Source organism: Achroia grisella, unplaced genomic scaffold, assembly GCF_030625045.1.
Source record: "Achroia grisella isolate CSIRO2021 unplaced genomic scaffold, CSIRO_AGI_Agris_v1 utg567, whole genome shotgun sequence".
Taxonomy (NCBI): domain Eukaryota; kingdom Metazoa; phylum Arthropoda; class Insecta; order Lepidoptera; family Pyralidae; genus Achroia; species Achroia grisella.
In genome coordinates this window covers 2,104,177-2,248,355 of record NW_026712947.1, presented here as the reverse complement: position 1 = coordinate 2,248,355, position 144,179 = coordinate 2,104,177, and the positions used below count along the sequence as shown (strand labels likewise).

Sequence of the window (144,179 nt, the reverse complement as noted above, 5' to 3'; positions counted from 1 at the left end):
GATTCGACTTATCTGTAATTTTTTTTTATAATGTTATTATTATATCAGGACAATTCACACAGCGCCGTGTCCTAAGGTAACGTTTAAATAGGATTTTGATAAATTCAACCCCCATGGGGATAAAATAAGGTTCAGGATATACATGTATTAGTTTGAACCTATCAGTGCCTAATGGAACGTATAAATTAAGACGAACAAAATAATTTTTAGTTCTTTAGGCTACTTTTATTTTAGAAAAATAAAGTAAAATTCCACGCGAACGAAGTCGCGGGAACAGCTAGTAATATATATTTTTTCATAGACCTAATAAAAATCTCTTTGTACAATCCAACACTAAGTTCTAGACTAGTACCGCGTCCTCTAAAGATTTAAATGTCAAATAAAACAGTTCCTTTGCAAAAAAGCTTACTATAAAATTGAAGAATTCGTTAACGATAATAATGTTTTTATAGAAAAACTTTAAATCCATAGCACTGACAATATTATCTGATTACACTAATAATGAGTGCGTAGCGATTTCTATGTTGATTATCGCATGCCTCTTACTCGTTATACTGTAATTATTTATATAAAAAAACATTTAACGCAACACACAAGTTTCTTGCTCATTCTTCTTGTGATGAATCTGTATTCCGAGTGAGTGGTAGAATCAAAATATGACTATTCAAAACTGCTTGTAATGAGTTTATTTGATTAAAGATTATTTCTATTTCTATTTCTGGTGATAATAAATAAATAAAACAACCAGCGATCTTGGATTGTTGAACTAAAAAAGGGTTTATTTTTCAAAATGGCGTACATATAAACACATATACATAATTAAAATAATAAACATAGTAATACAATGACCCATACCGCCGCCGTTTCTAAACAGTGTCAAATTTTTCCAATTTTCCGGTCAAATAATAATAATAATAATATTTATTTCAAGAAAGACACTTATATCTTAACTTAACTTAACCTATGACAGTTAAACAAAGTGGTCAGTTATGTATATTTACAACGGTCTCTGCACTAAGCATAGCTTGCATAGCTCGCAGGGGCCAGACTATGTTTTACCTATTTAGTTGATTTTAGGACAGTCAGTTCTAATACAGTATCTATATAAAATTTAATATTATAAGGTAGTTTATTAATTAAAATAAAGATTAAGTGTGTGTGTGCGTGTATGTGTGTTTGTGTGTGTTTGTTTATGTCTTTGGAGTTATTTATTTTGTGGGAATGGGGATGCTTTGTTTTGTGACTCAATAATGTTCTCCGTTTGCGAGTGGTTAAGTTTTACAAGCCAGGTCTCTGCAGTTTCCTTAGCCTATCTTAAAGTTAGTTCATATGACTCCAGATTACACTCTTATCTATAAATATCTTTCAAGTTTCTCTGCCTACTCGGCAAAGGAACTGTCTTGAACATAAATAAACATATACTTACAAACTGAGCTATAACTAATACAGGATCTATGGTCACCAGCAAAGTAGCTATGACCAGACTGCTGATACCAATGAAGAAGCATATCAGTAGTTTTTCTGAAACAAAAAAACATCACTCAATACCGCGAGTAAAAAAATGGACTTCAACCATAAACAAACGTGTCTACATGACATATTTTTATTGCTATAGATACTGTAGAATCAGATAAAAAAAGCAATGAAAGATATAGTGTTAATTGGGAATATTGAAGTAATTGCAAAAACTTTTAAACGTTATATCTTTCTCTAATTATTATGTTATGAAAAAAGACGATCGCTTAAAAAAAAAGGTAATATTTTTTTCTTAATAATTGATACGTCATAGAATTTGATGACCCACTTGATTACGAGTGGTAATGGGTACTTATACATTTTTTTTATGAAGAGGTTTGGGCCATTACTGAGTGCTTTAGACTAGAGTTGCCTCGAATACTCACTATTATTCGGCTGGTATTCGGCATCATCATCACTCGACATTTTTTTTATTATTCGTCGAATATCGAATAATAGCCAGTATTACATACTTTGAATGAACAAAAAGGACATAACGAGGTATCCCCTTAAAATAGGTATAATAAGGGTTGCCAGCATTTAATGAAAAATTAATAATAATAATAATATCTTAGGACAATTCACACAGCGCCATCTAGTCCTAAGCTAAGCAGAGCGTGTGGTATGGGTACTAGACAACTGATATAAATACATGGATACAAAAAAAAAAATTATACATAGAAAACACCCAGACCGATACAAACAATCATACTCATAAATACAAATGTTTGTACCGTGCGAGGAATCGAACCCACGACCATCGGATAGTAAAGCGGTGTGCTAAACCACTAGACCACCGAGGCTGTCGAATTACAACCAATATTATGATATGAAACTGATTTCTTTAACTTTATTGTTTTCTTTTCTGATAACCTAAGAAAAAACATGGTTATAGTAACAAATAAATGTGCGGTAAGTTCAAGAGTACTATGCCTAAGCGTGATATTATTTAATAATAATAAAAATTTCGCCAAAGTGAATGGCGATTAGTCGGTATGCGACTACTCGCGGCATGTCTACTTTAGACTTGTAGCACTGCGACCTGTCCCCTCCGATCGATCCCCCGTCCAATTCAAATGGGGATCGATATTGAGCCGATTTTCGGACCCCTAATGGTGTCCTCAGATTAAAGTCGTATCCGTCAAGCAGGAGTTGGCCTTCAGCCGCTCCATAAGTCCTTCCTTGGTTTGGAGTGCCATCTGCACTCGCCTGCTATCGTCCGGTGTAGCTGTAAAGGCCAGCTGCGGCCAACAGCATTAGAGTAGTCCGAAAAAAAAACTGCAACCTGCTGCTGCAGATATATATTACTCGGTCTTTTTCAGAGTTCGCAACACAGTCAAGCTAGTGATAATAAAAATTGAAATATATGAAAACATTATTTCATTGTATTCATTTATCTATACATATAAAAATTAATAGCTTTTCGTTAGTCTCGCTGAAACTCGAGAACGGCTGAACCGATTTGACTAATTTTAGTCTTGAAATATTCGTGGAAGTCCAGGGAAGGTTTAAATGATGATAAAATATGAAGAAATTGCATGTAAAATAGTAAAAACAACAATTATATTTATAGAAGTCCAGGGAAGGATAAAACGGTGATAAAATATAAAGAAATTGCATGTAAAATAGTAAAAACAACAATTATATTTATAGAAGTCCAGGGAAGGATAAAACGGTGATAAAATATGAAGAAATCGCATGTAAAATAGTAAAAACAACAATTATATTTATAGAAGTCCAGGGAAGGATAAAACGGTGATAAAATATGAAGAAATCGCATGTAAAATAGTAAAAACAACAATTATATTTATAGAAGTCCAGGGAAGGATAAAACGGTGATAAAATATGAAGAAATCGCATGTAAAATAGTAAAAACAACAATTATATTTATAGAAGTCCAGGGAAGGATAAAACGGTGATAAAATATGAAGAAATCGCATGTAAAATAGTAAAAACAACAATTATATTTATAGAAGTCCAGGGAAGGATAAAACGGTGATAAAATATGAAGAAATCGCATGTAAAATAGTAAAAACAACAATTATATTTATAGAAGTCCAGGGAAGGATAAAACGGTGATAAAATATGAAGAAATCGCATGTAAAATAGTAAAAACAACAATTATATTTATAGAAGTCCAGGGAAGGATAAAACGGTGATAAAATATGAAGAAATCGCATGTAAAATAGTAAAAACAACAATTATATTTATAGAAGTCCAGGGAAGGATAAAACGGTGATAAAATATGAAGAAATTGCATGTAAAATAGTAAAAACAACAATTATATTTATAGAAGTCCAGGGAAGGATAAAACGGTGATAAAATATAAAGAAATTGCATGTAAAATAGTAAAAACAACAATTATATTTATAGAAGTCCAGGGAAGGTTTAACCGGTGATAAAATATGAAGAAATTACATGGAGAATGGAGAATTGCAAAATTTAATTTAATTTTCCAATACAAACCTGTCAAACAGGGTGCGTTCCAGAACTTTATTGCGTAACTAAACTTCAAAAAACCGTGATATATTTAATTTTGAGGCGAAAAGCAGTTCGCGGGGTCAGCTGGATGAAAATAAAGTTTATTAAAAAGAGAAACACTCAAGTTTCTTATGACGAGGCCGCGCTCCTGATGAGTGGTAGAATAAAAAAACTGTGACTATAAAAAGTGCTTATATTAAGTTATTTAGTAGTCAAGTTTATTTGAATAGAGATTATTTTGATTTCTATTGTATGTTTACTTACTTCTACTTGAATTAGGTGGATTGAGTCGCCTATTTCTGGTAATATGCGCCATTTGTATGTCTTTCCTTATCAACGATCAGTTTTAAAGAAATCTGAAACATAAATACGAAAGTCATCATTACATAGTATAAAACAAAGTCGCTGTCGCAGTCTTTCCGTCCCTATGTATGCTTAAATCTTTAAAACTACGCAACGGATTTTGAAGCGATTCTTTAATAGATAGAGTGATTCTAGAGGAAGGTTTATATAATACATGTACACCCGGGCGAAGCCGAGTGAGTTGCCAGTAACTTATATTTATTTTTTTATTTATTTTAGGAGATTAACAGTGTAATTTTACATGTTACTTGACATATATAGTAGATAATGTTATCATAGAGTATCTCTATGGTATTCCATATGGCATTAAGCTCGCCTTTTATAATAATAATAATAATAATAATAATAGTTTATTTATTTGCCTGCTACATGGTAATTTTGATCTTACAATATAATAGGTATAAGTACACGACATGCAGCACCCCGTAGAGGTATGCAAATATTGAAAATGATATCATAATTACAATATGTCATTAAATTTAATTAAAACATTATAATAGGTACCACAATAAAATAATAAATGTCACAGTATTCCACTAATGTCAATCAATATTATTAAAACTATAATTACATGAGGTCAGAGTTCGTATGTCAAATAATCCCTTATACTGTAGAAGTTTTTTACAATTAGCCACTCCTGTAACGTTGCCCTAAAAAGTCTTATATTACATTGTTTGATAGTATCAGGAACTTTATTATAAATTTTAATAAACATAGCAGTGCTATTATTTTGGTACAGTGATGTTCTTGGGATAATGTCTAAAACTAACCTCTCTGCATTACGAGTGTTACGTGGATATATGTCCTTGGCTTTCGTAAAAAGTTCTTGATGCCGTTTAACATGATTACAGACTTCCAATATATACATTGAAGGTACCGTTAATACACTAAGTTTGATAAATAATGGCCTACAAGACGTACGCGGGGTGGTGCCGCATATTGCCCTCAGACATTTTTTTTGTGCAATGAAAGCTCTGTTTAAATGCCCACTGTTACCCCAGACAATGATGCTGTACCTTAAAACGGATGCTACATAAGCGTGGTAAACTGTTAGAGCGGTATTTTGATTTGTTATATTCTTTAATTTTTTCAAAACATAAACGAATTTGTTAACTTTGTTACATACTTTATCAATATGAAGTTTCCAATTAAGGTTTTTGTCTATAATAACTCCAAGAAAGTATATATATATATATATTTATATGTAATAAAGAATAAATAATATACTAAGTATTATTATACCTGCAATTTCGTCTGTACGTGTGTGTCTGTCGTACCGTTCAGTTTAACTTTTTTTTTATTAATCTTAAAAAGTCATAAACAAAAGTAGCTTTAATTACTCCTTATAACACTATCTGCGAGTGAAAGTCCCGTCATAATTGATCCAGTGTTTTAGACACTAACATGAACAAAGAGACAGACAAAAATTGTAAAAATTGTTATTTTGGTGTATGTATCGTATTTATATTCATTCAGTAAAAAACGGTTATTTCAATATTACAAACAGACACTCTATTTTATATGTATAGACCAGCTTTTGCCCTCGGCTTCGCTCGCGTTAATTTATCCCCTTAGGGGTGGAATTTATCAAAATCGTTTCTTAGGGGATGCCTACGTCATAGTAGATTTATGCATGCAAAGTCTCAGCCCGATCGGTTTAAAATTGACAAAGTTTCATATAAACTTTCATCCCCTATTTTATCCCTTTGAGGGTAGAATTAATCAAAATCCTTTCTTAGCGGATGCTACGTCATAACATCTACCTGCATGCCAAATTTCAGCCCGATCCGTCCAGTGGTTTGGGCTGTGCGTTGATAGATCATTACGTCAGTCACCTTTGAGTTATATATATATTTAGATTATGTTATGGTAGAGAATACCATATGGCATTAAGCTTGTCTTTTGTATATTTATTACGCAATAAAAAATAAATAATATACTAGGTTTAACTCGCGAATTTGTCTGCATTGAATTTAGATTTTTTTTATTAATCTAACAAAAATCAAAAACAAAGTTAGCTTTAATTACTTCTTATAACACTATCTGCGAGTGAAAGTCCCGTCATAATTGAACTAGTGTTCTAGACACTAACATGAACAAACAGACAGACAAGACAGAAATTGTTAAAATTAATTATTTGATGTAAGTACTGTATATACTAGATATTACTCGCGAATTTGTCTGCATTGTATTGAGCTCTTTTTTATTAAACTAAATAAGATTTCAAATATATAGGTAGCTTAAGTTACTCCTTATAACATTACCTATCTGCGAGTGAAGTACCGTCAAAGCTGATTCAGAGATTATCAAGAACTATTAGGCACATTGATTTTAGAAGAAAAAGTCTAATCTATCACATTTAAAATAAGTAATGTTGATAAGTAACAGATGATATGTAACGTGCCACTGATCGGAACGAGAGTAAATTATATTTAATTAGAAAAAGCAATCAGAATCAAATTCGGAATGCGACTTGCCATATCAAAATTTAATAGGATATCTTAATTATTTAGCTGTAAATACTAGACCAGACATAGCACATATTGTTACTTTATATGTATGTAACGTGCAACTGATCGGAACGAGAATAAATTATATTTACTGCTGTATATCTGTAATCCACTGAATATCTCCATCAGGTTATGGGCCCAGTATAGGTCCAACTATAATTATAATAATAATAATAATAATAATAAAGACATTTATTCAGCATTACAGTATTCTTAGATGCTATCTATCTTATATACTATACAACTTAAAAGCTAAAAGCTAAAACATACTAGTAACGCTGAATGTGACTTAGTGATTAGTATTTTAACAGATTTAATTTTGGATATGTTTTTGCTATTGTTCTATTGTTTACTCTTCTGTATATTGTTTTATATTATGTATGTTATTTAAATGTAGAGATGTAGTGTCTTAAATGTAATGGATTCAGGGACCGTATTAGCTACATTGATTTTAGAAGATAAAATGTAATCTATCACATTTAAAATAAGTAATGTTGCTAAGTAACAGTTGATATGTAACGTGCAACTGATCGGAACGAGAATAAATTATATTTACTGCTGTATATCTGTAATCCACTGAATATCTCCATCACAAACAGACAGACAAAAATTTTTAATATGATTTTTTTTAAATAATTACTGTATATACTCAAATTGCATAATGCATTTAATTAAAAACTGTTAATTTGAAATACTAATATGTTACTTCAATTTGATTTATTTGTATAAATTAAAAAAATCGCTGCCCTCATTTCAATTGGACCACACAACGGACTTCCGATTACATACATATTTTTATAGAATGTACATCAATATATTTATTTATTTATACATTTTCAAACTTACTAATATTATAAAGTTGATTATACATAGGACCCAGCACTAGACTAAATAAATAAAATAAATATATATAATTTTCGTGTCACAATATTAGTTACCATACTCCTCCCAAACTTGATAGGCTTGATCGATTTTTATGAAATTTTATACGCATATTCAGTAGGTCTGAGAATCGGCTACTATTTATTTTTCATACTCCTAAGGGATAAGGGTTGTCCACCCCTAACATTATTATTTTATTTTATGGGCAAAATTTTTATGTTATTAAAATATACATAGAACCCTAAATTTTCACCCTTCTATCACCAACTCATATTTTTTTATAACGTTATTAATTTATATGGCAAAACAACGTTTGCCGAGACAGCTAGTATATATATATCTTGACTTACATATTTTTATACAATGTACATCACTATATTTTTACATAAATATCATATTATTGTGTCCGGAATAATATAAAATAGCCAAAATAAGTCAGATTAGTTAGTATAATCATTACAAATGCAAACGTTTGCATTTCCGTCTGAATGTAATTGATTCTGATTTGAGATTGAATTCATAGCGGTTTCTATATCAATTTTCGCATGCCTCCTCCTTATTAATGTGTATTTACTCAAAACAAGATTAATTTAAAAGAGTAACAAGCAAGATTCTTGCACATATCTCTTGTCTGCGTTGTTGAAATAATATCTAGTCAAATAAACTTACATTAAAGCACTTTTGAATAGTCACATTTTTTTATTCTACCGCTCATTCGGAAAGCTGTCTCATCACAAGAAGAACGAGCTAGAAACTTGCGTGTTGCTCTTTCAAATAATTTTATTGTTACTTTACATTTTAACTTGAAGTTTGTGAATACAAACTACAAATAATATATATTGAAAACACCCAGACCAATACAAACAATCATACACATCAATACAAAAGAAGAATCGAGAATTGAATCCGCTATTATCGTAAGCAAAGCGCTTAAAACCAAGAGCCGTCAAAATTAAATATCTTTTTTTTATTGTAATTAAAATACACATACCACTTTTAACTATAAAATACAAGTAAAAATAACACTTATTAAATCACATTAGAGAGTTGAATTTCACTTAAATTTCATCGCAACTAATTTTTTTAAACAACTATAGAATTATTTCACAAAATTTCAATGTAACTTTACAGTCATCTACACCTGAAGGCTCGGTAACTACAACTACTATGTACAGTAACAATATTTTAAACAAGTTAAAATATTAATTCACTTAAACACGAGTTGACACGAGTTTAAGGCGAAGGTTATATACTCAGAACATTAGAAGGTTCTTTTGCAAAACATAGTTGTTTATTTCACAATCTCACTAATATATGTATGGATATTTGATACTCTTGTGAGCTCAAATGACTCATAATAATAAAAATAAAATTCGTCGCATGCCTAATCCTTGTTAATGTAGATATAATTAAAACAATATTTATTTAAAAGAGCAACACACAAGTTTCTTTCTCATTCTTCTCGTGATGAATCTGCATTCCGAATGATAGAATAGTATAGTATAGTGATAGGTAGAATAAAAAAATGTGACTATTCTAAAGTGCTTATATTAAGTTTATTTGAATAAATATTATTTCTATTTCTATTTCACGACAAATCTTATTAATATAAACGTGAAAGTTTGTGTGTATGGACGCATGGGTGGATTATATTATTATAATATGAGAACTAGCCAAGTTAGACCTTAGGCTACAGTATATTATCCTAAGTTATAAGAAATAATATTTTATATTGTTATAAATACATTTCAGGACAGATCAATGATTGGCACCCATTTAGATCTCATCTCTTTTGTCGTAGAAGTCAACAATCAAGGCATATATCATAATATTAAACTCGGCTATCATTTCACATTTATGTTTTTAATGGGATTATTATAACAAGATTACTTATTTTCTTCTAAAATCAATGTGTCTAATACGGTCCCTGAATCCATTACATTTAAGACACTACTACTCTACATTTAAATAACATACATAATATAAAACAATATACAGAAGAGTAAACAATAGAACAATAGCAAAAAACAAATCCAAAATTAAATCTATTAAAATACTAAACACTAATTATAGTTGGATCTATACGTGCCTAATAATATCTTCCGGGGGGAATATACCCTTCTTAAAATCTAAGTGTACGCGAGTTAATTCCACAATCTAGGGATGGTGTATCTATGGGACACCGTTACCTAGATACATCAAAATAATAATTGCATTTAATAATGTCTAGTAAGACAAATCCAATATTGTCTACTAGGCACTGCTGTGTCTAAACTGTGTCACCCCACCTAACATTTTCCTTTTTTTATTTAGTATATAAGATCATTATTTCTATGTACATATTGTCAGTTTATCATCATCTGTAATATACATCGTCTCGACCAACAACATCTTATCATTCACCCGCAACATCTCAACATGCGCTGTCCGAACAATTATTGCGGACACTTGACTACAGATACCGGAAATGTTACGACCTTCTCCACTAGTGATCGAACTTCGATCGTTAGGGGGAAGGGGATTGTTAGCAATGTACCATGTCAGGTTGACCTCCACGCGGTTCCCCCTGGAAACCATCGTGATAAATTCATGGTGAATTTGTCACGATGGGCTAACTGACCTGACCTCATGTTTATCTTATCATCCTCCACTGGTGCCCCGCCAGCGTAAACCGTTAGCGCAGGCGGGTGCACCATTCCATTATCATCCATAAGGTTTACCGTTGGTCGTGTGATCCTCTGTGAGATTCCGGTTCGCCGTCGAGTCTCCAGAGTGAGCCCCGCAACTGGTGCCCACTTGCGCAAATTGTTGAGAGCGATACAGTGCGTAATCCAGCTACACAAAGTGTACTTTGTCTAGCGAGAGAACGCGCTAGGATTGTAGACCGAATTTGTTGGTGCAAATTCGTCGCTGCAATCCAACTGCGATTGTCACCAAAGTGACTGCTGCCTTCAGGGCCACAACCCACCTTCTTAGAAGGTTCGCAGTGGGGTTCCAACCCCCACACTACCCTCTCCAATCCCGCAGGTGCCGCCTCACGGGGAGGACAAGTGCACCTGCGTTAGATTGGTTAGGGCGCGGCCTGGATTTTTCAGGTCGTGTCGTGTCCCAAACGCAGGAGTAGACCTAAGAGCATGTCCCAACGGGGAAAGGCCCCTAGGAAACCCCCCGATAGGGGTAACCCACGCACAGTAGTGCGTCGGGACCTCACGGACCCGACCAAGCTCGTCCCCACCACCGAGTTGGGGACATTCCACGCTCGCCCGGGAACCAAGGGTACCCCCCCTGCCCTCGCGGGAAGCGGCAATGATGCCGCCGACCGGGAACAAGGCGGGGGGGTAACGGGAGCACAACCTGGCCCCTCGAAAAGGCGCACGCCGCCGTCGCCGTCGTCGCCGGTTCGAGGTGACAAGAGGAGGGACATGGAGGAGTCCCCCCCGTCCGACATCGACCTAGAGAGGTCGCCTCCGAGGCCCCAGTTCCGTCTGGTGGACAGGAGCAACCCGCCCCTCCCCCAGACAGGTGCAATGCGGCGATCGCCGCTGCTGCCCCCGCGCTCATCTTCTCCCTCATCTGGAAGCGGGGAAGAAGAGACTGACGGGTGCTACTACGGCGACGCCTACTCGTCACCGCAGTCCCCTGTCCCCACACCCCGCGTCTCGCCCCGCGCCTCACCCCGCTCGTTCACCTTGAACCGGGGTGACTTTGACGTAACGTCATACGCGGGCATTGCTAGTGACCCGACAATGGAGTCAGTCCCGCCGCCCGTCCCCTCACCAAGGACGAGGACTCCTCCGTCGTTTGCGGCGATAGCAGCAGGACCGTCGTCCTCAACCGCCACTCCGGCGGCAGCACCGGTCGTGCCAGCCCCCCCCCCCAACCCACGGGAAGCGAAGGGCCAGCCACTGCGGCGGCTAAATATCCGCCTATAGTGGCTGAGAGGTTGCCGAATTGGACCCGCCACTTTGCGAATCTGGCGAGAGTCCTGGGCGAGGCACCCAACGCCCGCCCCTTCAGCACGGGATTCCGATTTCTCCCTAAGTCGGATGCGGAATTCCGTGCTATACAAAAGTACCTGGTGGAGGCTAGCGAGAGGGACCCCACCATAAGCTGGTACTACTACAGCCTGGCCTCGGAGCTACCGACCAAGGTAGCCATAAGGGGCCTCCCAGCGGACACCCCAATTGATAGTATAGTGGAGGCCCTGGAGCACAGGGGGTTCGGCGTGCGTTTGGTGCGCGGCATTCCGGCGCGCCGCGGCCGCCCCGGATGCATATTCCACGCACAGCTGGACCCCATGGCGAAAGAGGAGCTCGCTCGGCTATATGCCGTCACAGAGCTCCTCTGCATGCGAGGTGTGGTCATCGAGGCGTGGAAGCCGGCATCGGTGCTCGCGCAATGCCACCGATGCCAGGCGTTCGGGCACGCCTCGACAAATTGCCACCGTCCACTTAAATGCGTCCGCTGCGCGGGTGACCACCTGGCAGCGGACTGCGACCGCCCGCGGGACCACAAACCGACCTGCGCCAACTGTGCCAAGCCGCACACTGCCAATGACCGCAAGTGTGCGGTCTACAAAAGAAAGGCCAGGCAGAGGGGTATCAAACCCCGCCCCCCTCACCCCCACACGAACACAATAGTGCCTACGGCGCAATAGCCGCGCGGCAAGCCCTCCGCGAAACCGCGCACATTTGTCGCCCAGGCCCCCCTCCCGTTATTACGGTCGAGGAAGCCACAGACGCCAACCTAATGGCGCCGGCAAATGAACCGACACAACGCGGCGTCGGAGCCGGCACCAAGAAGCGTCGCCGCCGTAGGCGTGGTAAGAAGAGGACCGGGGATGCGCCAGTATTGGCATCGACGCCGGTCCCTTCCCACCGCATCCCGGAGGCGGACAAAGCGCCTTCCGCCCCACCCGCATCCACGGTACAAACAAGGGGCCCGCGAGCTGCGCCGCGCCGCCGCCTGGCGGCGCTACCGGCACAAACAGTGCCGACAGCAGCCGCCGTTTCGCAAGCGGTGGACGCGCGAAATGCGCCCCCCGCACCCTCCGTGACGCGACCGGCACGTAGAGTGCCTGCACCCGCGCCCAACACACAAGCGCCCGTCAACAGTGCATTAGATATGCTTATTAGCCTGTTGACGGAGCTGCTGCTCGCGCTCGCAGCCGGCGTGGACATAAAGTCGGCGGCGACAAAAGGATTGGCCAAAATAAACCAATACACGAATGGCCAGTAGCGAGCTACGCATCGTGTATTGGAACCCCGGGGGAGTGAGAGACAAGATCCAGGACCTCCGTCTCCTAGCTCACACCCAGGACGTACACATTATACTCCTGGGTGAAACGAAGCTGACAGAAAAGGAGACGTTGAGGGTGCCTAATTATCACGTGTACAGACGCGACGAAAGGTCACCGGCGGGCAAAGGGTACCGCGGCACAGCGGTACTAGTCCGCCGCGACGTAGTACACGTGGAATTAGAGCGCCCCGAGTTCCGCGTCATGCGCACCATAGGCGTGCGCATCAATGTCGACGGCGCGGAACTGAAGGTCCTGGCAGCGTATCGCCCCCGGTGCCTGAATTTTGCCCCTCCGATATCCGGAACGTACTGGATGGGAGGAGCCCTACCCTGCTAATGGGCGACCTCAACGCGAAACACACGGCTTGGGGTTCCCGTCTTGTTTCGCGGGTAGGTCGAAGGCTCCTCCAGGATTCCCAAATCCACGGGTACGAGGTGTTGGGCCCTGCACACCCCACCCACGTACCCACGAACCCGAGACACAACCCAGACGTTCTGGATATAGCCCTGGTACAGGCTGTGCCCTGCCCGGTGACATTGGAGGTGCTGTACGACCTCGATACGCAGCACCTCCCTGTCCTAGCCACGCTTGACCTCTCCACCACCACCACATCGACGAGACCGTCGAGGCGGCGGATGGATTGGCGCGTTTTTCGCGCAGAACTGGAGCACTTGCACCTCGACGGCGACCTATCAACGCCCGAGGACATAGAGGCCGCCTCCGTCTTCATGACGGAGCGAATTCGCTCCGCCACTGAGGCGGCCACTACCACCGTAAACGTGGCTTCTCGCCGTCGAGAGGAGCTGCCATACCATCTGCGCGAAAAACTGGCGCGAAAGAGAGATCTCCGCCGCCTATGGGCTCGCACCCGCTGCCCGCGGGTCAAGCGTGAGCTCAACTGCCTGGCTGCGGAGCTGTCGGAAGGGATGCGGGACTGGCGTGGCTCCTCCTGGGAGGCCGTCATCTCCCGGGCGGACGAACACGCCACCACCCTGCACGCACTCAACCGACAGCTCACCAACGCACTACCCCCGTCTGCCCGTTGCTAGACGAGACGGGCAGACGTTGTTACGCAGCTCAGGACCGGGCAGAAATCCTGGCACAGCACCTGGAGGGGCAATTTACGGCCAATCCCGTCGCCGCCGACGCACCACGCACTGTCGTCGAGCACCACGAGCGAGTCGTACGTCGCGTATGCGAGTTCCGTACCGCTCCGTCGCCGGACGTAAACGAGGTGAGCTTCGTTTCGCCCGGCGAGGTAAGGCGGCTCGTCAGCCGCCTGCCGAAGCGCAAAGCGCCCGGAGCGGACGGGATCAGCACCGCAGCGCTCGCACAGCTGCCCCGTAGAGCCCTAGTATGTCTAGTGAGGCTCTACAACGGCATACTCCGGACCGGCCACTTCCCCAACAGCTGGAAGTTGGGTAGAGTCATAGTCCTCCCGAAAGCCGGCAAGGACAAACGTCTGCCGGCAAGCTACCGGCCCATCACTCTGCTCTCGCACGTAGCAAAGTCGTTCGAGCGCCTTCTGCTCCGCCGCTTGAAACCGACCCTGTCGCCTCGCGACGAACAGTTCGGTTTCAGAGGCGGACACTCGACGACTTTGCAGCTGACGCGCGTGCTCCACCACATGGCTGTCGAGCACAACCGCGGCCACTACACGGTCGGCGTATTTCTCGATATAGAGAAGGCGTTCGACCGTGTGTGGCACGACGGTTTGGTGTCGAAATTGCTCGACACCAACACGCCGTCAGCATACGTGCGAGTAGTGGACGCTTTCCTCTCGGGCCGGAGCTTTTACGTTTCGGTCGAGAACTGTGACTCTACCACACGCCCAATCGCCGCCGGAGTCCCGCAGGGCAGCTGCATCTCGCCAGCGCTCTACGCGACGTACACAGACGACATCCCCACCTTGAGGGATGAGCTCCGAGAGGGAGAGAGGGATGTCGTCCTCGCTCTATTTGCCGACGACAGTGCCTTCCTCACGTCGTCTCGCCGAGCCTACGCAGCCGCTCGCAAAATGCAGCGGCTGTTGGACCTGCTCCCCGAGTGGCTGGATAAGTGGCGTACCACCGTTAACGTGGGTAAAACGGTGGCGCTGCTTACCCGTCCCGGGGGCAAATATCCGCCGCCCCTCGTATTGAGAGGCCAGCCCATCCAGTGGGAACGCACAGTGCGTTACCTAGGGGTGGAAATCGACCGGTCGCTGCGTATGACGCCGCAGGTGGACCGGGCCGTTACCCAAGCCAAGGCCGCGCGCGCTATGCTGCGACCGGTCTTGCAATCCAGGCTGCAGCTGCGGACGAAGGTAGGCATTTATAAGACCTACATTCGTTCGCGGCTCACATATGCCGCCCCCGCATGGTACGCACTGTGCTCGGCCTCACAGCGGCGGAGACTGCAGGTCCAACAGAACGCCGCCCTCCGTCTGTGCACAAATGCCGGACGGTACGTCCGTAATGACGTGATCGCCCGCGACCTCAAGGTCCCATCGGTGGAGCAGTTCGTCGTCCGGTTGACGCGCGCGATGTTCTCGCGCGCGGACAGCGGGCGCGAAGCGCACCTGCGCGACCTCGCCCCTCTCCACGCGCGCCCACCGGACGCCACTCGCGCGCTCCCGCGCGACCTACTCTCCACCGAGTGATCACGTCATTTACGTGACGTGGCGGCGTTAAGCCGGCTCGGCGAGCGACTTAAACAGTCCTCCCACACGACTCCCTCAGCCGGCTGCTGGGAAGCAGCCGGCTTCCGGGCGGCCGGCAGGCCGGCCGGTAAACGAACGACGCTGGGGTGGCACACCCCAGCAGTACGCCCGGGCAAAGAGCTTATGCTCGAGGCCCGCACCCGGCGGTCCGTAAGGACCAGCGGACGACCTCGACTGACTGATCATCCATAAAAAAATCTCCGACCGTTAGGGGGGAAGGCAATTGTTAGTAATGTGGACTAAAGATCCTATTGCTACCAATGTACCATGTCAGATCGAACTCCACGTGTGTGGAATACAATCCACTTATTTGGTTTATAACCTATTTTAAATGCTTTATATTCTGAATACCAAAATTCTATTCTAAATTGTCACTTTTTTTTTATATCACTTAGGTGGCAAACAAGCATACGGCCCATCTGATGGTAAATGGTTACCGTAACCTATAGATGTCTGCTATCTATTGTTCCTTTCGGTTTCCCTTCCTGGCTCTAGTTAGTAGTGTTTCTTTATAATATATATATATATATATATATATATATATATATATATATATATATATATATATATATATATATATATATATATATATATATACATATATATATATATCCTACAATTCCCTGGTTTCCTTTATCGTTCACAACGTGGTTCCCCCTGGAAACCATCGTGGTAAATTTCCGGTGAATTTGTCACGTTGGGCTAACTGATCTGTGTTCATGTTCACCTTATCATCGTCCACTGATGCCCCGCCAGCGTAAACCGTTAGCGCAGCGGGTGCACCATTCCATTATCATGATCTAAAAAAAAATCTCTTCCAGACTACCGTTGGGTAGAGAAAGTAACATTAAAGTAAGAAAAGGTAGGTGGTGAACGTAATGAACATAAACATATCTTATATATAAAATTCTCGTGTCACAGTTTTCGTTCCCATACTCCTCCGAAACGGCATGACCGATTCTCATGAAATTTTGTATATTGAGTAGGTCTGAGAAGCGGTCAACATCTATTTTTTATCCCCCTAAATGTTAGGGGTAGTCCACCCCTAATTTTTTTTTTATTTTAAGGCACAACAACGTTTGCCGGGTCAGCTAGTATATATATACATTTATACATAAATATAATTTATGTATATATTTAAATTGTCTTTTCGACTAACAACTGAATATGTGTTAACTAAACTGACATTGCTGTATACCTGTTGTATTCTTAATGAACAACCGGACAAATGCACGAAGGAAGATTGTCATCATCTCTATTAACGCCTACACAGTCAATTGAATTACATCGTCTTGGGACGAATAAAGTATTCAAAGATTGATGGAAAAATACGCGTTTTGAAATAAAATGCGTGAGCTGAGCTGTGTTTGCTTCTTTGTTATGTTTTCACATGCAGTGCAGTATGAGAGTGATTTAGAAGGAGTAAAAGGAGGATAACACGACAGATGGACAAAATACGCTCATTTAAGTAAAATGGGATGGGACTAGCATTATCATATTATTAAAGAATTAAAGAATTTATTTAAACTAAAAAAAAATTATGATAAAAGTCCCCAAATAAAACCATTAACAAATTTAAGATAAAAAGATGCGTTAATCAGTGTGTTTGTATCTTTGTGACATTGTCACTTGCACTACAATATGTGAATTTGTTTATGGATGATCATGGAATGGTGCACCCGCCTGCGCTAACGGTTTACGCTGGCGGGGCACCAGTGGAGGATGATAAGGTGAGCGTGAGGAGGGACCGATACAATGTACATTAGAATACATTAAATAAATAAAAAAAAAACATTACACATATTACTATATATATGCCAAAATGTATTGGTTACTTGTTCTGTGAATATTAGTAGAATATCTACCGCCAATCAGCAATATTACGCCGACCCCAAATAAATGGGATAAGGAAGAAGCAGATGATGATCTACCGCCAATCAGCTTCCTTTACAATTTATATTCCGGGTGAGATTTGGTAGTATATATAGGTTTGAAGTATTATGAATAGCAGTGCATAATTATTACTACTGACTTCTAGAATCTAGAATATAAATCAGTTGTTCATTGCTAAAGACTGTGATCAAATTGAGAATAGATTTTTGATGTTTATCTTTAATATATATACATTAACCTCGGTGGTCTAGCGGTCTAGTACACCGCTTTACGATCAATGGTCGTAGGTTCGATTCGCACGGCACAAACATGAGTATGATTGTTTGTATCGATCTGGGTGTTTTCTATGTATAATATGTATGTATTTACAAAAAAATATCTATGTATACATATCAGTTATCTAGTATCCATAACACTAGCTTTAGCTAACTCAACTTGGGTCTAGATGGCGCTGTGTGAATTGTCCTGAGATTATTATTATTATTTGACGACCTCGGTGGTCTAGCGGTCCAGCACACCGCTTTACGACCGATGGTCGCGGGTTCGATTCCTCGCACGGCGCAAACATTTGTATTCATGAGTATGATTGTTTGTATCGGTCTGGGTGTTTTCTATGTATAATATGTATTTACAAAAAAAATATCTATGTATATATATCAGTTATCTAGTATCTATAACACAAGCTTTAGCTAACTTAACTTGGGTCTAGATAGCGCTGTGAAAATTGTCCTAAGATTATTATTATTATTATAACATGATTACTTATTTTAAATGTGATAGATTACACTTTTTCTTCTAAAATCAATGTGCCTAATACGGTCCCTTAATCCATTACATTTAAGACACTACATCTCTACATTTATATAACATATATAATATAAAACAATATACAGAATATCTATGTATATATATCAGTTATCTAGTACCCATAACACAAGCTATAACTAGCTTAACTTGGGTCTAGATGGCGCTGTGTGAATTGTCCTGAGATTATTATTATTAAATCAATAAAAAAAAACATCACACACATTACTATGTACTTGACACACAGACGCAAATATACTCTATTGATCATTGGTTAAGTCAATGGTTAAATTGAGAATAGATTATTGTTATTTATTTTTAATATTATTTGTCTATATTTGTACTGAATGTTAAATTAATTATAGTCGAATTACGATCACTGAGTAACCACTAGTTTTGTGACTGGAGTGGGAACTCAACTACTATTTTAATTAAAAATTAAATAATAGTAAAAAATGTGTATTTTTCCCAAAAGGGCTCACAGTGAACAAGAAGTAACAATAAGAGGTCAAAAGTGACATATAAAAAATAGATATCAAAAATAAATGGTAAGTAAGTAATGGTAAAAAGAATGGTAGATGGATGTATGCTATAGCATGGATGGATAGCATTCTCATCATGGATGTTATAGCATTCTCTCCCTTCGGGAAGTGTACAGATATTCGATTTTTACTCAATATATATTATACGCAATTAAAATTTTTTTAACCAGTGTTTACACAAGTTTCTAAATGTTAAATCACACACTAGTTTTGTTATTAACTCGATTATATTTAGAGTTAGGCATTAATGTAAATGCAAGAATTTATGTAAATCTATAAAAAAAAGAACTCCACTCGTCAATGCAATGAAGTATAAGATATTATAATTGTATGAAATGTTATAATCTAACTTATTAATTGATGCATTATAGTAAATATCTTACATTGCACTGCACAATTACATTACACACCAAACACTCGCCCGGGCCTACTACGTGCGGCGTTATATAGAAATATTTGACTTACACGTGCGCGGGCGCAGACTTACACTGTCCACGATTGCCACAAACAATTTGGCTGACTAGATGCGCGGGAATCGCTCTCCGTACATCGCATGGAGCGGCGCGCGTTAGGGCCCCAGATCGCACGGGCCCCAGGCGCCGTACGGGGCCCCAGGCGTTTTATGGGATCCAGGTGGTGTAAGGAACCCCAGGTGTTGTGCGGGCCCCAGATAGTGTGCGGGGACCCAGGTGATGTGCGGGGCCCCAGGTGTTGTACAGAGTCCCTGCCGAAGTACAGGACACTAAGCATCTCAAGGACGGCCTAGGTTAACATCACTGACAGCAAACACTAAATAGCACCGACCTCATTTCAATTCTTGCTCGCGATCTCGAACAGCCACTACGTTCTTTTTTGTTCTTTTAATTTTACATTACGTCTCTTTGAGGACGTCTTGAGGCTAACCAACATGGTTTCTAGTAATGTACCATGGTCAGGTCGCAATCCACGCGGTTCCACCTGGAAACCAAGTTATTTCATCATGATGGACTAAATTACCTGACTGATGGTGATAAGATACGAGTCTCATCTTATCACCCTTCATTTGTACCCGACAGCGCATACCATTATACAGAAAGGTAAGAAAGAAAGAAAGAAAAATATTTTATTCAGTGCAATGTAAAAAATACAATATAAACAGCAAACGAAAAAAAAGAGCAAATAAAATGTACATATAATTAAACTTAATTTACCATAATTAAAAATAAACATAAAATAATCATTTTTTACATCCAATAATGCACTGAAATGGCTCCACTCAGCTTTAATGTATGTCCTAGGTGAACATACAGCTGGTTTTCAGTGGCACCAAAAATATGTATATAAAAGGGGGGGAGAGAGAGGGCACTATTTAAAATATTAATGATAATAATTAAAACAAAATTACAACTAATAAATACAAAATAATTACATATACTAGAAATAACAAAATAGAATAAAATAACTATAATAAATGTAAACATTAAACATATATATATACAACTACTTTGCCGTAAGATTTATAGGTTAAATAGTACATAGATAATTCTTGTATAGTTTTTTAAAAGTGAATGATGATTAAGTAAGATACGAATATGCTAGCCAACTTACAGTGTTTTTTAGGAATTTGGGCTATTACTCGGTGCTAACGAGATCTTGTAGTATTATGACCTGCATAGCGATCTCGATAAAAATTCGCTCGACCTTTTTTTAGACGAATTGGCTCGTCAGGGACAAGAATTGAAGGATATTCTTAGGAACGATAGAATTTATCTCCTCAGGATAGAATGTACTTTCCAAAGGATATATTTTGTTTATACATGAGTGGGCTATAACCACATAGGATTCCTGAAATTATAGAGTTACCATTCTAAAAGCCTCAAACGGAGGCATGATATCTTAGTTTTTCGACATAGTAAATGATGAATTTCCACAGGGACTATATCATCACGTGATATCCTCAATGTTGTTCATGCACATACATAGATTACAACTACTACTTACCAACAGGTGGCTCATGTGATTGTAAAAAGAATAGAATAGAATAGAAAATCATTTATTCAAATAAACTTAATTTAAGCACTTTTGAATAAACAATTTTTTTTTAAATCTACCGCTTATTCGGAAAGCTGTCTCATCACAAGAAGAATAAGCAAGAATCTTGTGTGTTGCTCTTTTAAACAATCCTTGTAAGTTCACATTTTACAAGTCGAAACGTGTGAATACAAACTACCAACCAGCACTAATTTATTTAGGCTCAAATATAAAAACACAATAAGATTAAATCAGTCGTAGTGATAAGAGCAGACCAGTCCCTACAAGCAGTACTCGTTCACGAGTATGACGGATGGGCCAGCCATCACTGCGCTCGACCATATTTTAGGGAGCATGACTACTCATTCCACTCGACCACTTCACAGCTACAAAAATTACTATATGATAGTTACGTATTGGCACTTTACATGAGGATGCATGCAGCAATCAATACAAAAGCCGCTACGCTATCATATATCAAGAAAGCAGTATGAAAAATAAATTATAACGTTGTCCGCAAATAAACTTATACTTGCTATATATTGCTATCATCTATAAAAACATCTATCTTATAATAGGCTCTTTTACATAACATTTGTTTAATATAAAGTTTTGAATTGCATCTCTGTCAGATTTAGCGTAGATTCTGGCAGGTTATTATAGAATCTTACGCAATTACCATAAAATGAATTACTTTGTGTAGACGGCATTTAGGTAAAATTAGCTTATATTTATTGCGTAAGTTTCTACTTGTACAGTCTTTAAGTTTCTTGAAACTATCTAAGTTTTTCCTTGTATACATAATATTTTCATAAATGTACTGTGAGGCAACGGTGAGGATATTTGATTGTTTAAAGCATTGACGTAATGACTCTCTAGAACCCATACCATAAATAGAACGTATGGCTCTCTTTTGTAAAATAAATATAGTATTTACATCGGCAGCTTTACCCCACAGCAGTATGCCATATGACATAATGCTATGGAAATAACTAAAATATACAAGTTTTGCCGTCGCCACGTCTGTTAATTGCCTTGTAAAACCTCATTTCCCATACGAATTACATAAAAAATTAACGAAGTCCAAGTACGCCACTGTGTTTCAGAGATGTATATGATTACTACCTGAACTTTGATAACGGTGTCAAAGATAAATGTATATTTAAGAGATAGTTAAACGGATATCTAAACGGTTGTGATAACAACTGCGGGATTAACCTTCAAAATTTCATGAATAATTACAACGAATTTAAATTAGACCCAAAACATAAAAGAACTACAGATAATAAAATAATTAGATAGGAATTTGAAATCACAGTTGATAGGTCTTGATCCATTTGTGGTGTTTGATATATCTATTATTAACCATACTGTAGAGTGTAGAGGGATATGCTAGATAAAAACAACTAAAAATGTAAAACATGTCTTAAGGAAAATACCAATATATGAAATTCATTTACAACACAAAAAGATGGCAGTCCAGATTTGTTATGACAGATTTTGTTTTATTTATTTCAGGCTACTAATGGCCTATATTATAAGTACTGTACAGACTAACATACAAATTAAATAATATTACAATATTAATATAAATTGTCTGTGTGGTCACGACACTGATGACGGCAATCTGCCATGGTAGCGCTGATACATCACCCCTTTCAGCCAGTAGTCCTCCTTCATGTTGGTGGGGACCTGGACCATGAATTCCTTCTCGATTTTCTTCTCATGGTTGGAATAAACTAATCGTCTTAGTTTTTTTTTAATAAATAAAGATATTCAGAATAAATACAAAATTATTTTTTTGTATTGATTTTCTTAGTGTACAATAGTTTAATAAATTGTTAAAAAGTATCGTAATAAAACAGAGCCCATATGGTGGCCACAATAGCGACCTCAAATCTGATCTGAAATCTGTAGGAATATCACTGCCTTATTATGGAGGTTGCCTTTTTTTTTAAATGACAAAACGGCGGCGGTTTTGACATAACGTATCGAATTTGGACTTTATTATTCAACAGATTTTTCGTAAAAATAGGAAGTTTTCATAAAAAAAACTTCCATAGGTCGAATGACGTGAAAAATGTTCTCCCAAAATTATAAATGAAAAGCTTGATAATTCAGCCTTTGAGAATGGCCACCGTTTTGAAAAACACCGTTCCGAGAAAAACGCGTTCAAAGTTTGGCGTTTGAAAATTTTAGATAATTCGTTTACTTACGATCAATCGGCTATGATATGTCCATACAATATCCCTTCGGCTTCCTCGAAATTTTCGGCTGAAATTTCGTGCCGTAATTTTTTTTATAATTTCACACTGAGATGCCTTAAAGTTCAAGGCTCAGATTAAGCCTATTAAAACAATTCTTCAACATTGTAGATTAAATAAGTACAAACAATACCTATGGGTGACTTAAACGGATAAGCTTGACCCCACTTATGAATATAAAAATAAGATAAAATTGTACCATATGCAGACATTGTATTTTATGAGTTACATTCGTTGTTGTTCAAAAATAATTATTGAATTTCTTCAACAACAATATGGCGACATCACGCTCTTTGACATTTAGATTTGATTCATGTAAACGTTAAGATAACGAAGCCATCCGGTTCGATAAGATTTACTATTATGGTAGACATTGTTGGATGTTTATGGATTGGTGCATCCGTCTGCGGTATTGTTGTAGCCACCGGGGCACCTGTATTGTCACCGGGGCCCCTGTATCGTCACCGGGGCACCTGTATCATCACCGGGGCACCTGTATCGTCACCGGGGCACCTGTATCATCACCGGGGCACCTGTATCGTTTCTTTTTTAGAGGATGATAATGGAATGATGCATTGCACTAACGGTTTACGCTGGCGAGGCACTAGTGGAGGATGATAGGATGAACATGAAGTCAGATCAGTTAGCCCATCGTGACATATTCACCGGATCACCAGGATGGTTTCCAGGGGGTAACGCGTGGTGGTCAACCTGATATTACTAGCAATGGGATCATTAGTCCATATTACTAACAATCCTCTTCCTCCTACCAGTATCGTTTGCACTGGTGCCCCGGTGATAGGTCTAGTGTAGACAACACCGGGATGGGATGGGATGGTCATAGGATGAAGATGAAGTGAGGTCAGTCAGCTCATTGCACATCGTAGCACCAGAAAATGACCACGGTTATTCAAGAAGAGTTAAGGTATCTTAAGGGTCATCAATGCGCACGAAACGATGTTGTTTAAGACTACGGTAACCGTTTCCCATAAGATGGGCCGTATGCTTAATTGCCACCATCGCAGTTTAAAAAAAATAACAAATAGGTTCATAATTTACCAATTATGTTAATCTACCGAGTTGATAAACCTTTATTAAACAACTTTGAATGGGATTCAAAGTTGGTTAATAATGGTTTACAGCGGGAATCGTGTTGAGGTCGATCTGTCTTCTCTGAGCAGTAATTCTTATCAAACGATAATGTACACTTTGTTAACTCTTGAATTTACCATCATCTCAGCCCGGAAGACGTCCACTGCTGGACATAGACCTCCCCCCCAGATCTCCACGACGATCAGTCCTCATCCAGCATCCTTCGCCTTCCAGCGATCTTGATCAGATCGTCGATCCACCTTGCTGGAGGCCTTCCCACTTGCTGGAGGACTTTATTGCCCCAACGGCCATCTGTCCTACGAGGTACCCTGCTCATTGCCACTTCAGTGTCGCAATTCTTCGGGCTATGTTAATAGGTAGGTATAGTATTTGCTATTCAAACATATTGGTATTCAAATATTATATACTGTGAAACGTGGGCAAGTCGATTGTTGAAATCACGCAAAAACGAAGTTTTAAAACTTCTATTATTTTATTTCTATTTATAGTTTAGTTTAGTTTAGTTTCATTTATTGACCAATGTAAAAAACATCTTTACATATATGGCAAGTCATAATATACAATAATGATATTTATAAAATTTAAATTCGATTACAATTATATTATTAAATAAAATAAAATAAATTAATTACGTACACAATACACTGTATAAACAAATATAATACGTCATAATAATGTTTAGAAATCATAATTACGGTATAATTACATTTTGATTCATACATTCTGTTATATAAAAAGGATGTTTTTCAAAATAATATTTTATTTTCAATTTAAATTCTTTTGAAGGTAATTGTCTGATAGTAATTGGTAGCTTATTATACATTTTTATTTTTAAAGTAATGCCATGTTTAAAAGTTTTATCGAGTCTTGTTTTTGGCAATTGTACATTATCTTTATTTCGCGTGTGGTAATTATGATATAGCTTGTTATTCTGATGTGTAAACTATATTACTGTGTAAGTTTCATTAAAATCCATTCAGCAGTTTTTGCGTGAATTAGTAACATCCATTCATCCATCCACTATTGATCTATAATAATAATAATAATATCTCAGAACAATTCACATAGCGCTATCTAGTCCCAAGCTAAGCAGAGCTTGTGTTATGGGTACTCGACAACTGATATAAATACAAGGAAACATTTTTTTGTAAATAAATACATATTATACAAAGAAAACACCCAGACCGATACAAACGATCATACTCAAAACTCCAAATTGTTCGTACCGTGCGAGGAATCGAACCCACGACCATCGGATAGTACAGGTGCTAAACCACTAGACCACCGAGGCTGTGATCTATACTCATAAACATTACAGATAAATATTACATTATATTAAGTTATACATATATTTGCAGCAGACCACGACTAATTATTGCAATGTTTATTTACACTTTAACATATTAATGTTTCTATCACCGTTAATTAGAGTCATTAGTGTTACACTAGTTCACATCACGTTTCTTGTAATCTCTGAGGTCTGTAATCTTTGATATCGCTGTCATCATTTGGAGAATGTTATAACAACTAGCTGACCCCGCAAATGTTGTTTTGCTATGTAAAATGGTTATTAAAAATAGGGGTTGATAGAGGGATAGAATAAATAGATTTTAAAATAATAAAATAGAGTGGAAGACCGCCATTCTTCCAGATGATCAGGATGGTGTTAGTAGTGAAACTGTGGTATTAATCAATGAAAGTGATTAAAAATAGGGGTTGATAGAGGGATATTAGCTAAAATAATAAAATAGTTGTTACCATGTCACTGATGATCTTATTGCTAATAATGTACCATGTCAGGTTGACCTCCACGCGGTTCCCCCTGGAAACCATCGTGATAAATTCTTGATGAATTTGTCACGATGGGCTAACTGACCTGATGTTCATCTTATCATCCTCCACTGGTGCCCCGCCAGCGTAAACCGTTAGCGCAGGCGGGTGCATCATTCCATTATCATCCATAAAAAAAAAAAAAATAGATGTTTTATTTTGGAATGTATGTATTTAAAAAAATAAATAGAAATTTGTCCAAAAAATGAAACATACATGTTAGGGGTAGACTACACTTATCACTTAGAGGTATGAAAAATCGATAGTTGCCGATTCACAGACCTACTGAATATGCGTATATAATTTCGTAAAAATCGGTCAAGCCGTTTTCGAGGAGTATGGTAACTAACATTGTGACACGAGAATGTTATTATGTAATTCTTTATTGCTCGCTTATATTTAAGTACAGCCAAAAAAAAAATGTGGAAATGTTGCTTATATTATTTATTTCATTTTTGTATTTATATTGCTTTATTGCACCAACATTAAAAGCAAATACATTGAAAAATATAACAATACATTAAAGAAAGAAATAGATACATATATATATATATATATATATATATACTAGCTGTCCCGTCAAACGTTGTTTTGCCTTAAAATAAAAAAAAATTAGGGGTGGACCACCCCTAACATTTAGGGGAATGAAAAATAGGATGAAAAAATCACAAAATTTCATGAGAATCGGTCAAGCCGTTTCGGAGGAGTATGGGAACGAAAACTGTGACACGAGAATTTTATATATAAGATATAACTGAAAGGTGACTGAAGTAGTGATCTATCAACGCACAGCCCAAACCACTGGACGGATCAGGATGAAATTTGGCATGCAGGTAGATGTTATGACGTAGGCATCCGCTAAGAAAGGATTTTGATTAATTCTACCCCCAAAGGGATAAAATAGGGGATGAAAGTTTCTATGAAACTTTGTCAATTTTAAACCGATCGGGCTGAGACTTTGCATGCATAAATCTACTATGACGTAGGCATCCCCTAAGAAACGATTTTGATAAATTCCACCCCTAAGGGGATATATTAACGCGAGCGAAGCCGCGGGCAAAAGCTATACATATATAATTTTGTGGAGTCACAGTGTTAGTGTATTATTCAAATCTAGATTAATATTATTATTATTGCAATTTGTATAGTTGTTATTTTCTATTATTGTTATTATAATTATATTAATGTATGTATTGCGTAAGTTTATTACTGAGTGAGTGCTATTATACTGTAATACTCACCGAGAGCTTGTAATTTTATAAAATATGGTCGAGCGCAGTGATGGCTGGCTCATCCGTCATACTCGTGAACCAGTGCTGCTTGTAGGGACTGGTCTGCTCTTATCACTACGACTGATTTAATCTTATTGTAGATAAAAAATTGTTATGACTATTCAAAAGTGCTTAAATTAAGTTTATTTGAATAAATGATTTTCTGTTCTATTCTATTCTATAAATAAACAAATAAATATACACTTTACTTTTAAGCAATAATTAAAAGATTGTTGTTGCAGTTATTACCATCATTATTATAATCGTTTAAATATTTATTGGATTTTTTTATATATTGTTATTTTGCGATTAGTAGTTTTGGTTACTTGATAATGGTAACACTCAACACTCCACTATGCAATAAGTTTATTTTATTTTATCTTCCTATTCAAACGGGGATCGAAATTACGACGGCCTGAGCCGAGGTTCGAACTTACAGTACCCTCAGAATAAAGGCATATCAGTCAGGCGGGTTGGCCTTCAGCCTCTCCATAAGTCCTTCCTTGGTTAGGAGTGCCATCTGCACTCGCCCTCTATCGTTCGGTGTAAAGGCCAGCTGCGACCAACAGCATTAGAGAAGTCCCAAAAAAAATAATTTGTTAATAATTTTCTATATATTTTATGTTATATCTATATTATTTCTGTTATCACTAGTTTTTATTATTGTTACTATTAATTTTTTTTTTGAGCAACACACCAGTTCAAATTCAAATTCAAATTCAAAATATCTTTATTCATGTAGGTCTATTACAGACTCTTATGATATGTCAAATCTACCGTCAGTTCGGAATGATTTCGAGATGAGAAGAACTGACAAGAAACTCAGCTCGTATTTTTTTTTAATGTTGTACATATTTACAATAATACTATTTCATTTAAATTCAAATTTGGGAGAATAGAGTGACCACCAGCATATGCTATATAAAAAAAAATCAAAAAAATCAAAAAATCTAGTCAGTGTTCGCAACCTGTACAGACCAGTCCCCACAAGCAGCACCCGTACACGAGTATGACGGATGAGCCAGCCATCATTGCACTCAACCATATTAGAGGGAGCACATCGACCCGGCCCACCACGCCGCCACAAGTTTGAACTTTATAGCGAGCACGACTGTTTCAAGTTACTCCACTACGTCATTTATATTATTTACAGCATAAACTGTACCAATCACAGTTTTCACCCATTACAATATTTAATTTACATTATTTAAATTACAATATGTAATTACTAAATTTAGGATAAGTTTCTTTAGTGTTTATTACATTATCTATGTCAATGAGAAAGTTTCTTGCTCATTCTTCTTGTGATGAGTCTGCATTCCGAATGAGCGGTAGAATAAAAAAACTTGACTATTCAAAAGTGGTTATATTAAGTTTATTTGAATAAAGATTATTTCTATTTCTACTATAAAATCAGTGGATAATAATATTGAGATTTCTATATTTATGCTGTATTTTTTTAGAAACGTAATTAAGACTAAATGAAGTGAATCGTTAAATGATGTTGATTTTCCATCTGTTGATTGAGATTGTGTTAATTTGTATGTTGCTCTGTTTAAATGATTAAACAATCATTGTGATGATAAACTCGAACTCATATATTCAAGTAGGACCTTTCACCCTCTTATGCAAGTAATTTTTTTTATCACTATCTCTACCGTACAGTTCTACTAGATATTTAAGTTTATGTAATTTTTTTAATTAATTCAAATTGTGCTAATCTATATATATAAATAAAATTGGAGTGTCATGAATATAAATACGGTGCATACACCAAAATAACATTTTTTACAATTTTTATCTGTCTGTCTGTTTGTTCCGGCTAATCTTTGAAATGGCTGGACCGATTTTGGCGGGACTTTTTTTGGCAGGTAGCTGATAATTAAGAAGTAACTTAGGCTACTTTTATTTTAGAAAATTTAAAAACAAAATAAAGTTATATTCCACGCGGACGAAGTCGCGGTTACAGCTAGTTGAGCATAAATAATAATAAGAATATTACATTCAGCATTATTTTGTTTGAGTTAATATATTTTTTTTTACTGAAGATCTATTGTACTCTGGTGCTTACTTCTCCATGAGGAACATATGCTTTCTCTTCTTCTTCTATATCTTCATCTCTTTTTATTCTCTACATACCTACTCTTCATAATTACGTAGTATAAAATATAGTCGCTGTCGCTGTCTGTCCCTATGTATGCTTAAATCTTTAAAACGACGCAACGGATTTTGAAGCGGTTTTTTTAAATAGATGAAGTGATTTAAGAAGAAGGTTTATATATATAATACATGTACACCCGTGCGACGCCGGGGTGAGTAGCTAGTCTTACAATAAATCAGAATATTTTTATTCATGTATGTCTAATACATCTTATGATATGTCAAATCTACTGTCAGTTCTGAGTGCTTTAGTAAGTAGCATTTCTTTTTACCTCGTTTTTTTTCGGACTACTCTAATGCTGTTGGCCGCAGCTGGCCTTTACAGCTTCACCGGACGTTAGGGGCGAGTGCAGATGGCACTCCAAACCAAGGAAGGACTTATGGAGCGGCTGAAGGCCAACTCCTGCCTGACGGCTACGGCTTAAGTCTGAGGGCACCACTAGGGGTTCGAACCTCGGCTCAGGCCGTCGTAATATCGATCCCCGTTTGAATTGGACGGGGGATCGATCGCAGGGGGCTTTTTACCTCGTGTTGCATTAAAATTTCATTAGATTTCATCCAAATTTTGCGTGACAAACATACATACATCCATAATTCATCATCATCGCAGCCCGGGAGACGTCCACTGCTGGACATAGGCCTCCCCCAAAGATCTCCACGACGATCGGTCCTGCGCTGCTCGCATCCAATGCCTCCATAATTATTTATACAAAATACTACATGAATTTATTGCCCATGTGTTGTACAATGTTTGTGAGGAGATATAAATAAAATTATTATTGAATGTTAAAAATTAACACAAACTTTTATATTAATAATATCAATAGGATATAGAAGTACTTACCTATATCTCGTATCATTGTATTTATTTCGGTAATTAGATACGATAACAATGTTTTGCTTTATTCTTGTTTGTTTACTTATAAAATATAAGTATATCTGTACATATAAATAAAATAATTAAAGATTAATTTCCTGAGCACATAATATAGAAAACTATAAAAATATAATGATTTACGTAAACGTTTCAAATGATACGTTGAAAGAAATCATTATTAGTGAGTAGCAAATCCATTTTGAGCGATCATATATACTTCTATACGTATAAATAAAATTGGAGTGTCTGTTTGTAATATTGAAATAACCGTTTTTACTACATGCATATAAATATAAATACGGTACATACACCAAAATAACATTTTTTTACAATTTTTGTCTGTCTGTCTGTCGGTCTGTTTGTTCCGGCTAATGTCTGAAATGGCTGGACCGATTTTGACGGGACTTTTTTTTGGCAGGTTGTTGATGTAATAAGCAGTAACTTAGGCAACTTTTATTTTAGAAAAATTAAGTTAAATTCCACGCGGACGAAGTCGCGAGTACAGCTAATTATTAAATATATAAATATAAATTATATAACATTTTTTACAATTTTTGTCTGTCTGTCTGTCGGTCTGTTTGTTCCGGCTAATGTCTGAAATGGCTGGACCGATTTTGACGTGTTTTTTTGGCAGGTTGTTGATGTAATAAGCAGTAACTTAGGCAACTTTTATTTTAGAAAAATTAAGTTAAATTCCACGCGGACGAAGTCGCGAGTACAGCTAATTATTAAATATAATTTTATATAAATTACACCACGTGTACATCTAATTTATTATAATATGTATGTTTTTATAGAAAAACTTTAAATCTATAGCACTGACAATATTATCTGATTACATTAATAATGAGTGCGTAGCGACTTCTATGTTGATTATCGCATGCCTCTTACTTGTTATACTGTAATTATTTATATAAAAAAAACATCTATTAAAAAGAGCAACACACAAGTTTCTTGCTCATTCTTCTTGTGATGAATCTGCATTCCGAATGAGTGGTAGAATCAAAATATGACTATTCAAAAGTGCTTGTAATGAGTTTATTTGAATAAAGATTATTTCTATTCTATAAACCTTCCTCTTGAATCACTCTATCTATTAAAAAACAACCAAAATGCTTCTAAATCCGTTGCGTAGTTTTAAAGATTTAAGCATACATAGGAACGGACAGACAGCGACAGCGACTTTGTTTTATACTATGTAATGATTATATACCTAGTATAAATAGAACTTGTAGGGTATTTTTAAAAATTGAAGACACTGATTAAAACACATAGATGCGTTTAATGCTAGATTTTGGAAGATCTTTTAGCCTAGAGATGCAAGTAACTAGCCCAACTGGACAGTACAGTTAGGTATAAAATATATGTCTTACGTACGTACTTTTATTTAATGTTAAACATAGACACCTATATAAATATACACTGTAAATGAACTGGTTTTTAAAAAAGAAATATTCAATTGAGTTCTTCTCAATTAGATCTATATACTGAACTGGACGGTAGGGAAAAAATTAAAACAATAATGTAAAAATTTGACGTCCATAAGCGGCTTATATGTCCTACATGAATAAATGATTTTTGAATTTGAATTTGAATTCAAAATTACACAACGGATTGTGAACCGGAAATCATATCACGTGTATTTATTTTATGCCAATCAAAAACAATCTGCAACCTTTCTGTCTAGATATTTTTATCTTGGTCCTTAATTTCAGAATAAAATATGATTATACTTTATACCTTTAATTACATATAATATTCTAAAAATTTTAAGATTCTTTGTAGGTGCTAAAAGTACACGTGATGTTGAGTGGGGGAGGGGGTAGTTTTAAACCTCACTACATATCACCAAGTCGCAGAGGGGGTTAAAAAATGCTTAAAAAAGATCACGTATTAACGGCCCCTTGTATGTAATAAGCGTTACCTACCTACGAGATGTGTTTTGTTCATCAAAAATTACAATATTGTTAACACATTGACGTCAAATGATCACGCCACCTATGAAAAATATAAATTTTACGTGTTTTTTAAGTATTTTTAACACTAATAATATGTATATTACCATACAATCAATAATATACTCATACAATTCTGTTGCGCAGTATTTCAGTCAAATCTGTTGAACTGATTTTAATAAATTCTTTTAACGAATCCACTATTCGATCCGCTTTTAGCGGATATTATAGGGCCGCTATTATTTATCCGGTGTTTGTCTGGTATAGGCAAGGGCGGATCCAGCTTTGGCGCCAGGAGGGGGTCACATAGTCGTGGTCAAGTCTAGAACTTATGATTTAATTTTGATAACAATGGATACAAGTATAAAGTAGGTATTTTAATAATGTACAAATTTATTATCTTATATATAAAATTCTCGTGTCACAGTTTTCGTTCCCATACTCCCTCCGGCCAACATCTATTTTTCTTCCCCTAAATGTTAAGTCCACGGCTTGACCGATTCTCATGAAATTTTGAAAACCCGGCTTGGCTGAGCGTATAGATTTGTAAAGCTTCGTTCATTGTGTTTAATAAATGTAGTAAATAAAAAGTGCAAAAGTTTTTATACAAATAATTTTTATTATCTTGTAAAACTTTAAGTTGGCTAAAAAGGGCTTGTATCCAGAGCCGTAAACTAATTAATAAAAAGATTTTTTCGCGAAACGTCAACGACCGAAGAAATTGCTAGTGAAATGAAAAGATGGCGACTGCGGTTTGTTTGTCAGTGTCATTATTTAACATCCCCCTAAATGTTAGGGGTAGTCCACCCCTAAAAATTTTATTTTTTATTTTAAGGCAAAACAACGTTTGCCGGGACAGCTAGTATTATATTATATATTGATGGTATGTAATTACAGAAAATCTGTATGGTGTCAAAATATATAAATAAAATCATTATGTTCAAATAGTGGTCCACCTAAGTCCTGGAACCAGTTCAGGGGGGCAGGCCACCAACTACCTGGTTGACAAATGTCCATAGGGACATGAAGGAGTTGGGCCTGTCAAATGACGATGCTTACCAGCGAAATGTATGGCGCCCCAGGATTAGAATAGCCGACCCCGAGTAACGGGAAGAGGCGAGGATCAAGAAGAAGATTTATTTGCTTGTATGTATATTTGACGGATGTATTTATCCACGTGGACGGTAGAAGGGGCAGAGGCAGGGCACCTGCACGTTGGACTGATCCTGGACGAGAAGCAGTCAAACAAAAGATACAGTCAAACAAAAGATACAATCCATTTAGCACAAGATAGAAATGCCTGGAGAGTATTGGTTGGAAGGAGCATTCCTGGTGGTCACGACCCTCAGTCTTGAGGAACCGACAATGAAGAAGAAGATGTGTATTTAGTCGTTTTATAATTATAGTGTCTTGTAGATAGTCAGGTGTGTGCTTGTTTCAGGTAGATGGCACACCCATCTACCTCTTCTATGTAGGTTAGACCTATTGTTTGTTAGCAGGTTGATTGTGAGAAATTACTTATAGCGATGAGACCGCCTTTTGTTATAAAATTTTTAGTTACTGTTTTTTCTTATTGCTTTTCTTCTGTGTGCACAATGAAGAGTTTATTATTATTATTATTATTATTTACTATCAGTTTGGTCTTAATTATTTTACTACCAAAATATTGTATTGTACTGAAAACATTAGAACATTAATATAATAATCATAAGCCTTGACAATTCAAACAGCGCCATTTAGTTTTCATTTCATCTAATTCCAAATTAAGATTGTACTATGTGTACTATACATTTGATAGAAATATTTAAATAATGGTTTTTTACTAAAAACATAATAAAAAATAGCGCGAGGAATCGAACCCGCTACTATTGGAGGTAAAACGAGGTGCTAAATCGTTAGATCACTGACCCCGTCAATTATTATTATTATTTCAGTAAATTTATTATGGATATGAACATGTTATGCGGAGGAACGAGGACCACATCTTATGGAAAATGTATAATATGAATGTGAATGGATGTAAAGGGAGGGGACGCCCTAAGAAAAGATGGATGGATTGTGTGAAAGATGATATGAATAAAAGAAGAGTATGCTCAGATATGACGACCGATAGAGAGCAGTGGAAGAGAATGACATACTGCGCCGACCACAAATAGTGGGATAAAGGCAATACAATGATGAATTCATTTATTGAGTACTAATATAATAATTGTTTAGTTATAAATTAATAAAAGAAGATCAATCCGTATAATGAAATAAAACTGTGTTTTATAATTTAAATAAATCTAATTACTATTTACAATTAATATAAACTTACATTTTAGAGCAACTTAATTTTATTGATTCATTTAAAACATACATGTAACATACTCCTTAAGATTTTAACACAGTATATAACATCATTATCGTACCTGCTCCCGTAAAAATCGGAGATTCTACACTCGAAATTGTCGATCACTACGTATACTTAGGGCAAACTATCCAGCTAGGTAGATCCATTTTCGAGAAAGAGGTCAATCGTCGAATCCAACTCGGATGGGCAGCGTTCGGGAAGCTCCGATATATCTTTTCGTCCAAATTTCCGCAGTGTCTCAAGACGAAGGTTTACGACCAATGTGTGTTGCCAGTGATGACTTACGGAACAGAGACGTGGCCGCTAACTATGGGCCCCATCAACAAGCTCAGAGTCACTCAGAGGGCAATGGAGAGGGCTATGCTCGGAGTTTCTCTGCGTGATCGAATCAGAAATGAGGAGATCCGCAGAAGAACCAGAGTGACTAGTTTTTTTTTGTAAATACATACATATTATACATTTGAGAGCCTCGGTGGTCAAGTGGTTTAGCACACCGCTTTACTATCCGATGGTCGTGGGTTCGATTCCTCGCACGGTACAAACATTTGTATTCATGAGTATGATTGTTTGTATCGGTCTGGGTGTTTTCTATGTATAATATGTATTTCTTTACAAAAAAAAATGTATCTATGTATTTATATCTGTTGTCTAGTACTTATAACACAAGCTTTAGCTAGTTTAACTTGGGTCTAGATGGCGCTGTGTGAATTGTCCTGAGATTATTATTATTATTATAGAAAACACCCAGACCGATACAATCATACTCATGAATACAAATGTTTGTACCGTGCGAGGAATCGAACCTTATAAATAAAACAAGTAACTCTGTTTATTAAATTTTAGTTCTAAACAAAATAACAAAGTGAATTACGTAAGAATTATATACAATTTTGTTATTTTTGAGCAAGATTTAATATGTAAAAGTTGGTCCGTCCGTCTATAAATCTTGATGGCAAGTTCCTATTGGAGTCGGAGAGGACTGTGTAACTATATATCATTTAATTTTTAATTTGAAATAAATAAATATTTATCTTAATTTAATTTGAGAGTAACTCTGTATCGGCTGGTAATAAAGAGGCTGCGATCGCGCCACCTGCAAATGAAATTGATAAAATAGAATAGAATACAAAATCCATTATTAAAAAAATACTTCATTGAGGCACTTTTGAATAATCATATATTTTAATCTATCTCATTACAATGAAAGAAAGAAAAACATTTATTGTCAACCATTATTGATATAAAAATGCAAATAAAATTGATAAAATAGACTAGAATACAAAATCCATTATTAAAAAAATACTTAATTGAGGCACTTTTGAATAATCATATATTTTAATCTATCTCATTACAATGAAAGAAAGAAAGAAAAACATTTATTGTCAACCATTATTGATATAAAAATGCAAATAAAATTGATAAAATAGACTAGAATACAAAATCCATTATTAAAAAAATACTTAATTGAGGCACTTTTGAATAATCATATATTTTAATCTATCTCATTACAAAGAAAGAAAGAAAGAAAAACATTTATTGTCAACCATTATTGATATAAAAATACATTTGACAAAGGTACATTTTACATATTTATTTTATTTATTTTTTATTTATTTAATTAACACAATATAAACTTACAGTTAATTGCCAACACGTTTATATTTTAAAACTATTTATACTACTTAAAATTATATGATGATAAATATATTCTTATTTTAGTAATTATGGAAGGCAACGCTCTCATATATATATACATATGCACACACACACACACATATGCATATATACACATACACATACATACACACTTACTTACAAACAACTACAACAAAAATAATCTTGTATTATTTATATATATGGCTGACACTCAGCATATGCCGTGTCACGGCTAACTGTCACGGCGCTGACAAAGAAGAAGCTTTACAAGAAGAACGAGCAAGAAACTGAAGGTGTTGCTCTTTTAAAAATCGTTGTATATATTCGGAAGTCGTAATTTTTAAGTCGAAATACTTTATCTAAATAAACTAAATTTAAGCACTTTTGAATAGTCATCGTTTTTTTTAATCTACCGCTCATTCGGTAAACAGTTTCATCAAAAGAAGAATAAGCAAGAAACTTGCTTTGAAAAAGATAAACTCCATTAAATAATCGTTGTAACTTTACATTTTTAAGTTGTTATGTGTGAATACAAACTATGAACTAGCACTAATTTATTAAGGTCAAAATATTAGATACACAAAAATATTAAATCACTCGTAGTGATTAGAGCAGACCAGTCCCTATAAGCAGCACTCATTCACGAGTATAGTTAATAGATAATATACCTTCACAGCAGTATTGCTAGACTCATAAGTATTGCCAACTGTTAACCTCGTGGTGAAAGCAACACTTGACATGTTCACCAACTTGGCAGTTGCGAGGGCAAGATAGACTCTAAGATTAACTTGGTTTGACTTACCCCACGAAAGGGGATTGTTAGTAATATGGAGTTATTGTTAGGAATTGCTAGCAATGTACCATGTCAGGTTGACCTCCACGCGGTTCCCCCTTGAAACCATCATGATAAATTCTTGGTGAATTTGTCACGATGGGCTAACTGACCTGACCTCATGCTCATCTTATCATCCTTCACTGGTGCCCCGCCAGCGTAAACCGTTAGCGCAGGCGGGTGCACCATTCCATTAAACTTAAAAAAAACTTACCGGCGTTGTTTCCATCACCGGAAAGATAGAAAACAAATGTTTATGTTATTGGATATCCACTAAATTGTAATTGACAATATATGAGGTCAAGATCAGAAAAAAATATTGTATGTATATTAGAATAACAATTAAAACGAACTAAGGTACTTAGTAATGTTTTGCTGTGGCTCCGCAATTCCAGAACACGTCCATTACCATCTCTAAGAGTATTGGGATTCTCGGTATCGACATCTCTAGGACAGTTGAGTTCCGTAGTCACCTCGAAGAAAAGGTCAAGCTGGCGTCCAAAAAACTTGATGTGCTTAATAGAGCGAACCTCTTATATAAGTCTCAAGTTCGGCCGCACATGGAGTACTGCTCTCATCTTTGGGCAGGAGCACCTGGATACCAGCTCGGTCCTTTTGACTCAGTTCAGAGACGTGCTATGAGAATTGTCGATGATCCCAATCTCTCTGGCGGTATCGAACCACTTAGCTTGAGGCGAGACTTCGCTTCGATTTGTGCGTTCTACCGATTATACAACGGACTGTGTTCTGAGGAATTGTTCGACATGATGCCTACGGCCACCTTTTACCGCACCGCTCGCCATCGACAGGGAATTCATTCCCACACGCTGGAACCTAAGTGGTCTCGAACAGTGCGGTTTCAGAGGAGCTTGTGGAATGTACTTCCTGCCGAGGTTTTCTCACGAGACTACAGCATGGGGTTTTTCAAGAAGGGTATATTAAGGTTTCTTAAGGGTCAGCAACGCGCACGTGACACCCTTGGTGCTTCAGGCGTCCATAGCTACGGTAACCATTTACCATCAGATGGACCGAATGCCTGTTTGCCACCATAGTAGTATAAAAAATTTAAAAAAAAAAGTGCCTCACAATTTAATAGTCGCAGGTTCAACTGATTTCCTCTTATTAATTGTTTAACCAGTTGGTTATATATTCAATATTATTTCTATTTGAGTATTTAATAGAATTAGTGCTAATTGGTGGTTTGCATTCACACACTTAAACTTAAAAATGTAAAGTAATAATAAATTATTTAAAAGAGCAACACGCAAGTTTCTTGCTCGTTCTTCTTGTGATGAGACAGCTTTCCGAACGAGCGGTAGATTAAAAAATGTAATGACTATTCAAAAGTGCTTCAATGTAAGTTTATTTGAATAAATGATTTTCTATTCTATTCTATTCTATTCTATTCAATACCAATATGCATATTGTTTTTTTTATACCATAATGTTAGTAATCAAGCATATCAGTTGATAAATGGTAAATGGTATTTTGAGTATGTTTCTCTGTATTTGTATGGCAGTTATACTATAAATATTTTGCATGAAAATTATTTAGTCATCATCATTTTAGCCCGGAAGACTTCCACTGCTGAACAAAGGCCTGCCTCCCCAAATTTAAGTATATGTATGAATTTGATAGAAATATATTAATTAAAGAGTTCTGCTTTACATACAAGACGTTCAACAAATTATTATATACTTTACGTAAAACAAACCAAAAATATAATAATTCCTACTTTTCGATCGCTTAAAAAAATATAATAACATTATGTGAACAGAAAAAAAAGGTACAGTTGCAAAAAATATCAATTGCGTATATCGTCAGTTGAACGCTCTGTAGGTAGATAAGTGTCATATTGGTATGTATACTAGTATATATGTAATAACATTACTAATTTATTCACATAATGACTAGAGAAACTAAAAAAACAATACAAAAAACTTGACGTTCATGAGCTGCTAAAATGTCCTATATGAATAAATTATTTCTGATTTGATGAGTGCATCTCAGTGGTAGAATAGAATAGAAAATCATTTATTCAAATAAACTTAATTTAAGCACTTTTGAATAGTCATAACAATTTGTTTTTTATCTACCACTCGTTCGGAAAGCTGTCTCATCACAAGAAGAACGAGCAAGAAACTTGTGTGTCTTTGGCCTCAAGTATAATTGTCATGAACAGTTATTCATGATTAATATATTTGTTATATTTTAATTCCCTGAGGGTAGTAACTAGTACGCTTCTTAACCATATTTAATAACTATTTTATCTAATTGCATTGTCAAGGTCGGACGACCTCGGTGGTCTAGCGGTCAAGCACACCGCTTTACGACCGATGGTCGCGGGTTCGATTCCTCGCACGGCACAAACATTTGTATTTGTAAAATATGTACTGATATCAGTTATTTGAGGAGCACAATAAAATACGTCCGTTCACTATATAACATTTAATTCGAGAGAGCGCAACCTACCCTACAACAATTGTATTTGTGATTAGCTTAACTACCTACATATATTACAGTATTCATGAGTATGATTGTTTGTATCGGTCTGGGTGTTTTCTATGTATAATGTGTATGTATTTAAAAAAAAAAAATATCTATGTATATGTTTCAGTTATCTAGTACCCATAACACAAGCTCTAGCTAGCTTAACTTGGGTCTAGATGGCTCTGTGTGAATTGCCCTGAGATTATTATTATTATTATTATTATATATTAAAGTAAAAGTAAGTGTATTGACTATTTAAAAACTGGGAGCTACCTCCCAGTTTTCTATTCTACAATGGCGATGAGATCATTAAGATTACAGCAAGCGTTACGAACGGACGTGTGAAAAAGATTTTGTAAAATACTGTTGAAAATATAAAAAAAGTGATTATCAACTGTAAGTATTGTTTTATTTATAAAGTTATCTTGATAATATCATGTAAATACAATAGAATACCATCATCCATGATCATTGTTAAAATTATAATATGTCTCAAGCATAATAATAAATTGTACAATAATGGAAATAATAGAATAGAAAAGACAACCTTCCGAATAAGTGGAATAAAAAATATTAAAAAGTGCCTATATTAAGTTAAGATTATTTGTATTTCTAATCAAAGAAATTTCGGAAATAATATCTTGGTACTAGTATCAACAAATCGTGTCCGACGGACAATATCTCCAAATATTGATACGTCACTAATACTTGCACAATTGGTCTATCTAATCTAAATAATAGAACAATGTTTTGTTTTGTCAGTATAATGTAAATAATCTAGTGTTAATTCCTCTGAATCTCTTTATACATCTTTCCCAGCATTTATAATAATGTTGTAGTGAGAAATTTTAATATGCTCATAAGGTCCATATTTCTAAAATCGTATTATTTAATAGAATATGTATTAAATATTTAACATTAAAAAAAAAATCTTTGATACCTAATAAAATAAGGCACGACTAAATGTCTAAGTCTATTGATTGCTGAACATTACTATTGTAGCGAGTCACCCTTTTTTGTATCAGTGACAGTTGCACTTGTCATTTTACTGACTGGAATTAATAATCGTAGGTTAATTTGATTAAATATATACAAAAAAAAAACTAGGTTTACCTAAGTGCCGTTTGAGGAAAGTTAGTAATTCGTTTTATGGAAATTGCGTAAGGTTTTACAACAAACTCCCAGAGTCTGTAGTCAATTTGCCAGAAAAAAATTCAAATGTGTCATAAAATATTTTCTTTGTAAATAAAATTGAAGAATTTATAAATGATAATAATGTTTTTGTAGAAAATATCTAACTTAAAATTCATAGCGCTGACAATGTTATCTGATTGAACAGAGATTAAGTGCGTAGCGGTTTCTATGTTGATTGTCGCATGCCTAATCCTTGTTATAAAGTAAATCTAGTACCTAGTAAATCAATATTTATTTAAAAGAGTAACACATGGCAATTGTAGGGTAGCTTTGACGTGGTCTGGTGTTTTGAGTAGTCATGCTCACTAAAATGTCCAGACTTGTGGCGGCGTGGTGGGCCGGGTCATTGGGCTCCCTAAAATATGGTCGAGCGCAGTGATGGTTGGCTCATCCGTCATACTCGTGAACGAGTGCTGCTTGTAGGGACTGGTCTGCCCTTATCACTACGACTGACTTAATCATATTGTGTTTTTATATTTGAGCCTAAATAAATTAGTGCTGGTTGGTAGTTTGTATTCACACGTTTCGACTTGTAAAATGTGAAGTTAAGGATTGTTTAAAAGAGCAACACACAAGTTTCTTGCTTATTCTTCTTGTGATGAGACAGCTTTCCGAATAAGCGGTAGATTAAAAAAATGTAATGACTATTCAAAAGTGCTTCAATGTAAGTTTATTTGAATAAATGATTTTCTATTCTATTCTATTCTTGTGATGAATCTGCATTCCGAATAAGCGGTAGAATAAAAAAACTTGACTATTCAAAAGTGCTTATATTAAGTTTATTTGAATAAAGATTATTTCTATTTCTATCCCTATCCCTATCCCTATCCCTATCCCTATCCCTATCCCCATCCCCATCCCCATCCCCATCCCCATCCCCATCCCCATCCCCATCCCCATCCCCATCCCTATTCCTATTCCTATTCCTATTCCTATTCCTATTCCTATTCCTATTCCTATTCCTATTCCTATTCCTATTTCTATTCCTATTTCTATTTCTATTTCTATTTGTACTTACTAATAACAAGTCCGGCCGCGCCGTACATCGTCATGTCGCAGTGGTTGGTCATGGCTCGGCTCACGATGTTGGTGCCGAAGAACGCACTCAGCCTCGCCACCATCATGCCAACACATGCTACCATCCCTCTGTGGAAATAGTAATATAATTGCTGTTACCGTTTGCAACATAATTAAGTACTAGCTGTACCCGCGACTTCGTCCGCGTGGAATTTAAATTCATTTTTCTAAAAAAAATAACCGTTTTTAAATTCAAATTCAAATTTTAAATTCAAATTCAAATTCAAAAATCATTTATTCATGTAGGATATTTTAGCCGCTTATGAACGTCAAGTTTTACATTATATATTTTTTTCCCTACCGTCCAGTTCTCTATATAGATCCAATTGAGAAGAACTGGCAAGAAACTCAATTGAATTACTTTTTTTTAAAAGTTTGTTACAATGCATAGGTATTTATATAGGTGTCTATGTCTAACATTAAATGAAAATCCCGTGCATGAACAACTATTGCCATGCACGCTCGTCATTCAAGTAATCGTTTAGTGAGTAATAGGCCTTGCTCAGTAAATATGATTTAACAGATGTTTTGAATTTATTTAAGGGTAATTCCAATATATCCTTTGGTATCTTATTGTAAATTTTTATGCCTATTCCCATAAAAGACCTATTGACGTTTTCTAAACGATACTTGGGGACAGCAAGTTTGTCTTTAAATCTAGTATTAGTAGTATAATAAGCTAAATATGACAGTTAGAGATGAACACTGATTTTTGTAAATTTGGTTAATGCATACAGTACATATATCTATTATTCTTAAAATAATAAAAGTACACCGTAAATACAGTAAAGACAAAGTTTAGTAACTCCTTGTATGTATATCACGCCTATTTATTTTATTTATTGTTATTTTTAAAATTGACCTTTTATAAGTTGCAAGTGAGACAGTAAAAGTGGCCAGAGAATTCGGTATTGTATTGTTTTAAGCAACGATGAAAAAAGCAGTTTGCAGTAAAATTCTATTTAAACAAGGGTGGGGGCAAATAATGGTGTACTAGGACGTGATAAGCGAGATGATCTACGATTGGGTACATTAAAGTTATGGATGCCAGTAACAGTGGTGAGTTTATTTTATTATTCACAAGTTTGTGCAGAAATACCATATCAAATAACTTGCGTCGGTCTTTCAAACTTACAATTTTGAAGTATTACTTCAAAATCGGTACGGCAATTAATACGGTATTTTAAGATTTTTATGAATTGCTTTTGTACTTATTATATATATAATTTTATTATACGTTCTTACGACATAACGGATATGTCATGTTAGGAAATATTAAAGGCAATACCTGTATGATGTAGGGAACAAGTCCACAAAATACGAGGAGACGACCCCAAATACCATGGCAGTGGTGAGGTACACGTAGAACAGGACCAGCCCAGCGATCGGCTGGTTCCAGTTGTTCAGGCCCACTGCTGCAGCCGCCGCTATCACCATGATCACTATCGTCATCACCTGGTGATCAATACCAAAGTACAAATATATTTTATAATAGAATAGAATAGAAATAGAAAATCATTCATTTTATAAAAATTACATTGAAGCATTTTTGAATAGTCATCAAATATTTTTAAATTCAAAATATCTTTATTCATGTAGGTCTATTACTGACTCTTATGATATGTCAAATCTACCGTCAGTTCGGAATGATTTCGAGAACTGACAAGTAGTAAAAACGGTTATTTTAATATTACAAACAGACACTCCAATTTTATTTACATGTATAGAAGTATAGATTACTCAGGACAATTCACACAGAGCCATCTAGTTCCTAGCTAAGCAGAGCTTGCGTAATGTGTACTAGACAACTGACAGAAATACTTAGGTACACACATACTTTAATACATATTTTTTTGTAAATACATACATATTGTACATAGAAAACACCCAGAGCGATACAAACAATCATACTCATGAATACAAATATTTGTACCGTGCGAGGAATCGAACCCGCGACCATCATAAGACGGTGTTCTAACCTCCTAGACCACCAAGGCCATCAAAAACAAACATTACCTACATAATGTTTGTACCGTGCGAGGAATCGAACCCGCGACCATCATAAGACGGTGTTCTAACCTCCTAGACCACCAAGGCCATCAAAAACAAACATTACCTACATAATGTTTGTACCGTGCGAGGAATCGAACCCGCGACCACCATAAGACGGTGTTCTAACCTCCTAGACCACCAAGGCCATCAAAAACAAACATTACCTACCTAATGTTTGTACCATGCGAGGAATCGAACCTGCAAAAATCGTAAAGGGGTGTGCTGCTAGACCACCGAGGCTATAAAAACAAATATATATATATACCTTCCGTTTGTTTGCACATTGCGATAGAAGTGCATTTAATACGAAGAAAGAGAGGCCGTGCACGCAGCCCGCCAGTATGGTAAAATTGTTGATTGTGTCTGTACACACTTTTGCTTCTACCTTTAACAACAAACAACATTTATTTATTTATTTATTTATTTATTTATTTATTTATTAGCATACAAAACAGATTACAGTCAATATAATAATATAACTAGGAGCGTGTAGTTCAGTACAAAACTGGATTGTAATCCAACACTATGTATGCCTAAGAGCTAAATTATATAGACGCATTCAATATACACTAGATAAGGTTATATAATGAAAAGGAAACTAAATAGAAAATGATATATAACTACGTAATGCAATGAATTATCATGTTAACAGAATTTTATTTACATTAAAGAAAAGAAAATTATATACAATGTTAAATATAATTTGTCTCTATATACGGTGGAAATTTAATTGTCTCCGGAACTGGACCAGCGTTGAATGAGAAATATCTATATTTGTATTGGAGACAAGAATTTCATTGTATTGGCGACACATTCGAACTATTGGATTATAATAAGAAGTATTATTTGAGTAAACCTGAAGATAGAAGGTGTTATAATTACGGTTGCGTGATCTGAATACGGTAATTTCTTTAATACTATTGCTTCTACTGTATATACTTTCTTCCTAGCTAACGTTTATATATTTACATACAATTATTCATTATTATCTACTAATATTTATATAAATTTTGTATCATTGTTGAATGTCTGTCTAATGATATCCTCTGAACCACACGATAGACTTGCATGTGTAGAGTATGATTCGCCGTAATGTGTATTAAATGTAAAGTGTTTTATTGGCCAATAAAGTTTATTATTATTTTTTAAACTTAAGAACAATTCTCATCTCCCCTCTTAAGGAGAGGAGATGGCAACTTACCCCCGGCAAAGCACAGTCGGCCGGGGTTCAGGGCCCCATGGAGAGAAATTATTATTATGATTATTTTATTCAGGAACTTTAGCCACAGCAACGCGTGGCCGAGTCTGCTAGTATATATAGAAAATACACAGACCGACACAAACCCCCTATCGATCCCCCGTCCAATTCAACGAGGATCGATGTTACGACGGCCTGAGCCGAGGTTTGAACCCCTAGTGGTGCCCTCAAACTAAAGTCGTATCCGTCAGGCGGGAGTTGGCCTTCAGCAGCTCCTTAAGTCCTTCCTTTGCTTTGGAGTGTCATCTGTACTCGCCCCGTAACGTCCGGTGAAGCTGTAAAGTCCAGCTGCGGCCAACAGCATTAGAGTATTCCAAACACAAACAATCATACTCATAAATACAAATGTTAGTGCCGTGCGAGGAATCGAACCCGCATTCGAAATTGAGAGTGAGAACACTGGAAAAGCTATCTATATGTACCTGACTGTCGCCGTCGCCGTCGATGTTGTCCACAATATTGACAGTGGTGGTGGTGTTGGAGAGAGCAAACAGATCACAGAAGCTGGCGTCGGCCGCGCTTGTCGCGTACGACGTGAAGAACACGTTGAATATCGTCGGCAGGATTATTGCGAAGCTGTTATTTCTATGTAACAATACAATACAGTACAGTACAGTACAATACAGTACAATACAGTACAATACAGTACAATACAGTACAATACAGTACAATACAGTACAATAAATAACAGCAATATTCATAATATTAATACAAGATTTAAAGACAAACATGCTGTCCCCAAGTATCGTTTAGAAAAAGTTAATAGGTCTTTTATGGGAATAGGTATAAAAATTTACAATAAGATACCAAAGGATATGTTGGAATTACCCTTAAATGAATTCAAAACATCTGTTAAATCATATTTACTGAGCAAAGCCTATTACTCACTAAACGATTACTTGAATGACGAGTGTGCATGGCAATAGTTGTTCATGCACTGAATTTTCATTTAATGTTAGACATAGACACCTATATAAATATACATTGTAAATAAACAGGCTTTAAAAAAAAGTAATTCAATTGAGTTTCTTGCGAGTTCTTCTCATTTGGATCTATATACCGAACTGGACGGTAGGGAAAAAAATAAAATTATAATGTAGAAATTTGACGTTCATAAGCGGCTAAAATGTCCTACATGAATAAATGATTTTTGAATTTCAATTTGAATTTGAATACAGTACAATACAGTACAATACAGTACAATACAGTACAGTACAGTACAATACAGTACAGTACAATACAATACAATACAATACAATACAATAATAATCTATTGAACACAGTCAAGAAATTTTATCGTTATAAATTTTTCTTCCATTTATTACACATACTTCTAATTCAAAAATTAACTTACTCTTTTAGTACATTTTATATATTTAAAGTAAAAAATCCACTGAAAATCAGCGATGCAGTGATACCAGCTTTTAAGTTCTTTTATATTTTTCACTCTGCATTATATGAAATGAAATGAGGTAACAATGGGCGGCCTTATCGCTAAATAGCGATTTTTTCCAGGCAACCTTAGGATGGAGAGGAGTGATTAGACTGTGTCTGGTCGAGGTATAACAATTAGTTGTTGGATGTAGAATTTACATATCATATACACATACATATAACTACATAATAATCATTATATATAAAATATACATACACACACATATATATACATACATATATACATATAAATAAATTAAATAATATCTATACAATAGCGACGTTACTATGCAGATAAGTTTCGTGAATAATATTTTTTAACACTCGATTTAAAAGTAGGCAGTGATGTCAATTTACGTATGGGAAGTGGCAGATCGTTCCATAGTCGGACTGCAAGTACCGTGAAGGACATGTCGTAAAAAGCAGTATGATGTACTGGTGTCTTTAACTGGAGATTCTCCGATGACCTAAGATTGCTATGCTGAATAAATGATTAGTATTATAATATCGATCACTCCAGCTATTGCTAGATTCTGCATTAAAATCCGTTGCGTAGGTTAAAAGATCTAAGCAAACAGACAGCGGAAATGAAGAACTTCATTTTATACTACACTCGAGAGCAACGAATCCATACATAGGTTTTTCTAAGTGACCCTTAGAAAAACCTATGTATCTCGGAAACTAAGAATGAAATAAAATGTAGTAAATTCATAGATCCATCTTCGAAAGTCTCTCTTTTTCAAATTTGTTTTTTTATAACATAACCCTTATGTATGAAATATTTAATTAATATCTCAATTTAAGAAGTATTTAATTGTCTATCAAACACAATTAATTTCATTAAGCTAGCATTCTTAGTTTCCGAGATATATAGGTTTTTTTAATTGACCCGAATTGAAAAAGTATGTAAAGATTAAAAATATCACAAATCCATTAAGAAGTAGTATGTACTTTTGCAAAATAACACCAAACAAACATATTCATATAATAAAATTATTTCAGAACAAACAGAGTTTGTGTTATTGTACTAGACAACTGATATAAATACTTCCAATACATTTTTTAATGTATTGGAATAAATTTAATAAAAGAAATACAATATTTTTTTTATAATGCCTGATGGTGTTAAGTCCGCTAAATGTACTGTACTATATTATATATTGTGTGCATTAAATTTAAATAAATAAAAAAATAAAAATCTAAAAACATTCATAATATACATAGATAAACCCGCGAAATCTAGAACTAAGGTGGTACTGTAGGACATACATGACATACAGTGTGAAATGTCATAGGATATGGCTAGTAAGACATAAAAACAAAGATATAAACAACTACGTACTTACGCGATATATATGACGAATGTCAGGTAATAAAGTAGTAGAGTTTTGCTGAGCAGAGGTGGCTTGAACAGCGGCGCGATTTGAATCCACAGCGAACGTAACGAGAACTCGCCCACCTCCTCCGTACTACCGTCCTCCAAGTATATCTCTTTAACCTAGATAGATAGATAACGAAAATAGTCATTATTTTGCTATAAAAATTACAGGCTCAATGAAAAAAATGAAACTTATTACCTGATTTGTATCATTTTGTTTAATTCCGTTATCATTTTGTATTATTTTGTTTAATTCCGTTATCATTTTGTATTATTTTGTTTAATTCCGTTATCATTTTGTATCATTTTGTTTAATTCCGTTATCATTTTGTATTATTTTGTTTAATTCCGTTATCATTTTGCATTATTTTGTTTAATTCCGTTATCATTTTGTTTAATTCCGCTATCATTAGCATGTGTGAGATGACAAATATTCAGTGCGGAAACCTAATCACCGCTACTGGAAGCCATATATATGACTTTCATTATCAGGGTTTAAATTCAGACCGTTATTGGATCTACACCCATATTGCGACACATGTTTCGCCTCTGACCGAAGTGTCATCAAGCAATGAGTAGAGCTTGGATATAGTTTGGAACTCTAGTGTTACCTGTTTGGCGATGAGACTACCACTATCGTAATCTGATCGCAGTCTAATCGAAGTTTCCGCACTTAATATATCTTTATTTCCGCTACCATTAGCATGTGTGAGACCTCACACTAATGGTAGTGGAATTAAACAAAATAATTTAAATCCAATAAGTAATTAAATGTACTTCCAAAAATGACACATTACTATCTTCAAATCAAACTTCATTAAGATTCGAGCAAACAGATAAAGGTAATATTATTATACAGACAAACTTTCGCATAAATAATATTAAATATGTAAATTAGTCATCATCATCAGCCCACTTCAGTCCACTGCTGGACATAGGCCTCTCCCAAGGTACCCCACTGGGCACGATCTTCGGCCCTTCTCTTCCAATTACTACCCCCAACCCTATGTCGTCGCTCCACCTAGCTGCGGGGCATCCTACACTACATTTGCCAATTCGCGGTCTCCACTCTAGAACACGTCTACTCCAGCGAGCATCGGTTCTGCGACTGATATGACCAGCCCGCTGCCACTTCAATTTGCTAATACGAAGAGCTATGTTGGTGACCTTAGTTCTCTGTCGAATTACTTCGTTTCGGATTTGATCCCTTAGAGAAACTCCAAGCATAGCTGTTTCCATAGCTCGTTGAGCGACTTTGAGTTGGTGGACCAGTCGTATCGTCAGGGTCCATGTTCCGGTAAATTAGTACCTAAACATAAATAAATATACTTACAGGGAAATCATTTCCAGCACCACCATTCTTCACATATATTCTCTTTAGCACATCTACACACTCGTCGCTGCGGCCAACGTTGGCGAGGAACTTGGGGCTTTCGCTGAAGAAGTGCAGCATCAGCGCGCCCAACCCCAACGGCAGTGCCATGATCTGGGTGAGGAGACGCCACGGCCGGTACACGATCGACAGGAAGGTTATTGAGAAGTCCAACTTCATTATCATGTAGCCCCACACTGATAAATTTTAAATATACTTGATTCAGTGAGGAAATAGCTGTACTCTATCTGAGCAACACACAAGTTTCTTGCTCATTCTTCTTGTAATGAGTCTGTGTTCCGAATGAGTGGTAGAATCACACACAGTTACACACAAGTTTCTTGCTCATTCTTTTTGTGATGAATCTGCATTCCGAATGAGTGTTAGAATCAAAATATGACTATTCAAAAGTGCTTGTAATGACTTTATTTGAATAAAGATTATTTCTATTTCTATTTCTATTTCTAATCAAAAATATGTGAAATAGATATAGAAATAATTCTTATTCATGTAAACTTAATGTAGGCACTTTTGAATAGTCACATTTTTTTATAGTATATGTCTCATTACAACTAGATTTTCAAGAAGATCGAAGCGAAAATCTTAACATATTTCCAAAAAATAGCCATATTTTTAACAATAATACTAGACTTAAAGATAAATTTACTGTTATTGAGTATCGATTAGAAAAAGTCAAAGGATAGGGTATAGGAATGGGAATAAAACTTTTCAATGAGATACCAAAGGATATAACTACATTTAACATAAATAAATTAAAACATCTGTTAAATAATATTTACTGAGCAAGGCCTATTACTCACTAAACGATTACTTGAATGACGAGCGTGCATGGCAATAGTTGTTCATGCTCGGGATTTTCATTTAATGTTAGACATAGACACCTATATAAGTGTACAATGTAAATAAACTGGCTTTAAAAATAAGAAGTTCTGTTGTAGTTCTTGCCAGTTCTTCTCAATTGAATCTGTATACTGAACTGAACGATAGGAGAAAATATTAAAACAAATAACTTGACGTTCATAAGTGGCTAAAATGACCTACATGAATATTGATTATGAATGACCACGACCATTCTGTCAAGAACTTATCGAATGAGAAGATGAAGAATAAGAAGAAGAAGGAGAAGAAGAAGGAAAAGAAGAAGTACTCACCGTAGTAAATGGTAGGCGTGAGCATAAGGGCGCTGGTCATGAGAAGCATGTACCGAGCGCGCACTCTCGTCGTACAGCATTCACCCAACAACGCGTACGTGGCTGACTCCGCCGCGCTTGAACTGTACATGAGTGGTTGTATTAAAAAAAATAATCAGCATAATCGGTTTCACAGAAAATGTAGTGAAATGGTGACCACTTAAATTGTCCAATAATGTGATGTTTATAACAGTTTTTGTTCAGACACTTTTATATTAGCAGCATTTTTCAGACACCTAGTATTATTATATTTTTATTATTTTTACATAATCATATCATAATAATAACAATATGTATATCAGAACCAATTCACACAACGCCATCTAATTTGACTAGTCTAGTCCCATCATAAGTAAAGCTTGAGTTATGAGAACTATACAACTGTTATAAATAACTAACTGTCCCGGCAAACGTTGTTTTACCTTAAAATAAAAAATAAAATTTTTAGGGGTGGACTACCCCTAAAATTTAGGGGTAGAAAAATAGATGTTGGCCTATTCTCAGACCTGATACGCTCACAAAATTTCATGAGAATCGGTCAAACCGTTTCGGAGGAGTATGGGAACGAAAACTGTGACACGAGAATTTTATATATAAGATAGTAATAATCTCGAGACAATTCACACAGCGCCATCTAGACCCAAGTTAAGCTAGCTAAAGCTTCTGTTATGGGTACTAGATAACTGATACAAATACATAATTTTTTTTTCGTAAATACATACATATTATATATAGAAAACACCCAGACCGATACAAACAATCATACTCATGAATACAAATGTTTGTACCGTGTGAGGAATCGAACCCGCGACCGTCGGCGTAAAGCGGTGTGCTAGACCGCTAGACCACCGAGGTCGTCGAAACTAACTATAAATACATAGATATTTAGTCTAAACCGTTATAAATACTTAGATATTTTTTATACACACATTGAGACCAATACAAATAATCAAAAATGTATGAAAGTACATATTTATATCAGTTGACTAATATCCATTACACAAGCACTTCTTAGCTTGGAGCTAGAGGGCGCTGTGTTAATTATCCAGGGTTGTAATGTAGAGCCGAGACTACTAACGTAGCCAGCCAAGCTCCTCCCAGAAGCGCAGAAGACTTCTGGTGTCTTCACAGGCTTCGCGGAGCGACCTCACCGTTCCGAGGATTTGTTTTCGTTGTGTGGCCACTGCTGTCCATCCAGGATTACGTGAGCCAGGAGACGCAGCCAGCCAGAAGCAGCCCCGACAAAGGGGACTTTTTTTTTTAGTGGATGACAATGGTATGTTGCACCCGCCTGCGCTAACGGTATACGCTGGCAGGGAGTTGGCAGCACTAGTGGAGGATGATAAGATGAACATGAAGTCAGGTCAGTTAGCCCATCGTGATAAGTTCACCAGTAATTTATCACGATGGTTTCCAGGGGGAACCGCATGGAGGTCAACCTGGTACATTGTTAGCAATGGGATCATCAGTCCACATTACAAAGGGTACTGTCTGTAGCACCGATTGTGTACAGATGTTTGTGTGTGATGGGACAGTGGCCCGTTATTGTCCCTATCTTTATTGAATTGTCCAGGGTTATTTAATTATAGTACTAGTATAAACGTAACAAAACTACTATGAAATATTTTAACTGTATACTAACTACAATACTGTTCGTTTATGTTAAAAGATTAACTGATTATATCACGAAACAATGCTCGGAGATTCCCTTGAAATCGAACCTTGACAATATTTACAAGTGATCATTGTTTTCTGCCACTACGCTAAGTGAATGAAATCTACAAACGTATACAATAGTAATATTAAGTCAACACGACTATATAGATGGGGTTCAATTTACACAGCGCCATCTAGTCCCAAGTTAAGTTAGCAGCTTGTGTTATGGGTACTAGATAACTGATACAAATACATAGATATACGTAAAAAAATACATTATACATAGGAAACACCCAGACCGATACAAATAATCATACACAAGAATACAAATGTTTGAGCCGTGGGAGGAATCGAAATTGCGACTTTTTTTTTCGGACTACTCTAAAGCTGTTTGCCGCAGCTGGCCTTTACAGCTTCACCGGACGATAGGAGGCGAGTGCAGATGGCACTCCAAACCAAGGAAGGACTTATGGAGCGGCTGAAGGCCAACTCCTGCCTGACGGATACGACTATAGTCTGAGGGCACCGCTAGGGGTTCAAACCTCGGCTCAGGCCGTCGTAATATCGATCCCCGTTTGAATTGGACGGGGGATCGATCGGAGGGGCGTCCGGGGGCGCCGGTGTGGACGTGGGAAATTGCGACCATCGGAAGTAAAGCGATGTGCAAAACCGCTAGACCATCGAGGCATCGAGGATTGATTTCGTTGATTTGTTTTGTATTATAAGTCTTTTTTAGTTCATACGCATAAGTTTTTTATTTATAACTAACTACCCACGGGCTTCGCACGGGTGTACATGTATTATACATATAAACCTTCCTCTTGAACCACACTATCTGTTAAAAAAATCGCTTCAAAATCCGTTGCGTAGTTTTAAAGATTTAAGTATACATAGGGACGGACAGACAGCGACAGCGACTTTGTTTTATACTATATAAGGATGTTCATAGTTTTAATTCAATAGTTCTTAATACAGTTTATTCTTAATATTAGATTTCAACTCCCTTTAGTCGAAAAAATTGAACATCAATAATTTATACGTAATGCGTTATACGGATATCCTCCTTGCTGCGGGTAAATGATACTATGTTGTAGGTTGAGACGATGTATATTATATATAATAATACATACTAAACTAGCTGTTCACGCGACTTCGTCCGCGTGGAATTTAACTTTATTTTTCTAAAATAAAAGTAGCCTAAAGAACTAAAAATATTTTTTTTCTTCTTAATTTATTCATTCCATTAGGTACTGATAGATTCAAACTAATACATTTACATCCTGCATCATCCCTTATTTTATCCCCATGGGGGTTGAATTTATCAAAATCCTATTTAATCGAACGTCTTCATCATAGTAGCTCCAATTTTTAATTTCAGTTCAATGAGTCGAAAATCTAAGTAGATTTATACAGACTTTTATCCCCTATTGTATATCCTTAGGGGTGGAATTTATCGAAATCCTTTCTTAGGGGATGCCTACGTCATAGTAGCTTTATGCATGTAAAGTCTCAGCCCGATCGGTTTAAAATTGACAAAGTTTCATACAAACTTTCATCCCCTATCTTGATTGATTAATTCTACCCCCAAGGGGTAGAGTTATTCAAAATACTTTCTTAGCGGATGCCTACGTCATAACATGCCAAATTTCAGCCCGATCCGTCCAGTGATTTGGGCTGTGCGTTGATAGATCACTATGTCAGTCAGTCACCTATGAGTTATATATATTTAGAAGGTGACAATAGGAAAATGTAAGGTGGGGTGACACAGTTTAGACACAGCAGTGCTTAGTACACAATATTGGATTTGTCTTACTAGACATTATTAAATGCAATTATTATTTTGATGTATCCAGGTAACTGTGTCCCATACTCTACAACGCATTTTCCTGTAACGCGGAACCAATCTACCAGGTCTTAGAGGATTACTGTAAATCAGATCAGAGTGCTAGTCGAGGTTTACTCACAACGCTGAACTGATGAATCTGAACGCAGCCAGCATCTGCCAGTTGGGTGCGAAGCTGCTGAACAAGGAGCTGAAGAAGGCACCGCACATAGCCCACATCAGCACCAGCTTCCTGCCCTTGGTGTCAGACAGGTAGCCCCACGGGTATGACATCACTATTATACCTGGAAATTAGAAAACAGAACCATACAATCCTTACTAATATTATAAATGCAAGAGTAACTCTGCCTGTCTGTCTGTCTGTCTGTCTGCCTCGATTTCACGCCAAAACTACTGAACCGATTTAAATGCAATTTGATACACAGAACTAATATTAGAAATACGAAAGTAACTATGTTTGTCTTTCTGTCTTTCTCGATATCACGCCAAAACTACTGAAGCGATTTAAATGAAATTTGGAACACAGGTAGTCTAGATCCAAAGAAAGGACATTGGCTACTTTTTAATACGAAAAAAGGTTTGTAAAAGGTTGAAAGGGGCGATGGAAAGTTGAATGGAAGTATCGTCATTTTTAAAACTAGAAATAACTTAAAACTTATTTTTTTAGCTTTTGATTAAATATAAATAAATATAACATTCAAATTTTGTAAAAAAAAGTTACCCTTAATGGAGTAAAATAAAATAAGGGATGAATCTTTGCATGGAAATTCGTTATTTTTGAATCTAGAATGGGGACACTTTTCTTGGCCTTTTTGGGGTTGATTATTAAATTTTCCATTCTATTCTATTCTATACGATACAGAAGTGTCGTGTTGACTTACCTGCAAAGGGCATAGACGAGAGCACCCCTATCTCATGTAGTCCTATACCCAGGTCGCAAGTGGCTGCTGTGACGATGATGCCCAGCCCGAAGATGTCAATCCCCATCGCTGTGATCACCACAAAACACGCCACCAGTAGACCCAAATTGTACTTGCCGTGACCTTTGGAAATATAGAATATTATAGCAATCTGAATAATCTTTATTCAAATAAATTTAATTAAACAAGACCTCATCTTCTTCGTGATAACCGTGGTGATCGCCGTGCTGGCGTCCAGGAAGAAGATCTTGATGCAGATCTTACTTTTGGTGTCGGTGGTCTCCGGTGTAGGAGTTGTTCTCTCCACCAATCACATAGTCAGCTTCATGCTGTTCATGGGACTGCTGGTGTGTGTACTCTGTATGGGGATTGTGTTCTCATATTTCGTGGATCTGTACCCTACATCCCACAGGTATTATTAGAAATAGAAATAGAAATAATCTTTATTCAAATAAATTTAATTGGACAAGACCTCATGTTCTCATATTCTTCGTGATAACTGTAGTGATCGCCGTGCTGGCGTCCAGGAAGAAGATGCAGATCTTACTTTCGGGATGGGACTGCTGGTGTGTGTGCTGTGTACGGGGATTGTGTTCTCATATTTCGTGGATCTGTACCCTACATCTCACAGGTAGGAGCTTCCTCCCGCGTACACTTAGGTTGTGGAATAAACTTCCTGCCGAGGTTTTCTTACGAGACTACAGCATGGGGTTTTTCAAGAAGGGTATATTAAGGTTGCTTAAGGGTCGGCAACGCGCACGTAACACCCCTGGTGTTTCAGGCATCCATCGGCTACGGTAACCATTTACCATCATGATAGGCCGTATGCTTATTTGCCACCACAATAGTATAAAAAAAAGGTATTAATAGAAATAGAAATAATCTTTATTCAAATAAACTTAATATAAGCATTTTTGAATAAGTTTTTGCTTCTACTACTCATTTAGAACGCAGACTCATCTCAAAAAAATTGAGTAAGAGACTTGCGTGTTGTTCTTTTAAATAAATGTTTATAGATACCTCTTGAATTTATCAAAATGTGTGATCTCAACTCAGCAAATAAATATAAAACGTGGTGAGATCCCGTGATTTTTACTAATTATATGTAATTAACTATTATGTACTACTCCTTATAATCTTGCGGTTGTAGAAATAAAGCATTATTTTCACTATTGTCGCATTTTCTCAACTTTTGCTGTTGTTTTTATTATTATTATTATTCTAAAACGTGAAGAATGCGTGGAAACTACGTGGTTTAAAAAGTGCTCAACCAAACTCGACCAGAGGTAGGAGCAGGCCGAGGGCCACTTGGTGGAAATTGTTCCACCAAATGGCGCTAGGCCTGCCTGCGGCCTTAATATTGATTAAGAAGCAGATGGACCAGGACGAGCTTGCTATCTAGACAACACAGAACAGAGTTCTCTATCGCAGATGTACAGGGAGACCTCAGATAAAATATTTGGTACATTGATTTTAGAAGAAAAAGTATAATCACATTTAAAATTATTATTCATGAATTTTAAAATAATTATTCATTTTAAAATTAATATTAATATTCATGTTGCTAAGTAACAGTTATATGTACCATGCAACTGTGATGAAAAATATTAAATTATATTTGCTACTAGCTGTACTAGCGACTTCGTCCGCGTGGAATTTAACTTTATTTTTCTAAAATAAAAGTAGCCTAAGTTACAAAATAAAAGTAGCCTAAGTTACTCCTTATTACATTAGCTACCTGCCAAAAAAAGTCCCGTCAAAATCGGTCCAGCCATTTCAGAGATTAGCCGGAACAAACAGATAGATAGACAAAAATTGTAAAAAATGTTATTTTGGTGTATGTACCGTATTTATATACATATGCATGTAGTAAAAAACGTTTATTTCAATATTACAAACAGACACTCGAATTTTATTTATATGTATAGATATAGATCCTCTGAATATCTCCATCATAAACTGGCGACATGGGTACAAGAAAATCAATAAGGCTATATCTATAAGTTCTCACAGTTAATAAATATTTATTAATCTGTGGATACAGAGCAAGTAATCGCTGTGTTTGGTTCGGTAATTGATGAAAACAGGTTTACGGCAATCGACCGCGATTTTGACTTTTCAACATTTAAGGTCAAATACAAGTAGGCCCATTATATCTTTGAGTCGAGGTCAAATTGGAGAAGTAATTAACTAATCATTGTTTATGATATTCTAATAACTTGTAACAGCTAAGTTAAGCAATCAGAAGGTTTATATGTTAGAGTTGCCAGATTTTTTTTCGGCCTATAAACGGCAAACGGTAAAATAGTAAAAAAAATAAGGGAATTTAGTTTTTTACCCGGGACAAATTATCTAAAGAAGCGTAGGTCGATCGATTTAATAATAAAAAGCGGAGCACGATTCGAATACGGGACATAGTGAGTCCCGCCGGGACATTTTAAACTAAGCTTAAAATACGGGACTTCTGGCAACACTAGTCTATACTAAAATTATAAAGAGAGCGGATTCTGTTAATAGGAAAGTAAACTATGGAACTAGAGTTCGAATGTAGCGTAGAAAGTAATTAATATCCGATAAACTAATATACATACATACATATTTATTTTTATTTATATAACTTTAATGTATTTCATCATCATCATCATCGCAGCCCGGAAGACGTCCACTGCTGGACATAGGCCTCCCCCTAAGATCTCCACGACGATCGGTCCTGCGCTGCTCGCATCCAATGCCTTCCCGCGATCTTGACCAGATCGTCGGTCCACCTTGCTGGAGGCCTTCCCACGCTGCGTCTTCCGGTCCGTGGTCGCCACTCGAGGACTTTACTGCCCCAACGGCCATCTGTCCTACGAGCTATGTGCCCTGTACTTAACTTGAAGTAAATATGAAATGGCGGGCTTAACGCCATACGGTATAGATCATGAGTGATGCAGAGAGTAATTGATGGCGGTGTAAGTACATATAAATAAATTACAAAATACACGACCAATTAACCGGCCTCGGTGTTCTAGCGGATTAGCACACCGTCTGACTTGCTATGGCCGCGGGTTCAATTCCTCGCACGGCACAAACATTTGAATTCGATCTGGGTCTTTTATAATATGTATAACATGTATGTGTTTTCGGAAAGATATATATATATCTATGTACTTGTATCAGTTGTCTAGTACCCATAACACAAGTTTTAGCTAGCTTAACTTGGGTCTAGATGACGTTGTGTGAATTGTCCTGAGATTATTATTATTATTACCTGTTTTGTTTACGATGTTTTCGCATCGGAGAATTAGTCTGAAATTAAATTTCATATAGAGTCTTTTTGTGGTCCGGATTTGATCTCACGAACTTCGAAGTGTAAAGTTATGATAGTAAGCAACTAAGTCACGATGCTCTGGTCTATGACGACAAACATTATTCAAATTAACATAGCTATTTATGCATGATTGTGTAACAAATATCCAAAAACCGTAACATTATTTTATATAACAGTATGACTGTTTGTATCGGTCTGGATGTTTTCTATGTACATTATATACTAGCTTTTGCCCGCGGCTTCGCTCGCGTTTATTTATCCCCTTAGGGGTGGAATTTATCAAAATCCTTTCTTAGGGAATGCCTACGTTATAGTAGCTTTATGCATGCAAAATCTCAGCCCGATCTGTTTAAAATTGACAAAGTTTCATACAAACTTTCATCCCCTATTTTATCCCCTTGGGGGCAGAATTAATCAGAACCCTTTCTTAGCGGATGCCTACGTCATAACATCTACATGCAAGCCAAATTTCAGCCCGATCCATCCAGTGGTTTGGGCTGTGCGTTGATAGATCACTATGTCAGTCACCTTTGAGTTATATATATTTAGATTTTATTTACATTTACATTAATGTATTTATTTATTTATTGCACAATACAGTGTTACATTTATCCTTATGATATAAGGTGAAACCCTGCTCCCAAAATAGGAAATATCCTATACTTTAACATAAGCAGTGAAATATAGATATATTTTTTTAACAACAATCCCTGTACTAAACTCAAAGTTTGTGTTGTAACAATCAGTAATCTTCAAGTACATAAATTTTAACTGTATAGAGATTATTTCTACTTCTTGTATCTCAACTTAGTGCTAGTATCCACGAGTGGAGATGTGAACCACTTAAGATATTTTTGTTGATAAGACACCATAAGTACGCTTGTTTCTCAATCATGGATAAATAACGCATTTTTTTATAATACTATGGTGGCAAACAAGCATACGGCCGATCTGATGGTAAATGGTTACCGTAGTCTATGGTTTGAAACACCAGGGGTGTTATGTGCGCGTTACTGAAACCTTAATATACCCTTCTTGAAAAACCCCATGCTGTAGTCTCGTGAGAGAACCTCGGCAGGTAGTCCATTGTAACCCATATTTACAAATGTGTTAAATTATTAGTAAAATTGTATACCCATTATGGTATTTTTGATTGATGACAATGTTAGTGTGCATCCGCCTGTGATAGCAATCGAATCCGAGACTAAAATAAAGCTTATGCTAAACCACTAAACCACCGAGGTCAGATAGAAAAATATCGTAACCTTTTAAATTCAATATATCATAATAGTAATAATTTTACTTGTAGGTTGGTTTGTTGTTTGTTGGCCTCGTTGGTCTAGAGGTTTAATTCGCTTCATTTCCGATGGACGCGGGTTCGATTCCTCGCACGGTACAAATATTTGTATTCATGCGTATGATTGTTTGTATTTGTTTGGGTGTTTTTTATGTATATTATATATATTTAATAAAATTTAAGTATTTATATTGGTTCTTTAGTACCCATAACACAAGCTTTGCTTACCTTAGGCTTTGCGTTGTGTGAATTGTCATGTCATGTACTGGTTGTTTCAAATGGTTTATGGTACATTATAAGATGTTATGAAATTGTCCTAAGATATATTCACTACTAGCTATACCCGCGACTTCGTCCGCGTGGAATTTAACTTAATTTACTAAAATAAAAGTAGCCTAAGTTACTCCTTATTACATCAGCTACCTGCCAATAAAAGCCCCGTAAAATCGTTCCAGCCATTTCAGAGATTAGCCGGAACAAACAGACAGACAGACAAAAATTGTAAAAAATGTTATTTTGGTGTATGTACCGTATTTATTCATATGCATGTAGTAAAAAACGGTTATTTCAATATTACAAACAGACACTCCAATTCTATTTATGTGTTGTAACTGTCTAATCAGATATGTATTTTATATTCTAAATTTGTATTTGAATTTATAGTTCTTTTATATTACATTCTTGTTTTTGATACTTCAATTCCTTTTTTTCTATTCTGTTATGTCAGTAGTCTATATTAATATATATTTTTCTCCGTTTACCTTTTTTCTTATTACTACGTGAATAAACTACAACAATATGTATAGATGGAATCTTGTCAAAAATATGAACAAACCTGTCATGTCTAAAGCTTCCTCGTAACTGTATCTTGTGACGCTCTCCTGCCTCCGACCTGCGTCCATAGTGCTCAGCTCTATATCATCCACATCTCCTGTCTTATCATAACTCTCGTTTACAGCTGCCATCTTTTTAAGTTGTCTTAAAATCTCATTAATATTATAAGTTTGTCAGTACGGATGGATTTTTGTTATTCTTTCACGCAAAAAGTACTAAATTAAATTTGATGAAACATTACAATAATATAGTATATACATCAGAATAACACATAGGCTATAATTTGAAAAGATATTATGTAAATTGGGCGATATATAATTATAAATGTCAAGTAAGTGTGATGCAGATATTGCGCGGATCAGCTAAGATATAAAAATTCCTGCTCAATTGACTGAAGATAAGAATCTAAAAATTAGATTACAACTTTCCTTCACAACGTAAGATATCTTTAAAAATCCCATGGGATTTACAAATAACGGATTCTGTTTTAAACAATCACTAGCACTGACTATAAATACACTGTCTCTAACGCATCCTGCTGCACGGGAAATACCATAATTTTTTATTAAATTTACGCAAACTATAATTATATTTTGACTTCGTATTAATAAAGAACCGGTCTGGACAGCAGTCCGAGGTGTACTGACCGGCCGCTGTACCTATACTTTTTAATCTGTTGAGAAGGTCATGTGTTATCTGTGGAGTTATACCCTATTTCAGAGTTAGACTGATCTGGCCTCTTTTTGTTAAGATAGTATCTTAGAGTTGGTGGGAAAGCGGATTGTTAGTAATGTGGACTGGTGATCTTATTGCTAGCAATGTACCATGTCAGGTTGACCTCCACGCGGTTCCCCCTGGAAACCGTCGTGATAATTCTTGGTGAATATGTCACGATGTGCTAATTGACCTGACCTCATGCTCATCTTATCATCCTCCACTGGTGCCCCGCCAGCGTAAACCGTTAGCACAGGAGGGTGTACCATTCCATTATCATTACATAGTATAAAACAAAGTCGTTGTCGCTGTCTGTCCCTATGTATGCTTAAATCTTTAAAACTACGCAACGGATTTTGAAGCGGTTTTTTTAAATAGATAGAGTGATACAAGAGGAAGGTTTATATATATAATACATGTACACCCGTGCGAAGCCGGGGCGAATAGCTAGTTATCCATAAAAAAATATATATCTTAAAGTATTCACAGAGTGCCATGTACTCTTAATCTAAGCTTGTGTTATGGGTACTAGGTAACAGATAGTCTAGTCTTTTTAGATATATTTTTATATAAATATACAAAGAGTGGGAATGACTCCATTGCTACAATGTACCATGTCAGGTTGATCTCCAAGCTATTATAGTTATGGTGATAGATTTCTGGTCAATTTGCCACAAATGGCTAATTGAAAATTATTTATTCATATTTATCACCTTCAATAGTATATACAAATGTACCAGCGAGAAAAGTAGTGGGCGTCACTAGTTTAAAAATATTACAAGAATGTTAAAAGTTACACCCACTTCTTTAAAATCAATAAACCAATTAAAATATTGTTAAGTTATAGCACTGAGTAAGTAATGTACATGAAACATCTCGAAATAACATTGAAACTAGTTTCCCGATAAAATTCTAAAAAAGAATATATTTTGAAAAATACTTATTCCATTTTCAAATAAACAACTTTCCCGCCAATATTCTGCAAATAGTTATTTTAAAAAATCCTATTCCATTTTCAAAATAATCAATTTTCCTACCAATTTTCTGGAAATAAAGTTCTTTTAAATATTTACCATTCTATTCTATTTTCAAATAAACCACTTTCCCGCCAATATTCTATTCCTTTTGGCATGAGGCTTGCAAATAAAGTTAATTTAATCAAATCCTATTCCATTTTCAAAATAATCAATATTCCTACCAATTTTTTGGAAATAAAGTTCTTTTAAATATTTACTATTCTATTTTCAAATAAACAACTTTCCCGCCAATATTCTGCAAATACTTCTGTTTACTTGTTGCTGTTTTGGCATGAGGCTTGCAAATGAAGTTATTTAAAAAAAATCCTATTCCATTTTCAAATAAACAAGTTTCCCACCAATTTTCTGAAAATGAAGTTATTTTAAATATTCCATTTTCAAATTCCTATTTTATTTTCAAACAATCAACTTTCCCGCCAATATTCTGGAAATAAAGTTACTTTAAAAATCACTTAATCTCCATTTTCAAATAAATTATTTTATTAATTGCCAGTATTTGTGGAGTATGCAGAATAAACACTTTTCTATTACTTTATATTGATCTTGAACCGACTGGAAGAAGGTAAATTTTTCCCAATATTCTTAATTTATTTTAAACCAACTAAATCGAGTTTTTTTATGACTGTATTGGGTACTGTAATTATTTGGATTCTTAATTAAGAATACAAAAAAAATGTAAAAAAAGCATTATTGTCGGAAGAGTCTTGACTTTATATTTTTTTGTTTAAAATATATCAAGTTTAAATTGACTTTGTATTTTTTGTTTACCTCTAACATGTTTTTTTTATGCTATGACGGTACCAAACAAGATAAGGCCCATCTGATGATAAATGTTATGCGATATGTTCTGTAATTCTAAATAAAACTCGGTAATGGACTCTAATGGAATTATAATAAATTCCTGATAGATTTCCCACGATAGGCTAACTGATCTAACCTTATGTTCATCTTATCATCGTCCACTGATGCCCCGCCAGCGAAAACCGTTAGCGCAAGCAGGTGAAACGTTCCAATATCATCACTAAAAAACTCTCTGATTGCTTCTCTTGAGAAGAACTGATAAGAAATATAAATAGTATACTTACATATTATTTGACGACGTTAGTGGTCTAGCGGTTTAACACACTGCCTTACTTCTGATGCTCACGGGTTCGATTCCTCGCACGGCACAAACATTTGTTTAAATTATTAACCGGGTCTTAACACGAATAATTTTATGGCAAATAAAGTATATTAAACACGAAAGTTTAAAATTAACTATTACAAACATTTGTATTCATGAGTATAATTATTAATGCTCTGGGTGTTTTCTATGTATAATATTTATGTATTTACATATACGTATTTGTATAAGTTATCTAGTACCCATAACACAAGCTTTAGCTAGCTTAACTTGGGTCTAGATGGCGCTGTGTGAATTGTTCTAAGATCTTTTTTTATTTAAGTCTGTTGCAAATTTAATCTGTTTCTTGTAGAAGGAAACGATTGCAACAGAATTACATAATAAAGCCCCAGATATAGATTAAACTATTTTGCAATAATTTTCATAACACATATCTGTATCAAAATTAGATAAGATTACAAACTAATATAGGAATTGAAGGTGAAGATTCGAAACTAAGAAAAAATATACCGTAACTAAATAAATATATATTTAAAATCATCATATACTACAAGTATGGTAACATTTATCTGTTGGTAATAACTTTTACCAAAGTCTTCGGTCGATCTGGTGGCAGGAAGTATGTGACTATGAACCCACCTGAAAGAAATACATTCCTTAATTATTTTATCCGTACATATGACTATGTAAATAAGAAATGCACAATTACAAATTATCTTAATTATCCATGCATCAAGTCAAAAATGTATAAAATGCAATTTCACCAGCCAGAAACTAAATTATGACGAAACAGAACAAATTCTTCCAGTAGATATATTATTTTATTTCAACTAACATTAGCATGTATGAAACCACAAATATTCGGTGCAGAATTGGTGATCAAATTCCGATATCGAATTTACACCTATTAGACGAGGCATCTTGAATGGAGCTCTGATATATGTATCTTGGAAGCCCAGTGTTATGTATTCGGTGACTAAATGTGACTAGTCAACATGTATTTAAAGAAAATATTATAAATCCAGTAATGTTTTGTCTTCACCAAAGTAACGCCTATTTCGAATAAGAATAAATATGTAAACATGCGTTATTGCTCTTACTAAATACGTAGGCGCTGCACGCATATATGGTGATACTGCAGTGTGACATCATATATAGACCGATGACGTTGACTCCAACCAATCCACTGGCGCGTGCGATGATGGTGCCCAAACACGCCACCATGCTTCTATATAATTAATTTAGAAATTTAATATACACATACAAAACATTCCAAACTAGGCCTTATAGTTTACTGCCTCAAAATAATAGGTCGATTTACAAAATCTCTGGTGATGGGAACACCCGTAATAAAACACCATATATGTATCCCGGGGACTGTTCTGAGGAATTGTTCGGATTAATACCAGCTGCTGAGTTTCACCACCGTACCACCCGCCAGAAACTGAAATACCATCCTGATCATCTGGATGAATGGCGGTCTTCCACAGTGCGGTTTTCTAGAAACTTTTTGCCTCGCACAACCACATTGTGGAATCACCTTCCAGCAATGGTATTTCCGAACCGATACGATATTGAAACCTTCAAGAAAAGAGCTTATTCCTTTTTAAAAGGCCGACAACGTACGCATTCCCCTGGTGTTGCGGGTGCTCATGGGCGGCGGTAATCACTTACCATCAGGTGAGCCGCATGCTCGTTTGTCCCCTGTGTTATAAAAAAAAAACACCAAATTAATATGAAGGATAACGGTAGTTGGTGGCAGGAGGCGATACCACCAAGTATAATACGAAATGTGGACAATGTGCATTTTGATTATTGTGTTCACCGTCAGTATTCCACAGTAGCTTCGACTACTCTATTTATGAGGGGAGAAAGGGGATTGTTAGTAATGTGGATTGATTATCTCATTGCTAGCAATGTACCATGTCAGGTTGACCTCCACGCGGTTCCCCCTGGAAACTATCGTGATAAATTCTTGGTGAATTTGTCACGATGGGCTAACTGACCTGACCTCATGTTCATCTTATCATCCTCCACTGGTGCCCCGCCAGCGTAAACCGTTAGCGCAGGCGTGAGCACCATTCCATTATCATCGTAAAAAAAAACTCTATTTATGAAGATTATTATAGATATATATAGAAGTATTATATGAAAAAGGACTACTGGTTAGCCGAAAGGATTATTATAGATATATATAGGTATATCAGCGCTGCCGTGGCAGATTACCGTCTCCAGTGCCGTGATCACACAGACAATATCTTTGTATTAGTTTTTAAATCTTATATTATATGTATGTTACTCTAGAAGGTATTTATAATATGGGCCTAGTTGCCTGAAATAAATAAATAAATAAAATATTTTTTTTGCATATATGTGTCGGTATCCGCATTCGCTTCACCTTTAGACAGCTACTGAAAATCAGTGTTTTGCTCGTTGAGCAATTTAATCACTGAAGCAACCGTTTCATATCCTTATGGCACCTATATTTTATGTTTATTGTTTGCATTCCTGTTTTTTTTTTTTATATATAGGTAAGCACAAACAAAGACGTGTAAGAATTTTATATTATAAAAAAAAAACAGGTAAATTATACATGTGGATAATTTACCTGTTTTTTTTTATAATATAAAATTCTTACACGCCTTTGTAGCTTACCTAAACGTTTACGCCAAGTGGATATTAATAAAAATTTTATCTATCTATCAAAGATTCTAAAATCTTAATATTGCTATTTAACAGTTTGTATTTATACAAACTTCTTAAAAATGTAATTGTGAACAAACATTTATTTAAAAGAGCAACACGTACGTTTCTTACTCATTCTTCTCAAGAATCTGCGTTCCGAATGAGTGGTAGAATAAAAAAATATGACTATTCAAAAGTGCTTATATTAAGTTTATATGATTAAAGAATATTTCTATTTCTAATAATACCTGTGGGATGTAGGGTACAGATCCACGAAATATGAGAACACGATCCCCATACAGAGTACACACACCAGCAGTCCCATGAACAGCATGAAGCTGACTATGTGATTGGTGGAGAGAACAACTCCTACGCCGGAGACCACCGACACCAAAAGTAAGATCTGCATCAAGATCTTCTTCCTGGACGCCAGCACGGCGATCACCACGGTTATCACGAAGAAGATGAGGCTTTGTCCTACTCCGAAGTATACAGTTTCGAGGTCTAAAGTTGCTGTACATGTGGTCTGAAAAGATAATAATCTCGGGACGATTCACACAGCGCCATCTAGACCCAAGTTAAGCTAGCTAAAGCTTGTGTTATGGGTACTAGACAACTGATGCAAATACGTAGATATTTTTTGATTTTTTTTCGTAAATACATACATAATATACATAGAAAACACCCAGACCGACACAAATAATCATACCCATGAATACAAATGTTTGTGCCGTGCGAGGAATCGAACCCGCGACCATCGGACGTAAAGCAGTGTGCTAGACCGCTAGACCACCGCGGTCTGAAAAGATGTTAATGGATTTATATTATTATTTTGTTTTCCGCTACCATTAGCGTGTGTGAGACCACAGTTCAGTGCTGAAACCTGACCACCGCTGGAAGCGTTACGACCTTCTCTATTGGTGATCAAATTCCGACCGTTATTGAATCTACACTCATCATCAGGTCATCCTATCGCGAACAGCGGACAGCTAAAAATAAGTCTTTTGCTCCTTGAGCGATTCTCAACACTGAGCAATGAGCCATTTTGGATTGCTGTGATACACACATTTAAATATTGTATATTGTATATAATTTGTAATCAAATGATATCAAAATATCTTTATATGTCTATTACATATGCCTATATGTGTACTAAGATACAAAAAAATCTTATCTATCTATCTCTACCTTTGCCAAAATTGCTATACCGTATGCAGTGGTTCCACATGAAGGTCACTCTATTCTCCTAAATTTGAATTTAAAAATATATCTGTATTATTGTAAACATGTACAATATTTGAAAAGAATACGAGCTGAGTTTCTTGTCAGTTCTCATCTCGAGATCATTCCGAACTGGCGGTAGATTTGACATATCATAAGTGTCTGTAATAGTAGGTCTATTACATGAATTATATTATAGAATATTTTGATTTTGAATTTGAATTTGACTATGTGATTTGATTTGATATATTTTTTCGTAGACCAAGACATACACTTACACTGTTATAACTGATATTATTATTCTGCGCCTGACCAATCATCTCGCATAGACCCCCGTTCTGTTCTCCATGAGTACTTCTAGAACGAGCAGAGAAGAATGCTTCAGCTATGGACGGCAACCACATAATTACGCTGTTCGTTCTGCAACATAATATTATTAGTATAGTATCAAAAATATACTTCTTTTTTTGGACTACTCTAATGCTGTTGACCGCAGCTGGCCTTTACAGCTTCACCGGACGATAGGGGGCGAGTGCAGATGGCACTCCAAACCAAAGGAAGGACTTATGGAGCGGCTGAAGGACAACTCCCGCCTGACGGATACGACTTTAGTTGAAGGCACCGCTATGGGTTTGAATTTCGGGTCCTGCCGTTGTAATTTCGATCCCCCTTTGAATTGAATTGGGGATCTATCGGCTAGTGCATGCGATTTATTTAATTATCTTTGAATTTCTTTAAACGGCGAGTGAAATTGTGATAAACAATGAAATTATATGCAGACTAACCATATATATATATATACATATATACATATTACATATAAATCATAATACCATAGCTCCTTTTATTCTTTTGTCACTCTATTCTCCCAAATATGAATTTAAATTAATCTGTATTATTACTAACAGGTACAACATTTATTTCAAAAGACTAGAAGCTGAGTTTCTTGTCAGTTCTATTCATCTCGAAATAATTCCGAAATGACGGTAGATTTGACATATCATAATAGTTTGTAAAAGACCTACATGAATAAAGATATTTTGAATTTGAATTGCGTTCCCTAAAATACCCTGGATTAAGGGAATTCAATAAAAATAAAACGTGGTAAGATCCTGTTATATTTACCAATCAATACATATAAATAAAATTGGAGTGTCTGTTTGTAATATTGAAATAACCGTTTTTTACTATATGCATATGAATATAAATGCGGTACATACACCAAAATAACATTTTTTACAACTTTTGTCTGTCTGTTTGTTCCGGCTAATCTCTGAAATGGCCGGACCGATTTTGACCTTTTTTGGCAGGCAGTAGTATCGTTTTTTAGTACATGCATATGAATATAAATACATACGGTACAAAAAAATAACATTTTTTGTCTGTCTGTCTGTTTGTTCCGGTTAATCTCTGAAATGGCTGGACCGATTTTGACGGGATTTTTTTTGGCAAGTAGCTGTTGTGATAAGGGGTAACTTAGGCTACTTTTATTTTAGAAAAATAAAGTTAAACTCCACGCGGATGAAGTCGCGAATACAGCTAGTTATACATATAAATGGCCGCGTCAAATTCAAAACATATGAGTATTATATGACATACATACATACTGTACAGTATGGTGATCAGGTAATACAATTTGAGGGTTTGGAGTAGCAGTGGTTTTTCGAAGAGTGGTGCCGTCTGTTGCCACATTGATTTCAGAAGTGATTGTTTTTCGTTCGTGTTGCCCTCTTCAAATATTAATTTTTTGACCTGTCAACAAAAAAAAACATCTGTCAACAAAAAAAACGTTTGTTTATGAAACTAGAAAGCAAATATCATAGACGTCCTCGGTGGTCTAGCGGTTACACACTGCTTTACTTTCGATGGTCGCGGGTTCGATTCCTCGCACAGTACAAATTTTTGTATTCCTGAGTATGATTGTTTGTATCGGTCTGGGTATTTTCTATATATACATTATACATATTTACGAAAAAAAATTATGTATCTGTTATCTAGTAACTATAGAACAAGCTTTAGCTAGCTTAACTTGGGTCTAGATGGCGCTGTGTGAATTGTACTGAGATTATTATTATTATTTACAAAAGAAAATTATTTATATATTCATGTCCGTTGTATATCTGCTTAGCTTGGTACTAGATGGCGCTGTGTGAATTGTACTGAGATTATTATTATTATTTACAAAAAAAAAAATTATATATTCATATCCGTTGTCTAATACCCGAAACGCAAACTCTGCTTAGCTTGGGACTAGATGGCGCTGTGTGAATTGTACTGAGATGTTATTTTTGAACCCGCGCCCATTGGCAATAAAGCGGTATGTTTTTATTATTTTTATTATACTAGCTGTATCCGCGACTTAGTCTGCGTGAAATTTAACATTATTTTTCTAAAATAAAAGTAGCCTAAGTTACTCCTTATTACATTAGCTACCTGTCAAAAAAAGTCCCGTCAAAATCGATCCAGACATTTCAGAGATTTCATTTAGCCGGAACAAACAGACAGACAGACAGAAAAAAATGTAAAAAATGTACCGTATTTATATTCATATGTATGTAGTAAAAAACGGTTATTTCAATATTACAAACAGACACTCCAATTTAATTTATATCTATAGATGTAAGATTAATTACAAAGCCAGCTGAGGCTAACATACTAAAAGACTTTTATACTTCAGAGAGTGCAAAAATAAAAGATACTCTTTTGTAGAACCATCAGACCGGCCGTATGCTTAAATACTAACTTAAAAAATAATAAACTTACCGGAAACGGACCTTTATTTCCGTTGCGGCACCACATTTTCCTCAACACCTCCAAAGCTTCATCGCTGCGGCCGACGCTGGCGAGGAACTTGGGACTCTCATAGATGTAGTGTAGGCATAACGCACTAAGTCCCAGTGGTATAGCCAGAACTAAGACGAGGATCCTCCAGGGTAAGATGGCGACGGTTCCCAGGTGGATTAAAACATCATTATTGAGGATGTAATAGGCTAGAACTAAAAAGTGTATACATTACATATCAGGTAATCTAGTTCTATACCTATTTTTTTATTTATTTGAGCGACCAACAAGATATAAGCTGTTAGATTATAATTATTATCACTTGCAATAAGTTCAGGTATATAGTGTTGACTTAATTACTGATTGCCACGACATGCGTAAATGTTTACAGAAGTTTATATATGTATACATATTTATCTATATATATTTTTGTATATAATTACAATAAGTAGGTATACAATTTTACAATAACATACCAAAGGATATATTGGAATTACCCTTAAATAAATTCAAAACATCTGTTAAATCATAGTTACTGAGGCCTATTACTCACTAAACGATTACTTGAATGACGAGCGTGCATGGCAATAGTTGTTCATGCACGGGATTTTCTTTTAATGTTAGACATAGACACCTATATAAATACCTATGCATTATAAATAAACTGGATTAAAAAAAAAAGTAATTCAATTGAGTTTCTTGCCAGTTCTTCTCAATTGGATGTATATACCGAACTGGACGGTAGGGAAAAAAACATATAATGTAAAAACTTGACGTTCATAAGCGGCTAAAATGTCCTACATGAATAAATGATTTTTGAATTTGAATATATATATTTTTTTTATTAATTATTATAGTATAGACTATACATCAGAATAACACGTAAGCTTTGTGTAACAATTTTATTAGCTATTTGTAATTTAATTTTGAAATTCCTTAAAAACATATCCGTAACCGAAATTATCCGAAACTAACGGATAATCCGAAATAATTTCATATCCGCATCCGGTATAATAATCATTACTATATCCGAAACGTATCCGTATACGAACATTCATATCCATAACATCCCTGCTATATGTAGTAATAAAAACATAATAATTTAATAAAATATGAGTGAAATAGAAACAGAAATAATCTTTATTCCAATAAACTCTGTCGATGTTTTTTTTATAAATAATTACAGTATAACAAGTAAGAGGCACGCGATAATCATCATAGAAACAGCTACGCACTAATTATTAGTACAATCAGATAATCAGATAACATAGTCAGTGCTATGGATTTTAAGTTTTTCTATAAAAACATTATTTTCGTTAACGAATTCTTCAATTTTATAGTCAGCTTGTTTGCAAAGGAAGTGTTTTATTTGGCTTTTAAATCTTTTTTCTGGCAGATTTATAACAGACTCTGGTAATTTGTTCTAAAACCTTACGCAATTGCCATAAAACGAATTACTAACTTTAGCCAAACGACTTTTAGGTAAAATCAGTTTGTTATTGTTGCGTAAGCTTTTATTGGTGCAATCACTAACTCTTTTGAAACTGTCTAGGTATATTCTTCCTGGCATACATGATATTTTCATAAATGTATTGAGAAGCAACGGTGAGGATATTTGATTCCTTAAAGCACTCTCGTAAAGACTCCCTGGAACCCATGCTATAAATGGATAATTCTATAATTCGTGTCAAAAATATAATTATTTTATCTCTTACGCATATATAATTCTGTGTCGATTGATTTAAAACTATCGGCCAGCTTAAGTCGTTGCTACTGTTGAGAACCTTAAGGATATATGTTTAAAGAAGTCACCCAGTAGTCTAAATTCGCCTATAGTAAAAAATACAAACTATATGCAAAATAATATATATATATATATATATATATGCGTGTGTGTGTTAAATACATGGTGTGTAATTAATTTTTGTGCGCAATTTTAGAAAAATATCAGCATTTTGCACACCTTCTGTATACAAACTAAGGTATACGAAACTTCATGTAACTATAAGTGTACGTAATTTCATACTCCTCGGTCCGCACAATTTTCGTAAAACGAATAGAAAGTTTTTCTTCACGTATTAAATTAATGATTCCAAAATTGCACTTACTGAAGTATGTGATGGGACAGAAGTGTACAGTCGAAGATATGAGCAGCATCAAAGGTCCCCGGGCCTTCTGCGAGCAGCCTTCTCCTAGCAAGGCGTAGCCTGTGGATTGTGCGCAACTGCATCTAGTAATCGAGAGTTAGCATGTACTGACATTTACATAAATAAAAAAATTAAAGAGGGTGTAACAATTTTTTTTTTTCGAATTATTCTTTTGCCGTTGGCTGCAGTGCTTGTTTAATACAGTGCAACCTAGTCGAAACGTCGAGAGAAATAAATACCTATATTAATAACTAGCTTTTGCCCGCGGCTTCGCTCACGTTAATTTATCAAATCAATCAATTTATCAAAATCCTTTCTATGGGAATGCCTACGTCATAGTAGCTTTATGCATGCAAAATATCAGCCCGATCGGTTTAAAATTGTCAAAGTGTCATATTAACTTTAATCTCCTATTTTATCCCCTTGGGGGTAGAATTAATCAAAATCCTTTCTTAGCGGATGCCTACGTCATAACATCTACCTGCATGCCAAATTTCAGCCCGATCCGTTCAGTGGATTGGGCTGTGCGTTGAGAGATCACTATGTCAGTCACCTTTGAGTTATATATATTTATATTATATATGTTTTTTTTCTTATTGTATTTCTTCTATGTGCACAATAAAGAGTTTATTATTATTATTATTATTATTATTAGCTGTTGCCGTGGTTTTACCTGCATGAAATTTACCTCTCACTAATATTATAAACGCGACACACATAGGCATACGTTATTCTGATGTATAAGCTATATTACTGAAAAGTTCCATCAAAATCCATTCACTAGTTTTTGTCTGAAAGAGTAACAAACATCCATCCATCCATACTCACACACTCTCGCGATTATAATATTAGCACAGATAATATAATAATAATAATAATAATAGTCTCAGGACAATTCACACAGCGCCATCTAGACCCATGTTAAGCTAGCTAAAGCTTGTGTTATGGGTACTAGATAACTGAGTCACATTCAGCGTTACTAGTATGTTTTAGCTTTTAGCTTTTAAGTTGTATAGTATATAAGATAGATAGCATCTAAGAATACTGTAATCTATATATATAAAAATGAATTGCTGTTCGTTAGTCCTGCTAAAACTCGAGAACGGCTGAACCGATTTGGCTAATTTTCTTCTTAAAATATTCGTGGAAGTCCAGGGAAGGTTTAAACGGTGATAAAATATGAAGAAATTGCATGTAAAATAGTTAAAACAACAATTTTATGTTCCCATACAAACTGCTGATACCTGTCAAACAGGGTGCGTTCAGAAATGTATTGCGTAAATTAACTTCAAAAAACCTTTGACATATTTCATTTTTAGGCGGTTAACTTAGGTTACTTTTATTTTAGAAAAATAAAGTTTAATTCCACGCGGACAAAGTCGCGGGAACAGCTAGTGCTGAATAAATGTCTTTATTATTATTATTATTATTATTATTATTACATATATATATATATTTATTATATCTCCCTTTTTACGGGGGTAATATAGTCAAACACGCGGGCCTTAGCCAAGCATGGATGAGTTATGTGATGAAGACAGAAATTTTCAAATATTATTATTATTATTATTATTATTATTATTATTATTATTATTATACATATAAAACTGATGCAAATACATAGATAATTTTTTTTTGTAAATACATACATATTATATAAAAAACACCCAGACCGATACAAACAATCATACTCATGAATACAAATGTTTGTGCCGTGCGAGGAATCGAACCCGCGACCATCGGTCATAAAGCGGTGTGCTAGACCGCTAGACCACCGAGGTCGTCAAATATAATATAATATTGTAAGATGTGTGATAAACACGGAATTTAAAAATAATTACTTACAAACTGGTGCTCACAAACTTGAGTAACCCAGTGACTACGTAGTGAGGTGACAAAGCACTGAGTGCAGACACCACGAAGCTGCCCCACATTGCTATCAAGAGGCTCTTCCTGCGACCCTGGGTATCTGATAGGTATCCCCACCAATATGACATTACCACGGGTCCTAAAATAGCATTAAAAAAGAAGGTCCTTCAATTATAACTGTTCCTCAGTATAAAAGTTAACAAATTCCAAAAATCATTTATTCATGTAGGACATATTACCCGCTTATTTTTGTGTTATTTTTTCTTACAATCCATTTCAATATACACAATCAATTGAGAAGAACTGGCAAGAAACTCGAATAAAAGTTAACAAATTCAAAAATTATTTATTCATATATACATTTTTGTATTATTCAAATTCATCGTCAAATTTTTGTATTATTATTTTTTCCCTACCGCCCAGTTGAGTACACAGATTCAATTTAGAACTGGCAAAAAACTCAATTGAATGTCCTTTTTAAAAGCCAGTTCATTTACTTATGTAAGTCTGTCTAACATTAAGTGAAAATCCCGTGCATGAACTACTATTACCATGCACGTTTGTCGTTCAAGTAATTATTTAGTGTGTCATAGGTTATGCTCAATAAATATGATTTAACAGATGTTTTGAATTTATTTAAAGGTCAGTATATTCTTTCTTGCCTCCAGCAAGGTGGACCGACGATCTGGTCAAGATCGCTGGAAGGCATTGGATGCGAGCAGCGCAGGACCGATCGTCGTGGAGATCTTTGGGGGAGGCCTATGTCCAGCAGGGGACGTCTTCCGGGCTGCGATGATGATGATGATGATGATATTCTTCGGTATCTTTCGTAAAACAATCGGTATTATTCGTTATTTTTACATTCGCACTACTGACCTTTGCTTGAATGAATATTAATGGGAAAGGGGGTAACTCATCCATGAGGGGCATGGATGAGTTGCCCAAGCACTAGTTAAGTAATAAATAATTAAAACAATTCAAATTACCTATAAATGGCATTGAGAGCAAAGCGCTCTTCTGACTTAAACTCAGCTGGAACTCACACCTGGCTCCACCAATGATGACGGAGAAACCAAACATTTCCACAGACATCGACAGGATGGACAGCGCAGTCACCGCCATGAGTGTGATGCTGTACCGTCCTGTACCTACAACATCGTCATCCTGTACGGCACTTATTGAAGAAAGAGGTTCATGTTAATGTTAAAAGAGAGGCAACTATACACTTTTGACTGAATGAATGAAATGAATGAACGAAATGAATGAGCGAAATGAATGAGCGAAATGAATGAACGAAATGAATGAACGATATGAATGAACGAAATGAAAGAACGAAATGAAAGAACGGAATGTATGAACGAAATGAATGAACGAAATGAATGAACGTAATGAATGAACGACATGAATGAATGAAATGAACGAAATGAAATGAAAGAACGAAATGAATGAACGAAATGAATGAAAGAAATGAATGAACGAAATGAATGATCGAAATGAATTAATGAAATGAATGAATGAATGAAAAACACTATGTTCCTCTCACAGAAAGAATAATTACATAAATTAATATGTACATCAAATATAAAAATAAAAACAATATAATTATAATGTATTGACAATGGGCGGCCTTGTCGCTAATTAGCGATTTCTTCCAGGCTACCTTAGGATAGAGAGGAGTGATTAGACTGTGTCTGGTCGAGGTATAACAATTAGTTGTTGGATGTAAAATTTACATGTCATATACACATACATATAACAACACAATAAACACACTTTTTTTTAATACACTTTTGTTGCTTACTGTGCTCTCTATCTTTATACATTCGCATTCTGCTGGATGTTTATGTATATATATCATCATCATCAACTCAGCCCGGAAGATGTCCACTGCTGACTGCTCTCCCAAAGATCTCCAAGACGATTGGTCCTGCGCTACTCGCATCCATCGCTTTCTAGCGATCTTGACCAAATCTTCGTCCATCTTGCTGGACGCCTTCCACGCTGCGTCTTCCGGTCCGCATATATATGTATATATACATAGATAGAACACCCAGACCGATACAAACAAGCATACTCATAAATACAAGTGTGTTTCGAGGAATCGAACCCGCAACCATCAGAAGTGAGGCGGTGTGTTAAACAGCTAGATCACTAAGACCTTCATAGATACAATTACCTGCTATATTCAATGCTTCATTCAAACTATAATATTTATCTTCATTAACATTTAAACAATTGTCATTCTTCTGAACGCTTCTATCACATCCATCGAACTCCACTTCACTTTTATAATATCCGATGTTACACGACATTTTGTTATTAATTTTCTTATTTTTGAAATTTGATTACTATTTTGCATAGACGCATACTGTTAAAATGTAGCAACGTTTGTTTGTCATCAAATTGATTTCACTACTGAATTAATGTTAATAATATATACATAAAAATTGGAGTATATATCTGTTTTTTATATTATAATAACAAGTTTTTATATCAAGGATCGTACAAAGGAGTTTATTTTTATTTTTGCAATTCTTTAGAATAAATTTATTTAGTATGTTAGCCTTAGCTTAGTCTGTTTGTAATATTGAAATAACCGTCTTTTACTACATGCATATGAATATAAATACGGTACACCAGAATAACATCTTTTACTATTTCTGTAGGTCTGTCTGTCTGTTTGTTCCGCCTAATCTCTGAAATCTCTAAAATTTATCGGCTAATCTCTGTGGGACCTATTTTGACGGGACTTTATTGGAAGGTAGCTGATGTAAGAAGTAATTTAGGCTACTTTTATTTTAGAAAAAATCTTATGGTTTACAAAAATAAAGTTAAATTCCATGCGGACAAAGTCACGGGTACAGCTAGTACAACATAACATATGTATATAGAAGGCATGTTCAATACATTATAATTATTATATTAAGAAAGACAAGAGCTCGAAATTACACAAACAATAATGTTCAATCTGGACTAATTGTTATTTGTTCAATTGATCAGTAGGTTTGTACATTAGTGTTGCCAGCTGTCTGTCTGTCAGTGTCTTGGGACGGTATATTAGTGTTGCCAACTTTCTGCTCGTTTTACCATTACCACCTCCGCTCCTTCTGTACTAGGACATGTCCTAGTTTTTTTTTGTGGATGATAATGGAATGGTACACCCGCCTGCGCTAACGGTTTACGCTGGCGGGGCACCAGTGGAGGATGATAAGATGAGCATGAGGTCAGGTAGTTAGCGCAACGTGACAAATTCACCAGGAATTTAACACGATGGTTCCCAGAGGGAACCGCGAGGAGGTCGACCTGACATGGTACATTGCTAGGATCATCCACATCCATGTCAGTTGTGTAGTGTCTTGGGACAGCATATTAGTGTTGCCAGTCGTCCTCTTTTACCAGGACATGTCCTAGTTTTGTAGTGTCTTGGGACGGTATATTAGTGTTGCCAACTTTCTGCTCGTTTTACCATTACCACCTCCGCTCCTTCTGTACTAGGACATGTCCTAGTTGTGTAGTGTCTTGGGACGGCATATTAGTGTTGCCAGCCGTCCTCTTCTACCAGGACATGTCCTAGTTTTGTTGTCTTGGGACGGTATATTAGTGTTGCCACCTCTCTGTTCATCTTTTATCAGGACATGTCCTAGTTTTTGTAGTCTGGGGACGTTCTGAACAGTTTTTAAGAAGATACTGGGTTTTAAAATTTCGAAGATTTTTTTTATACAACTTATATATCAAATTCTCGTTTAACAAGTGTTACCATACTCCTCTGAAACGGCTTGAACGATTTTGATGAAATTTTATATTTTTATTCAGTAGGTCTGAGAATCGGTTACTATCTATTTTTCATACCCTTAAGTGATAAGGGTTGTCCACCCTTAACATTTTACTTCTATTTTTTGGACATTTTTTTTTATTTCTCGTTTTTTTTATATTACTATGATGGTAAACAAGCATACGGCCCATGTGATGGTAAATGGTTACCGTAGACTATGAACGCCTGAAACACCAGGGGTGTCACGTGCGCGTTGCCGACCCTTAAGAAACCTTAATATACCTCTTGAAAAACCCCATGCTGTAGTCTCCACAGTAGTTCATTCCACAATCTAAGTGTACGCGAGAGGTATCTCCTTTGTTGTGGGATTAAAAAAATAAAGAAGGATAAAAGATAAAGAAAGTAAAACCACAGTATTGTGTCTGTAATATAATAATTTTAATCATATAAAAATACAACAGTAATTAATATCCGCAAAATTGTTACTGCGGCCGCTCCGGTCTCGTGCTCTTCGGCAGGATTATACACAATAGTCCACTCGCTGTAACAGACAGACAAACATTTCAGTTTACATTCAGTTATAAATTCAAACTTCAAAAATCATTTATTCATGTTGGACATTTTAGCCGCTTATGAACGTCAAGTTTTTACATTATATATTTTTTCCCTACCGTCCAGTTCGGTATATGGATCCAATTGAGAAGAACTGGCAAGAAACTCAATTGAATTACTATTTTAAAAGCCAGTTTATTTACAACGTATAGGTATTTCTAACATTAAATGAAAATCCCGTACATGAACAACTATTGCCATGCACGCTCGTCATTCAAGTAATCATTTAGTGAGTAATTGGCTTTGCTCAGTAAATATGATTTAACAGATGTTTTGAATTTATTTAAGGGTAATTCCAATATATCCTTTAGTATCTTATTGTAAATTTTTATACCTATTCCCATAAAAGACCTATTGACTTTTTCTAAACGATACTTGGGGACAGCAAGTTTGTCTTTAAATCTAGTATTAATATTATGAATATTGCTGTTTTTTGGAAATAAGTCAAGATTTTTATGAACATATAAGATATTTGAATATATAAATTGAGAAGCAACGGTGAGAATATTTTCTCTCTTAATGAGTCACGACTCTTCATACAGTAGATCGCTCGAATGGCACGTTTTTGTAATATAAATATGTTTTTAATATCTGCCGCTTTTCCCCATAATAACATTCCATAAGAGAGTAAACTATAAAAATAACTAAAATACACTAATCAACTATATAATATAAAAAAAAACTAATACTGTAACTTTCGTATACCTATATCCACGACTTTCTGAAATTGTAAATCGCAATCGACGTGATATTGACAAATTATGTATAAAAAATCTACGACAAAGTTTATGTATGACATATAGGAACTAAAATATATAATAAGTTACCTAAATACTTAAAGGACCTTCCCAATAATGTATTTAAATATAAATTAAAGAGGTTGTTGATTGACATATGTAATTACAGTTGAATTTTTTGGATGATAAATTTGACAAAATATTTTATTAGTTTTATATACTTAAGTACATGTACTTAAGTTATAGTTTTTGTATTATTATGATATTGTTCTATTTTTATTATTATTTGACATTTAAATTTAATATTTTATTGTAGCATTTAAGTATATTGTATGCCATCTAGGATAAACATGTCGGACAAATTCCTTCTATATGTTATAACATCTGCTTATGTACCACGCATGTTTTACAAATAAAGACTCTTGAATCTATACCTAATTATATTAAAAACCTTAAAAATATAAATGACTAAATTGAAATATTACGATTAGATTTTATTTAATTGAATTGTTAGTTTGTATTCACACACTTAAACTTAAAAATGTAAAGTAACAATAAAATTATTTAAAAGCGCAACACGCAAGTTTCTCGCTCGTTCTTCTTGTGATGGGACAGCTTTCCGAATGAGCGGTAGATTAAAAAAAAATGTGATGCCTATTCAAAAGTGCTTCAATGTAAGCTTATTTGAATAAATGATTTCTATTCTATTCTATTCTATTAATATCCCAGGATAATTCACACAGCGCCATCTAGCCCCAAGAGCTTGTGTTATGGGCATTAGACAACTGATACAAATACATAAATACATACAAACAATAATAATCATGAATAAAAATGTTTGTAGGCCAGGAATCGAACCCGCGCTCATCGGAAGTAAGGCGTGTTAAACCGCTAGAGCATCGAAGCCGTAAAATATAATTACTTAATATATAGGTACTTACTTATGAGGAAAGTACCAAACATGTAGATAGGCACTACGCAGTGGTGGTCGACCAGCGCGCCAAACACCACGTTGCCGACGATGGCACCCACGCGGCCACACATCACCGTCACCGCCATTGCGGTCGCACTGCAAGCAAATACCATCTTTAGCACCAAACGCCAGATTTAACACCAAACACCAGTTTTAGCACCAAACGCCACTTTCAGCACTAAACTCTATTGGTAACACCAAAACACCAGTTAGCACCAAACTCCAGTTATAGCACCAAAAGACTGTTTTATCACCAAATACCAGTTTTATCATCAAATGCCAGTTTTAGCAACAAACACCAGATTTAGCACCAAACTCCAGTTATAGCACCAAAAGACTGTTTTAGCACCAAACTCCAGTTCTAGCACCAAAGTTTTAAAACTAACAAAAGTTTTAAAAACTCCAAGCACCAAACTTCAGTTCTAGCACTAAACGCCAGTTTTAGCACCAAACGCCAGTATTAGCATCAAATTCTAGATTTAGCACCAAACGCCAGTTTTAGCACCAAACGACACTTCTAGTACCAAATGCTAGTTTCGATGCAAATGTAGTGACTTGGTATAAATGACAATGAAACTACTGTATAGTATTTTTTACTTTAATGCTTTTGACGCTCGAACCTAGAAGGTTTGAACATCGGCTCAGGCCATCGTTATTTCGATCACCAAACAACAATGGCCAGTTTTAGTACCAAAATCTAAAATTGTACTTTTTTCTATTTTTAGTCTCAATCAGCTTTCTTTGTAAACTGTACTTCGGTCTACAGAGTAAGATATAGCTAAATGACAGAGTAGGGAGCCTCAACAGTTATTGTGTCACCCGGATTTATTCTAGCGACCTTTGCATCTGTAACACGACGGAAAACCAAAAATGACTAGGATATTACAATTAATTTACAATTACGATTAAGGTTGTTGATATACAGTCGGTTTTTGATTTCTAAGTCCATCAGACTAAAAGTTGCACCAGGTAACTGACATTTATAGTGTCCAAGTAAGACACAAACTTGACTACTACCGACTGTATATCAGCGCCCTAAACTTTGATTTGAATACTTACGCAACTTTGGTGGGGAATATTTCACAAATAACACAGAACAGCACAGCTTCTGTGCAGCTGACTATCGCCTCGAATACGCAGGAGAGGATCAGGTTCTCGAGCGAGGAGCGCACCAAGTTCAAACCAAGTGCAGCCAGGCCCGAACTGATAAGCATCATCACTGTCACAGACAAACAGAGAAAAGACAACAATAAATAACCCTGGACAATTAACACAGCGACATCTAGGCCCACGGTAAGCAGAGCTTGTGTTATGGGTACTAGACAACTGATATAAATACGAAGATATTTTTTTTAATACATAATATACATAGAAAATACACAGCAACCCTTATTTCATTAAAAAGTAGCCTATATCCTTTGTCAGGGTCTAAACTATCTGTGTACCAAATTTCGATTTAACGTCAATGGTTTCGCGTAAAATGACAAACAGATGACAAACATATTACTTTTCATAATATTAGTAAGGATAAAGATAACCGTCTCTTGAAATTCAGTTGAAAATGCATTAAAATGTCCTTTGTCAGTAGGTAATGGCTATAACTATCTGTTTTATGTAATAAATTTTGTTTTATATTATGTAATGACATAGTTTCGGTTCAATGGTTTCGGCGTCCATAGTGAATAGAAAATCATTTATTCAAACAAACAGACAGACAAACAGATCTTCTCATCACAAGAAGAATAAGAAACTTGTGTGTTGCTCTTTTAAACAATCGTTGTAAGTTCACATTTTACAAGTCGAAACGTGTGAATACAAACTACCAACCAGCACTAATTTATTTAGGCTCAAATATAAAAACACAATAAGATTAAATCAGTCGTAGTGATAAGAGCAGACCAGTCCCTACAAGCAGCACTCGTTCACGATTATATTTGACATATCATAAGAGTCTATAATAGACCTACATGAATAAAGATATTTTGAGTTTTCTTACCAAGCATAAGCTTCTTGCCCACTAAGTTGATGGTAATACCAAGACACAGAGCTGTAGGCAGACAGCTCAGAGCGACAAGTAACGTGTGCGTATATACATTATCATCCAGGGACTCGGATTTGCTCTGTAAGAAATAAGAAATGTTATTCGGAATTGTTTATAATTTGTAGAGTTTTGTACCTAATTATATTTATTTGTGAAAAATTACGCGAATATATTCATTAACTCGTTCAAAGTTTAATCAGAATGTAATGCAGCCCCCTGCGCGAACCAGCCTATTTAGTAATAGTTAGTATCTATATGATTTGGATACTAAACTACTCACCTCCAAAATGTACAGTTATTATCTATATATATAGTTGTATTTATATAATTTGATTATTATTAAAATTACAAAGTTATTATCTATATAATTTGGTTATTAAATAGCAAATTATACAGTTAGTATCTATATAATTTGGTTATTAATCAACTCTCAAAATGATATAATTTGGTTATTAAATAGCAGTTAGTATCTATATAATTTGGTTATTAAACAGCTCACCTCAAAATTATACAGTTAGTATCTATATAATTTGGTTATTAAACAGCTAGCCTCAAAATTATACAGTTAGTATCTATATAATTTGATTATAGAATAACTCACCTCAAAATTATACATCTATTTTCTAATATAATTTAGTTACAAATAAACTCACCTCTAAATTTACAGTTAGTATCTATAATTTACTTATTAAACAACTCACCAGCAAATTATTAGATTCGTTTCGGACTTTGAGTGAGACCTCACACACTCCGGCAGACACGTCGGGGTACAGAGACGAGAACTGGCTGAATCTCTCGAACAGATCCGGAAACCACATCATTAATGTGTAGTAACTGGAAAACAATACAGGTAGATATCAGATTATTATAATATACTAGCAGACCCGGCCACGCGTTGCTGTGGCTAAGGTACTTGAATAAAATAATCCCATCAAAAACATAAATGTGAAATGATAGCCGAGTTTAATATTATGATATATGCCTTGATTGTTGACTTCTACGACAAAAGAGGTGAGATCTAAATGGGTGCCAAGTTCAATGGTCTGTCCTGAAATGTATTTATAACAATATAAAATATCATTTCTTCTTATAAATTAGGATAATATACTGTAGCCTAAGTTCTAACTTGGCTAGTTTTGGATAGATGTATGTTGATGTTTTTGATAGATGGATGGAGGTTTATGTGAAGGAGTTTTTTAGTTATGAGGGGATCAAAAGTGGCTCCAAATGGTTCGTGTAAATATACACACGGTGCTGCTTGCCAGTTTACTTGAAACTCGGCTTGACACGCTGCCGCGTGTCTAGATCTTTCAAGTTGGATCGAATTGCACAGAATGTGCAAATCAAATTTGCAATCCGTTCAGTAGTTTAGTAGTCCATCGCGACAAACATCGTGACACGAAATTTATATATATATATAAAGAAGATTAATATAATTTATTTATTTATAAGTCTTTAAATATATTTAATAAAATATCTAAATGGCTGGACAAGGGATCGATCGGCTGTAAGTAACAAATTAAGTAATTCAATTGAGTTTCTTGCCAGATCTTCTTAATTGGATCTGTATACTGAACTGGACGGTAGGGAAAAATATATAATATAAAAAAAATATGTTCATAAGCGGCTAAAAAGTGAATAAATGATTTTTGAATTTTTTTTAATTAACATTTTATGGATGGATATCCGAAATAAATGAATAAATAAAATATAATAACCCTGGACTTCACATACAGCCATTTAATCCAATTTCTTTATAATGGATGGTAATGAAATGGTGCATCCTCCTGCGCTAACGGTTTGCTCTGGACACCAGTGGAGGATGATAAGATGAGCAACGAGGTCAGGTCAGTTAGCCCATCGTGACAAATTTGTCATCATCAGGAATTTGTCGCGATGGTTTCCCGGACGAACCCCATACAGGTTTACTGTGCACTGGAAGGTCTAATGGTGACCCTTGAACAGTGTCACGGCTGTCACATGATAACGTGATGCCTTAGGCATATTGCTATATAGGCGACGATCACCGCTTACCGTCAAATAGATTTTTCTTTTCGGACTACTCTAATGATGTTGGTCACGCCAGGCCAGCTGCCTTTACAGCTTCACCGGACGATAGGGAGCGAGTGCAGATGGCACTCCAAACCAAGGAAGGACTTATGGAGCGGCTGAATGCCAAGGCTGAAGGGTTTGAATCCTCGGCTCAGGCCGTCGTAATTTCGATCCCCGTTTGAATTGGACAAGTGATCAATCAGCCTGCTTGCCATTCCGATAACGTAAAAATATCTACAATTTAAAACAAACTATAGTACCTGAACATAAGACCGAAGTCAACAAAACAGCAGAGCACCAGGAGGCCTATGTACGGCGGAGTCACCAGCATCTTCTTTCGGATCCAAAAGGCTTGCCAACGCTGGTTCCAGGTCAGGGGAGCTTTCGTCTCATTGCCGTTGTTATCTGCTGATACCACTTCCTCTTCATCACCATCACCTCCGCTTATCATCGATTCAATCTAAAATTAATTGTCATTAAATCTATAACCTCAGGACTATTCACACAGCGCCATCTAGACCCAAGTTCAGCTAGCTAAAGCTTGTGTTATGGGTACTAGATGACTGATACAAATACATAGTTTTTTTTTGTAAATAATTACATTTTTTACTACATGCATATGAATATAAATACGAAAATAACATATTTTACAATTTTTGCGAGTACAGCTAGTCTATACATACAAATAAATATGGAGTGTCTGTTTGTAATATTGAAATAACCGTTTTTTACTGCATGCATATGAATATAAATACGGAATATACACCAAAAAACCACTTTTTAAAATGTTTGTCAGTCTGTCTGTCTGTCTATATGTTCTGGCTAATCTCTGAAATGGCTGGACCGATTTTGACGGGACTTTTATTGACAGGTAGCTGATGTAATAAGGAGTAATTTAATCTACTTTTATTTTAGAAAAATTCTCTAATTAACTTTTTTATTAAATTCCATGCGGACGAAGTCGCGAGTATAGTTAGTAAAAAATAAAAGAATACAGGTTATAGAGATATAATGTCTTAGTTAACAAAACTAATAGTTGGTTTAACTCACAGGGAAGTCTTTTTCATTCAACTTAGTGTTCACGACGAAGATTTTCTGCAGAACATGTAGCGCCTGCTCAGCTCTGTTCGCATGAAGCAAGTACCGGGGGCTCTCCGGGAAGGGGATGAGAAGTAGCACCACCAGGAGGCTGGGGATGCCGCAGGCTGCGACGAACACCCGCCACGAACTGTACTTGAAGTCTGAGCCTTCTGCAGTCAGGTTGAAGGTCTCGCCTCTGATGATGCCGTACGCGATACCTGGAAGAAACCTTTGGATTATCACTCTTGTTAGGTGATCGAAGACATATATAGCATCTGTGAAAACATAAGAAAGTGTAGAAAATATCTCGGGACGTGTAGAAATCTTACTAATATTATAATCGCTAAAGTTTGCGATTATTACTGGATACAAGGCTGTATGGATGTTTGTTAGTCTTTAACGCAAAAACTACTTGAAGGATTTGTGTCCCCAACACAGGAAAGAACGATCCCCAAACATGAAACCTGGATCGTGGTTCCTTTGGCAGGTACCAGGTAACAAAGGTGTAAAAAAATTCATATCAAATTCGTTATTTTAAGAAACTTAATAAAACTTTATTTTATAAATAAACAGTATATATAAAATAATAAATAGGCTATAAATATCATGAAACCCGAAAGAAACCGCGGGCATATCTAATGTGTATCAAACGAAACCTGAGCTTGGGTACGATTTTTCTAATTTCTATAATTAGTACAAAACAAACCATAAAGTAGAAATAGTTTTTCTCTAAAGTAATATCATTTTAAGTACAGCTTTATATTACGTATCTTCTACAGCCTTTTTGTACTGCAAAATGGATAAGAAAGTGTCGGTACTGTATTAAAACAAATTCTTTATTAATTATGTGAGTATAGTCTATCAAATATTACGAAATCATAAGAATGAAGATACCCTTTTATATATATACTAGCTTTTGCCCGCGGCTTCGCTCGCGTTATTTACGCCCTTAGGGGTGGAATTTATCAAAATCCTTTCTTAGGGGATGCCTACATCATAGTAGCTTAATGCATGCAAAGTCTCAGCCCAATCGGTTTAAAATTGACAAAGTTTCATACAAACCTTCATCCCCTTGGGGATAGAATTAATAAAAATCCTTTCTTAGCGGATGCCTACGTCATAACATCTACCTGCATACCAAATTTCAGCCCGATCCGTCCAGTGGTTTGGGTTGTGCGTTGATAGATCACTATGTCAGTCACGTTTGAGTTATATATATTTAAGAAGATATGGGAAATGATTGAAATCGCGGATAAGAAAGGGGTATAATATAGACATGTGTTCGTAAATATATCTTAAACCTTAACACCAGCGCAAAGAGGTTTAGGATTCGACGACTTAAGACAGATGTGCCTGGCGAGGAATGTCTAGGAGAGCCGACACTAAATGATATAGGAAGAGACTAGTCTATCAGTATGATAAAGAGTTGCTTGTTTAAAAAAACATTTTAGTTATAACTCACCCGGCAGAAGTATAGTGCCGAGGGTCCAGAACACTTCCAGCCGGCACAGCATCACGTCTCTATGACGCAGCGAGAGGAAGTCCCCGAAGTACGGGAAGATGAGCCCCGTGGCACCGATGATGCCGAAACCGGAGAAGAATCTGCAAACGTGGTAAATCTACAACGAATAGTTACGTCAACAATGGAAGATATGGGACGCGCTCTTACCATGAAGTTGACGATTTTGTAATTTAAATAACGTCATAACCGAAATTATTCTTCTGCCTTTACACTGACGCTCTTTTACACGCGAATCGCCTTTCACGCGGGAAAGAGTGTGCATGTAAAGTACACAAAAGCTGCCTTTACACGACTCGTCCTTTCGCGCGAAAAGTCAGTGCTTGCAATCGTGCGTGATTCCATGAAGTTGACGGTTTTGTAATTTAAATAACGTCTAACCGAACCGAAATTATTCTTCTGCCTTTACACTGACGCTCCTTTGCACGCGAATCGCCTTTCACGCGGGAAAGAGTGTGTATGTAAAGTACACAAAATCTGCCAGTACACGACCCAACCGTTGTTTCGCCCGGAAAAGCCAGTGCGTGCAATCGTGAGTGATTGCATTAAACTAGTTTTTGTGTTTGCGAGTGATTGCGTGTATGATTCATATCATTACAGTTATTTTTTATTCCACAGACACTTTAAGGATTTATAATTTATCAGTAATTCAATAATTATGTTTTTGCTGTGAGGTCAGATTATTATATAATTAATGACCGTGCTTAAGAAAGCTATTCTCATTCTTTTTGTCTACCATTACAAGCTCATTCTTTCCTGCGTGAGAGAAGATTTGCGCGCGAAAGATTCATATCATGTAATGGCATTTTTTATTCCACAAATCTGATAAGGATTTATAATTTATCAGTAATTCAATAATTATGTTTTCCACAGATATTATATAATTAATGACCGTAGTTATTCATGAATATTCTCATTCTTTTTGTCTACCATTACAAGCTCATTCTTTCCTGCGTGAGAGAAGATTTGCGCGCGAAAGACCATATGTGTAATGGCACATCAAACAAATTGAGGACAAAATGATAACCTATCAAGATTCTATAGTTTCTATGTAAGAAATTCAAGATAACATAACATTACATAGTTATTCTAATCGTTCTCTTTTCAATGATAGGATAATTTTATACATTTGCAATATTAAGACTGCACTTGAAACTAGGATAGAGAATTGAAGAGAATTAGACAACTCTCTTTAATTCTCATTTGGGTAGAATACAGTTATTTTTATGAAACAAATAATACAAGCAAGCAGACATGTAACGCTGGTACTCTTAATGCATTGTTATCATCTTACTGGTCACCTTATATCTTTTTATATGTGTCTATAACTGCTTCTGCTTATGTGAAAAAAGAGAAAAATATGTCTAGATGTATATTTTTTTAATTTGTCAAATTCAAATTCAAAAATCTTTTATTCATGTAAGACATTTTAGCCGCTTATGAACGTCACATTTTTTACATTATAATTTTAATTTTTTCCCTACCGTCCAGTTCGGTATATATAATAGATCTAAAGGATATGAAGGGAATAATAATAATATGTCTATTCTGTATTATGTTTTTATCTGTAATCTGTATTATTCTGTATCCTAATTGCGTATAATATAATTTTCAATAAATACTATTTGAAAAATAAAGAAGGATTTTGAAAGTCTCTGTTACTGAATAATATGTATAATTAAAACAACATATTTTTAAAAACAACACTAATACATACTTCTTTAAAAAAAAATAAGTAGAGTAATATAATGTAATTGTAAAGATACCTGCAAGCCAAAAAGGCTGGAAATGACTGAACAACACTGGAGAGGAAAGCTGCAAGGGCGTCCAGTAGTAGGGCTCCGATGATGGCCTTCTTACGGCCCCGGGCGTCAGCTAAATTGCCCCAGAAATATGACCCCACGCACATCCCTACAAAAATTATTATTTATTTACTGGCAATTTTTAATAGCAAATCAATGTTTCCTGGTTCTAAGCAAATACACATGTTAATATATATATTTAAGTAATCATTAAAAAATATATATTACTACATATCTACAGCTAATTTTTACCATCGATCAGTTTGGCCGAAACTGGCCTTTACCTGAATGATAGGGGGCGAGTGCAGATGGCACTTCAAAACCACGGAAAACCTACTCCATAAGATATAACTTTAGTCTAAAGGCACTATTATTCTAATTTCGGCTTAGGCCGTCGTAACTTGGATGCCAGTTTGAATTGGACGGGGAGATCAGTGAAGTGTCATTTAATTTAAAATATTGTATAATTCACGACCCTTTATATGTAAGTCGCAAGTCCTTCAGACTATAATGTTATCAAATGATGGTGAGTTACCTATGAGAGGCGTGGCAGTCAGACTCCCTTTGTCACTGGAAGACAACTCGAAGTCATTTTCAGCTGCCGGCAGCACGAAGCTCAGGGTTGTGGTGCTGAGTGCGCAGACCGCGTATATGGCACCGCATGACATCAGCAGCAGCCATTGGAACCAGCCATAACCTGGAAACAACATCATCATCATCATTTCAGGCCGGAAGACGTTCACTGCTGAACAAAGATCTCCCCCAAAAATCTCCACGATTATCAGCATCATCATCATCATCATCATTTCAAGCCGGAAGGCACTCACAGCTGAACACATGCCTCCCCAAAAATCTCCACGATAATCGGCATCATCATCATCATTTCAGGCTGGAAGATGTCCACTGCTGAACAAAAGCCGATCTCAAAAATCTCCACGACAGGCGCGGCTGAAGGCCAACTTCCGCCTGACGGATACGACTTTAGTCTGAGGGCACCGCTAGGGGTTCGAATCTCGGCTAAACCAGGGAAATCTATCGGAGGAGAGTCTATCAGTGTAGAAGAATGTTCCATCCATTTTACCACACTGTTGTGATTGTTACTCTTTCACGCAAAAATTACTGAATCAATTTTAATGTAACTTTTCAAAAATATAGCCTATACATTAGAATAACACATAGGCTATAAATTGATACATTTTTTTTTTACTTTATTATGATTTATCATTGAAAAATACAAACAACTTTCAACTTTTACGGTCAACCTCTATTATTTTTATAGCGATACTAGCTTCTAGATACTAGCCACCCCGGCTTCGCACAGGTGTACATGTATTAGACATATAAACCTTCCTCTCGAATCACTCTATCTATATGTGTTCACATACTATTATTTTTCACACACTACTACACACTTAAACTTAAAAATGTAAAGTAACAAGAAAAAATTTTAAAAGAGCAACACGCAAGTTTCTTTCTCGTTCTTCTTTCTTGTGATGAGACAGGTTTCCGAATGAGCGGTAGATTAAAAAAAATGTGATGACTATACAAAAGTGCTTCAATGTAAATTTATTTGAATAAATTATTTTCTATTCTTCTAATCTATTAAAAAAACCGCTTCAAAATCCGTTGCGTAGTTTTAAAGATTTAAGCATACATAGGGACAGACAGTGACAGCGACTTTGTTTTATACTATAAACTAGCTATTTAGCCCGGCTTCGCACAGGTGTACATGTATTACACATATAAACCTCCTGAATCACTCTATCTATTAAAAAAAACCGCTTCAAAATCCGTTGCGTAGTTTTAAAGATTTAAGCGTACATATGGACAGACAGCGACAGCGACTTTGTTTTATACTATGTAATGATAATAATTATTATTACTGGTACTTCAATTTATATGGTAAAACAATGTTGGGTCAGCTAGTTGATCTATACAAATTGAACGGATATTGAGATCACTTGCACCAATAATTGTTAATATATTCAAGTGCATATTGCACGCAAGTGATGGCCAGCCATGACACGCGATTTATAGATCTGCTAGCTACTCGCCCCGGCTTCGCACGGGTGTACATGTATTATATATATAAACATTCCTCTTGAATCATCAACAATCATATCTAATAACAAAAACCGCTTCAAAATCCGTTGCGTAGTTTTAAAGATTTACACACATATGGACGGACAGACAGCGACAGCGACGTTGTTTTATACTATGTAATGATTAGATAAATTGATTAGGATTTTGTGAGGAATCGAACCCGCGACCATCGGAAGTAAGGCGGTGTGCTAAACCGGTAGACCACCGGGGCCGTCAAATAAGTAGATACGTGTGACTGTCTATTAGCATCACTGAATGTTTGTTTGTCTGTTACCTATTGACTCAGTCAATCGTCACGAAACTTGGCATACTCGTAGTATTTGGGTTCGACAAGGTCATCCACTACTTTTATCCCGGTCAATCAATATATCTGATTTTGCGGGCGAATTCGCAGGTAAAAACTAGCTTTATGTAAGCTAGTTTGCTTTTCGCTACATCCTTACTCCTTACCAATATTATAAATATGAAAGTAACTCTGTCTGTCTGTCTGTCCCGCTTTCACGTCAAAACTACTGAAACGATTTAATTGAAATTTGTTACACCGATAGTCAAGACCCTGAGAAAGGACATAGGCTACTTTTTAATGCGAAAATTGCAAGGGGTTGAAAGATTATATGGAAGTATCTTCATTTTACGCGGACGAAGTCTTTTAAAAACTTTTAACATATCACCTATCCCATCCTGTGTCTTAGAATGGGACAGTCTATTTTACAAGCAATTGCCTTCGGGACACTGTTGGAACTCGCCCGCACTCTGCCTAATAGGGATGTTATTCGCTTCCGCCGTATAGCATAGAAATCGTCTGTGCGCTCTTGTGCAAACATATGTGACGCGCTGCAGTGGCGGGGCAGCCCCAACAGTACCCGAAAGGCATTGTTATATTGAACACGAAGAACATTGTAGGTTTTTTGAGTATAGTTGACCCACAAGCCACCAGTGTAGAAAACCTGACAAAAAAAGTGTTATTTTGACTTGTTTTGTACACCGAGCAAACCTGCGTGCCAACATATTACTTCTAACTCTGTTAGTTATGCTCTTCTTTCACGTTCTATCATCATCTGCTTCTTCCTTATCCCATTTATTTGTGGTCGTCGTAAAATGTTTTTCTCTTCCATTCATCCCTGTTCGCAGTCATCGCGTTATTTACTTCCTTTCTTATCATATCATCTTTCACACAGTCCATCCATCTCTTTTTCGGCCTTCCTCTGCCCTTATAACCATCCACATTCATATGTAACATATCATATTTTAATAAGACTGGAGTCCAATATACCATACAATACAATACAATACAATATAATCATATTTTAATGCGGATGTAACAATATGTCCAAGATATTTAAAATTGGAAACAAGGTTAAGTGTATTCTCATTGAGTGATATAGGAGGCACATATACTGGCAATGAGGTGCACCTATACAGCGCTGGATTTCAGACAGTATTAGTATAGTTTCAAATGTATAGTTCTGGATAGAAATAGAAATAGAAATAGAAATAATCTTTATTCAAATAAACTTAATATAAGCACTTTTGAATAGTCAAGTTTTTTTTATTCTACCGCTTATTCGGAATGCAGACTCATCACAAGAAGAATAAGCAAGAAACTTGTGTGTTGCTCTTTTAAATAAATATTGATTTACTTATATTTAATTAACAATAAGGATTATACATACGACAATCAACATAGAAACCGCTACGAACTTAATCTCTGTTCAATTAGATAACATTGTCAGCGCTATGAATTTCAAGTTAGATATTTTCTACAAAACATTATTATCATTTATGTTAGCTTCAATGTATAGAGAACGTAATTAATTGCTTACATTTTAAATTTAAAACCATAGAGTAAGAATATTATTATTGTGATGTTGGTGGCGTCACTGTAAAGCCACCACCAACATTGTAAAAAAAAGGTAACGGCCATTCTTGTTTAAAGGCAGCGCATTAGATAACAGAGATATTATATATTTTTGGATAAACAATTAATATTAGTGAGTCGTGCAATTCCTGTAATTGGAGAACTAAATAAAACAAGTACATCTGCATTGAACTATTATTTGAAAACTTCCCAATATTTATAAATTCTTCAATTTTATAATATATACATAGAAAACACACAGACCAATAATAATACTAAAGCTTTTTTACAAAGAAAATATTTTATGACACGTTTAACTTTTTTTCTGGCAAATTGACTATTATAATAATATTGATAGGTCCACCATATCGCTATTAAATCCTTCCAACCCAACGTAATGTATGCAGCAAGTAAATAAGGGGTGGTATTCACCGTCCGCCGCCGCCGTCGCCGCGGTGCCTCATTAATTGGATTCGGGGTTCGTCACTAAACGAATTTAGCCCTTCTTACTATTACCACAAGTCAGTTTCGTGTCACGTGTAGCCTTGAGACTGGACTTGGGGACTAGATTTTCATATATCTATACAAAAAAATACTAAACTATCCGTTTGTAATGTAAAATTGCTTTCAGCAATAAGGCTGCCTTATCCTTGATCCTTACTAATATTATAAATGCGAAAGTAACTCTGTCTGTCTGTCTCGCTTTCACGCCGAAATCATCGAAGCGATTTAAATGAAATTTGGTACACAGATAGTCTAGATCCTTTTTAATGCGAAAAAAGTGTTGCAAGGGGTTGAAAGGCGATATGAATTATATGGAAATATCGTCATTTTACGCGGACGAAGTCAGGGGCGCAGCTAGTTAATAATAATAGGTCTTTTATGGGAATAGGTATCAAAATTTACAATAAGCTACCAAAGGATATACTGGAATTACCCTTAAATAAGTTCAAAACATCTGTTAAATCATGTTTACTGAGCAAAGCCTATTACTCACTAAACGATTACTTGAATGACGAGCGTGCATGGCAATAGTTGTTCATGTGCGGGATTTTCATTTAATGTTAGACATAGACATCTATATAAACATACATTGTAAATAAACTGGCTTTTAAAATAGTAATTCAATTGAGTTTCTTGCCAGTTCTTCTCAATTAGATCTATACACTGAAATGGACGGTAGGGAAAAAATTATAATATAAAAAATTTTACATTTATAAGCGGCTAAAATTTCCTAAATTATTTTTGTTTTTTTTTTATTTGAATAACACGACAGTTCTATTTAATATTTTCGGTGAAGTTGACAATTCCTCTGTCTACCTCGTATACGATATAAGTCGTGAAGATATGCGTATCAGCTGATTGTAAAGCGACGTGTGACACCGACTATTTTGGGACGACCACGTGTTGTTGTTTTTATTGAGCAGACTTCGAACTCACTACCCACTTAATGTGCTATAAAAATTGTTGTAAATAATAGTCTAATGTGATAGATATACAGACAGATAGATAAGACGTTTATTGAATTCTTACAAATCATACACACTTATGTAATAATAATTATTATTATTACTAAAGATAAGATTATATTACATATTGTTACTATGTTATTAGTGCTTGTTGGTAGTTTGTATTCACACGACTTGTAAATATATTACATACACAAGTTGTTAGATAAAAAACAAATTGTTATTATTCAAAAGTGCTTAAATTTTATAATTATTTTCTACTATTCTATCAATTTTATAATTATACTAGCTGTACAGAACTCCTTACATTCGGTCCGCTGGCTGGTACGACTATTCCTTATTTTTAAATATTTATATTTTATATAGTTTGCTATGGTTTTGTTATTCCTTCTATTGCTTTTGCTTTCATATAGTTTGTTACGACATATATTTTTGTAATATACTATTACTTTTACATATTGCATCTTTAATTACCACCATCGTTGGCTGCACCGACCCCAGCGCCCTATACACAGTCCCACACACTAGCTGTACGCGTGACTTCGTCCGCGTGCAATTTAAGTTAATTTTTCTAAAATAAAAGTAGCCTAAGTTACTCTTTATTACATCAGCTAACTGCCAATAAAAGTCCCGTTAAAATCGGTCAAGCCATTTCAGAGATTAGACGGACTAAAATTAAAAAAGAAAAAGAATTTTTGTATATGTACCGTATTTATATTAATATGCATGTAGTAAAAACCGGTTATTTCAATATTACAAACAGACACTCCAATTTTTTTTAGATGTATATTTATTTATATAGGTGTCTATGTCTAACATTAAACGAAAATCCCGTACATGAACAACTATTGCCATGCACGCTCGTCATTCAAGTAATCGTTTAGTGAGTAATAGGCTTTGCTCAGTAACTTTAACATATGTCATAAACATTTTGAGTTACAATTTCGGATGTAACAAACCCATCAACAGAATCGAACATGTACCAACATATGATCACAATGTTTTCACGTAAACAATATGTTTTGGCTATAAACTGCGAGACGTACATAATAATTCCGTCTGTCCTTGTGTTGAAACGACTGTGTTATAATAAAACGAAACGTTACGGTTTAATGTTGTATAGTTTTCGATCTGTATGCATGAATTTTCGGTGTCTTTCCTTATTATTTGACTTATTATATCTTGCAAATCTTTATCTAAATATATATAACTCAAAGGTGACTGACATAGTGATCTATCAACGCACAGCCCAAACCACTGGACGGATCGGGCTGAAATTTGGCATGTACGTAGATGTTATAACGTAGGCATACGTTCAGAAAGGATTTTGATTAATTCTACCCCCAAAGGGATAAAATAGGGGATGAAAGTTTGTATGAAACTTTGTCAATTTTAAACCGATCGGGCTGAGACTTTGCATGCATAATGCTACTATGACGTAGGCATTCCCTAAGAAAGGATTTTGATAAATTCCACCCCTAAGGGGATAAATTAACGCGAGCGAAGCCGCAGGCAAAATCTAATATATTATATACATAGAAAACACACAGACCAATAATAATAATAATCTCAGTACAATTCACACAGCGCCATCTAGACTCAAGTGAAACTAGCTAAATCTTCGTGTTTTGGGTACTAGATACTAAATATATACATACACATTATACGTAAACACCCAGACCGATGCAAACAATCATACTCATGAATACAAATTTTTGTGCCGTGCAATCATCGAACCCGCGACCATCGGATGTAAAGCGGTGTACTAAACCGCTAGACCACCGGGGCCGTCGTCGATAATCATTAACTATTATATACATAATTAAATATCATAACATCATCATTAAAAAAAAAGCTTTTGACCTATTTTACATAGAAAAGCAAAAATTTCCACATTCGCTTTACGACATGTAGATTTGCTGATGTCATCGTCCCATAAAGTTTACTCCCATAAAACTAGAGAGGTCGTTAAATTCTCTTTATGATTAACATTTGGGATCAATAAAACACCGTCACAATACAGTCTGGCCAAAACTGACCGATCTATTGTTGAAATATTTCTCACTAGCTCCACCTGCGACTTCGTCCGCGTGGAATTTAACTTTACTATTTAACTACTAACCAAGTTACTCCTTATTACATCAGCTACCTGCCAAAAAAAGTCCCGTCGAAATCGGTCCAGCCATTTCAGAGATTAGCCGGAACAAACAGACAGACAGACAAAAATTGTAAAAAATGTTGTTTTGATGTATGTACCGTATTTATATTCATATGCATGTAGTAAAAAACGGTTATTTCAATATTACAAACAGACACTCCAATTTTATGTATATGTATAGATTCTACAGCCTTTTTGTACTGCAAAATGCAAGAAGAATGGATAAGAAAGTGTCGGTACTATATTAAAACAAATGTATTATGATTTATGTGAGTTCAATATTACAGACAGACACTCCAATTTTATTTATATGTATAGATGTATAGATGATCTCTAAAAATGAATCCGCTACCCACAAATAATTATTTCTGAAACTGATCCGTCCAGTGGTTTAGGCTGTGCATTGATAGATCACTATGTCAGTCAGTCATCTTTGAGTTATATATATTTAGATGTATTTAAATATTCTATATGTTGTCTGTACATGTCTCATCAAGATGGTGAGCGAGATAGATACTACATTCTACGCATGAATTTCCTCGTATCGACAGCCAATTGTATGTATATCTGTGCCGCCTACACATCACTTGGCATTGGAAAGTGTCAATAGTATCATTTCTCCTTCCGACATACTATTTGCATCAGGGCGTCTATAAATTACGTGAGATGTTTAGAGGGGGAGGGGGTGAGTCAAATCTCATCTAATCTTACGTTGGAGAGACGGGGGCGTGTCGGGGAATAAAAAAAACACTATTTTGGTCCATTTAATCCAGATAGTACATGCTTATTACACTTGTAAGCAGCAATATTGATTTAGTAATCAATATTGCTGAGAGTTACAAGTGTATGGTAGGGTTTTACAACGATTGCACTCATACAGATGCACTGTGTGAAAGATGCTTGCCATATCAAGGGAGTAAATAACGAGATGACTGCAAACAGAGATGAATGGAAGAGAAAAACATATTACGACGACCTCAAATAAATGGGATAAGGAAGAAGCAGAGGATGATGATATCGGTCCGACCCCAAATAAATGGAATAGGGAAGTAGATGATGATGAGGATGATGATGATGATGATGATGATGACGATGATGATGACGATGGTATCGGTTTTTAAGACAACACTAAACTTACGCAATGGTATTACAAGATACGTGGAAACAGAATCACGAGAAATAAATAAGCAAATATAAACACACTCGTCATATTTTTTTATAAACTTCAGTAATAAAATATTCGCGAGTCACATGACCTGTTAACTGTAATGTGTATCTGAATATTAACCTCAATAATTTCACGTTATGTATGTGAAAAAGAAAATATTTTTCGCATATAATTTACTGTTCAAAAATAATTAGTTCAACGACCCGTATTTCTTCCCACGTATATACATGAAGCTGTTGAAAAAAATAACGTCGTGTGACATTTTTATATATACTTACTAGCTGTGCCCGCGGTTTCACACGCATATTTATAGCCTATATGTTATTCTGATGTATAAGCTATATTACTGTAAAGTTTCAACGAAATCCGGTCAGTAGTTTTTTGCGTGACAGAGTAACAAACATCCAAAGTCACAAACTTTCGCGGTTATAATATGACTAAGATTTGACGGTCCCAGTGGTCTAGCAGTTTAACAAATCGCTTTACTTTCGATGGTTGCGGGTTCGATTGTTCGACACGGAACAAACATTTGTATTCATGAGTTTGTTTGCATGTCTCTGCGTGTTTTTAAACAGTAAATAAAAATATCCCTGGACAATTCCTTGATACAAATTTACATCGCCCATAGTATCGAAGTGGCGACTAATGTATTAACGGGTATAAAATAGAATAGAATAGATAATCCTTTATATAAAATATTAATTATAAACTGTCAATTCTTCTTAGCTTGCAAGCACTCCGACTTGACAGATTTGACATATCATAAGAGTCTGCAATAGATAGAACCTACATTATAGATAGAATAGAATAGAAATAGAATAGAAAATCATTTATTCAAATAAACTTAATTTAAGCACTTTTATTCAAAAGTGCTTAAATTAAGTTTATTTTCAATAATATTTCAAAGTCAATATTTTTTTTTATCTACCGCTTATTCAGAAAGCTTTCTCATCACGAGAAGAATAAGCAAGAAACTTTGTTGCTCTTTTAAACAATCCTTGTAAGTTCACATTTTACAAGTCGAAACGTGTGAATACAAACTACCAACCAGCACTAATTTATTTAGGCTCAAAAAAAAAACACAATAAAATTAAATCAGTCGTAGTGATAAGAGCAGACCAGTCCCTACAAGCAGCACTCGTTCACGAGTATGACGGATGAGCCAGCCATCACTGCGCTCGACCATATTTTAGGGAGCCCATTGACCCGGCCCACCACGCCGCCACATGTCTGGACATTTTAGTGAGCATGACTACTTATTCCACTCGACCACGTCACAGCTACGAAAATTACTATATGGTAGTTACAGTATTCGCACTTTACATGAGGATGCATGCGGCAATCAATACAAAAGCATTTTAACATTTTAAATATTTTTCAGGGACTGGGGGCCCTTTGTATCCTCGGGCCCTGGGATGCAGCCCAAAAAGCCCTTAGGTAGATCCGCCCCTGGTCCCTGACAGAATACTGTGTTTATACCTACACATTAGTCTATATATATATAACTCAAAGGTGACTGACATAGTGATCTATCAACGCACAGCCCAAACCACTGAACGGATCGGGCTGAAGTTTGACATGCAGGTAGATGTTATGACATAGGCATCCGCTAAGAAAGGATTTTGATTAATTCTACACCCAAGGGGATAAAATAGGGGATGAAAGATTATATGAAACTTCGTCAATTTTAAACCGATCTGGCTGAGACTATGCATGTATAAAGCTACTATGACGTAGGCATCCCCTAAGTAAGGATTTGGATAAATTCCACCTCTAAGGGGATAAATTAACGCAAGCGAAGCCACGGGCAAAAGCTAGTATTACATATGGCCGATGTGCTATTTCAGTATTGTTTACTCACAGAATTCAGTCAAACGGACTTTTATGATTCCAGTACGCCATTGTTATGTAGGTAATAAAACATGTCAAGCGTGATTTGTATATTATTATTACAGTGTTCCGTATTACATTTTCTGTTAATTAACCAAAAAACACATAATTTACATTCATTAATCAAGAAATGCACAATTAAAAAACTATCCATGCATCAAGTCAAAAAAACTACAAAATGCGGCTAACACACAGTTCTGCAAAATGAACACACCAACACACACACACGTACACACACACACACACACACACACACACACACACACACACACATATATTCATACATACACACTCTCATTCACACCAATGCTCACCTTTTCGATTACACATCCACAAATTTATTCCCTACATTTTACACACAAGTCCCATAGCTATTAATACAAAGGGTAAACATGTAAAATGAACACAATAATAAGTCACTCCAGTCTCTACAATACAGGCCTGCGAGCCTAGTGTAGAACTACAGTAAATTAAAATGTAAATGTGTATCATGAATAAATATTATTATTATTATTATTAAAAAAGTTTTTTTAAACATTATTGGTATTGTTGAAAGGGTTTTAATGTTTATAAAAAAATATCCAAAACACACGTCCAGAAGACTTATATATGTTAAGATTAAAAAGAGCATGTTATTTAAGTTTGTAAAAAATGATGTGTGTTGCTCTTTTAAATAATTTAAAAAAAAATAAGCACTTTTGAATAGTTTTTATTAGTCTACCTCCTATTGGGAACGCAGACTCATCACAAGAAGAATGAGCACGAAACTTGCATGTTGCTGTTTTAAATAAATATTGTTTAAAATAAGCATACATTAACAAAGAGAAGGCATACGACAATCAACAGAGAAACCGTTGTTTTAAATAAATACACATTAACAAGGAGGAGGCATGCGATAATCAATATAGAAACCGTTACGCGACCAACCTTGTGCAATAAATTGTAAGTCAATATTATCATGTCTACGTAGATTATAAATAATTTCATTTTTAACGTATTTATTTATATTTATTTTACATGGGGAGCGGCGCAGAAAATAACTATCTTTTTTTTTTATATAACTAGCTACGCACCCCGGCTTCGCACGAGTTTACATGTATTATATATATAAACCTTCCTCTTGAATTACTCTATCTATTAAAAAAACCGCTAGTCAAAGATTGAAGCATACATAGGGACGGACAGACAATGATATCGAGTTTGTTTTATACTATATAATAATATCAACCATAACATCGACTTTTATTCGACAAATTACGATCTGAACCAATAGAAAATAGAAAATCATTTATTCAAATAAACTTACATTGAAGCACTTTTGAATAGTCATAACATTTTTTTTTAATCTGCTCTATTCGATCTGAACCAATTGCTACAGATCTCCAAATGTTATTTACGTTGTTGCTTTGTTTCGGGTCTGCACAGCATCCCTCACCTTGACGTGTCTGCAAAGCCTAAATTAACACTGCTGATTGAATATCTCCCGGTTGGCACAGATTAATTAATAGTCTGCTGATTGTTTTCTCCGTCACTTTCATACGATTTCACGTTTAGTGAACTCAAAGAGGTACAAGGTAAAGTTGAGAATAGAAATTTAATTGAAAATAGCGTAAAAGCACTAGGCTTTTAGTATTTGATTTAGAACTTATAGATCGTCAATTCAATTCTGATCAAATAGATAACAAAAAAATTTGAATTCATTTATATATATTATATGCATATAAAATCATCGTGTCAGTTACTATACTCCTCCGAAAAGGCTTGCCCGATTTTTATGAAATTTTGTATGTATATTCAGTAGGTCTGAGAATCGGCTACTATCTATTTTTCACACCCCTAAGTGATATGGATAGTCCACTACTAACATTTTTTTAATTTTTATATAATGTGACACTAAAAATACATACAATCCTAAATTTTAACTCTTCTATCACCAACCCCTATATTTTAATAGTGACTTTAATTTATATGGCAAAACATCGTTTGAGGTTCAGCTAGTTACAGTTTTGCGTTCACCACGAAATGACAATTGATAATACGTATGTAATGTTTATTTGTTTAGATTAAATTAATATAAAAAATCGTTGAATAGACATTTTTATAATCAATATTGAGATTAAACTCGAGCAGAACAGTGCCCACAAATACAGTAACTTTGCATTTATATCTATTGATACCTCTCTAATAATGACAAGAAAACAATCGACAAAATTACAATAATAATGAATACAACTAATTGTTTTAAAATATATTTATTTATTTAAACTTTAATGCAGAAATACAATATATAAATGTAAATATGACGAGTTAATACCTAACGTTCTCTACCAGTCAACCATAAGGCTAACTGAGAAGTTAGTCAGCGATGCATTGTAGTTTACAAACACTTACATATACCAACCGAAAATGTATTATTTATACAAAAAAAAAATTACAGCGGACTAGTGCCTGCAGATAAATTAACTTTGCATTTATATCTACTGATTATCTCTCTAATATAAATAAAACCAAAATAATCACAATTACAATATTAATTTACACACCCAATTCCTTAAAAAGATACCATACAAAATAAAGAATTATTATTCTTTCAAGTGACGCAAAACGGCTCGTGTCCAGACGCCATTTATAAAACAAAAAAGTTCAGTAAAGGCACAAGTATCGATTGTATACAGCCGGGATTTTCCGCGGGAAAACCACGTAGCTCGACACAGTCATGTCGATAGAATGTAAATTTGCAATGCACGGCGTAGTATGTAAATTGTACAATGCAATATTTGTGTAGGTCTGTGGCGTGTTTAATTTCAATGAGGGTGAGTTAAGGAATGAAAAATATTAACTTTTTTCTATGTTTCACTGTCTGTTCTTTTATTTTATCTTATCTTAATAATTAGGCTTAGTTTAAAATGTCTCGGCGGGACTAAGTCTGCTCCTTATTCGAGCCGTGCTCCGTTTTTTATTATTAAAACGATCGGTTTACGCTAGACGTAGTTCGTATCCGAGCTTTAATAAAAAGCGAGTTGACCGTTTTTAATTACGTTAAAGTTTTTAAATATGTTAAAGGCAATAAAAATACGTTAAAACTCACTCGCTCCTCAGAAAATATATAAAAAAAATAAAGAATGTCACTATATAATTTTGTTTTTTATTTGTCCTGGGTAACAATCTAAATTCACGTCTTTTCTTGCCTATTTAAGCATTTGCCCCCAATAGGCTAAAGTAAACTCTGGCAACTCTATTTGTGACTCTTTCACGCAAAAACTACTGAACGGATTTTGATGTAACTTTACACTATAACACATAGGCTATATTTTATTTTGAAATTTATATATTTTTATTTGACGTGGGTGAAACAGCGGGCACAGCTAGTCCGAAATGATCCAAAGCTACGCAAACAAGCTGAAGAATAATAATAACCCTGTATAATTCACACAACGTCATTTAGTCCCAAACTATAGGGGACGGCCTCGGTGGTCTAGCGGTTCAACACACCGGTTTACTTCCGATGGTCGCGGGTTCGATTCCTCGCATGGATACATTTGTATTCATGAGTATGATTGTTTGAATCGGTCTGAGCTAATAAATACATATATAATATACATAGAAAACACAAATCATAAATTCAATGTTAGCATCGTGCGAGGAATTGAACCCGCGAGTTTTTCTGTAAGATTATAGCCTTGTATCATGTAATACGTAAGTTGATAGTGTCATTCTACAATAGATGCTGTCAGTCTCCAGTCAATCACGCCGTCAGTATATCTGTCGTGAATAAGATTTTATTATTTTTACGTTATATTATTTGTATATAGTTATAGTATTACGTTATTGGGAGTGGTTGGTTTTGTGGGACTTGACCACGAGCTGTTGAAGGGAAGTGACGTTTGTTATATTTTAATTATTAAATCCTAAATTATCTAAGTAATCATTGTTACATTTCTGAGATAAGGGAATTGATTGAATTAGTGCTAGTTAGTACTTTGTATTCACACGTTTCAACTTGAGAAATGTGAATTTATAAGGGTTATTGAAAAGAGCAACACCCAAGTTTCTTGCTCGTTCTTCTTATGATGTGACAGCTTTCCGAATGAGCGGTAGATTAAAAAAAAAGTCATGACTATTCAAAAGACTTGACCACGAGTTGTTGAAGGGAAGTGACGTTTGTTATATTTTAATTATTAAATCATAAATTAACTGAGTAATCGTTGGTTTATTTCTGAGTTAAGAGAATTGACTCTCATTTTGAATAAAGATTATTTCTATTTCTTCGTATAACCACCATCGATTGCAGAGTAGCCAGTTACCGTGGGCGTTAAAATAGTTGTTATCAATGTCATTAACAGTAATCTGTTAATGGGGCTTTTACCATAACGAAGGGTGGGGCCGTGACGTCACGGTGCAAGCTGACAAGGTCACTATAAGCTTCGACTTCACTCCAGTTAGGGTTGCCAGGTGTCCGGATAAAACTGGACAGTTAGGCATTATGATCGCGTGTCCGGCCAAAATAAACAGCGGTTAGCTGGTTCTTGTTAGGCTTTGTATATTTCGCTATCGTGCGAGGTAATAATAAAAAAAGCTTGATTTTATATTTAACTAGTTTTTGCCCGTGGCTTCGCTCGCCTTAATTAACCCAATTGGAATTAATAAATTATAATAAATTATATAAATTGAATTGGTTTACATTTACAAGTCGAAACGTGTGAATACAAACTACCAACAAGGAATTTAAATATCAAAATTCTTTCACGAGTTGAGGGGATGCATAGGTCATAATAGCTTTCTGCATGCAAAGTCTCAGCCCGATCGGTTTAAAATTGACAAAGTTTCATACAAAGTTTCATCCCCTATTTTATCCCTTTGGGGGTAGAATTAATCAAAATTCTTAGCGGATGCCTACGTCATAACATCTACCTGCATGCCAAATTTCAGCCCGATCCATCCAGTGGTTTGGGATGTGCGTTAGATCTGCGCGATAGATCACTACGTCAGTCACCTTTGAGTTACCATATTTAGAATTTTTTGTCGTTCATGTTAATAATGTAACCTACATTGATGAATTATGTCTCAGTATTAACAATCCGGCCTTTTTACCCAAATGTACGGCCAAACTGGCTGACTAATAGGTTAGGCGACCTAGCAACCCTAGTTTCAGTTGATGAACGTGTAGTTAGTAAAAAATGGTTATTTCAATATTACAAACAGACACTCCAATTTTATTTATATGTATAGTTTTTATAAATTATAACTTACTCAAATACTATGTGTTCTGATAAGCTATATAACAATTACGTCAGTGTGTGTCGCATTTTTACATAATTTAGAACTTGGTTTATATATTTAACATATAGACATTTATAGATATATCTATGTGTTCTTACACACATAACATGTTCATGATAAAAAATACATAATACAACCTATATAACAATTACGTCAGAATTACAGAAATACTTGACTTAGATATAATACTTGTTTATTTTTACATAATTTAGAACTTGGTTTATATATTTAACATATAATAGAGAAGATTAGCAATTTATTTTATTTATATTCATTTATTAATTTAGAAATAATATATATATAATAATATTTAATTATAGAATTTGCAATTATTTTTTACCAAGGTAGAGTAGGCATTCAGTTATTCCAAAATGGCCGCTAGCTGTCACATTAACTGCGTTTTCGCGCCAAAACAAACCTTGTAGTGTCCTCGCCGTCTCAATGTGGTGGAATCAAAGAAAATCCACTTTTACTGTTTCCTTTGAAGAATAAGTTTTGAAGATGTGCCTTTAAATCACCAGCTAATTTACGTGAGAGATATTTTAAAGATTAAAAGTAAGAATAATTGATAAAGTCGTCAAGTCTTTTTAATTTTTTTTAACTTGGATATATGAGACTAAGGCATTTAGTTCCAAACAGCTTGCGTCATTAGGTATAAATTTTTTTTTGTAAACCTACTAATATTATAATTGCGAAAGTTTGTGAGTATGCATGGATGAATGTTTGATACTCTTTCACGCAAAAACTGCTCAACGGATTTTGATCAAACTTTACAGTAATATAGCTTATACATCATAGTAACAATTAGGTTATAAATTTCACGCGGCTGAAATCGCGAGAACAGCTAGCATATATCTATGACTTAATGAAATGTAATGAAACTTCCATTTTAATCATCGAACTGTTGCGTGTTCTGTCGACCTACAAAGTAATTGTTTTCATAACAAGTATATTTATCACCATTCCGACATTGAATATCTACTTCCGCTCGTATTTACATCAATTTATGCGTTTCCCACAATTTTCTTAAAATAAACGCTCCAGGACATAAACACATACTGCTATAGCAGACAAGCGAGCGCATTCTGTTAAATTATTAAACAAAAAACCACATGTTTACGTAATGTTATAAACAACTTACTATTTTAAAACCATTCGTTTCTATAATTATGCTTTCTTTAACACAAATGTTATCATGAATTCTAAGTCTAAAAATACGTTTGTTTCTCTAATTTGTGTGCGAGATATGAACAGATGAAGTGAAAATCGGACTAAGTTTTGACGTCATCGAATCGGGATTCATTCGAAATTTAAAAACTCAATATTAGTATATTGAACATGTAGGATCAGTAGAAAGGTAGGTATACCAAACTATAAACCAGTTTAATCCAAAGAGGTGCAAAATGCTTTTACAGGAAATGTCCAAATTCTGATTTTATATTGGTCAATTGTCATTTTTAAATACTTACCAGTATTTATATTAAATAAATAAAATTTGAAATTATTCTGTTACTTTCTTAAACTTGTATTATGTATTATGTTTTAATTTCACGATCATCTATTATTGTACACATTTATATAAACGGTACATTTTTTTTTATTTATTTAATTAATAAAGATAAAAATAAAGCGTTGGATATTCAAATTTAAATTAAAAAATCATTTATTCATATAGGACATTTTAGCCGCTTATGAATGTCAAAATTTTTATATTAGAATTTTTTCTCTTCCGTCCAGTTCAGTATATAGATCCAATTGAGAAGAACTGGCCAGAAACTCAATTAAAATATATTTTTTTAAATGCCAGTTTACTTACTATGTATATTTATATAGGTGTCTATGTCTAACATTAAATGAAAATCCCGTGCATTAACTACTAACGTGAGTCAACTAGTGCCATGCACGCTCGTCATTCAAGTAATCGTTTAGTGAATATGATTTAACAGATATTTTAAATTTATTTAAGGGTAATTCCAGTATATCCTTTGATATCTTTTATTATACATTTTTATACCTATTCCAATAAAAGACCTATTGACTTTTCTAAACGATACTTGGGACAGCAAGTTTGTCTTTAAATCTAGTATTAATATTATAAATTATGATAAAAAATATTTTCTCAAAAATATTGTGGAGTTTCCCTTTGATTGGTTATGTTGCGTCTTGACGTTTTGCCAGAAGTATATTTACTTAAATGTAGTTACTTTAAATCATTAAAGTTCAATGATCCGTGTCATTTTTTTTTAGTAAACAAATAAACAAAAATATTTTAGTATACAAAAAAAAAAGATGTTCATTGATTTCAAACTCAGCTTTAAAAAGTTATAATATAATAATAATATCTCTGTGCAATTCACACAGCGCCATCTAGTCCCAAGGTAAGCAGAGCTTGTGTTTCGAGTACAGACGAGATATAAATACTTAGGTTTTTTTTAATACATACACAATATACATAGAAAACACCCAGACCTATACAAGCAATACAAATGTTTGCACCATGCGAGGAATCGAACCCGAGACCATCGGAAGTAAAGTGCTAAACCACTACATCACCGAGGCCGTCGTGTGTTATATATATTACAAGGTATACATATAGTAATAATAACAATATTTCAGGAAAATTCACACAGCGCCATCTAGTCCCAAACTAAGCAGAACTTGTGTTATAGGTACTAGACAACTGATATAAATACATGGATACATTTTTTTTTGTAAATAAAAATGTATGATATGTGACTTAAAAGCCGGACAAAGTACTTGCAATTCGCCTGGTGGCGCGAGTGCCCATGGGCGGCGGTTCGTAATATCAGGTGAGCCGCATGCTCGTTGTCTCCTGTACTATAAAAAAATGTATATTATGTGTGACGAACTCACCGGCGTAATGTAGGGCTGTCTCGAAGGGCACCCGCTGTACTCGATCCTTGTTTTCTGCCAACAAACAAAAATAGATCAGTCTCGGACCAAGTGCCAAACATTCAGCGAATACGGCTGTATTGATACAGGGAAATGTGACAACAACACGTACAGACTGGACTTTACACTTTATATATATGTACATCTATACATATAAATAAAATTGAAATGTCTGTTTGTAATATTGGAATAACCGTTTCTTACTACATGCATATGAATATAAATACGGTACATACACCAAAATAACATTATTTACAATTTTTTACACCAAAATAACATTATTTTATTAGCAGGTAGCTGATGTAATAAGGTGTAGAATAAGAATAGAATAGAATAGAAAATCATTTATTCAAATAAACTTACATTGAAGCACTTTTGAATAGTCATAACATTTTTTAATAGAATAAAATAGAAAAGCATTTATTCAAATAAACTTACATTGAAGCACTTTTGAATGGTCATAACATTTTTTTTTAATAGAATAAAATAGAATAGAATAGAAAAGCATTTATTCAAATAAACTTACATTTTAGCAATTTTCATAACATTTTTTTTTAATCTACCGCTCATTCGGAATGCTGTCTCATCACAAGAAGAACAAGCAAGAAACTTGTGTGTTGCTCTTTTAAATAATTTATTCTTACTTACAATTTAAGTTTAAGTGTGTGAATACAAACCACCGATTAGCACTAATCAATGAAATAATAAAATAGAAAAAACATTCAATATACAACAACTGGTTAAACAATTAATAAGAGAAAATAAGTCATAGTGATTAGAGCAGACCAGTCCACACAAGCAGCACCCGTTCACGAGTATGACGGATGAGCCAGCCACCACTGCGCTCGACCATATTTTAGGGAGCCCAATGACCCGGCCCACCACGCCGCCACAAGTCTGGACATTTTAATGAGCATGACTACTCAAAACATCAGACCACGTCATAGCTACTCACAATTGCCATCTGATGGTTATAGTATTCACATTTTACATAAGAATGCATGCGGCAATCAATACAAAAACCGCTACGCTTTCATATTTCTAAAATAATTGAATCAAGAAAGCAAAGAGATAAACAAATTATAACGTTGTATGCTAATAAACTAATAATCTACCGCTCATTCGGAATGCTGTCTCATCACAAGAAGAACAAGCAAGAAACTTGTGTGTTGCTCTTTTAAATAATTTATTCTTACTTACAATTTAAGTTTAAGTGTGTGAATAGTAACTTAGACTACTTTTATTTTAGAAAAATAAAGTTAAATTACACGCAGACGAAGTCGCGGGTGCAACGTTAAATGTTAACTAGTAATAGCAGTGGGGGGTGGTGAGGGGTGGGGGTGCGTAATAAAATAACAGTGTAAGTCAATTACACTGAATGTTGCCATTAACCTAAAAATAAAAGTCGAATAAACATGGTCCTTTGACGGCCTCAGTGGCCTAGCGGTTTAGCACACCGTCTTACTTCCAATGGTCGCGGGTTCGATTCCTCGCACGGTATAAACATTTTGTATTCATGAGTATGATTGTTTGTATCGGTCTGGGTGTTTTCTATGTATAATATGTATGTATTTACGAAACAAAATATATATCTATGTATTTGTATCAGTTGTCTAGTACCCATAACACAAGCTGTAGCTAACTTAACTTGGGTCTAGATGGCGCTGTGTGAATTGTCCTGAGATTATTATTATTATTACTGGCCCGGTAATAGTAATGCTAACTGATATTAGAATGATAACATTGCACTTATACGTTACTAGCTACTCGCCCCGGCTTCGCACGGGTGTACATGTAATATATATATAAACCTTCCTCTTGAATCACTCTATCTATTTAAAAAAAACCGCATTAAATCCGTTGCGTAGTTTTAAAGATTTAAGCATACATAGGGACAGACAGCGACAGCGACTTTATTTTATAATATGTAATGATAAGAATGTGTTATTTAGATGTATAAGCTATATTACTATATTCATCAAAATCTCTTTAGTAGTCCAGTATCCATACACACAAACTTCCGCGTTTATTATATGAATTAGATACTAGCATCTGTAAAGGAATATATATATATACTTATATATTTATTATCTGTACATCTGTACATATAAATAAAATTGGAGTGTCTGTTTGTAATATTGAAATAACAGTTTTTTACTACATGCATATGAATATAAATACGGTACATACACCAAAATGACATTTTTTACAATGTCTGTCTGTCTGTTTGTTCCGGCTAATCTCTGAAATCGCTGGACCGATTTTGACGGGACTTTTTTTGGCAGGTACCTGATGTATTAAGGAGTAACTTAGGGGTACTTTTATTTTAGAAAAATAAACTTATACTACACGCGGACGTAGTCGCGGGTACAGTTAGTACGTAAATATATACTGAAGGCGATCAACCAGATACTTGGGTCGACCAAGGTCGATGGTTGTGTTACGTTTAACCACGAATTTAATGGTTCAACGATGATAAGAGTGACGAATATAAATTAAATGGAATTGTAGTTGAAATAACAATACACGTCTTAAATATCGTGGTTTTTCTTTCTTTATTTTTTTCTTTATTTTTTTTTTTAATCCCACAACAAAGGAGATACCTGCCCTTAGATTTTTTTGGGGATTTTAAAGAGGTATATTAAGGTTTCTTAAGGGTCGACATCTTTATTTTTTTCTTTCTTTATTTTTTCTTTATTTATTTATTTTTTTCTTTATTATTTTTTTTAATCCCACAACAAAGGAGATACCTCCCGCGTGCCCTTAGATTGTGGAATGAACTACTGTGGAGACTACAGCATGGTTTTTCAAGAAGGGTATATTAAGGTTGCTTAAGGGTCGACATCTTTATTTTTTTTTTCTTTATTTTTTTCTTTATTATTATTTTTTAATCCCACAACAAAGGAGATACCTCTCGCGTGCACTTAGATTGTGGAATGAACTACTGTGGAGACTACAGCATGGGTTTTTCAAGAGGTATATTAAGGTTTCTTAAGGGTCGGCATTTTTATTTTTTCTTTCTTTATTTTTTTAATCCCACAACAAAGGAGATACCTCCCGCGTGCCCTTAGATTGTGGAATGAACTACTGCAGAGACTACAGTATGGGGTTTTTCAAGAATGGTATATTAAGGTTTCTTAAGGGTCGGCAACGCGCACGTGACACCCCTGGTGTTTCAGGCGTTCATAGGCTACGGTAACCGTTTACCATCAGATGGACCGTATGCTTGATTGCCATTATAGTAGTATAAAAAAATAGGCTGTTTTATTTAGCACTAGCTGTGCCCGCGGTTGCACGCGCGTTAATTTTCGACAAAAAATATAGCCTTTATGTTATTCTGATGTTACATGTACATGTTATTAATATTATAAACGCGAAAGTTTGTGAGTACTGAACGGATTTTGATGACATTTTATAATAATACAGTTTACACATCAGAATATTTAGGCTATAAATTTCAATTGCCGCGGGTGAAACCGCGGGCTAGTCATAATAATAAGTATTGTGTTACTAGACCAGTGATTCCCAAAGTGGTCTATATCGACTCCCAGGGGTCTATGACAAACTGCATGGAGCCTACGACAGCGGTCATCTTGTTGTTTTTACTTTATATTTTTAACACTAAACTTTACTACAGTTAGAAATTTACAAAAAATGAATACCAGGTAAGAATCGACCCAAATTCCGATCCAGAACCAAAAAATTTGGCAAGTGATCTACGACACAAAAAGGTTTAAGAACCTCTGGTCTAGACGATTGACAGAAAAACTTAAAAAATAAATACCAGTCTACCCAAAACCGACCAAATTGGCAAGTGAACTACGACACAAAAAGGTTTGGGAACCTCTGTACTAGACGATTGACAGATAAACTTAACACCTCAGGCGCCATGTGTATGTATTTGTCACCGTGTCTGGAACACTGTGTATTCAAAAGCATACACATCTTTCTACTTAGTAAATGCGTCGTGTATGGTTCAGGAACACGTTTTCTATACATCTATATATATATATATAGATAGAGAGAGAGAGATAGAGAGTCTAAAGAGAGACAATTCAAATTTTATATTAAACAAATGTAAAAAAGCCTATTTATAGGATAGATGAATTTATAGATGATAGAATAGAATAGAATAGAAAATCATTTATTCAAATAAACTTTATTTAAGCACTTTTGAATAGTCAACATTTTTTTTAATCTACCGCTTATTCGGAAAGCTGTCTCATCACAAGAAGAATAAGCAAGAAACTTGTGTGTTGCTCTTTTAAACAATCCTTGTAAGTTCACATTTTACAAGTCGAAACGTGTGAATACAAACTACCAACCAGCACTAATTTATTTAGGCTCAAATATAAAAACAGAATAAGATTAAATCAGTCGTAGTGATAAGAGCAGACCAGTCCCTACAAGCAGCACTCGTTCACGAGTATGACGGATGAGCCAGCCATCACTGTGCTCGACCATATTTTAGAGAGCCCAATGACCCGGCATAAAAAAAAATTGATGATGATGAGGTGACGATGAGGTGTCGCTATTTAATATATTATTTATTGTAGTATATTGGTATTGGTAGTGGCCCCCTATTTACCGGTATACCGGTAAATAGGGGGGGCGGGATTGTTAGTAATGTGGACTCATGACCCCATTGCTAGCAATGTACCATGTCAGATTGACCTCCACGCGGTTCCCCCTGGAAACCATCGTGATACATTCCTGGTGAATTTGTCACGATGGGCTAACTGATCTGACGTCATGCTCATTCTATCATCCTCCACTAGTGCCCCGCCAGCGTAAACTGTTAGCGCAGGCGGGTGGACCATTCCATTATCATCCTTAAAAAAAAAACATCTGACAATAGCCCAAACAACCCGATAAAAAATTTAAAAAAAATTGTAGCGCGGTGGTTATCCTCACCACTTTAGCGTTATAATAATAATAATAATAATAACAACATCTCAGACGGTTGGGATTCCGGGGCGGTTCACTCCCGGGAAAGATGCAGAAAGCGGTGCTCTTAGATTCTGCCCGCATTGTACGCCGGTTTCTGTCCCTGGGGCCCTGAACCCCGGCCGACTGTGCTTCTGCCGGGGGTATGTTGCCATCTCCTCTCCTTAAGAGGGGAGATGAGAATTTTTGGGAAAAAAATAAAATAATTTCAGGACAATTCACACAGAGCCATCTAGACCCAAGTTAAGCTAGCTAGAGCTTGTGTTATGGGTACTAGATAACTGATACATATACATAGATATTTTTTTTTTGTAAATACATACATATTGTACATTGAAAACAGCCAGACAGATACAAACAATCATACTCGCGAATACAAATGTTTGTGCCGTGCGAGGAATCGAACCCGCGACCATCGGCCGTAAAGCGGTGTGCTTGAACGCTGGACCACCACGTTATATATGTTGCGATGAGGTGTAGCTACTTAATATATTATTTATTGAAGTATGTTGGTAGTGAGTATACCGGTAAATAATTGTACTATTTATAAAGTTTAGTATTTATTGGTATTGGTAATGTGCTACAATATTTATTAGAGATGCGAGTACTCAACGCGAAGTCGTAAAGCGGACTGTTACACTAACTTAAATCTATGTTTGTGGAGACGTAAACAAATGAAAGAGTCTCAAGTGTTGACCAAAATATTACAACTGTAGGCACAAACTTTATTTGTCAACATTCGTTTTAATTTGAATTTAAATGACAGCCTCAATGGTCTAGTGGTTTAGCACACCGCTTTACGTCCGATGGTCGCGGGTTCGATTCCTCGTACGCTACAAACATTTTTATTCATGAGTATGATTGTTTGTATCGGTCTGGGTGTTTTCTATGTATAATATGTATTTATTTACAAAAAAAATCATCCATGTATTTATATCAGTTGTCTAGTACCCATAACACAAGCTCTGCTTAACTTGGGACTAGATGGCGCTGTGTGAATTATCCTGAGATATTATTATTATTTAATAATAAATTTATTATATCTATTCTCATTTTTTATAATATAAGGTAATTTATTGTACATTTTTATTGCCATGAAATACTAATTTAAATATAATTTTGTTTGTAAATACATAGAAAACACCGAGACCAATGTAAACAATCATACTCATGAAAATAAAATGTTTGCATCCCGCGACGAATCGAATCCGCGACCATCGGAAGTAAGGCACACTGCCTGCTAAACCGCTAGACCATCGAGGCCATCATAAAAAAGAATCCTGTTTATATTATAAATAGCTGCCCAAAATAAAAGTAGCCTAAGTTACTCCTTATACATCAGCTACCTGCCAAAAAAAGTCCCGTCAAAATCGGTCCAGCCATTTCAGAGATTAGAACAAACAGACAGACAGACGAAAATTGTAAAAAATGTTATTTTGGTGTATGTACCGTATTTATATTCATATACATGTAGTAAAAAACGGTTATTTCAATATTATTGCTCATGGGCGGCGGTAATCACTTACCATCAGGTGAGCCGCATGCTCGTTTGTCCCCTGTTATAAAAAAAAAGTATCGCGTCTGGAAATCATCGTGTTAAATTCCTGCAAAATTTGAACACCTTCACATTAACGGGTTAAGATTGACATAATGTTTTGATATCACAGAGAATCAAACTCGTGACCTAATTCTCGCGATTCCGAATAGTGAACATGAAAAGAGTGTAAATGAAAACAAATAAAAACATAATGACTGAAACGCTAACAAAATCTCTCATTGGAACAAAACTAACGTTGATTTTTAAAGTTGCTTTTAAATATAGATAAGATAATCTATTATTATTTATTATTTTGACGACCTCGGTGGTCTAGCGGTCTAGCACACCGCTTTACGACCGATGGTCGCGGGTTCGATTCCTCGCACGGCACAAACATTTGTATTCATGAGTATGATTGTTTGTATCGGTCTGGGTATTTTCTATGTATAATATGTATGTATTTACGAAAAAAAATATATCTATGTATTTGTATCAGTTGTCTTGGACCCATAACACAAGCTTTAGCTAGCTTAACTTGGGTCTAGATGGCGCTGTGTAAATTGTCCTGAGATTATTATTTTTTTTTTTTCCCAAAATTTCTCATCTCCCCTCTTAAGGAGAGGAGATGGCAACATTATTATTATTATTATTATTTATTCTTTATTGCACTATTTAAAATAATGTACAATTGGCGAGTTTAATACCATATGGCATTCTGTACCTGCTAACCATTGTCGATGATCCCAAACTCTCTAACGGTATCGAACCACTTAGCTTGAGGCGAGACTTCGCATCGCTTTGTGTGTTCTACCGAATATACAACGGACTGTGTTCTGATGAATTGTTTGACATGATGCCTACGGCTACCTTTTACCATCGCACCGCTCGCCATCGACAGGGAATTCATCCCCACATGCTGGAACCTAGGTGGTCTCGGACAGTGCGGTTTCAGAGGAGCTTCCTCCCGCGTACACTTAGATTGTGGAATGAACTACCTGCCGAGGTTTCCTCGAGAGACTACAGCATGGGGTTTTTCAAGAAGGGTATATTAAGGTTTCTTAAATCGGCGACGCGTATGTGACACCCCTGGTGTTTCAGGCGTCCATAGGCTACGGTAACCGTTTACCATCAGATGGGCCGTATGCTTGTTTGCCACCTAAATGGTATAAAAAAAGCATTGGGTAGAAACAGAAAGCGGTTGATGGGCAGTAATGGAGAATGGCATACTATTTGTATTTTATTTACCTAACTTATGTATATATGTCAATAGTAATATGGTTACATACCTATGAATATACTTATATACGTACTTAAATACTTGCTATAACAAGTACTATATATATATACAAAAACACAAAAATATAAATATATAAAAAGATAACTAATAATCTATCTATATGTATCTTCATCTATGTATCTATATCCTTTACGGGGGTTTACTACGACTATCTACGAGTTCTTCTCATCTCGATATCATTCCGAACTGACGGTAGATTTGACATATCATAAGAGTCTGTAATAGACCTACATGAATAAAGATATTTTGAATTTTTTTGAATTTTGACTAGTTGAAAAGTAAACATCAAATTATAAGCGAGCTGGTGGATTGTAATTAAAAAAAACAGAAAACTATATAATATACTAGCTGTACCCGAGACTTCGACGTGGAATATAACTTAATTTTTTTTAAAATAAATTAGCCTAAGTTACTCATTAGATCAGCTACTTGCAAAAAAAGTCCTGTCAAAATCGGTCCAGCCATTTCAGAGATTACCCGGAACAAACAGACAGACAGACAAAAATTGTAAAAAATGTTGTTTTGGTGTATGTAGCGTATTTCTATTTATTTCAATATTATAAATAGACACTCCAATTTTATTTATATGTATATATGTATAGATATATAGGTATATTTCTTTACAGGTTCTAGTATCTTATTAATATTATAAACGTTTGTGAGTATGGATGTATGTTTGTTACCCTTTCACGCAAAAACTACTGAAGAGATTTTGATGAATATAGTAATATAGCTTACGCATCTAAATAACACATTCTTACACATACGGACAGTAATTTTAATTTATTACTAGTATTTACATAACTTAATTGTACAACTAAGAACCTAAAATTAAAAAGCTTAAAAAAATATATAATATGATGACTAAAATATATTATTAAAAGGGGTCACTTTAGGCAACGTTCCGAAGATAAAAATGTCATTTTGGTGTATGCACCGCATTTATAATAATAATAATAATAATAATAATAATCCCAGTTCACACAGCGAAGATACTGGCTACAGTAATTATAAAAAATGTCATTTTGAATACAAATGTTGGTGTATGCACCGCATTTATATTCATTATATTCGCATGTAGTAAAAAACGGTTATTTCAATATTACAAACAGACACTCCAATTTTATTTATATGTATAAATGTATAGATGCTTAGATTATTGCTCTTTTTTCTGTGTCCTATTTCTAAATATCTACTTTTTTTATATTTATATAATTACAAATATATAATTACTAATTCTGCGTAGATACATTAATTAACTGCTGAGCAGTCGCCCGTGAATGGAACTGTATGAGGTTGATTTCTATTTATAAAATTCGCTTTGCTTCCCAACTAATTTGTCTTTGCACGTGATACTACCGAGTATCAATTGTTTCGAAGTAAATACACATCAATATCACTATATAGCACTAGATACCGTATGCTGGTGGTCACTCTATTCTCCCAAATTAGAATTTTAATGACTGTGTATTATCGTAAACATATTCCACTATTATTTGAAAAAAATACGAGCTGAGTTTCTTGTCAGTTCTTCTCATCTCGATATCATTCCGAACTGACGATAGTTTTTGACATATCATAAGAGTCTGTAATAGACCTATATGAATGAAGATATTTTGAATTTGAATTTGAATTAGTATAAAATAAAGTCGCTGCCTCTGTCTGTCCCTATGTATGCTTAAATCTTTAAAACTACACAACGGATTTTGAAGCGGGTTTTTTAATAGATAGAGTGACTCAAGAGGAAGGTTTATATATATTACTAGCTGCACCCGCGACTTCGTCCGCGTGGAATTTAACTTTATTTTTCTAAAATAAAAGTAGCCTAAGTTACTACTTATGACATCAGCTACCTGTCAATAAAAGTCCCGTCAAAATCGGTCCAGCCATTTCAGAGATTAGCATAAACAGACAGGCAGGCAGACAGACAAAAAATGTTATTTTGGTGTATGTACCGTACCGTATTTATATTCATATGCATGTAGTAAAAAACGGTTATTTCAATATTACAAACAGATACTCCAATTTTATTTATATGTATAGATAGTATAGTTCTAGTTTGTATTCACACGTTTCGACTTGTAAAATGTGAACTTGCAACGATTGTTTACATTCACACACAAGTTTCTTGCTCGTTCTTCTTGTGATGAGACAGCATTCCGAATGAGCGGTAGAAAAAAAACATTGTTATGACTATTCAAAAGTGCTTAAATTAATTTTATTTGAATAAATGATTCTCTATTCTATTCTATTCTATATATAATACACGTATACCCGTATGAAGCCGGGGCGAGTATCTAGTTCAAATATAAAGATCGCATTTTGTGTGGTTGGGTGTTTGTTCATAAGATAACAGCTGCCTAAAAGCGATATTACCTTGCCTAGTGTAGTTTTAACTATGTTACCACTTTTTTCTATTGGACTGATGTTTTTTTTTTATAGATGATGATAATGGAATGGTGCACTCGCTGTGCTAACGGTTTACGCTGGCGGGGCACCAGTGGAGGATGATAAGATGAACATGAGGTCAGATCAGTTAGTCGTGACAAATTCACTAGGAATTTATCATGGTGGATGTTGTTCAAAGGAAATATCATACACTCTTGGCATGGTTAGTGGATTAGCACACTTACATCCGATGGTCGCGGGTTCGATTCCTCGCACGGCACAAATATTTGTATCCATTAGTATGATTGTTTGTATCGGTCTGGATGTTTTCTATGTATAATATGTATTTATTTACAAAAAAAATCATCCATGTATTTATATGTATAAACACAAGCTATGTCTGTAATTGTCCTGAGATATTATTATTATTATTATTTAATAATAAATTTATTATATCTATTCTCATTTTTTATAATATAAGTAATTTATTATATATTTTTATTGCCATGAAATACTTATTATTTATTTAGTATTTGTATCAGTTATCTAGTGCCCATAACACAAGCTTTAGCTTTAGTTAGCTTAACTTGGGTCTAGAGGGCGCTGTGTGAATTGTCTTGAGATTATAATTATTAGTTTTATTTAGAACATATCTGATCACTCCACACGTCACGCTGAAAATCTGTGACAATACTGACCGTCATCTATTTATATACCTCATCAGAGAATGGCGCCACTGATGACAACAGTTCCTGGCAGGGTTGCCAACCTAACAACGCTCAGACTTGTACGAAGAAATAAAACAACAGATAAAATTCGTACATTTTTTTTAAATTAGATGTTTGTAATCTCGTACTTAACTACGAATATATTTGACCTACAAAAAAATCAGTAAAATATCAAAGTTTACTTATATTTATAGTAATTAATAGGATTATACTAACTGTTGAATTCCGTTGCCATTAACATGTGTGAGACCACAAACATTAAGTGAGGACCACCTGACCACCGCTACTGGAAGTGTTACGACCTTCTCTATTGGTGATCAAATTCCGACCGTTATTGGATCTAAGCCCATATTGCGACACATATTTCGCCTCTGAACGAGGCATCATCAGGAATTGAATTAACGGATATCTTAGAAGGGATTTGTTTAATTCCGCTATCATTAGCATGTGTGAGATCACAAACATTCAGTGCTGAAACCTGACCACCGCTACTGGAAGCGTTACGAACTTCTCTATTGGTGATCAAATTCCGACCGTTATTGGATCTAAGCCCATATTGCGACACCGGTCTTCGATCTACACCCATATTGCGACACATATATCGCTTCTGAACGTGACATCATCAGAAATTCAAGAGTTCGGATATCCTAGAATTGTTCGGCAAACAAATTACGCTCTTGAAGTTGTATCGTTGACATCCCTTGTTCCTGGGCCGCCTTCGTTATTTATAAACGAAAACCTCTATACGTGATATGACGTGATTTTACGAAGAATAGCTTTGCGTGCAGCGTGCCCTCGATAATAAATTCAATGTCAATTATATATATATTAGTATTATAAATGCGAAAGCTTGTCTGTCTGTTACCAAAATAAAGTTTAAAATGAAATTTTCCTTCAGTTTTAGTATTTATTCAAAAACTTTTACAGTGTCTCTGTTATTTACAAGCTGGGCTTTTATTTGAATAGAATTAATCTTTATTCACATAAACTTAATATAAGGACTTTTGCAGTCATATTTTTTCTTTATTCTTCCACTCGTTAGGAACGCAGACTTACGGACATTGAGTAAATGTTATATTAAATAAATAATTACACAATAACAAGTAAAAGGTACGCGATAATCAATATAAAAACCGCTATGCACTCATTCTTAGTGCAATCAAATAATATTATCAACGCTATTAATTTAATTTTTTTCTACAAAAACCTTATTACCATTTACAAAATCTTCCATATTATAATAAGCTTTTTGTATAAAGGAAGTGTTTCATACGACATTTAAATCTTTTTCAGGCAGATTTAGAACAGACTCTGGTAGTTTGTTGTAAAAAAGACATCAAAGATCTTATTGTATTTTTTATTATGGTTGAATCTTGATCACTAGTTTGTTTCAAAGAGCAACAGGCAAGTCCATTACATTCTCAATAACAGTAGAATAAAAAGAGGGTTTTAAAAGTCCTTATATTATATTAATGTTTACTTACTTACCCATTACTTGAAAAAAAAACTAAACATAATTTAATGTAATTTAAAGGTTCAGTGAACTTGAACGCTCCTAGTCAATGCGACCCGAGGTATGGTAGACAGTTGTCATTGACAACGAATATCCAAAATAGCTGACCCAACGACGCCGACGTTGTATCTATTTTGTGCGAGGCGACGCGACGCTACCCGAGGAAAACAAACATTGTGACCTGTGTGCACAACACCAAATACGCTCGCCCGGTGAAGCTGTAAAGGCCAACTCATCCGGTGAAGCTATAAAGGTCAGCTGCGGCAACAGAATTAGACTAGTCCGAAAAAAAATTTAATATGTTACATAAAAATGTACATGACCCAACAGCACCAAGGAATGGGACATTGTAGACTACATCTGGACTAAGACTAAACCGGAGGGTGACGCAGCTGGAATCGAATCACAATATGCTGTCCACCTTCATGATAACTACTGGCCGAAGGGAGTGGTGTACCTCCGCTACCATGGCAGATTGCATCGTGATTGTGTTGACAACAAAGACAATGTTATTATTTTATTATTATATATGTATGTTACTCCGTAAGGTATAATATTAAGTCATTTGTATGTTGTAAACTAGAGCAGGAGACGCCGCAAAGCACTATTTACATTGTCATAATTATTAGTCATTTTATTAACTTTAAAAATCAATGAAGTATCATCATTTGCAAATAACACTATGCCGCATCTATCCTGCATGGCATATGGGAGATTATTAATGTGAACTAGAAATAAAAATGGACCGAGTTTAATAGACACCCATTTGCCAATTGAGTTAGATATAGTGCATTTACTTTGTATATACTATCAGATAAATAAGATTTGTTTATTTTTGATATTTAATTGAATTAGTGCTAATCGTTTTGTATTCACACACTTAAACTTAAATTGTAAGTAAGAATAAATTATTTAAAAGAGCAACACACAAGCTGATGAGACAGCATTGAGCTTTCTATACATTCAAAAGTGCTATCAGATTTATTTGAATAAATGATTTGATTAAATTTAAAGCATTGTCTTTGACGCCATAAAGAGCAAGTTTTTTTAGCAATATGTTCTTTAAGAAGTGGTCCTCGCTCGGCATACCAGGCCAGTTGCCGAATATCATTACTAATCAAAATCAATTGGGAGTGATCTGCGCGGGAAATATATTAAAGGTTTTGACACTTTCAGCTGTGAATCCAGATGAAACCGGATGAAACTGATCTAGACCGGCTCAATCCAAACATACCCAGTGTTTTCGTGACGTTACACCAGTTATTTTAGGATTTGTTATTAAGAGCCAAAGGGATTTTATAGAGTTGTTAATGTGCTTTAAAAAAATGAAAATTAGTTATTTTTCTTTGTGTTTTTATGATTGTGTTTGTATATGTGTGGACATTGGTTACATTGTGCGTACGTCTTTTTATATAGCCGACATTAACTTCCCGGATAAAATTGAGGAATATGAATACGGTAACAATTACAAATTAAAATTCAAAATATATTTTGAAATTGACAGTGCACATATTAGGTATATGCATTTATATAAATTCAAATTCAATTATAATTCAAATTCTAAAAGCATTTATTTATGTAGGACATATATTATATTTATACTATATACGACTTCCACCGCGTGGAATCTAACTTTTATTTATATTACTTTTATTAATTTTTTTAATTATAGTAGCCCAAATTACTCCTTACAACATTAGCTACCTGCGAGTGAAAGTGCCGTCAAAATCGGTCTTGCCGTTTCAGAGATTTGCAAGAACAAATAAACAGACAGACATAATATTCTACCACTCATTCGGAACGCAGACTCATCACATATTGTTACTGTTTCAGCACTAGCACTTTTGTATAGTAGGGTTGCCAAGACTAAATTTAAAAAACCTGGATTGAAAGTTAAAATACCAGGACTATCCAATTTAAAACAGAACACAGTAATAGGATTGCCATAGTTATATCAATATGTAGGAAAATTCAAGTAATTAATATAATCTATAATAATAATCTATAATAATCTCAGGACAATTCACACAGCGCCATCTAGACACAAGTTAAGCTAGCTAAAGCTTGTGTTATGGGTACTAGATAACTGATACATATACATAGATATATTTTTTTTGTAAGTACATACATATTATACATAGAAAACACCCAGACCGATACAAACAATCATACTCATGAATACAAATGTTTGTTCAACACAAATGTCGTAAAGCGGTGTGCTAGACCGCTAGACCACCGAGGTCGTCAATAATCAGGTGTTTAATAAAAAGTATTTGATAAAATTATACTGTTGAAAATCAGTAATTAGGACGCGAGCATGTTTTAAAAACCCAGGACATTGACAAATAACTATTCAGGACTTCCCAGGACACTACAAGAACTAGGACATGTCCTGGAAAAACAGGACGGTTGGCAACTCTATTGTATAGTCATATTTTTTTATTCTACCACTCATTCGGAACGCAGACTCATCATAAGAAGAACGAGCAAGAAACTTGTGTGTAGCCCTTTTAAGCAAATATTATTCAGCGTTATATTTTTAGGAATTTTGTAGGAATTTTTACGATTGCAAACTAGAGTTTGCAATCGTAAAAAATCGTAAAAATATAGTCACTAGAGAGTAGACCTCTAGTGACTATATTCATATTTGATGATTAAATAATCAGTTACATACAAGTTTGACAGCATTCATAAACAAACATAATCGGTATTAGTAATCGGATTTACGATTACAGATCTCTGTCTGTCTGCGGCATCGTAACTCCTGAATAGATGGCCTAATTTCAAAACGGTTTTTTGTTTAATTGACGGTTAAATTTAGCCAGTTAAATATATACGATTCACGTGTATGATTTATGAAAATTGCAGCATCTATTTATGTTTAGGTTAATTGATATCTCTTGAGTTGGGAAATGTTGTAGTTTTTTTTTATTTTCGACTGATTTGGAAGAAAGAAGGATCTCATTCCGATTATGCTATTGGTTTTTTGTTATATATTTGGAATGGCAAGCAAACTGACGACACATATGATGTAAGTTTTTGTTTTATGGATGATAATGGAATGGTGCACCAGCCTGCGCTAACGATTTACGCTGGCGGGACACCAGTGGAGGATGATAAGGTGAGCATGACGTAAGCATTGAATATTTATAATTTTATGTGAATACAAATTGTCAAATAACAAAATCGGCAAAAGTAAATAAATACCAAATTTAACCATTAAAAACAAAAAGTCGTAACTATTTACAACATTAGTCTAACATCATACGGTATCGAATCCAGGACTTTTGTATTAAAACGATTACGTTAACCACTGCGCCGGTTGGGCGCGGTTGTAATGACGCAATACCGTGTGAACGAAATATTAACCATCCTCGGGCCTTGGATAAGTTCAAGTGGACCTGTGTTATTAAGAGATAAGACTCGCCAGCTGATCTAGACTTAACCAGATCTATATATCCAACGTCATTCCCCACTTCGTGTCATGATAGATCGGACCTCGGTGGTATAGTCATGTGGTGTGCTACATGACTATACCACCGAACTTTCCGTCCGATGGTCGCGGGTTCGATTCCTCGCACGGTACAAACATTTGTATTCATGAGTATGATTGTTTGCATCTGTCTGGCTGTTTTCTATGTATAATATGTATGTATTTACGAAAAAGATCTATATATTTGTATCAGTTGTCTAGTATTCATAACACAAGCTTTAGTCTAGTTAGATTGTGTGATTATTATTATTATTCCTAACTTCAAAAAAAAATCTCATCTCCCCTCTTAAGGAGATGAGATGGCAATTATTATTATTATTATTATTATTGCATATGTATATATATATATATTATATCTCCCTTTTTACGGGGGTAATATATTCAAACACGCGGGCCTTAGCCAAGCATGGATGAGTTATGTGATGAAGATATATTATATATTATTCTTCTTTTCTTTTAATTAAAAGAAGGTTATATATATTATTATTTATATATATTATTATTATTATAATTATTAAGATAACGGATTGGTTCACTCCCAAGTTTTTATCCTCATCCAGGGTCGGTAAGTCAGATTTATGAGACTGACCATGTTTCTTTTTAAATTTAATTATTTACAAGCCTTTGATCTGGCTGTATTCTACGCATTTATAATAAAATGTATCTATGTATTTGCATCAGTAATTTAGTACTTATAACATAAGCTCTGCTTAGCCTGAGAATAGGTGGCGCTGGAAAAAAATAAAATTATAATGAAAAAAAATTTGAAGTTCATAAGCGGCAAATATGTTTTTTGAATTTGAAAATGCTGTGTTGACTTACTTAGATATTATTATTATAGTTGTTTTCCTCATAATATTTTTCTCCGATTGTATTATACAGAAATTTATTCAGTTTTATAAATACAGTACAAATTCAAATTCAAATTCAATAATTATTTATTCATGTAGGACATTTTAGTCGCTAATGAACGTCAAATTTATATTATAATTTTTCCCTATCGTCCAGTTCGGTATATAGATCCAATTGAGAAGAACTGGCAAGAAACTCAATAAAATATTTTTTTCCAAAGTCAGTTTATTTTCAATGTATATTTATATAGGTGTCTAAGTCTAAGATTAAATGAAAATCCCGTGCATGAACAACTATTGCCATGCACGATCGTCAGTTATTTTGTACACCCATTACAGCTAATTCTTTATAGACATACAGATGGACAGTGCTTGGGTCACTACACCGTTTATCGTGTGCCCTCAAATCGTTTAACACAATATGTTTACCTAACGAGAGGACGTTGGGGATGAAAGTATATTCACCGTATATCACTTATCAAATATGATTCAGCATTATTATTAATTTCATTAACTAATAAATTATGTCAGTAATTAATTATACCAATAATATCTGATTAGATATTTTGTTTTTTTTTTTATATATAGCATATGCTGGTGGTCACTCTATTCTCCCAAATTTTAATTTTAATGACTGTGTATTATTATAAACATGTTCCACTATTATTTGAAAAAATACGAGCTGAGTTTCTTGTCAGTTCTTCTCATCTCGATATCATTCCAACTTTGACATATCATAAGTAGATTTGACATATCATAAGAGTCTGTAATAGACCTACATGAATGAAGATATTTTGAATTTGAATTTGAATTTGAATTTATCTCAGGACAATGTTCAGCGCCGGGGGAATGAGATTGTTAGTAATGTGGACTCATGACCTCATTACTAGCAATGTACCACATCAGGTTGACCTCCACGCGGTTCCCCCGTGATAAATTCGTGGTGAATCAGTCACAATGGGCGAAATGACCTGTGGTCTAATTTATTTTCGTTTCGTATATAACAATCATAGTAGCTGAATAAATTAAACTAGTTACAAAAATCACTAGTTTGAAACAAGTGACGTCGACGACCTCATGGTCATCTTATCGTCTTCCACTGGTACCAGCGTAAACCATTCCAATATCATCCATAAAAAAATGCTCAGCGCCATCTAGTCCCAAGCTAAGCAGAACTAGTTATAAATACCTACTAAATAACTGATACAGAGACATTTTTTTGTAAAAACATCATCATTATCATTACATAGTATAAAACAAAGTCGCTACTACATGTATTATATATATAAACCTTCCTCTTGAATCACTCTATCTATTAAAAAAAACCAGCTTCAAAATCTGTTGCGTAGTTTTAGAGATTTAAGCATAGTTAGGGACGGACTTCGTTTTATACTATGTAACGATTATGTGCTCTATTTCAATAATTTATGACTATTTTTATGACTAAGTAATACACTAAATATTTATGACATTGAACCTGGATGTAAAGTCCGAATTTTTTTTTATGTTTATCATTAAAAATGATAATAAATTTGTGAAATAATTAGCGTGGTACATTCCACAGATCATGTTTCTTACGACTGACTAGGGAGTCGCTATTTCAGTTGTCTAGTCTGTTCTGATAATTATTACCGATTTATTTTGTTACTCAAGTAACTATTTATTTATTTAAATATTGTTATTTGGCAGTTTGTATTTACACAAAATTCTTAAAAAATATAATTCAGAACAACTTTTATTTTTAAAAGCAACACGCAAGTTTCTTGCTCATTCTTTTTGTGATGAGTGTGCACAACTCACCTTTTTAAATCTACACATATAAAAATAATTGGAGTGTCTGTTTGTAATATTGAAATAACCGTTCTCTACCTGGAATTATACTTTATTTTACTAAAATAAAAGTAGCCTACGTTACTCCTTATTACATCAGCTACCTGCTAAAAAAAGTCCCGTCAAAATCGGTCCATCCATTTCAGAGATTAGCCGGACCAAACAGACAGACAGATAAAAATTATAAAAAATGTTATTTTCGTGTATGTACCGTATTTATTCATATGCGTGTAGTAAAAAACGGTTATTTCAATATTACAAACAGACACTACAATTTTATTTATATGTATAGATGTATAGATAATTAGGGTGTAGACAGATTTATCAACATAACTCATAAGAATCCTGGTTTATTGTATATAGCATATGGTCTTAAATATTGTATATGTATATACAACAATATACAGTTTTGTATAAATGGGCCGCCATGGTAAAAACCCAGTAGTTTACCGCTCAAAGAGTACTTTGTAAGTCAAAATATTGTGCTGCATACAAACAAATATTGAAAAAATTCATTATAATAAATATAGTAATATTATATTTATTATAATAATTATAATAATATTAATTACATCTCTGGACTAATTGTCCAGACACAGCGCCATCTAGTCCTACGGTAGCCATAGAATAGAATAGAAAATCATTTATTCAAATAAACTTAATTTAAGCACTTTTGAATAGTCAACATTTTTTTAAATCTACCGCTTATTCGGAAAGCTGTTTCATCACAAGAAGAATAAGCAAGAAACTTGTGTGTTGCTCTTTTAAACAATCCTTGTAAGTTCACATTTTACAAGTCGAAACGTGTGAATACAAACTACCAACCAGCACTAATTTATTTAGGCTCAAATATAAAAACACAATAAGATTAAATCAGTCGTAGTGATAAGAGCAGACCAGTCCCTACAAGCAGCACTTGTTCACGAGTATGACATAGTTTGTGTTACAGGTACTAGACATATATGATTACATAGATACTTTTTCTTTTGTAAATACATACATAATATACATAGAAAACACCCAGACCGATACAAACAATCATACTCATATATTCTAATATATAAAATTATCGAGTCGCGGTGTTCAGTTATTCTCTGGTTTTTTATATATAACTATAAACTGGAACATAACCGTAGCTTGATAACGTTGATCTATTGTTATAAAAAAAATGTGTTCGTCACACTTGTCACAACAAAAAAAAAATTAATCTCAGGACAATTCACACAGCGCCATCTAGTCCCAAGTTAAGCTAGCTAAAACTTGTGTACTAGATAACTGATACAAGTACATAGGATGAGATCTAAATGTACATAGATATTATTTTTTTCTTCTTAGTAAATACATACATATTATACATAGAAAATTTTAATATTAGTAGTAACTAGCAATCGAAAGTAATAATTGGTATATGAGAACACCCAGATCGATATAAATAATCATACTCGTGTTATCTTTTGTAAGATACTATATATCATAATATTAAACTCGTATCATTTCACATTTATTTTTTGAATTATTATATAATTATTATATAGTGTAAAACAAAGTCGCCGTCGCTGTCTGTCCCTATGTATGATTAAATCTTTAAAACTACGCAACGGATTTTGAAGCGGTTTTTTTTAATAGATAGTGATTCAAGAGGAAGGTCGTACATAGGGACGGACAGACAGCGACAGTGACGGGTGAAACCGCGGGCGCAGCTAGTAACAAAATAAATGAATTTCAAAGAATACAAATAAACATAAAAGGTTGTTTGTCTGTCGTAATGTTGTTACTCATACATGGCGATATGAGTTCTTCCATTATTACAATTGGTATGACGTAGGTGCTACGTCACGGGGAGGAGGGTGAACCGAGTGGCACACCCTTATAATATAACCTCGTTTATAGTACACACAATCGAGTGAAGAAGTACATAAAAAATAGTACTTAGATGACCAAACTGGGGACGCAAAATAATTTTGATGATTATTTTCTAATTGCGTTAGAAATATTTTGATTTTATCAAAATAAGCACTTTTGAATAATCACAATTTCCCCCATGCAATTCAAAATGCGACGAGTTGAGCCGAAGTTCGAAACCACAGTGGTGCCCTCAAACTACAGTCGTATCCGTCATACGGAACTTGACCTCCGCTCCATAAGTCGTTTGGAGTGCCATCTGCACTCGCCTCCTATCATCCGGTGAAGCTGTAAAAGCCAGCGGCCAACAGCATTAGAGTAGCCCGAAAAAAAACTTATTTTCTTAATCTACCGCCCATACAAAAAACTGTCGCATCACAAAAAGAACGGTCAAGAAATTTGAGTGTTGCTCTTTTAATTGTTGTAACTAATTTATTAAAAATCATATAGTAAAATTGTGTATATTTCCCTAAAGGGTTCACAGCATAGTATAGTAACAATAAGTAGTCAAAAGTGACAAACATACTCACAAACTTTCGTGTTTATAATATTAATTAAAAATAAGATGTGTTATTCTGATGTATATAAGCTATATTACTGTAAAGTTACATCAAAATCTGTTTAGTAGTTTTTGCGTGAAAGGGTAACAAACAGTCATTTATACTCACAAACTTACTTTTTATAATATTAGTAAGTTTGTACAAAAAATTCTAGTAGTTTCGTATGGAAAGGGGTCAGGAACAAGCAGTCTTAATTATAATTTTGTTATTCTAAATTGGTTATTATTGTTTAGGTATTAAGATTTTGTTTACTGTGATCATGTTTTTCAAGTCTAGATATAACATTTTGTGGTTATGGTCGTAATGATGTATTGTAACAGTCATTTTGTTGTGCGTTTGATAAAAAAAACACTCTATAAGTTATAGTCAAAATTATTTACTCAAATCTTTGGGACTTTAAGACTTATAGAAGATAGATAAAAAATATTTCACCGCCTCGGTGGTACAGCGGCACATAAGCATAAGCACATAGCCTTACTTCCGACGGTCGCGGGTTCGATTCCTTACACGGCACAAATATTTGTATTATTGAGTATAACTGTTTGTATCAGCCTGGGTGTTCTCTATGTATATTATGTATGTATTTAAAAAAATGTGTACAATTATATGTATCGCCCTAAATGTTTTCTATGTAGTATGTATATATGTCTAAATTTATCTATTTCTATATAATAATATCTGTTTTTGTAGAAGCTATACCACAACTCTGCTGAGCTTGGGACTAGATGGCGCTGTGTGAATTCTCCTAAGATATTATGAATTACTGAATAAAGATTTTGTTAACTAACTATGGGCCCCATCAACAAGCTCAGAGTCACTCAGAGGGCAATGGAGAGGGCTATGCTCGGAGTTTCTCTGCGTGATCGAATCAGATATGAGGAGATCCGCAGAAGAACCAGAGTGACCGACATAGCCCGAAGAATTGCGACTCTGAAGTGGCAATGGGCAGGGCACATAGCTCGAAGGACAGATGGCCGTTGGGGCAGTAAAGTCCTCGAGTGGCGACCACGGACCGCAAGACGCAGCGTGGGAAGGCCTCCAGCAAGGTGGACCGACGATCTGGTCAAGATCGCTGGAAGGCATTGGATGCGAGCAGCGCAGGACCGATCGTCGTGGAGATCTTTGGGGGAGGCCTATGTCCAGCAGTGGACGTCTTCCGGGCTGCGATGATGAAAGATTTTGTTCCCGTAATTATAAACTACTAACTACTCGCCCCGGCATCGCATGGGTGTACATGTATTATACATATAAACCTTCCGTTTGAATCACTCTATCTATTACTGAAAACTGCATTAAATTCTGGAGCGTAGTTTAAAAGATCTAAGCAAACACAGCAGAAGCGACTTTATTTTATGACGACCTCGGTGGTGTAGCGGTCTAGCACACCGCTTTAGGTCCGATGGTCGCGGGTTCGATTCCTCGCACGGCACAAACATTTGTATTCATGAGTATGATTGTTTGTATCGGTCTGGTCGAAAAATAAAATATCTATGTATTTGTATCAGTTGTCTAGTTGTCTAGTACCCATAACACAAGCTTTAGCTAGCTTAACTTGGGTCTAGATGGCGCTGTGTGAATTGTCCTGAGATTATTATTATTATTTATACTATACTATCTACTCGCCCTGGCTCCGCACGGATGTACTTACATGTATTATATATATAAACCTGCCTCTTGAATCACTCTATCTATTAAGTAAAAAAAAACCGCTTCAAAATCCGTTGCGTAGTTTTAAAGATTTAAGCATACATAGGGACGGACAGACAGCGACAGCGACTTTGTTTTATACAATGTAATGATAAAGATTAGCACTATTCCAATATTAGCCGTTTAAAAAACGCAATAATTAAATTACAAGAAAACAACTTACAAAGAGAAAATGCAATAGAGCTATGTATTCATCCTAGACTATGGTTGACACATTATTGAAAAAATTAAACTTTATTAAAAATATATAATTAAAAACAAACCACATTTATTAAAAATATATTTACACTACTTATCTCGTATATATATATATATAGTCTAGCGGTCTAGCACACCGCTTTACATCCGATGGTCGCGGGGTCGATTCCTCGCACGGCACAAACATTTGTATTCATGAGTATGATTGTTTGTAACGGTCTGGGTGTTTTCTATGTATAATGTATGTATTTACGAAAAAAAATATCTATGTACTTGTATCAGTTATCTAGTACACAAGTTTTAGCTAGCTTAACTTGGGACTAGATGGCGCTGTGTGAATTGTCCTGAGATTATTTTTTTTTTTTGTTGTGACAAGTGTGACGAACACATTTTTTTTATAACAATAGGTCAACATTATCAAGCTACGGATATGTTCCAGTTTATAGTTAATATAAAAAAAACAGAATAACTGAACACCGCGACTTGAGAATTTTATATATTAAAATATATGTATGTACAGTTGATATATGGTACGGGTGGTAACCCTATCGTAGACGCAAACTCAACAAGTGTCAGCGACGGGCCGGGCCGTTTATCGAAGCGATGTACCACAGTTTTTTTCTATTAATACACCCAGTTATCACATAGTGGTCACACGAACGGCTATCGCCACATAATTTATTAGCAATAAAAAAATACGCAACAACATTTACTAAGAACATCTCTTCAATAAGACAATAAATTCATCTTTTTTTTTTCATTTTCTTCAAATTCAATTTCTTTATTTTTGAGGTACAAGTTATAAAGATCTTAAGAGATAGATAGAAGTTTCACTATCTTCTGCATTTACACGTCCGAATATGATTGAAAATCGTCGTTATTACATCAGTTACCTGCTAAAAAAGGTCTCGTCAAAATCTGTCCAGCCATTTCAGAGATTAGCCGGAACAAACAGACAGACAGATAAAAATTGTAAAAAAAAAAATTTTGGTGTACGTACCGTATTTATATTCATATGCATGTATAAAAAAATGGTTAATTCAATATTACAATTTTATTTTTATATATTTATTGTAGGAGCCAGATCTAATATTTTTACTGAACATAGATGTATTATGTGGCGTATGTTGTAATTTTTCTTACAGAAGATCATATCTTAACGAAGATTTTACATATGAATGTGGATGGTTAAGGCAGAGGAAGACCGAAAAAGATGGATGGACTGTATGAAAGATATGGTAAGAAAGGGAGTAAATAACGAGATGACTGCGAACAGAGATGAATGGAAGAGAAAAACATTACGACGACCACAAATAAATGTGTTAAGAAAGAAGCAGATGATCTTAATATAATAACGTACAATTTGACGAGCTTAGTATATCTAAAGAGAATAACAGAAAACGATTGATAAGCATCGATGGTAACGGATAAAACTATAATTATACCTAACATAGATATATATTAATAAATAATCTTATTAAGATCATAAACACGAAAGTTTGTGAGTATATATAAATATTTGTTACTGTTACACGCAGAAACGACTGATCGGATATTGATGAAACTATAGTAATAAATCAGAATAACATATAGACTATAAATATCATGAAACCGTATACACTGCTAGTAAAAACAAAATGTCCACTCACCTCCTTGTTCCTCCATTAATTTAATTAAGACGAGAAATTAACACAAAAGTCACAACACAAATTAAAATCGTTAACTTAAAAACTAATATCACACTAAATAGTTTCAATAGGCAAGCACGAGCGATATTTCAACTGTTTATACTGACAAGTATTTAATATAAAAATGTCAATATTAAATTTTATGAATTCTCTATCCCATTTGTTGGCAATTCCCGTTAATAGTGAATTACTTAAATTTGACTCTCGAGCGATAGTTTCGCGGCATTGGTCGGAGATGCGTGTTACTCGAGCGGATAACTGGCATGTACTGTCAGTACAGACCACAGACTGGCACTTCATTCCCGATTCACAATTATTTGGCTGACACTCCGATCGATGTCTGGCCTATTCTGACTCGGCGACTAAACAATTGATTGCAACTGAGTTGTAATCCCATTAAACTATGCTATATGTTCATAAAAATCTTGACTTATTTCCAAAAAACAGCAATATTCATAATGTTAATACTAGATTTAAAGACAAACTTGCTGTCCCCAAGTATCGTTTAGAAAACGTCAATATGGTCGGTACGGTCTTTTATGGGAATAGGCATAAAAATTTACAATAAGATACCAAAGGATATATTGGATTTACCCTTAAATAAATTCAAAACATCTGTTAAATCATATTTACTGAGCAAGGCCTATCACTAAACGATTATTTGAATGACGAGCGTGCATGGCAATAGTTTTCATGTTCGGGATTTTCATTTAATGTTAGACATAGACACCTATTAATTACTTTTTTTTAATCCAGTTTATTTACAATACATAGGTATAAATACCTATGTATTGTAAATAAACTGGATTAGAAAAAAACATAAATTCAAAACTTGAGTTCATAAGCGGCCAAAATTCTTCTCAATAAATGATTTATATAATTTGAACTGGACGAGGGAAAAAAACATATAATGTAAAAACTTGACGTTCATAAGCGGCTAAAATGTCCTACATGAATAAATGATTTTTTAATTTGAATTTGAAATTTTTCACTGATGCTCCGCTCCTATTGGTCGTAGCGTAATGTTATATAGCTTAAAGACTTCCTCGACAAATGAACTATCCAACACAAAAAGAGTTTTTAATTAGAACCAGTAGTTCCTGAGATTAGCGCGTGAAATTTTATATGCATATTCAGTAGGTCTTAGAATCGGCTACTATCTATTTCTATCTATCATACCCCTAAGTGATTACGGCTGTCCACCCCTAACATTATCTATTTTTTTTTGCAAAATTTTTATTTTATGTATTTTTTACTAGGTGTTCCCGCAACTTCGTCCGCCTGGAATTTAACTTTATTTTTCTACAATAAAAGTAGCCAAAGTTACTCCTCATTACATCAGCTACCTGCCAATAAAAGTCTCGTTAAAATCGGCCGTTTCAGAGATTTGCCGGAACAAACAGACAGACAGAAAGACAAAAATTGTAAAAAATGTTATTTTGGTGTATTTATATTCATGTGGTAAAATACGGTTATTTCGGTACTATGATATATATATATATATATATATATATATATATAGAAGATATGTTATAGTTAGTTATAATAGTAATAATGTTATGTGTACTTACCTTAACAGGGTCGATAGTGATCATTTATTTATTTATTCATTTTAAAACGTACAAATATTATAAAATTGATTATACATATGGACCCCCAGGTGAACCTGTATCACGGGAGTCCACAAAAGAATTGCCAAATAATTATTAACTATTACAGATCAGTAAATCTGATCTGAAACCAGTTGCGAACGTCTTTCATTGTAATATAATGAAATGAAATAAATATTGAATATTGGGTGTCCAGCGGAACCACAACCAATAAACACTTACCGCTTGATGCAATTAACTAATTTATTCCAAATCTACAGAGCACATAAAACATATCTCAAACTGTCCGAGTTGAAACAACTACAGCAGATACATACAGAGAAAATTTTCCTCAACAAAAACAGAGGTGTTAAACGATTCTATCAATTTTTAGTTCAATATTATTATATATTGCATAACGTTATGTAATAACTAGTTGTCCCGGCAAACGTTGTTTTGCCATATAAATTAATAACGCTATAAAAAAATAGGGGTTGGTGATAGAAGGGTGAAAATTTGAGGTTGTATGTATTTTTTAATGTCACATATAAATAAAATTGGAGTGTCTGTTTGCAATATTGAAATAACCGTTTTTGACTACATGCATATGAATATAAATACGGTACATTTCACCAAAATATTTTTTTTTACAATTTTTGTCTGTCTGTCTGTTTGATCCGGCTAATTTCTGAAATGGCAGGTCCGATTTTGACGGGACTTTTATTGGCAGGTAGCTCATGTAATAAGGAGTAACTTAGGCTACTTTTATTTTAGAAAAATAAAGTTGAATTCCACGCGGACGAAGTCGCGTGTACAGCTAGTATAAAATAAAATAAAGATTAAATAGTCTTCAAAATAATTTTCATAGGAAATACAACACATACCAATTCTACGATAATGATTGTCTGCCGCTCATTTTTTTTATTTTATACTACTATGGTGGCAATCAAGCATACGGCCCATCTGATGGTAAATGGTTACCGTAGCCTATGAACGCCTAAAACACTAGGGGTATCACTTGCGCGTTGCCGACCCTTAAGAAACCTTAATATACCCTTCTTGAAAAACCCCATGCTGTAGTCTCGTGGGAAAACCTCATTTAACAGGAGCTAATCCAAAACTGTACAGCAACATCGACGGCTACGAGCGAGTACAGCTAGATCTTAAGTGCGTAGCGGTTTCTATGTTGATCGTCGCATGCCTAATCCTTGTTATTAATTAAATATAAGTAAATCAATATTTATTTAAAATAGCAACACACAAGTTTCTTGCTTATTCTTCTTGTGATGAATCTGCATTCCGAATAAGCGGTAGAATCAAAACTGACTATTCAAAAGTGCTTATATTAAGTTTAGTTGAATAAAGATTATTTCTATTTCTATTTCTTTATAAAATGACAAAGATTTTTAATATGTCACATCCGATGGAAGTGAGCTAATATTTATTGATAATTTTGATACTTCCTAAAATCACATGTCTGTTGTAACATTTCATCAATTGTCAGCATATCATAGATGTATAGAATATCATACCGGAGATATACCAAATATGGTGTTATTGTAGCGTTGTTAAATGGAAAAACAAATAAGTTTCAACACGCTAAGAAATCTATTAACAGACACCCGTCAAATATACTATATATAATATATAATAATGTACTTATCTTACTGCGGTTTTTGCCATAAACGTGAAAAATAAAACAGATGACAAAGAAAATGGGTTAACTGGCTATTGAAGTAATTTGATGGTCCCTTTTTTCGGACTACTCTAATGCTGTTGGCCGTAGCTGGCCTTTACAGCTTCACCGGACGATAGGGGCGAGTGCAGATGGCACTCCAAACCAAGGAAGGACTTATGGAGCGGCTGAAGGCCAACTCCTGCCTGACGGATACGACTTTAGTCTGAGGGCACCACTAGGGGTTCGAACCTCGGCTCAGGCCGTCGTAATTTCGATCCCCGTTTGAATTGGACGGGGGACCGATCGGAGGGGCGCCCGGGCGCGCGCAGGCGCCCGGTTTTTTTTTTAATGGATGATAATGGAATGGTGCACCCTCCGTGCAGGCGCCCGCTTGAATGCGCGATATTGTGTTTGAGGTCGTCGTCTTCGCCGGCGAGGACGGTGTCGTGTGTGTGTGTAAAAGTGTGGTCGGGGTGGAACGGTTGGGCCCGTGGGGAGGTTACCTGCCGTTATGGGGTCGTCGGGGTCAATGAGAACGTGCCTCGGGCGATGTTGTCGCGTATGTCGGATATTGCTCCTCGGTGCGTAGTCGACCGCACTGACTATAAGCGGGTTAGGGCGGGATTGGGCAGAGTCGAAGTAGCGTCGAGACGTTTCCTTCATAAACTGCTTAATGGAGAGCAGATTGAGATCGGGGTGGAGGTCTACGCTGCGAACGAACCACGGCGCACCGGTGGCTCGACGAAGAAACCTATTTTGTATAATCTGTAGTCTGTTGATTAAACAGTAGGGTATGTGGGCGAATACGGGACTAGCGTAAGTCATGATGGGACGCAAGCCTTGTATAATGTCAGCTTGTTGCGAAGCGGCATTTTACTGTGCTCCCCTTGGTCTAGCGGTTTAGCACATCGCACCGCTTTACTTGATGGTCGGGGGTTTGATTCCTCGCACGGTGCAAACATTTGTATTCATGAGTATGATTGTTGTATTCTGGGTGTATTCTATGTATATTATGTATGTATTTATAAAAATTTTAAGTATTTATATCACTTATACCCATAACATTGACTCTGCTTACCGTTGGACTAGATGGTGCTGTTTTATCATTCAGGATTATTATTATTATTATTGACATTTATTCTAGTGAATTGGCGCTATTTGTAGGGACTGGTCTGTTTTGATATCTATAACAGATTTTTTTTATTACTCAACGATTTATTTATTTATTTATTTATGTCAACTCTGATAATTCTACCAAATTTGAATTTAAAAATGAATCTGTATTATTGTAAACATCTATAACATTTATTTGAAAAGAATACGAGCTGAGTTTCTTGTCTGTTCTTCTCATCTAGAACTCATTCCGAACTGACGGTAGATTATTATAATTTTGAATTTGTAAGTATTACATTTTGTACAAAATTGTCCTTTACATCGTTTGATTTCAACGAACATTTTAATAGATATCTTAGTTTTAACTAGCTTATGCTCGCGGCTTCGCTCGCGTTAATTTATCCCTTTAGGGGTGTTATCAAAATGCTTTCTTAGGGGATGGCTACGTCATAGTAGCTTCATGCATGCAAAGTCTCAGCCCGACTGGTTTAAAATTGACAAAGTTTCATATAATCTTTCATCCCCTATTTTATCCCCTGGGGTGTAGAATTAATCAAAATCCTTTCTTAGCGGATGTCTACGTCATAACATCTACCTGCATGCCAAATTTCAGCCCGATCCGTCCTGTGGTTTGAGCTGTGCGTTGATAGATCACTATGTCAGTCACCTTTGAGTTATATCTTAGTTTTAATAATAGAAGAACCTCAAGTATTGGACCCGTGGTGAGTTACTAGTTATCTATACAGGAAAATATATAGAAATATAAATAATAAACTTAATATAACCACTTTTGAATAGTCATATTTTTTATTCTAACCTCATTCGGAACGCAGTCACATCACAAGAAGAATGAACAAGAAACATACACTTCGATTGTGGAATTAACTACCTGCCGAGGTTTTCTCACGAGACTACAGCATGGGGTTTTTCAAGGGTATTAAGGTTTCTTAAGGGTCGGTAACGCGCATTTAACACCCCTGGTGTTTCAGGCGTCCATAGGCTACGGTAACCATTTACCATCAGATGGGCCGTATGCTTACCACCATAGTAGTATAAAAAAAACTTGCGTGTTGCTCTATATAAGATATATATATACCAACCAAACTGCAATAACCACAAGAAATAAAGTCAAGGCCGCCCGTGAGGGTGACTGTTGAGTCAACAGTACGTGTATACATCATTACGACCCACCCTGCCACACCCCTATTTATATACATACAACAGTGATCAGAGTTTTTTTTAATGGATGATAATGAAATGTTTTTTCGGACTACTCTAGTGCCGTCGGCCGCAGCTGGCTTTTACAGCTTCACCGGAATTGAACCCACGACCATGTGAAGTAAAGCGGTAAACTAAACCACTAAACCACAAGACCACCGCTGTCAAGTTTGTATTCACACATTTCAATTGAATAATTCAAAGTTACAACAATAAAAAGAGCAACACACAAGTTTCTTGCCCGTTCTTCTTGTGATGAGTCTGCATTCCGAATGAGTGGTAGAATCAAAATATGACTATTCAAAAGTGCTTGTAATAAGTTTATTAGAATAAAGATTATTTCTATTTCTAAAAAGGAAAGAATTAATGTTTTATTTGTATTGAATAAATTTATATACTTAGGTATATGATTGTCCTAAGCCAGTACTTTACCTAATGCTTGATATAATAATAATATTTTTGCGGGTCATGCCATGGGAATCGTCTAGTTAATTATAAACAAAAAACAAATATATGTAATACTAGCTGTACCCGCGACTTCGTCCGCGTGGAATTTAACATTATATTTCTAAACTAAAAGTAGCCTAACTTACTCCATATTATATTAGCTATCAGCCAAAAAAGGTCCCGTCAAAATCGGACCTGCCATTTCAGAGATTAGCCGGAACAAACAGACAGACAGACAAGAATTGTAAAAAATGTTATTTTGGTGTATGTACCGTATTTATATTCATATGCATGTAATAAAAAACGGTTATTTCAATATTACAAACAGACACTCCAATTTTATTTATATGTATAGATGAATAAGTACACAGTAAAAAGTAGAAGGCATGCGATAATCAACATAGAAACCGTTACCAATTCTTATTTTTTTTCTACAAAAACATTATTATCATTTACATACCCTTCAATTTTAACAGACGATTTGCAATCATATAATATTGTCAGCGCTATGAATTTTATGTTTCTTTCCACAAAAGTAGAAAGCCATTATTTAAACTTTACTTTTATTATTGTTATGTACTAAATAACTATTTTCTTTCTTTCTTTTCTTTCAAAAGTATTATTAAGTTAAAGCATATTAACAGTGCATTGTTATTTCAACAGCAAATAGTTATCTATTTTTGTAATACTGTGAGTCGTTTAATGGACATCACAATGGGTGGTGATCGACGGGTGATATAAAACGGGACGATACAACACGACACGTGGGGAGAAGGGGGGGGGGGGGGGGGGGAGTGACACGTGGGGAGAAGGGGGAGGGGGGGTGACGTCATTACACATATAGAAATCTTGAAGAAGGGCGAGACATGATGCGAAAATAACATATTTTTAATTATGGACCATTCGCAACCTGATTCCTCCAGCACCGTTCTATCAACGTACAACAAGACGTAGGAGCGGCTCCTATACACTGTTGACATCCCAGCTGCTCGAACCAACCGTTTTTTTTTGCACCTTTTTTTTTTTAATGTATATATTTTGTTTTATTTTAATTCTTAGGCTCCCGCTGCGATTTGATACAGTGGAAGTTTTTAATAGAAGTTTTCACTGCAGGGATATATATTATATTATACATATTTTCATAATTACACATATATTATACATAAAATATTATATTAAAGTATATAATAGATTTAATATTTAAATATAAAATTTAATCATAAAAAATTTTCGCTTGTATGTAGTGTACACTTAATTGTTAATCTGTTTTAACTTATAAATAATACTTTTAGCCAGGGCATCATAAGAAGCAAGAGTTTCCGGCTTATTAATGAGGCTCGTCAAATTATAAGGGGAGTCAATCTCATGCAGGCGACACGTTTGCTCGTGCTCATGCCAGGCTCTTCCAAATATGGCGCACCTACTGAGCATCTACTGTTTGCTCGCTATCTCCATCACACGGACAACTTGCATTGTCGAGAACCAACCGTTTCGCATCATCTTTCCTTATTCGAGCAGCTAAGTGGATCTCTCTACCCGCGTCTATTTTTCCTGCCTCTTACAACATTGGGTCTTTCAAGTCAAGAGTGAAGACACTATTTGAGCTTGCGTGTAACAGCTCAGACTACATCATCACTTAACATCAGGTAAGATTGCGGTCAAACGCGATCAAATTTTAATATAAAAAAAAAATCACTCAGACCCAGACAGACCGTCGTCCAAAACTAAGCAGACCTTCGTTTTTAACCTAACACACCGACGAACATTTTTACATATATATATTAACTTACAGACTGTCGAATTGACTCCCCTACTTCTCTCATTTGGTCATTGGGCTCCATAAAGTATGGTCGAGCGCAGTGATGGCTGGCTCATCCGTCACACTCGTGTACGAGTGCTGCTTGTAGGGACTGGTCTGCTCTAATCACAGCGACTGATTTACTCTTATTTAGTTGCTTAACCAGTTGTTTGTATATTTAATATTGTCTCTATTTGATGATTAATTCAATTAGTGCTAATTGGTAGTTTGTATTCACACACTTCAACTTAAAATGTAAAGTAACAATAAAATTATTTAAAAGAGCAACACGCAAGTTTCTTGCTCGTTCTTCTTGTGATGATACAGCTTTCCGTATGAGTGGTAGATTAAAAAAAATGTCAAACATTTTGATTTGTAATCGGCATTTCCATCAGTTGGTTTTTAGCTCGAAATATAATTTTGATTGTTGCGAGGTTCAAACCCCCGACCATTGGTAATTTATGCAGTATACTAAACCACTGCACCGCTGAGGTCTTCGCATTGTTTCAGATGACATCTAATGTCATTCTGTGAGCCGTACGATGACCGTATAAGGTCATATTACATTGTAGCGGCCGGTCAGAGCATCCTTATCGTTGGTACGTAGGTATGTGTATACCTACTAAACAAAAATGACTTTAAATTGTGTTATATATCTATACATATAATAAAATATATATGTTACATATGAATGTGTATGGTTATAAGGGCAGAGGAAGGCCGAAAAAGATATAATAATAATAATAATAATAATCTCAAGACAATTCACATAGCGCCATCTAGATCCAAGTTAACCTGGCTGAAGCTTGTGTTATGGGTACTATATATCTCTACTAATACATACAAATACTTTGTTTCGTAAATACATACATATTATACATAGGAAACACCCAGACCGATACAAACATGGTCATGAATACAAATGTTTGTGTGGTGCGAGCAATCGAACCCGCAACCATCGGACGTAAAGCGGTGTGCTAGACAGACCATCGAGGTCGGCAAGAGATGGATGGACTGTGTAAAAAATGATATGGTAAGAAAAGGAGTAAATAACGAGATGACTGCGAACAGAGATGAATGGAAGAGAAAAACATATTACGACGACCAACAAGTAAATGAGATAAGGAAGAAGCAGATGATGATATCAATAATAAAACATTTGAGGTCGAATTTCTGTACATCGTAAAATACGCCAATAACCGAGTCAGAGGGATGTTAGAAGTGATACAGAACACATTTAGATTTTTTTCAAATTTATTCTCTGTTTGTTTGTACAGGCTAATATCCGAAACAGCTGGATCGATTTAAAAGAAATTTTGTATGGAGGTACCTCCCATCCCCGGACAACGAAATGCTTTGTTGGGCAGGTGAAGTTACATTTAGGGATAATGTTCAAAACGAGCATGTAGCATGAGGCAGTTTTGGAGTGATAGCCATTACCGAAAAGAAGATTATACACTTAGTTGGTATGGACATATTCTGCGTAAACCTGAAAACCACTTTGTAAATAAGTGCCTTTCCATTGCTATAATAAAAAGAGGACGAGGTAGGCCACCAACTGGTTGACTAATGTCCATAGGGACATGAAAGAGTTGGGCCTGTCAAATGACGATGCTTACCAGCGAAATGTATGGCGCCTCAAGATTAGGAATGCCAACCTCGTAACGGGAAGAGGCGAGGATGAAGAAGAAAATAGTCTTGACCCTAAGAAAGGAAAGGAATGCGAAAAGAAGGTTGAAAGTGGAGATGAAAGCTAAGGAAGTATCTGTTGTAGCATGTAACCTCAATGGTTTATAATATTTTGACGTCGATCGTCACTCTACTTCTTGTATTACAATTTTACAAATGTCTACCAACACGTGTTGTTTTGTTTAATAATATTTTTCTCCAATATGGCAGCAGAGCGTTAGATACAACAAATTTTAAGTCAATATACGTTTCTGGTGATTCTGAGTTTTTTAAACCTCTTAAGGGCGTAAAATAAAATTGCGGATGAAAGTTTGTCTGAAAATTCATCAATTTTGAAGCGAACCATGAACGATGGAACTTATATCTTTGGCTGTTTTAGATTAAATTATTGAATATTTTTTCTTTATTTAATCAAGGCCATTATTCCACGCGGACAAAGTCGCAGGCACAGCAATTGTAAGAATAAAAATAAACGCGGTAGCTGAAAATAGAACGTGCATGGGAACCCTTAATACTGCAAATTAATAGGTGGATTGTACTTTGCCCCGGCGGACAGTTGTCACTTTGGACTTGGTGTCAAAGTCCAAGTGGCTAGGGCTGCCAACTATTACCACAGATAACATAATATTACATTTACTATTAATATTATTATTACATTGCAATTTAGAAATTTTATTACATTTGACTTCGAACATTTTACTTCCAATTATGAATTGTATAGATTTTAAAAACATCTATTAAAAAGAGCAACACACAGTTTCTTGGTCATTCTTCTTGTGATGAATCTGCATTCCGAATGAGTGGTAGAATCAAAATATGACTATTCAAAAGTGCTTGTAATGAGTTTATTTGAATTAAGATTATTTCTATTTCTATTTATAATTATATTTTTTTTTGACGGCCTCGGTCTAGCAGTTTTGCACATCGCTACAGTTCCAATGGTCGCGGGTTCGATTCCTCACACGGTAGAAACATGTATTTATGAGTATGTTTGTTCGTATTGGTCTAGGTGTTTTCTCAAAATAAAATCTATCTGTGTATTTATGTCAGTTGTCTAGTACCCATAACACAAGCTCTGGTTTACCTTGAGTCTAGGGGACGTGGGCATGGTCTAGGGGTATTATTATTATTATTATTAGACATAGAATTTGAAAAATCTTCATTCTAATAAAAATAACAAAATCTAAAATCACAGTACCCACTTAGGCTACTATTATTTTAGACTATTTAGACTCCTTCTAACATTAGTTAAATGTGAACACAAGTGAAAGTGCCGTCAACATCGGTTTCAGAGATTAACAAGAACAAATAGACAGACAAAAAATTATATTGATATAGTTGCGAGTTGAATCTAGTATATACGATAGCGGCAACCCTACCCGAGACATTGAATGGAGAATGTACTAGGGAAGCCACACGACCGCTGATTGTTCAGGACACGCGGCTGACACGTGGACCTAATATTTATGACATCTTATCTGCTGGTCATTGCAGTTTGAAGGTTATGAATTTCTGTATAAAAGCGTCTACATACTACATCTATTACTACAGGTACAATAACGGGACACTGTCCCTTAAATAAACACCTGTACACTATAGGTGCTACCAACAGTCCCCTTTGTCGGAGCTTTGAAGCTCTGCTCCCGAATCCTGAGCCACACAACGAAGAAACGCTCCGCACCAGGTGCTCTGCGCTTTTGGGAAATCTCGGCTCTACTAATTGCAAAATGGACCAACCTACATTTACTACATCTATTACAGATATGTCAAAATCTACCGTCAGTTCGGATTGCTTTCGAGCTGATAAAAACTGACATGAAACTCCAGCTCTTATTCCTTTTTTAATAAGTTTGTACATGTTTACAAAATAAAGAATCATATTTAAATTCAAATTTGAGAGAATAGAGTAGCCACCATCATATGCTATAGCTATTTTGTCAAAAATAAATAGTCTAAAAATGCTTGAGAAACACGCATGGATGTCCCAGACCACTTTTTAATGCTTTCAAGTCCCAACCTTAACATGAAACTCTGCTCTTAAATATACAAATATTTATAAAATTAAAATCACAGTTAATTGTCTCATTAAGAATATTTAAAAATAATACAAAATTCATTTAAATCTACAAAACATATAATGAAAAATCGAAAATCACATTCCAATAAAGAGTCCATTTTCGAAGTGTAGGCCATGATTCTACGTTGGGAAATACAGGTCTAATTAGTGTCCGTAACCGGAACAGACCAGTACCAACAAGCAGCACCCGTTCACGAGTATGACCGATAGAATTGAATGAAAGTGACATAAATATTCAAAACTATGAAGCAACTACAACATTTACTGAAAGGGAACGCTAAACTGGCTTA

The 144,179-nt window shown here is 35.3% G+C and overlaps 4 protein-coding genes across 4 annotated transcripts in view; all 4 read right to left on the bottom strand.

Moving 5' to 3' along the window:
• LOC131848696 (lysosome membrane protein 2-like) overlaps positions 1–4,312 on the bottom strand; it is an 11,369-nt gene extending 7,057 nt beyond the window's left edge. The window contains exons 1-3 of the mRNA XM_059198625.1: positions 4,261–4,312; positions 1,427–1,521; positions 1–12 (exon numbers count right to left, since the gene is read on the bottom strand). The exon at positions 1–12 is cut by the window's left edge and continues 152 nt beyond it. Of these exons, the coding sequence (XP_059054608.1) occupies positions 1–12; positions 1,427–1,521; positions 4,261–4,312 (159 nt within the window). The remainder of the gene's footprint in view (positions 13–1,426; positions 1,522–4,260) is intronic.
• Positions 4,313–35,854: 31,542 nt separating this feature from the next.
• Positions 35,855–60,776, bottom strand: LOC131848691 (synaptic vesicle 2-related protein-like). Its single transcript, XM_059198621.1, has 11 exons — positions 60,639–60,776; positions 55,158–55,319; positions 54,398–54,560; positions 50,739–50,860; positions 49,528–49,763; positions 48,163–48,314; positions 45,805–45,967; positions 44,390–44,509; positions 43,361–43,527; positions 42,014–42,141; positions 35,855–35,916 (listed from the first exon to the last, which is right to left on the bottom strand). The coding sequence occupies exons 1-11, from the start codon at positions 60,766–60,768 to the stop codon at positions 35,861–35,863; spliced, it is 1,599 nt and encodes a 532-aa protein (XP_059054604.1). The 5' UTR covers positions 60,769–60,776; the 3' UTR covers positions 35,855–35,860.
• Positions 60,777–64,069: 3,293 nt separating this feature from the next.
• On the bottom strand, positions 64,070–76,526 carry LOC131848644 (uncharacterized). The gene is made up of 10 exons (XM_059198567.1): positions 76,391–76,526; positions 75,201–75,362; positions 74,191–74,353; positions 72,307–72,428; positions 70,181–70,413; positions 69,021–69,169; positions 67,696–67,837; positions 66,445–66,722; positions 64,612–64,739; positions 64,070–64,150 (listed from the first exon to the last, which is right to left on the bottom strand). Exons 1-10 carry the CDS (start codon positions 76,524–76,526, stop codon positions 64,077–64,079), a joined length of 1,587 nt encoding a protein of 528 aa, XP_059054550.1. The 3' UTR covers positions 64,070–64,076.
• A 1,883-nt stretch (positions 76,527–78,409) lies between these two features.
• On the bottom strand, positions 78,410–132,571 carry LOC131848678 (synaptic vesicle glycoprotein 2B-like). The gene is made up of 12 exons (XM_059198604.1): positions 132,242–132,571; positions 107,603–107,656; positions 89,338–89,499; positions 88,767–88,911; positions 86,944–87,083; positions 85,452–85,699; positions 84,662–84,861; positions 83,051–83,183; positions 82,305–82,428; positions 81,368–81,527; positions 80,277–80,404; positions 78,410–78,527 (listed from the first exon to the last, which is right to left on the bottom strand). Exons 1-12 carry the CDS (start codon positions 132,255–132,257, stop codon positions 78,469–78,471), a joined length of 1,569 nt encoding a protein of 522 aa, XP_059054587.1. The 5' UTR covers positions 132,258–132,571; the 3' UTR covers positions 78,410–78,468.
• Between the last annotated feature and the right edge of the window lie 11,608 nt (positions 132,572–144,179).

What these genes read in the sequence shown, in the direction of transcription:
- LOC131848691 (XM_059198621.1), bottom strand. Translation starts at nt 60,768, where the DNA reads ATGGCAGCTGTAAACGAGAGTTATGATAAGACAGGAGATGTGGATGAT. An exon ending in ACATTCGTCATATATATCGC is followed by an intron (nt 45,968 to 48,162) that starts GTAAGTACGTAG and finishes ATTGTTACATAG; the next exon opens with AAATAACAGCTTCGCAATAA. An exon ending in ACGGCGACGGCGACAGTCAG is followed by an intron (nt 44,510 to 45,804) that starts GTACATATAGAT and finishes TTGTTGTTAAAG; the next exon opens with GTAGAAGCAAAAGTGTGTAC.
- LOC131848644 (XM_059198567.1), bottom strand. Translation starts at nt 76,526, where the DNA reads ATGTCGTGTAACATCGGATATTATAAAAGTGAAGTGGAGTTCGATGGA. An exon ending in GCTCTCAATGCCATTTATAG is followed by an intron (nt 74,354 to 75,200) that starts GTAATTTGAATT and finishes ATGCTATTTTAG; the next exon opens with GACCCGTGGTAATGTCATAT. An exon ending in GTGCAGCGCCTACGTATTTA is followed by an intron (nt 64,151 to 64,611) that starts GTAAGAGCAATA and finishes TATTTCTTTCAG; the next exon opens with GTGGGTTCATAGTCACATAC.
- LOC131848678 (XM_059198604.1), bottom strand. An exon ending in GGGCAAGAAGCTTATGCTTG is followed by an intron (nt 81,528 to 82,304) that starts GTAAGAAAACTC and finishes TGTCTGTGACAG; the next exon opens with TGATGATGCTTATCAGTTCG. An exon ending in ATATTCCCCACCAAAGTTGC is followed by an intron (nt 80,405 to 81,367) that starts GTAAGTATTCAA and finishes ATTTGCTTGCAG; the next exon opens with TGCGACCGCAATGGCGGTGA.